We start from the raw sequence: 144179 nt of genomic DNA on the forward strand, positions 1-144179 counted from the left end.
ATCAATTATCCCAGTCAATATGCAAATCAATGAGAGGTTAAGTTAAAGCTATATAAATCAAATAACACGTTGAGTTAAAGCCGTGCCGTTCGTCTGACACTTCCGATAATCACAATCAATATGCAAATCAATAAGAGGTTAAATTAAAGCTATATAAATCGAATAACACGTTAAGTTAAAGCCGTGCCTTTCGTCTGGCACTTCCGATAATCAATTATCCCAATCAATATGCAAATCAATAAGAGATTAAGTTATCAATAAGAGATTAAGTTAAAACTATACTCCCTCTGTCCCTCTCATTTCTTTACAGTTACTATTTTGGGATGTCCCTCTCATTTCTTTACATTACCATAAATAGTAAGTTTTTTTCATCATTACACTCGCTATCTTCCCCCACTATCTCATATTTAACAATAAAAACTACTATTACACCCACTACTTTCCTCCACTATCTCAAATCTATTATTAAATATTGATGGGTCCCACCACTTTACCCACTTTTCATCTAACTTTACTCATTTTTCATACATTGTCTTGGTCTCCGTGTCCCCCTCCAATGTAAACAATTGAGGGGGACGGAGGGAGTATAAATCAAATAACATGTTAAGTTAAAGCCGTGCCTTTGTCTTTCGTCTGCCTCACGAGGGTTATAAAGCTAGTTCTGTTAAAGATTCAACTCCAACCATGACATTTTAATTTTTTAAAAAAAGGTAAACACAGATTAAACATCTCTGTTTCGAAACCACCATTTTATATAACTGAAAGTTGGGCTACTCATTCATTCTGTCATTCAGTTGTAAAACAACGAGAAAGATTCAATAAAGGGAGGGCAAGATAAAAGAACATTTCTTCATATTATAAATTTTAAATGTCAAATCTCTTCATCAAAATTATAAGTAGACAGTAACAATATCTTCAACAACTTAAACTCAAATCTTAAACTTCTGCAACTGGGTACTCAAACACGACATCTTTTCCAGATAGCTTCCTGTAAACTCCAGCAAATGTCTCCAGTTTGTACTCTGTATCATTGCGTGCCTTTGGGTCCAAGTAAATCTGGCAAACAATGAAATAAAAGAGTTAGAAAAAGAAAATAGACATGAGGCGCTGAAGTAGTAGCTGTAATCACCTTGATTATTTTTGAGCCATCAACTCTATATCTGATACGCTTTCCAACAATCTCAGCAGGATGGACAACATCCTCAAGCATAGCATCATGAACAGCAGTTAGTGTCCTGGAACGAGGCCTCTGAGCAGCAGAACCTTTCTTTGGTGGCCTTAACATCCTTCGGGTAGCAATCACTACAACATCCTGCCAGTCAAAATATCATGTCAACCTCTACAAAAATGACATCAGTTGATAAAAGATCAATTTCAATGACATTCAAACAATCAAATACAACAAGAGACAATGTGGATTGACAATTGAAGGGACCAAATAAACACATATGATATAAATTAGTAAATACCATTTGATGCAGGACAGCTTTTCAGAACAAATATATTATTAAAAAACAAATAGAAGGTAGAGCTTGCATGGGTTTACCATTGCCAAAGGGTTTCCTAATGGTGCACGGGAGAAAAAACTATGGATTGCGACCAATAAACTAGGAGACTCAATTCAATAATACAAATACTATAACATAATCAAGCCCAACAAGCACCGAGGGATTTCATTACTTATTTGGGGTATAGGAACCCTAATGATCCAACCATACGAACCAAGGCCCATAAACCATTGGGGTTACTATAATAAACTACTCATTTATTAATCTAAAAACCCTCAAATACAAGATACATATATAAGACACAGATAAATACACTTTCATCTCTACACAATAGACAATCACAAAGTAAATGATGATAATTTAGTAAAATTCCCAAATTTGAATGTTAGATTAGACATATTCACCTTTCCACTGAATTTCTTCTCAAGTTCTCTTACAAGCCTTAAATGGATCTTGCGGAAAGCTTTCCTCAATCTGTAAGGAACATGTATCACCACAGCTTTGCGGTTCCCGGACACATCAATTTGACTGCAATCAAGAGATCAAATAAAACATTATTAATCATGCACCTACAGATATCTTTGATAAGCCAGTAAAAGAATACTTACGCAGCAGCATTGATGTAAAGGTCCTTCAAGTCACTTTTAAGCTCTTGATTCGTATTTTCCAAATCAAAGAACGCCTGCACGATTTCACCATCACATTGCTATTGTTCTCTTATATTACACAATGCAGTTAGCTTTAAAATCTATACAAGTTAGTCACCTGGGCAACAGTTTCTTCAAATTCAGTTGGTTCAAGACCAGCATCTTTGGCGATCTTCTTTCTTGAGGTAAACATTTTGACAACCTAAAATAGACCACGGTGGCGTCAAAACCTAGTAGTAGAAACATCACAAAGATTTAATAGCTCAACCCTCAAGTGCTGCCAGGATATACAGAATAAAATAATCCTTCCAGAGAATACACATCTCCATAGTAGTCTAACAGCAAGGGATCAAGACAATGCAACACAGACACAACATATTCTCAATTATCTTGCAAAATATTGTTCACTGCTAACTATCTGAAAGGGAAGGAACAGAGTTTTCAAATCAAAACCGACACAAAATTAAATTGGTCCATCAAAAATTGAATGTTTTGCAATTACCTAAAAGCTAGAAGAAAAAGGTTTTTTTTTCCTCTCTCATTGAGCAGCATCATAATCTCTCCCCCCTCTCCCTCTCCTCTCTCTCTTAATGTTGTCAAACTTGGTACTCTCTCTCCCTCCCTCCCTCTCTCTCCACACACAAACACACACTCAATTGTTCAACATACTCTAATCACCGCCCTCTCTCTGAAAGCGAGACTAAAACATTTGGTATAAAGGATAAAAATTGCATTTTTCACCCATTGCAGCTAACAGCCCGTGCATACCCAAATCAACACGCATAGCATTCAAAAAGGGTCGCGCAAATACAAAAACATCCCTATGCACAGACAATCACATACATATACATAAGCTAAGAAGAAAAAATAAAATGAATGGAGTAAGCAATGTGACTACACACAATTAAAGATATTTTAATCACCTCGCTGTTTCTCTCTAAGCTGCTCGGGAGGGACGATAACTTCGGCGGGGGCACAAAGGGACTAACAGAGGCGTGAGTAGGATTTTATATTATCTACACATCCAACCCTAATTTTAGTGGACGGTTGGGATTAATTCCGACTTTTCTTTTTTTTACTAAATAATTCCAGGGACTTTGAATGAATATAGATTATAGAGGGATTTCTTTCAATTAATTTTTTTGGGAAAATAGATTTTTTTGCCACCCAACTTATTATTTGTTTAGAAACTTAACACTGAACTATAATTTTTTTCTTTTTTGTCACTAATATTAGGTTCAGACTTTTTTTTGTCACTAACGTTAGGTTCGGATTTGATTATTAACACTATGTTATTTTTTTAGCATTATTAAAATATAGTGTTAGTCTGCAATATAACGGCGATCTGATATGTGTCTATATCTTTATATGTAGTGTCCTAGGTAGTTTACCTTGGAGGACGAGAGTTAGACACGCATTTTAAGACTCCAAAAAATTTCAAAAATTATTTTATTTTATTTTTTCTTAATAAAATTTAATGTTGGTTTTTTTTCCCTTAAAAAAACGTTGGATTTTTTTTTTGTCACTAACGTTATGTTTTGATTTGATTATTAACAATATGTTATTTTTTTAGCATTATAAAAACATAGTGGTGGTCTGCAATATTATGGTAATATGATATGTGTCTATAACATTATATACAGTCTTCTATATGCCCCCTAGAAGTACGAGAGTTTAACAGGCATTTTAAGAACCTAAAAAATTTAGTTTTATAAATTATTTTAAGACTCCACAAAAATATAGTATCACTTGACTTAATTTTACTTAAGAATTGATTGTAGATGATAATTTGTTTGAAGTCATTGATTTTATATTGATAATTTAATGAATTTTTAGAATTCTAATTATAATTCTTCCTAATTTTACCACTTATTTATGTCATTATTACTCCCTCCGTCCATCTCATCTTTTATAGTTCTTTACCACTACTTATCATGTATTTTAAGGTTCACACTTTTTATAAAATATAGTTCCATAAGTTAATTTTGAGATTTCCTTTCTAAGTAAAAAAATGCGTACTCTCGTCCTCCAAGATAAACTACCTAGGACATATGGAGTACTACATATAAATATATAGACACAGATCACCATTACATTGCAGACTACCCTTATATTTTAATAATGTTAAAAAAAATAACATAGTGTTAATAATCAAATCCGAACCTAACGTTAGTGACAAAAAAATCCGAACTTAACATTAGTGACAAAAAAGAAAAAAATTATAGTTCAGTGGTAGGTTTCTAAATAAATAATAAGTTGGGTGGCAAAAAAATCTATTTTCCCAAATTTTTTTTACTATTTTTCCATTCAGCGAACGATTAAAAATTGACAAAACCGTGATTAAGTAACAAAATTGTTAAAAAAAAAATAGTTCTAGTAAGGAATCTGTTCTATTTTTATCATCAATATATCAATATAATAATAAATTTGATAAATATGAACGAAAACAAAGAGGTTCAATTATTGATCGGAAAATTGTTTCAGCTTTTGAATATTTGTTAGTAGCTAAGTTGTTTGGAGAATAAACATTATCAAGATAAATGTTGAGTTATAAGAAAACGGAAGATAAATTTTAGATTTCTTGGTTGCTAGTTATCTTAAAATTTTAGATGTTTTTACTAATGAAGTTTGTAAAATAAAGTAACGTTAAATGCAAGTGTCAATTAACTTTTTAACTTATAAAATCGAATCTTTTTTCGTGTGAATCTTAGGTTGTGTTCACTTAGTCTTGGTGGAATGGAATGAGGGGAGAATAAAATGGAAAATTATATACAAATTTTAGGGAGAAAAAAAAAGTATGAGGCAATAGTGAAAAAATATGAATGTGTTTAAATTTTTTGTGATAAAGATGGTAAGGAAACATGATTTAGAAATAGAATGAGTATTCCTTTCAAAACATACGGGTTAAAATTATAATTAAAAAATGGGAATAGAATGATTGAAAGAATGAAAACTATATACATTTTCTTTGATCAACATCATATTATAGTTCAAAATTCATTTCATTCTCCTTCCATTCCATTTAATCCAAGTGAACACATTAGAGTTAAAGCAATTCCAATTATAAAACACATATCGTATATTGTGCTGGAGAGTATCATATTTAATAAAATTTTGCAACTTTCAAAAAAAAAGAAAAAAAATCTTAACTCTTGAAAAATCGCTTTCCAAACGTATTTTCTTTTTTAATCACTAACAAAAGGCACATCATCGATCATCATATTAAAATTATATATTTTATTTATAACAGTTTAAATATAATACACTATATTCAAAATATAATCAACCAATATATTCAATACTTATACAGCTCCAATTTAGCTAGATTAATGTAAAAATGGAATAAAAGAAAAACATTTACCGGGAAAACCAATTGAAGATAGTAAATAGCATGTTTAGTTTCAACTCGGCTGGAGATCATTATTAAATTAGAAAAATTGTTCATGTCTTTCTCTTTTAATATTTAAACACGTTAAATTTTAAATTACACTCTGTTACTCTGCATAATGAGAATCTTGATTCAAATTTAGGGGCCGTTTGGGTGAGTTTAAAATAAATGCTTATTACTTAAAGTAAATAAGTGAAGTATAAGTTAGAAGCAAGTTAAGACTTATAAATGATAAAAGTGTTTGGGAAATAAGTAAAAACCGTGAGACAAAAGCTAGTAATCGTAGCTTTTTTTAAGTACTTCTTGACTTCTTACACAAACGGTAGAAATAAGTGCTTATAACTTATAATTCAGAAGCCGGTCTTATAGGCCGATCCCAAACACCCACTTAGTAATCATAGACTCTAGGACACCTGAGGGATGTCTTTGTGTTATAAACACTAGTATTATTTATGACCAGTATACTTGAGTTGTGTATGATGAAAAGTGGTATTGGGATTTCGTCTTAGATTCTTGAGGTTTGTACTTGTTGCAAGCAGATACTGTGATTAGCTTTATTGATAAATCTTGATGCTTTGATTGTTACCGATTTAGCCAACTTATGTTTGTTTTACCATTTGTTAATTTGTTGCTCTGTTTTATCATTTCCAATTATCTGGATGATCTCATATACTAGCTATTTGTTTTATCAGTTTCATGCATACTAGAGGGGACCATATGATTACACTGATATCAGCCAAAATCAATACTAGATCAAATTGTCAGAACGGGATAATTAACCCCCTCAGATATACATGTTATTGGATGATTACATGATCAAACCAGCATTCTTTAGACTACATAAAAATTTGCCAGGCAAGCAAGAAATTTTATTGCTACCATTAACCCCGGAGGACATTATTGCAAGGATAGAATTTTTTTACAACAAAATGATGTAATAATATATTTAAAACTGATACTGATGGATGATACGACAAATGGGTGTGATTAAATATCTAGCAGACGGAATTCTTGGCTCCTTGATTGTATGACTAGAACGAATGCTCCTTATTCATAACTTATCTACTCATATCTTCTTTCATCACTTTGTCTCTACCATCTTCAGGTCATTTAACCATTGTAGGATATATTCGGCACCTTTTTCCCATGAAATATCCAACATCATGTCGTGTGCAACCTCTTCAATGCAGACCGGTTCCACACCATAGAATATCCCTGTCTCACCAACTCCTTTAGCATCCTATAAAATATAACTTTGTCAATTCTCATGCAAGTGAAATGTAACATCGTGAACAACAGAAGGAAAATTTTATTAATAGAGATGATCAAGGGATCATATAAAAGAGTGAAGAAGCATATTCCAGTGCAAGTGAAATGCTGAAATTAAATTTGGTGGAAGGTTATGTAATAGACAACTTGAACCTTGAGTAAAGTTGTAATTCTATAGTAGTGGAAAGTATTTTACCACTATAAAGTCATCATTTGCACCCAAGACAAGTATTTGAAGAGATGGATCTCGCGCTACAGGTACGGGTAGTGAAGCATTAAGCTTTCTGAGATCAAACAATGGCAATCTTGAACTTTCTGTCATCAGCTTCTGATACCTAGAACATATCACATGCAGAACAAGTAGTTCAAGGCTTTAGCAGCATTCAAAACGAAGAACTATGGGATAAAATGTCAAAGACCCTAGCAAGGATGCATAATGATGTACGGCACGAAGGACCTTGTTACAAATGTTTTTGCTTTAATAGTCAGAATCATAATACTAGTGCAGAACTTAGTTCTCAGATGAAGCCCAATCAGGAAATCCTAAATGTATTGAATGATATGTCATATACACCTTTCCTTGCAAAGCCTCTCTTAAATTGAGAAGCATTGGTGGTTTCAAAATATCAGTAAAAGTTTACTGCCAACCTAGTGCTGACTGCTGAGAGGTTTGTCCCGCTACCAATCTCCAGCTACAGGGGTAATAGCAATCCGTGGTTTCTTTTCCTTTTTTCAAGTCATTGAAATGGTGCCATACACGATTTCTTCATGTGCTACCCATCATGTTCCATTTTACACTCCATATTATAGTCCAAGTATTATATTTGAATCCGTTTATTTACAAGACAACTATATACTGCTTTACTTACAAATAGTAATGAGTTGTCCAGAGACTAGAACAAACCTTAAGACTAGATTATCCTCCATTGCTGCAGAGAAAAATGTTTCCTTACACAAGGGCAGAGAAGTTTGAAAAGCTTTGGCTGCCAGGCTTCGTGTGACCTGATCGAAATATTTACTTTAGTCTTATTACATTTATGATCTGTATCTAAAGATGTTAAGTAAAAGGACTACAGGTATATGCAGAAAGACATAGGAGGAGTAAGTGACCGCTTACTTTGTAGTTTGTTCTATTAGAGATATAGAGATGTTAAATATGTGGGGGCCCTTAAGCGGCTGCTTTCATTCTTTGTTATTGAGGCAGGCAGCAGCCATGAGTAGTAGTAGCCGTATTCTAAACAAAAGCGGTTTTATATTGAAACAAGGGAAAATGAATTTTTTTATCACTCAACTATCTATCTGTTTAGAAACCTACCATTGAACTATATATATATATATATATTTTTTTTCTTATCACTAACGTCACCTTGACATTAGAATTTAAGCATTCCGCTAACTATTCCGTCAATTTTTAAGAAAAATGGATTTTTTTTATCACAAAACTATTGATTCTTTTAGAAAATTACCTTCAAACAATAAACTTAATTAATATAACTGGTAACGTTACATACATTTCTCATTTACTGTATTTTTGTTAAGTTTTATAATTAACTAGTTAAAAAATATCATCACAGATTGTTTTGTGTACAGATACATGGTAGATATATATAACTTGGTTATTATATACTCGGTAACGGGAATATATATATTTGAATTATTATGACTTGGGGAAGAAAATAAGTTACGGTTTCAAATAACTTTAATATAATATATCGTGATATCTCTTCTTTTTCAATAAATTTCCAAATTAAGCATACTGAACTTATTCGGCGAAGTAGTGCGTACTTATTTTAGGACGTGATTCAAGATATTCATGTAAAATGACCAAAATGATTCAATAGTAAAAAATTGAGAAGGCTTCACTGAGTTGAGGCTAAGCTACTAAAATTAATATTTAAGATACATCATCTATGTATTCCACACTGGCAGTTGATTACTAAAACCTAATGAAATGCTTATAATCAAATACAAATATAGCATCTGAAAAAAAATACCATGTAATTTAGCGGTAAGTTGCTAAAAGTGTAAATAGTTGAGTGACAAAAACAATTAGTTTTCCACTATAAAACTTAACGGAATGACTAAAATTACAAACGTCCATAACGTGAGTGATAATATAGAATAAAATAAATGCTCGGTGAATAGTTTCTGAAAAAGGTAATAGTTTAGTGATAAAAAAATCTATTTTCCCCTGAAATAGATATGTGTCACGAATGTAACCAACCAATGCATCAAAAAGAGCAGTGCAACTTAGCATTATGCTGTGAACATGTAACTTTACTAATCAGGCTTCTTTGGTTTGCCAACCTTGTAATTAGTTCTGTACACATTTAATAATGTATGCTTTGTTGAGTTGATACTTGTAAAAGGCATAAAAAGAACAACTGATGTACTGTTCAACTTGTTGAGATAAAAAGAAACTCGGTTTTCCTATCATTCCTAAGGAATTCTCTTGCTTTCATATCAAAAAACTGTCATTTTTATCTAGGAAATCTTTTAGTCAACATTAGGGGAGTACAGACATTAGAGGACCAGTTGATTAAACAAATTCCAACTTTCTCAATAGTCTAGTGTCGAAACTTATTATGACTGAACTTACAAATTACAGAAAGTACAATTTCATATGCGCAGACTGCTTCTAATAGGAGTCGAATATACCACACATTTGTCAAAATGCAAATTCCACATAAGGGGTCGAAATCAGATACCTTAAAAGCAGCGACGGGATTGGAAAATAGATATCACCAAACTAGCCCACTGAAAGAATAAAAGCAAAACCTTTCTTAATTCAGTTATACTTCAATCAGCAAAAAGAAAAAGAAGGTTATACTTCTGGTAAAAGAAGAGACATAATGCATAAGAAAGCACCTGTTTCCCGAAGGTGGTACAGAACAAAGAAGCACAGCTCCATGAAGATTCGGGTGCAAGCTCATAATTTCTGTGCCTAAACACATTATTGATATTGTAATTAATTACTCTGATAAATTTGAACAAGATATGTATGTTAACTAGAATTAGGTAAAGATTGCATAAGGTTCAACAAATACTATCCCGCATGCGCCATAGTATGCAATCTAAATTTGGTTTTAACAATAATCCTGGTTTTAATTGAAGAAATACCAATATATAGTAAATCACTATTCTTAGTGAATTTTGATGCTTTGAATTATTATAAAGCATTATATGACTTTGTAAACACTTTCCTCAGCCTTGAGATCCCGTAGATGTAATGCTAACCTGTCAATTGTCTGGATTGTGTATTTGCAATGTAATACTGCACGATTAGTCCTCCAAATGAGTGACCAAGTAATACAGGGGGAAACTTGGTTTCTTTGCGGATGAAGTCAGCGACGTTACCTGCATGTGTCTACTGCAGAACTTAGATTACCAGGGTAAGTAAGTCAGTAAGATAAAGAAAGGGATTGCCTGGTCTGCAAACACAAAGGAAATAGTGCAGTTCAGCTTACTCAGATGAAATAAACTACCTCGAGGGAGCCTGCAACTGGACCAGACGGCTCATCACTTTCACCCTATCAATGCTAAGAAAACTAGCTAAAATATATGGCTTGGTTTGCTGATGTCAAATAAAGTGCAAGACCATAACTGGATATATTAAGTTGGCACGGACATATAAAAGACACTGCATACTATGGAATTAAATTAATATTGTGAATCTTGACACATGTGTTGTGGAGTAAAAGAAATATTTAAACTGAACTATAACATTTCCTGCTCTTTTATTTCATGGTCTACTCTAGTTTTCAGCTAGACACAGGTAAAAACATTTCAGATTTGTTTTACAATTTATCTTCTGATATTTAATGAGCAACACCATTCAATAAGTAGGTGACAAAACTACAGCTTAGTAGTTCCAAACAACGAATAAAGCGTGCGTATTAAAAAAAATCAATTATCTATGATGCTAAATATTAGCTAACACAACCATTAGCAGTGGATGCCTCTCACCCAGTCACCCTTACTACCAAAAGAATGTCTACGTCAAGAGTCTTGGCAACGACAAATGTGTGCGTGAGTATATAAATTTCTCGCAATTGACCTTAAAAAATCTAGCACTATACTTCAAGATTGGTCTTTAGGCCTCAGAATATTAGAAACAGCAAATAAAATAAAATAAAATAATCCAAGAGCTATGAACACATTTCACAGTGATTATCAAAACAAAACAATTCTAAGTGCCTTAATATTAAAATAGAGTACAAGGGGCAGACAGACCTGACCCAGCAAGCTGAGGGCATAACAATCATAACCATGAGTTGAAAAGAATGGCAACCAATGTTCAGCCCAACACCAAGCTGCATGAAAGCTTCCATGGATGAACACTAAAGGTGGGTTTAAGTTCAGACACTCTTTTTTCCCAACTGGGTCTGTAAGTTCCACACCTTTTTGGTAGATGACTTCCATTTTCAGACCAGAAGGCAGCTGGTGGAAAAGACGGTACTGCCCCTGCTTCAGCTCATAAGGTACCCTCATTTTGGACTCCCTCTGTAGAGTGGCACGGGGTATAATGGTCTTTCTGGGGTAGAGTGTAGTTGCCAGAGCTAAACAGTGGGGAGCCATTCTTGGTTCTTGGTTTGAAAATGCAAGTTTTTAGTATGAACCCACTGCCCTTTAATCAGTACCGTACTGCAGTAGCAGTTAACTATGAAATTTTATATTTATTATTTTTAGTATCACCTGTATATATGTTTGACCTTTTTTTATTTTTAAAGCAAATCCTTGAAAATTATATAATATGATTTGTTTCTGAGAAAATAAGAAAATTTTAATTTTTTTCTACAAAAAGAATAAAGACAAACCAGGAAGATTACTCACTTAAATTGACTTTTTCCCGTTTTTTTAATGTAGATTTATACTAAATTTTCAAATTGCACTTTTTATTTGTTAAACTAATTTTATTATTCCTTCCGCTTCATTTTTTTTTACAGCTTTTGTGTGTTACAATATAGTTTCATAAATTATATTTATTTTATATATCAAATTTGATTCATAATATTTTTTATAAAATTAAATTTTATATGAGGTTTAAAATACAAATTCGTTCCAGGATAAACAACCTAAGAGATAGATAAGGAGAAAGATTTATGTGTTTATTTTTGTTTTAATTAGCTTATATCTTTATAAAAAAGGACTCTGTACAGTGCTCTTTTAGATTTAGTATGAAGAAAACTAATGCGCAAATATGACTAAAGAAACTTTATGGTTCTGAAGAGTGTATGTGAAATCAGAAATGAGTTGCTTGGACTCAGAGGAAAGAAGTGTTGTATGTCAGTCCATATTTTGATCTCATTGATGCTGTAACAAAGAAGCATTGAACTTCAAATTTACTGCACATTATTCCTCGAAAACAAATCACTAATAGCAAGAAAAGCCTCTACTATCTTTGTCATAGGAAAATGGATACTCTGTCAGCTGATCATTTTTGCATTAATGGATCTCGCGTTTGGCAGTTCTTCCACCTGTGGTTAGAGCTTTGGTAATTTCATGCGATAAGATTCCTATCGGGCAAAAGAGTAGACAGAAGGAAACAGAATGCCTTGTTTCAACAGAATTCTGCAGTCCATCTTGAAATATTTGCCTGCATAATTAGAAAATGGTTTAACTGTGAGAATTTAATTTTAATGGACTGCAGGCACCCTGACGTATATGCACATTCAAACACTTACGAACCTTGCTGCAAAGAGATCCACAGCCAACAAATGAATCCATGCCGAAGCTAATGTCAACTCACTGGAAAACATCTTAGCTATACCAGATAACTGCACAATAAAAATATTGAGCCAAAGATGGACCAAAATCATCACTTTTACCTCAAAAAAAATTTCCCAAAATGTTTAATAATTTTAACGAGTAAAAAGCTTAAGCTTTTGTTTGTGCTAGTCTGAGACGTACCTCAGGCAGCCAGTATTGACTTGCAAACATCAACCGAAATGTATCAGGTGTCCAAGAGAGGTAGAGTAGGTATGCATATAAAAGTCCAAGACCAACATATGGAACTGCACTTTGAATACACTTCTTAGTCTGAATTTGGTAGATAAAACAAATAATTAGTCACATGGCTCAAGTTTCTATTATTTTCATGTCTGATTACATATGTGAAGTTGTGAACATAAAATCAGTCAAAGCAGTCACCATGTCTCAATAAATTATTACCAGAGTAGCTTTTGGAGCCAGAACCATGAGGGTGTAAAATGGAAGAACAGCGGCGGTTGCCAACGTAAAAACACTACTTGCAATTTGAGAATTTGTAAACCCTGCAAGGCCACAGTGAAAAGACTGCCATTAAGTCATACACATCAAGGTCAGGTATATGCAAGAACTATGGCATAATTAGCCTCTGCTGGGTTCCAGACAACCACCCTCAACCAGTTGCTTAGAATAAAAATGCATATATGTCAATCAATTTAATTACCCCTATCAAACAACTAGATCATTCCTTATGCCAAAAGTACATCAGATCAAAGCTTTGGTTTTATTATACACGATTATATTTTGTTGCATAGTTTTGCATCATTGACCATCAAGATTTCATTGCATTTCATTTGTTCAAAATCACAGGTGCTTTCATCAATAAAGGTAAAGTAACTGATACATATTTCTAAGAATTTGTGATAACTACACAAAATTAGACACAAGTAAAAATGTTTGGTAGATTTAAAGAAAGGGGGCTCACATGAAGCCTGCACTCCAGAGCTTTTTCTGTGAAGCACAAATCTTTCCATAGTCGGACCAGCAATAGATATTGATCCTCTCTTAAAACTCCATTCTTTTCTCATCTTTGTCCAAAGCACCACATGTTGGCCATAAAGGTCACTGTTTGTGCCTTCAATAGCAACTGGGTTTAGCTGAATCTTGCTGATATTATAGAAGCCCTTCCTAGTCAAGCTTGAATGTTCGGTCTACAAGGCGAGAATGGAAGTAACAGTTAATGAGAAGCAACCAAGTACCAGCACCATATAATACGAAAATTTACTAAGCATTCAGTTTCAAGATTTTCATCATAAGCATTTGGGAGACAGTATAAAGATAGATACTTTAATAATTCCCATGTCCAACTCGGCAAGTACTGCCCCAACTTTAGGATTGAAACCAGGAGGGCATTTTGATTCTCAAGAACAAACTTGTTCATTATTTTGCAAACTTAACTGTGATGGCTATAAAGAAAATCGATCAAGAATAAGAAGGATTCAACAATCACATTTTCAGTTCCTGAAATGATCAGTCCAACACACATTTAGGTGGCAGAATTTCAACCTGTTAATTATGAATTCCAGAAAATTTCACCCTTATAAAAACATAAATCTACAATACGAACTGATAAACTAATGCACCCATTCCAAAATTACTCCAGCTCAGTCAAAAAAAACAAGACATGTCAACAAATGCCCAATCCAGTAAAAATTCTTCGTTTCAATTTCGACACTCGTATGCATATACGTGTGCTTAATATAATCAAGAATCCTCAGTTATTGCCCAAAAAAAAAAAGCAGACAACTTGGCCATCTATATATATAATATGTATGTAGGACAGGGACAAAGATATGCATTTGAGCACCAAGAAGATACCTTGAGTGAAGAGATCTGATAGCAACAAAGGCAAGAAGATAATGGCATTCTTGTTGAGAAGCTAATTGACTCCCAATAAACAAATTTGCAATTTTTAAGAAGAAAGATAGGAGCTTTCTTGTTCACTCACTTATATACCAATATATATGAATACAAAGTGAAAGAGGGCATCAAGGGCAAGGGCCATTCAGCAATTATGCCACATCAACAATTACCAGAAAATTGGGTTCATGTTTCACTCAAACTGAGTTAATGGAGATAAAGCTTTCTGCTTTTATGTATAATAAAGAAGTGGTCACTTTCATTGTTTTTTTGTTTGGATAAATGATAAAGCTTTAGGCATGTACAATTCCAGCATGTGAGGTTGATTGAGATGGGCTGAAGTGTAATGTGATGTATTGAGATAATGTTCTTTAAGTTTGAGTGGATTATCACATTATCTCAATCAATTGGAATCAATCAGAAATATCAGAAAATGTATCAAAATATAGCTATATTATTCACAACAAACTCCAGAGTCATTATTTGTTTTTGAAATCAGTATATGTTTTCATTTAAGCCCGGGCTAATATCGAATGATCAATATTAGAATTATTATTTCTGATTTCCACTGCCAATAATGATAATAAGGTGACTTTATCAGTCAGAAATACAAATTGTACTTTTTCAGGTAAGAACTTCAAGCTCAGCTCCTAACTGTAGTTAATCTTTATAATCAGTAAGAATAAAAATCACAAGTCCAAAAAAAAGAAGTTACAAGTCAAACTCGAGCAAGAACTTAAAATGTACTGGTATAAACTAAGGACTAATCTGGTACCAGACTGTTTACTTTATTTTCTATTTCAGAATGAATGTATAAATTGATGTTGTGCTCCCTAGCTCAATTAAATGGAGCAACCACATCTTCCTTTTCCGAGTACAGTCTTCAGTAGGAATTCTTTTGAGCAGCAGTTATCTTTTGCTGTGCTCATCGAGCCAAGAAATAATATCTTCAAAAATGCGGAAAATGTCCTCATCTGGTTCACCTTCAAGAAGACAGTGATATGCGTCATCATAGAGGTTAAGTTTCTTGTCGGAACTGCTAGCCTTCTCATATAAAACCTGGCTCACCATCGGATCAGTCACTCTATCAGCCTTTCCATGCAGGATTAACAGTGGCAGTGAGACCTGCAAACACCAAAGGATTGTCATCCAAAAAAAGAAAGAAACTATAGCCATTATCAGGAACAGAATCCAAAACAAGAGAGTATACATGCCCAATTTGACCTGAACACATTTCTAAATTTTAAGGTTCAACGTTTAATATAACATCGTGCAGAAAAACTCACATTTTTGTGCATCACGGTCTTGGAAGCATGTATTTCAAGAGTTATATTTAAACCAAATACTCAAATAAATAAGTTTAATATCCTTGACAATTTATACTATAATTATTTAATAACACAATTATTATATTATAAGGTAGTTAAGTGATAGAGTATCCAACTAATCACAGAATTGATCACTAACAAAAATCCTCAGGAATCCCCGAGCACCCAAGAATCCCCAAGAAGATTGAGTGTGCGGTGTGTCGGGTGAGTGAAGAATCCCTGCTTTCTAGATCACAATTAACACGCACACACTAGTAATAACACTAAGTTCTTGGTTTTCATAGTTCTGATATAATTCAAACTTATATCTATCTAAAAAAAGCATCTTATGAATAATATCAGAACTATATTAAAATTTAATATACAGCAGAGAGAAATGAATAAGGAAAAACAACAAGCACTAAAAAGTTTTGAGGAATGAAGGATGCCCACTTCTTGAAGTTGATTTTCTAGCTGTTGTGTAGTCTGTAGCAACTCCAAAGCAGTTCCCACGCGTGGTTTGTCACTGTAACATATAACATTATACGCAGCCTGCAGAGCAAAAGATATATAAAAAACGTTACACCACATGTACAATCTATGTTTTGATTAGATGATCACATGTAAGGAGTGAATCAAGTATTGCTTGGATGCTTGAATACTATAAGTATAACATTGTAAACATCTACTTAAATGAATTCAGAAAGGATGGGAAAGTACCAGATCTTTCTTTCTCAAATCTCTGAAAGCCAATCCAGCTAGATCCTTTTGTGGAACTATCTTCTTTTTGGGGAGAACTTTCGCTAGACTAATTAGAACTCGTGTCACAAACTTTGAAGGAAGCATGTCATCGGCGATCTACAAAAGCTCTCAATGAATTAACAATTCACTGATAATTATTAATATAATCTAAAAAATTCAGAAGATTACCTTACACATAGGTGCAATAAGAACAGCACCACTCCATGCATTAGGTTGCTTTAGGTGCACCTTCAAAGCAATTGCCCCACCCATAGACTGCCCAAATAGGAAACTTGGGAGAGCACTAAACTCCGGGTTCTCTACATGAAAATAATTATCCACAAAAACTGGCATAATTAGTCAAATGCAGTATCTAAACATTTTATTTATTTCTCTTGGACAAGTATGGTGCCAACCATGGCTAAAAGAGTGACTGAAGATTTGGAAAAGATAATGCGGTTCAGCACTCACTATTTTATGACGTATAATTAGAACATCTTTACTCCATTAAGTTGAGAATATACTGTAAACAAAACTTAAAAACTTTGTGCAAAAAAATAAACAGAAATTTTTAACATCTGTTCTCTCACAGTGGTAATTATTCTGCATGGGAAAAAAATGTACATGAAAGTTGGGGTGATAACTAAATGGATACTGGTTCGGAGAAAATTATAGTTTCATGCGTAAGGCTAATTCGGTTATCAGCATTCATCGTATGCAAATCGCAAAACGAGAGAGGCTGCTAAATACCTTTAACTTTTCTGTAGTGCTCAATAACATCATCGACCACTTTCTCGAAACTTGGAACAAAACCATGGAGACCTTCTGAGAGACCAAATCCTACATAGTCCATTGCAAAAACTCCATACCCTGAGGAAGCTAGCTTCCTAGCAATCCCTACAGATAGACATCATATGATATAACCTTGTTCTGAACCAAATTGTAATGTACTGTTTTTAAACGTGTAAGCCACAACATGCCTTCAAAAAAAAAAGTGCAAGTATCTCCATAACCATGGCAAAAACAGACCACTGCTTTAAGGGGACTCTTCTTCGGAAGCCATCTCTTGGAGAAAATTTCAAATCCTCTGGAGTTCACCTTATATGACTGTACAACAGATGTCACGTGACTGTCAGGAATTAAACACACACATCTATGAACAATGCACATTGAAGTCATTATCAAGATCCTCAATGGTATACTATGGCATTAAATTTTCAGTAAACTGATGGTAGGAAATATGACATCTGTAGTATACGTATCTTGTTAGTTTTGTACTAAATGATCTGCCAAAGGAAAAAAAAAATAGGCTCTTAGTTAAATTAATTTATTGTGTACCTCTTACAATAAGAAAAACAAATATCAAAAGGTACTTTGCTTCTAATAAGGGACAGATCAAGTAAACCAAAGAATGGCAGGGGTTTATTATCAAGCAAAAGAGGGGCAGTAGCAACAGGGCTGCCATGATATTTCTGTTATTTCAAAACTGAATGCGTATCTGTCATTTGAAAGTAAAAATGTGAAAAGGAAGTCCTTTGGACATAGATCACGAATCACATAGAGGTTCATTCTTAACTTGAATTAGAAATAACAAGAAAAAGCCTCCAGTTTTTGACGCAGTTTTGGCTGACTGAGTTGCAGCCAGATAACCAATGGCACTGGAATTAGTAATCATAGAGAAGGAAAAGTCTAAAAAGATGTTCTCCTTACCTCCTCCGTCTCTAATTCTTCACAAGGCATCTGCATCACAATTGGAAGCAAATTAATTATAATTATTCACTATATTCATATTCTGGAGGAAGGACTAGTTTAAGTGGCAAACCAATGGCAATTAGCATAAAGGATCAAAGACACGACAAGCACACGTACTATGGCATTAATTGAAGGTAAACCCCTTTCAGAAACAAATCGTGACTTTCAGTAAATACATTACTCGTATCCCTGATTAATTAGTACATTACTGATTGTAAGGCCAATTAGTACTCATAGTCATTCAACACTACCTAAATTCGCACAAAACAAACCAAAACAAGCTAGTATACTTGAATAGCACATTATACACCCCGTGAAAAAGAAAAAAAAAATCATGGAACTGGCCTTGTTCATATTAAGTCTGATTCAAAAATTTCATCATTTTTCATTAGGTCCAAGAATGTAACAATTGCGTAAGAATTCTCAACAATCACCATTAATACATCCCACGCGTGTGTAAAAATTCAAATATTCGGTTAATAACTTATAAGTACCTAATCTCATAACCAATAGCACTTCTCCCCTGTCCCTTAGGCAAAAAACATTTAACCTGATATCAACAAAAACAAAGGCAAATTATGTTGAAGAATGTAAAGAAAGAAGACAGAACCTTGAACAAGCAATGATCAATAGAGAGCTGAACATCCTTAAACGCTTCGCGAGCACGACGTCTATTAGCCACATGGTCCATGTTAGCATCCAGAAATCTCTGAACCTTGTCACTGATGTCAGGAAACTTGGCACCTCTAGGCATTGCTCTTGTTACTGTAGCCGCAGCTTCCTTATGATAATTGCGATGATAACTCCTCCCCCACCGAACAACCGGAGCCAAATCTTCTAGAAAATCAAAATTGTTTAAGAAAGGTGATATTAAATCATAAGAACATGATTATGATTAATGACAGGGGTGTAACAACGTTAACAGACCGTGAGATGGGGGTGGTGTGATTAGATTTGCAAGTTTGAAAGACATGTGATGTTAGAACATAAATATAGAATGGAATGCGTGCAATAAATTGCGAATGCGAATCTGGATAGATGACTTGGCAAGCTAGTTTGTGAAAGAGATGCGATGTACTTGGGTGAACCAGGTTCATGCTCATTTTTATTTTTTCTTTTTCCTTTCTTTTGATACTACTCCCTCCATTTTGAAATATAGGTCATTTTTCACCGATTTTTAAGTTTTTTGACCGTAAGCTTAAAATCATTATTTTTATAATTTTCTTTTTCTGAAAAATAATATCAATCATATATTTTTATTCAGGAAAAAAATATTTCGAAAATAATCATTTTTAGCATGCGGTCAAAAGACTTAGAAATGCGTGCAAAAAAGTTAAGCGACTTATATTTTAAAATAGAGGGAGTAGTTTTTTTCCCAAAGATTAAATACTGCGTGTTAAAGTCGGTGATTAATCCTGATTCATATAATCGCTAAGAGCATCTCCAATGGCGTTGGCTATAATCGTTGGCTAAATTCGACCAGTAAGATATTATGTAAAATTTGCTGGACCTGTAAGACACTGTGCTTCAACGGTATTGACTGTATTGGTTGGTTATAATTTAAAAATAGTATGTTATTAATATTTAGATTATTATAAATAGAATATATTAGTTTAATATGATAATAAATAATATGTAATCAGCGGGAAGGAGGAAAATAAATTCCGAGAGATGACGTGGAATTCACTACAAATCTGTAGTGGTTCGACAAATATAGTCATCTACAGGGGGATGACTATAATTATACACAAGGGCTTGCTATGGTTGGAGTGATGTTTTTTGTAGACATTGGCTATAAATTTTAATTTTGGTAAGCCACTTAGATTTTTAGCTAAGGGTTTCTCATGGTTGTAGATGCTCTAAGGGCATCTCCAACGGCGTTGGCTATAATTGTTGGCTAAATTGGACCTGTAAGACATTATGTAAAATTTGCTGAACCTGTAAGACATTTTGCTTCAATGGTATAATTTAAAAATGGTATGCTATTAATATTTTAAATTGCTAAAATAGAATATATCAATTCAATATGGTAATAAATGATGTACAATCTTCCTACAGATTTTCTTACAGACTTGTAGAGGTTCGACAAATTTAGTCATCCATAGGAGGTTGGCTAAATTTATAGACAACAGCTAAGCATGGTTGAAGTTGAGTTTTTGGAGCTGTTGGCTAAATTTTTTTATTTTAAGTACGCCAATTCACTTTTTAGCTAAGGTTTTTAGATGGTTGGAGATGCTCTAAACTGATTAAATTTCTTATTAACCACCGATCAATTCAATTAATCTCCAATTAATTTGATTAATATTCGATTAATTTTTATTCCGTAACTTCAACGATTATAAGTTTGTCCCCGTCTTTTACCATATTTGTGCCCACTAATGTTTCCTACTTTCGCTCTAGCCGTGTGGCGTGCATGGAGCAAACATTTGTCGAAAAAGGTGCATGTTGGTAATAAATAAACTTCAACTCGAATTTTTTCTGAACAAATATATAAACCAAAGTCTTTTATTTACAAAAGTAATTAAAAAATAAATATATATAGGTATTTTTTTAGTTATTTTAAATTATGTGTAAAAAATTTAAATTAGCCATATATAATGGGACGAAAAATAGTATCATATAAAATAAAGTTAATATTTTATTTTTCGTGAATATTCAAATTCATAATTCTTAGTGAAATAACTAAATCAATTGTACACAGACGGACAAGTGTTACTTACACATTTACAGAATATTAACAGTGCAAAGATCTCCGGCAACTAAATTCTTTTGAGTTAAAATGGATAAAAAGTATTATAAACTTAAACTATACAGATTTTAAGAACATCTTCAATATAGCTTTATTTTATTATATTTGTCGAACTCTTTAATATTATATCATACTATTAAAATAATATAATTTATTAATATATGAAATAGAGATAGTAAAGTAAAAGTAGAGTGAAAAGGGAGGAAAAATGGTGGGACCCATTGATTTTTAATATATAAAATAGAGATAGTAAAGTAAAAGTAGGGTGAAAAGGGAGGAAAAGTGGGAAAATGGTGGACCTATTAACTATTTTAGGAAAATTTTGTAACGTAAAAAAATTGATGAGACATCCAAAAAAGGAAACTATAAAGAATCTGAAACGGAGAAAATAACATATAATGGTTTCTAAATATAGGTGGTGTTTGACAATAGATTATAAACCCGACTGATATGGGTCTGAAATTAGCCCTAAAAATCATTGTGTTATTTTGAGCCCGGGTCTGATGAAAGGCCTGGGTATAAGGCCCAGATTCTGGGTTTATCATTAAGAAATCGTAGCTAGCAGATTGAGGTTATAAAAACCCATTGGGCATCCACGTTTGAGAAACGAGGGCTGTCTAATCTCAATAAAACGTTCTACCCCTCCAAACTAGAACTACGTTTTTTGACTTGATTATTCATCCAGCTGAAGATATTTAGGCACCTCGTAAGGACCCGTGTGAGTTCCGACTCACGAGATCAATCAAAAAGCATGAAGCTCACCCCTCGATTTTTGATCCATAACACTGACTTTTGGATTAAGTTAGATTTTAGAATCACTTATTTGCACTGTTCGGGAATAATTTATATCATCTTAAACCATTGCTCCAAGTAACCTTAACCCATCAATCATCAAAAAGTGCAATAAATCATTGCTATGATTAGTGAGTCCGTGACCATCAGTCGTTAAGAATTGCAATATTTTCTCAGTCTGCAAACTTATAAAGATGCAAGCACACAAGGGACTGTATATTAAAGAAAAAAAGTTCACTATCATTTTTCTTAAAAGGTACCTGGAAACTAGGGGTGTACGCGGTTCGGATCGGATCGGTTTTAGGTTCGGCGATTTAGAAAATCTACAACCACAACCGCATTTGCGGTTGCGATTAACCACATAATTTCAACCGTGGTTTAGCGATTTATGCGGATCGGTTTGCGGTTCAACCACATATTATAAATATATAATAATTTTAGAAAAATAAATGTGAACTATTACAAAATATTACACACCTTCAATTCAAATCAATATTTTTACACAAAAATAAAATAAATGAGTCATAATAGATAATACATGATTTGGAATTTTGTAAATAGCAGAAGATGAGAATCCATGCACATCTACGGAGCAGTCGCAGAAGCACTTGAATCATGAATCTCAATAATCCAAATCTTCATCTACGTCCAGATGAATAAATTCTGTAAATACATATACAGATCTTATAATATCATAAAATTAATATTATATAAATATATTTGTGTATAATTTATTAATTTATATAGTATAATAATATATTTTTAAAAATATAAATTATTATAAATATATATTTACGGTTTGCGGTTGCGGTTGCGGTTTTGCGATTTTTAAATATTTAAAACCGCATCCAGACCACAAATAAGCGATTATTTAAAATATCATTCGCAACCAACTCACATGTTACGGTTATCCGCACAATGCCGTTCGGATGTGAACAGTGCGAGCGGTTAATGCAGTTGAGCGGATTGTCTGTACACCCCTATTGGAAACCGTTAAACAAACCATACACACCTTAGAGTGCTAGCTAGATGTACACAATTGTGTATAAAAAATTTGTTTATCATGATATAATAATTGATATGGAATGTTTTAAAGAGATTGTTATGTGAATATAGAGCTCATTACAACTAAAACCTAACACATATCCTAATGTACACAATTTTGTACATAATTCTGTACACCAATCATTTTTCCACACTTTAATATGATAAGAAATGTTTGTAAAAGAGGCAACTTAAACATAGATGATAAATTGATAATTGCTCGAAAATGTTTTTAACTGTTGAATCCAGGAAACTCTTTCTTGCTTGCATCCATTTTTCTTCCAAGTGAATAATTTATTTTCTAAAATTAGTCGACACCCATCAACATCTTCTAAAAATTAGACTAATAACCAAAATTAGACTAATAACCACCCTGTGATTTAAAAGGGATGAAGTGTTACGTTAATCTACAGTTTACGCAACCGCGAATTGCCTTTGTCATGGTGTTCTGTCAATGTATACGTTGCTAACCATAGCCACAGCTGTAGCTATCACAAGATAAGGTTGCATTACTCTATTACTTGGCATTTTTTTTCTCTCTTTTCAACCAATTTTTATGTGCAATTGTATTAGGTTAGTATTTGTTTTTATACTCCCTCTATTTTTTTTTATTTGACGCTTTAAGTTTGGACACACACATTTATATGTTTTGACCAGATGGTTAAAAATATTAATTTTATATTTTATTTTTTGAAAAAAGATATATAACCAAAAAATTTATTCACAAAAAATCAATCAAAAACAATAATTTTTAATATCCAGTCAATCCACTTAAAAATGTGCGTCGAAAGTCAAAACATCAAATAAAAAATAGAAAAAAAATACTAAAATACTTTTAATATCAACTGTTTAATGTTGAATAATATTTGTTGTGGTATATGATCTTGGTGGGAATTTTAAATAAGCTGGTTATTTCAGATGATACTCCCTACGTCCTATAATAAGATTCGCTTTGACTTTTGACACATAATTTAAGATGTATAAAAAATATACTTCTACAAATTATTTTTTTTAGAAAAAGAAAATTTCAAAAATAATATTTGGAAATATGTTTTTCTTACACCTCAAATTACGTGTTAAAAGTCAAAGCGACTCTTATTATGGGACATAGGGAGTATAAAAGCTCGGTTTTCCACGAGGAGTAGTGTTACATACACAAAATTGGATACAAAAGTTTATACAAAATGACATGACAATTAAGATGTAATATTTAATTGGTGTTATTAATACATATACCTATTCAAATCAAACCTTAGACATGCTCATTTGTGAATGTTCTTTATCTAATTCTGATAAGGTAGTTAAGAGCATCTCAAAGAGACTCTTCATTTAGGCTCTTAACTTGAGATTTGAGCAGAATGAGGAAAAAAGTTGCTCCAGACTCTTAGTGGTTCCTTAAATCACTAAAAGCCTCTTGTTTCTCTCTCCTCAAAGTTCAGAGCACCACATAGCTCTTAACTTAATTTTGCACGATAAAAAATTCCTTCACTCCAATTCACGTTCACCTTTCCCTCTCGTTTTGTTTTATAATGGAGCCCAATATGAATAAAATATGAAATAGAGAATAGATATAGAGAGAGTATTGTTGAAGTTTACACTCTTAAATTTGTACTAAATTGCTTAGAATCATATTGTTTATATTATATTTAGCAGCCAACTAAGAGGCTCTTTGGGATGCTCCGACAATACTTCGAGGATTATTGGGAGGGAAAACCCCAAATTATACTAGCATTTCATTTTGCTAGATACGTGAACTTGAAACGGTGAAGGGCAACATAGTATTATTCATGATACTCATGATCTCATATTGCCATTATAAAATCTGCGTACTATTTTACAAAGGTGAGTGAGTACTCTAGAGTGCAATCTGCGGAAATTGGTAGCTAGAGTAGAAACTCGTAGTCTAATTTAAAGAGGGGGCTTGTAGGCAATGAAACTGATGCACTGCACTTGACGTACATTGTCGAATCCGATAATTCGGATGAATGACTGCGGGTATGTCTGCTTAGCCTCCTCCAACTCCTTCAAAACCTGAGAAGAGTCGGTGCATCCAAACATGGGTAGCTTCCACATTGTCCAGTATCGTCCATCATAGTACCCTGGTGACCGGTGGTTCTCACGGTACACAAAACCATGCTACACAAACAAATGTATAATATTCAGCAATGTTTCAGATTATTTATTTCATCATCAAGTTTAGTAAGCGAGCTGCGGTGTCTTTAAATTTAGCTGATATATATTAAAAAATTTACTTTGTGTAGATTTTATTCAGCTTGGGGTTTTGGTTAAAGCCTCAGTACATGGAGGAAGGGTAATTAAGGTGGGCACACCTCGTCTCACCCTTCTTCCGAATGTGAAATTTGGATTTTAGAAAGAAACCGTGATTATTTAAGAGGTTAAGAAAAAGACCTCCAACTCGAATTCCAAGCAAGGAACCCATCCCATGCGAAGAAGGTAGTCGATTTCCTTAGCAAGAGATTCGGGTGAAAGTGGTGGAAGGTATGAGAGGGTCTCAAACTTCTTCCTGTTAATTGGAGGCCATACCTGCAATCACAAATCAAGATTTTCAATTTTCCACTACTTCATTAAATCCGTACCTCTGTAATGAAAATATACTACTTAAAAATGCTACGGAGAAAATATATATTTATTTACACAGCTTACTCTTAATTGTGTAGAAAGAAATATGTAGCCAAATTGATATCTGTAATTATGTATTAATTAGTCTGTATACCTTCATGCATTGTACTCTGCCACCATTGCTAGGAAGAGAGGTGATGGTGTTAGCTTGTTTGGTCACAGGGAACGCGGCGTTTGACTTGAGACCAGTGAAGGGTGCAACCATGTTGGCTTGAGTTGGGGTGGCCAGGCTTACGGCACAAGAAATCATGGAAGAAGCCATCGTCTGTCTATCTTATGTTACGCTAAGATATGAGTTCACTATGCATGAGACCTTGCACAACAGTTTGGTGTCTATATATAAGGATACAAGGCCTCCTAGATGTACCAAATGTACAAACAGAAAAACCGAAACAAATCTGAGCTATTGGATTCTGTGGTTGATGAAAGCGTGCACACCACAGCCACATCTTCGGGCATAATTATTGTTGGAGAGTCGGCTTATCATCTAACAAGAACGAAAAGGTAGACGATACGTGGAAGGCGATCAGTGATCTTATCTTATGAGAAAGAGGAGGGACAAGAATGTATGATTCTGGTTTTTGTTGTAGTCTTTTCACCTGTACGACGATCGTTTATGTTAATTGATTGATTGTAGTACAGATGTGGATTGATCCTTTAGTGTGCTATATCTAATTTCAATTATGTTCACAAGTACAAGATGATAATATATGTAAATGATGCATCTTTAATACAAAAAATGGACTAGTGTTCGTAGTAGACTGAGTAGTGTCTTACCACCAATTAAGTTTATGGTTGTGTTAAGTTCAATGAAGATAATGCACTTTGAGAACTCCTTAACTTGTAACATAACTTTATCTTCATTTTATTTTTCAAAATATGTGCACTTAGCTTCTTGGTTCAATATATATTTCAGAAATACCAGATCTCCCACAAGGTTTTAGCTATCTAAATATGAACATTCAATGGACTCTGAACTGAGCTTGTTTATCAGAAAACATGGAGCATCTTCTACCACACTCATACCGTACTAAAGACCAAACTGATGCCAGCATTGCTTCGCAAAATTGTTATAAGAACATGAATGAAGTAGTGTTCATTCTCGTATGACACATTGGGCATCCCAGAGGACTGCGACCACTTTGCCTACTAACATTCTTCTAACAGGATTGAATTTCGACAAAATCAATATACTTATATAAAGGAGAAGCGAGGGGCGTGTAGATGGCGCCTCTCACATCGCTCCCCTCTATTTTTCTAATTTTCTGAAATTTTTGGATGAAAAATATCAAAATTTAGAACTACTTTTTTTAGTTTCGGATATATTAGAAGCAAGTTTCAGAATCCTGATTTTGTTTCAGATTATTTATTGAATATAGCAGCTTGAAACTTTTAATCTGATTTTGTTTCAGATTATTTAATTATGGGAAAAAGTAGCACACAAGTCATTTTGCACCTATAAATACCCCTATAGGTTGTAGGGTTTTTGATCATCTAAACACAGCATTCTCTCTCAATATCACAATCCTATCTCTCTATGGTGATAGTTCTCTTGCTCGATTTCTAACTTGATGGTGCCGTTCTTCTGCAACGATAAGTGAAGACTGTTTATACGGTATTAAAAAAATATTAAGGTTGTTGCAAGCAAAGGTACTTATAGACCGCTATGTGGGAGTCGACAGATCCAAACAAGGGAGAAAATTATAGTGTTGACAATACTTGACATGATATTGATGGATGATATCAATAAATTAACTATTAGCACTGTATGTTTGTTGGTTATTCTTTTATAATATTTGTTTTGTTAATCAGACATGTTTGTTGTTGTTAATTTTTATATGATTTACTTTGTATACAGGAAAATATTATTCATGCATTATCTGTTTGCTTCGTTCAAGCAATTTTTAAGTGAAGACTGTTCATACAGTAATATTGTTACAAGCAAGGGTAGTTATAGACCGCTATCTCATAGATTTAAGTTAGATGTTTTTGTGCACAATCAATCCAAAATAATTGGAAGAAGGTGACAATGTAAGAACATAATTACTTTTAAAAAAACACAAATAAAATTAAGATTCGTCGTGCTTTAAATTGTTAATTACGTGTAGAAATATATTTTCATTTTTTTCACCATGAATTATAGTCCAATTTTTCAATTTTATATATTAGTATTGGTATTACATCAAGATTTTTATAATATAAAATTTATTTTATCCTACAAATATTAATTTTTAATCATTAATATACTTTTTATAGACAGCCACAAAATTATTGCATTCTACAAATATTAATATTGAATAATTAATATAATTTTTATAGACAGCCGCAACGCGCGGCTTCTCAACTAGTCTTCATATAAAATTATATCTATGGCTTAATGACCTTTTAGCCCTCGAAGTATGGGTGGAAGTTCCGATGCGGCCTCGAAGTTTAAAAACGTACCTCGACCCTCAAAGTATCTTTGTCGTACCTTTTAACCCTTTTTAAAAATACTGGTATAAATTGGGGGATAAACTTGACAATTCATATTCGGGGTAAAGTTTGGGCGTACCTTTTAACCTTTAGAGTATACATCTCGTTCCTTCTAACCCCTAAAGAATACATTAAAATACATTAGATGTTTCTTTTAACCCTTAATGTTTAATGCTCTTTTTAATCCTCACGTGTGAAATGTCAACTTTGTTCACCCCGTTATATACCGGTATACGCCATAAGGGCAAAAAAGTACGACAAAGATACCTTGAGGTCGAAAGGTACGTTTTTAAACTTCGAGGCCGCATCGGAACATCCACTCAAACTTCAAAAGCTAAAAGGTCATTAAGCCTATATCTATTCTAGTCGTTTATGGAATAAAATTACTAGAAATGTTGATACAAATTCTTTTGTAGTATGTCTAGGTTCCTTTATTCTTTTCCATTCTGTTGTCAAGCACCAGAGGTCCTAAACACAGGGGTGTAATCAGACCAAATTGTTCGTAGCAACTCGAGCTCCGCTCGAAAATATTCGAATTTGATTCGGTAATAATCGAGCCGAGCTCAAACTCGAGCTATTTGGATGTTTTACCGAGCCGAGCTCGAGCTTTAAATTACTCGGCTCGTAAGGTTCGCGAGCTTTATCGAGCCTCTACTATTTTTAAATTTTTTTATTATAAATATATTTTTACAAATATATTTAATATTTTATTTATAATTTATATATTTAATCGAATCGAACTCGAGCCCAACATATTATATTTTGAGTTTTTGTCAATATTTAGTGACTCGATTCGAGCTTTTTCGAGCCGAACTCAAGCCTATCGAACTGTTTACGAGCCGAGCTTCGAACTTGAAATTAAAGGCTCCGTCGAACTTGAACTCGAGCCCCGAACTTTTCAGTCGAGCTCGAGCCTGACAGTATTCGACTCGGCTCGATTACACCCCTACCGATACATATATTTTGTTACAGCAAGTCCAAGCGATGTCTTGGAGCAAGTCCAACAATGCCTTAAATTGATGTCCTAAGCTCAAATTTAAGGCATTTGGATGAAATGTGTGCTCCAACAATGTCCTAGTAGTGCCGTCACAAGGACATCCAACAAGTGTCTTATTTTTAGGGCACTACCAGGCATGTCCTAAACCAATTTTCTCAATAAAATATTAGCTTCCCTCCATTCCACTACATCTCTCTCCTCTTACATTTTCACTTCCCTCCAATATTAATTCAAATAAATTATTGATTTAATTATAAGGCACAATTATAAGGCATGTTGTTGGAGTTCATACATCACAATGGCGTCCTAAATCATTAGGACATTATTTTTTATTATATTTTTAAGACACTTGATAGAGCATTGTTGGACTTGCTCTTAAAACATGTCCTAAGTCATAATGCACGGCATTTGATAGAAAATGTTGATCCAACAATGTTCAAGTGATGCCTCATATCACTATGATAACCTTTTTAAGTCTTATTATTACAGCACCTCTCTCCTTGCTATATTCTATATCTTAATTATAATAAATTCTTAACCATGCTATTTTTCTCTCTCTACTTTATATTGTGCTTTAATATTGAAAGATAATTTTTAATAATAAAATATCAAACATATATTATATACTTATATATAATAAGCGTAAGGGAGATAATTTGGTCGCATGGTCACATGGTCCAAAAGCTTATCATCCGTTGGATCGTATGTTGAACAAATAAGTACCGTTAGATTAGAACAAAATTAACTTCTAATTCTATAAGGCAACTGATATCTACTTGCATGTTTATAATTCTTTTTTTGAATCCAAAACAAATTATGTCTTTCACATGTTTATGATTTTTTTAATCCAAAATAAATATTTTCTACTAGCTTTAATTGCAAAATCATATAAATCGAACCGTCACAAAATTATTTTTATCTAATATATTTTAAAATTAATAAGCCGGATATTTTAATCCAAAATAAATATTTCCTACCAGTTTTAATTGTAGAATCATATAAATTGTACTGTGATAAAATTATTTTTATCTAATGTATTTTAAAATTAGTAAGCCAAATTTAAATCATATCATAATAATTCTAATATAAAATACATTTATAAATATAATCTAATGGAAGTTGACGTCACATATTTTTCTCAATATATATTAAAATTTGATAGAAAAAATTTAATACTTTGGCATGATACATAAGAGAAAAGGAATGACTTAATTACAATACTTTATTTGAAGCCATTAATGACCGTGACGGTGTAATTTATATTGCATCGTCACTCGGATGATCCAACATGTGTAACCAATTTATTATTTTTTTATTTTTTACAGGAACAAGTCTGAAAAGTAGAACCTATATATTTTTACAATAGTTCTGACTCACAAACAAATCATAATTTCAAATTTTATTTAACTGAAAATTTTAATTTATTATTTATAAATTAAATCCTTTCACACCACTTACAATATATTTAAAAAAGTTTATAAATAATTAAAAAGCTCTCGTGCCTTGCACGAGCATTGTTGAAGTTGAACTTAATTGAATATGTCATAAATCACTAGAACAACATTTTTTATATTATGTTTAAGGCTTGAACACTGAACCAGAACACTCCTGAACTTGCTGTTAGAATATTAGTGAATCACATATCTCAGCCATAGTGTCGGCCCAGCAATTGCGGAATAGCGCTCATATATTGCGGTTCGTCCATTAACCGAAGATTTAAAACTCTAACTATATATAATATACTAGCTTATAACCCGTGCAATGCACGGGCGGTTATAATATTTGTTATTTTATCGTATATATTTTAATTTAAACTAATATTATTGTGAGAATAAAATTATGATAGAATAATATAATTAAATAAATTTTTTATTTAACATATGATAAATTCTTATATATAATTTCGTCAAATGTCTAATTAAAAATTAGATCGAACATATATATTTTACCGAGAATGTTAAAATATATTTTTTTCATGTTATAATTTAAGGAGATCTATAAAATCAGATATAAATCAACCAATCAATCTTTTAATATTTCGTTATTGATAAATTAATAATATAATATGTAACATATTAAGTTAAAAAAGACGCGTAAAACCAAATACCGACCCATCATACTAATCTAAATGTTTTGGTTTGATAGATATTAAAATATATTATAACATGTTATAAATTAAGAAGGTTCGTGGGTCGAATACCAACCGGCTCACCAAACTCGACTGACCTACCGACTAACTGAACTTTTCATGTTTGGAATTTAACAGTATAATAGTATATTATATATTTATAATATTACTTTTAAAGTGATTCCATTAGTGTATTTAAAAATAATGTTAATGTATTTTGGTTGAAAAATATCACAGGTTATTTATTAATGATGATATATAATAATATTATATTTTTATATATGTAGAAAATCCATTTTTTAGTTGAAAAATATGAAAAAGATAATGTGTTTTAGTTAAAAAAGTAATTACTATGTTTCTCGATGTTATTTTAAATGATGGAGTTTTTTTAGTTAGAAAATATAAAAAAAAGATAACATATTTTAATTTAAAAGAATAATTGGTATATAGATAGGCTCGTATTTTGGCTCAAGTACCGACTGACCAAATTTTTAATGTTTCGGCTCTAATAGTATAATAATAATATAGATATATTTTATATGAATGTTGCATGTGTTATTTTAGGAAAATCGAATTTCTAGTTAGGATTTTGAAAAAGAATGTGTTTTAGTTATATAAAAAAAAAGTAGTTGCTATGTTGTCCAATATTATTTTTAGAAAATTGAGTTTTTTTAGTTTGAACATATAAAAAAAAAAGATAATAGATTTAGTTAGAAAGATAATTGATTATATAAGTAGACCCATAATTTGGCCCAAGTACCGACCGACCAAAAGTTTAATGTTTCGGCTTTAATAGTATGGTAAACTAATATTTTTGTGAGAATAAAATTATGATATATGTAGCCTGTGTTAATTGTAGAGTATCCGTTTTTTAGTTAGAATATATAAAAAAGATAATGTGTTTTAGTTAAAAAGGTAATTGTTATGTTTTTCGATGTTATTTTAAATAATAGAGTTTTTTATTTAGAAAATATAAAAAAAAGATAACATATTTCAGTTAAAAAAAATAATTGATATATAGATAGGCCCGTATTTTGGCCCAAGTACCGACTGACCAAATTTTCAATGTTTCGACTTTAATAGTATAGTATAGATAGATGCGTATATATTTTTAAAGGTTTGACTTTAGTTTTTGGTATAGTCAAATTGGTCTTATATTTGTTCTATGTTTTGATTTTATATTTGTTTTATGTTTTGGTTTGTTTATATTTTGTTTGAAGCCCGCTAATCATAAAAGTCTTTATAAAAGCCCGCGTACCGAGATCAAATTTTTAATGTTTCGGCTTTAATAGTATAATATTTTTTAAGGTTTGACTTTAGTTTTGGTATAGTCAAATAGATTTTATATTTGTTTTATGTTTTGATCTTATATGTGTTTTATGTTTTGATTTGTTTATATATTGTTTGAAGCCCGCTAATTATATTTTATGGTTTGATTTGTCTATATTTTGTTTGAAGCCCGCTAATTATAAAAGTCCACATAAAAGCCCGCGTACCGACCGACCAAACTTTTAATGTTTCGGCTTTAATAGTACTAGCTTATAGCCCGTGCAAGGCACGGGAGCTTTTTAATTATTTATAAACTTTTTAAATATATTTTAAATGGTGTGAAAAAATTTAATTTATAATAATAAATTAAAATTATATGTATCATGTCAAAGTATTAAATTCTTTCTATCAAATTTTAAATTATTTTAAGTAGAATATGTGACGCCAACTCCTATTAGATTATATTTATAAATGTATTTTATATTAGAATTATTATAATGTGATTTAAATATTTTTCTAAAAATTTTTATGATTCGAGATTAAAATTGATAAACACAATTTGTTTTGAATTAAGAAAATGAATCATGAACATGCAATAAGATGGTAGAATTTGTTTTGAATTAAGAAGATGAATCATAAACATGCAATAAGATGGTAGAATTTGTTTTGGATTAAGAAAAAGTTTTTGTATTCGTTCCTCACATAAATCGGGCTTATTAATTTTAAAATATATTAGATAAAAATAATTTTGTGACGGTGCGATTTATATGATTCTACAAATAAAATTGGTAGAAAATATTTATTTTGGATTAAAAAAATTATAAACACGTGAAATACAGAAGAATAGGAATTATAAACATGCGAGTAGATATCTGTTGTCTTATGGAACAGAAGTTAAATTTGTTCTAATCTAACGGTACTTATTTGTTCAATATACGATCCGATGGATAAAAATAATTTTTTGACGGTGTGATTTATACGATTCTATAATTAAAATTTGTAGGAATTATTTATTTTGGATTAAAAAAATCAAAAACACATGAAACATAGAATTTGTTTTGTTTGATTCAGAAAAGGAATTATAAACATTCAAGTAGATGTCAGTTTCCTTATAGAACAGAATTTAATTTTGTTCCAATCTAACGGTGCTTATTTGTTCAATATACAATCCAACGAATGATAAGTTTTTAGACCATAAGACCATGCGACCAAATTATCTCCATTACACTTATTATATATGAGTATATAATTTGACGTTTAGACTTTCCGCACACATCTTTACGTATAAATATGTCACCCATGTTCGTATTAATTGTAAAAGATTAATTTTTTAGTTAGAAAATTTATAAAAAGATAATATATTTTAGTTAAAAAAGTAATTACCATATTTCTCAATGTTTTTTTAGAAGATTGAGTTTTTTAGTCAAAAATATAAAAAAGGTAATATATTTTAATTAAAAGGATTAATCGGTTATATAGATAGGCACGTAATTTGGCCCAAATTAAAAAGAATAATTGGTTATATTGATAGGCCCAAAATAATTGGTTATATAGATAGACCTGTATTTTGGCCCAAGTACTGACCTACCAAACTTTTAATGTTTCAGTTTTAAAAGGATTATTAATTGATTATGTAGATAGACCCGTATTTTGGCCCAAATTAAAAAAAATAATTGATTATATAGATAGGTTCAGAATAATTGGTTATATATATAGGCCCGTATTTTGGCCCAAGTATCGACCGACCAAACTTTTAATGTTTCGGCTTTAATAGTATAGCTTATAGCCCGTGCAAGGCACGGGAGCTTTTTAATTATTTATAAACTTTTTAAATATATTTTAAATGGTGTGAAAAAATTTAATTTATAAATAATAAATTAAAATTGTATGTATCATGCCAACGTATTAAATTCTTTCTATCAAATTTTAAATTATTTTAAGTAGAATATGTGACGGCAACTCCATTTAGATTATATTTATAAATGTATTTTATATTAAAATTATTATAATGTGATTTAAATATTTTTCTAAAAATTTTTGTAGTTCGAGATTAAAATTGATAAACACGATTTGTTTTGAATTAAGAAGATGAATCATAATCATGAAATAAGATGGTAGAATTTGCTTTGGATTAAGAAAAAGTTTTTGTATTCGTTCCTCACATAAATCGGGCTTATTAATTTTGAAATATATTAGATAAAAATAATTTTGTGACGGTGCGATTTATATGATTCTACAGATAAAATTGGAAGAAAATATTTATTTTGGATTAAAAAAATCATGAACACGTGAAATACAGAATTTGTTTTGGATTCAGAAAAGAAATTATAAACATGCAAGTAGATATCAGTTGTCTTATGAAACAGAATTTAATTTTGTTCTAATCTAACGGTGCTTATTTGTTCAATATAGGATCCGATGGATAAAAATAATTTTTTGACGGTGTGATTTATACGATTCTATAATTAAAATTTGTAGGAAATATTTATTTTGGATTAAAAAAACCAAAAACACATGAAAGACAGAATTTATTTTGGATTCGAAAAAGGAATTATAAACATGCTAAGTAGATATCAGTTTCCTTATAGAACATAATTTAATTTTGTTCTAATCTAACGGTGCTTATTTGTTCAACATACGATCCAACGGATGATAAGTTTTTGGACCATAGGACCATGCGACCAAATTATCTCCCTTACGCTTATTATATATAAGTATATAATAGTATAGATATATAAGAGTAGTGCTAAGTGCATATAATTGGGTACAAAAAATTTGTACATAATGATGTGGCAAGTGATGTGGTGGGTTTTAATTGGGGTGGTTGGTGTAAATGCAGGGGGGTCATCCAATTAAAATCCACCACATGTCATTATGTACATGTTTTTGTACACAATTATGTGCATCAAGCATTTTCCATAATATAATTGTATAATAATCAACAAGTAGCACAATGAAAATAAGATTATATTCTCCAGACTATAGCTAGGTTCGGATGTGGGAAAATATTTTAAGTGTAAGGTGTTAAATAGCATGCACATATAGGTTGATTCCATCATATTCTACACAGGTCTATGTCTATATTCAGTGTATTCATATAAATCATAGTTGGAGTGCTTTGTTAATAATTCCACACATTTGTCTTTGCATTACCTAACTAAATTAAATATACCATTATATTGCAAGTTGTTTGATGCAATTCGCATAAAACAAGCAAGGTTTGTATGCTTGGATTTCCTAACAAGTCTATGGTCGGTGTACCCAGGATGCTTAATCAACACTGATTAATATTTTAAACATCTATTTGCGCATAATATGGTTTTATAGTTAAGTTGTAATATTTAATATGTATAAGATAATTTTCTTTTAAATATTTTCAATTCTATGTATAACGATCAATCAGCTAACTATTTCAGTATACAATTTGTTTTCCAGCTTACTTGTATTGGCGGTCGGGGATTTGTACCGGCTCTATTATGTTTTGGTTGATGAAAATGCTTCTCTTTTTTTTTTTTTTACAAAAAAAAAAGGATATTTTTTGTTTTAACTTGCAATATTTAATATGCACAAGTTGATTTTCTTTTTGAGTCAACTAACTATATGACAGAAAATAGTTAAATTGTAATAATTGATATACATAAGATGGTTTTTTTAAAAAAAAACTTGTAATATTTAATATGCATAAGATGGGTTTCTTTTGAGTCGATTAGTACATGACAAAAAAATAGTGAACTTGTAATAAATTACAAGACCATAACTAATAACTATAAGGTGATTTTAATACTCCCGCCGTCCAACCAGATTTTTTACGTTACTTTTTGGTAACTATTTTAAGAATCTTATAAAATATACTTACATTATATATTTTTTTTAAAAAAAATTTGAAAAAAGAAAATTTGACGTTTAAACTTTTATTCAGAAAAAATAATTAATAATACGTTATAAAATTATACTTTACGAGAGTCACAAAATGCGTGCAACAGTGTACGTAAACAATTAGGCGGGATGGAGGGAATATGGTTGATAATGCATGCAAAGTCAAATACTGTGTGGGATTATTTTTGTTACAAATTTAGAGTAAACGTTAAGATTATAAAAAAAAAATGTGAAAACATGCATGGGCGGTTGTATTAGATTTCCGCATAGCCGCCCAGATCTCGAAGTTGCAGTGTCTTCATAGATCCTAACTAACATGGATGATTAGAAATAGAATCATGAGCAGAATACCTCATTCTCTCAAGTTTCCTTCCATTACCATTAATATACTCCCTCCATCTCATTCTCATATTATGTGTCTTGTTTTGACTATTCAACAGTTAAATTGATTAGATTTTGACTGCAAATTATATATATTATCCGACTTAAAAAGATTAGAATACCTACTTTATTATAAAATATATCTAATCCCATGCAAAATTCATTTTTCAGATTTTTAAAATAATTAATAAATTTTCTTTAATTAATAATCAAAATTTGGCTATATTGACTACCTAATAGTCAAAAGAATACACATAATATGAGACGGAAGGAGTAGTATTAACAACCTGATAAGTATAATTTATCAGGACTCAAGGAGTTTCATTAACTGCAAACGTGATAAAAAAAACATGAAAAGAGAAGTTTTATTCTTTAATAATAACTAGCTTATAGCCCGTGCAAGGCACGGGAACTTTTTAATTATTTATAAACTTTTTAAATATATTGTAAGTGGTGTGAAAGAATTTAATTCATAAATAATAAATTAGAATTTTCATTTAAATAAAATTTGAAATTATGATTTGTTTGTAAGTCAGAACTATTGTAAAAATATATAGGTTCTACTTATTTCTGTAAAAAAAATGGTTACACATGTTGGATCATCTGACGATGCAGTATAAAATACACCGCCACACTCATTAATGGCTTCAAGTAAACTATTGTAATCAAGTCATTATTTTTCTCTTACGTATCATGCCAAAGTATTATATTTTTTCTATCAAATTTTAATATATATTGAGAAGAATATGTGACATCAACTTCCATTAGATTATATTTATAAACATATTTTACATAAGAATTATTATAATAATATGATTTGAATTTAGCTTACTAATTTTAAAATATATTTGATAAAAATAATTTTGTGACAATGCGATTTATATGATTCTACAATTAAAACTGGTAGGAAATATTTATTTTGAATTTAAATATCCGGCTTATTAATTTTAAAATATATTAGATAAAAATAATTTTGTGACGGTGCAATTTATATGATTCTACGATTAAAGCTGATAGGAAATATTTATCTTGGATTTAAAAAAATCATAAACATGTGAAAGACAGAATTTGTTTTGGATTCAGAAAAGGAATTATAAACATGCATATCAGTTGCCTTACAGAAATAGAAGTTAATTTTGTTCTAATCTAACGGTACTTATTTGTTGAATATACGATCCAACGGATGATAAGCTTTTGGACCATGTGACCATGCGACCAAATTATCTCCCTTACGCTTATTATATATAAGTATATAATTAGGCTTATCATCTTTTATAAATTGGGTTAATTATCAAGTTGGTCATTAAAGTGGGCTTAATGTATCAAGTTGGTCACTGAACTCAAAACGGTATCAAGATGATCACTAAAGTCACCATAAATATCAAAAAAGTACCTTCAAATATGAGTTCAAGTAATAAAAATATTATTTATAAAATTTTACACATTATTTTTAAATGTTACCACAACCAGCTAAAAGGTTATGACTTCTGGTATTTAAAATAATATATTTATATTTTATCAAGTTTATTTATTATTTAGTTATTTTCTTTGTTTTAATTATCATAAATATTAGAAATCATAACCTTTTACTTGGTTTTGGTAACATTCAAAAATAATGTGTAAAATTTTATACATAATATTTTTACAACTTGAACTTATATTTCAAGGTATTTATTTGATATTTATGACCACTTCAGTGATCATCTTGATACCGTTTTGAGTTCAGTGACCAATTTGATACATTAAGCCTACTTCAGTGACCAACTAGATAATTAACCCTTTATAAATTTAATGTGTTCAGAAAAATTTAGGGCGATTGAGAATTGAATCTATTGGAACAGAGCCACTATCACTAAATTGTTTATCTTGCCGTTACTGAGAGAAGTATCAAGTTGTATTAAGGGTCTGTTTGGGTAAATTTAAAAAAAATAATTCTTATCTGAAATAAAGAAACGAACTGATAAGTATTAATATATATAAGAAAGAAGTAAATTTAGTGAAATAAAAATTAGCATCTTAGCTTATTACATGTGCTTCTATTTTTTACACAAACGGATCAAGAAAAATAGAAGTCGACTTCTTAACACATTTTATGCATTTTGCCCACGTTTTTTATTTAGTGGAAATTATTAGATTTATGTTTAATTTATCCAAAAAAATTCTAGCAAATGTATGATTTTAAATATGTCGGATTTTTAAGATAATAATTTTAATTATATAATCATCACATCTGTATCAAAAGATAACAATCTAAAAAAAACATAAAATAGTTACAGAGATCATAGATATAATTATACAACTAAATTTTATATTCGTATCTCATATACTGGTATTGTTGTTAAATTTGAATGTCATATTTATAATAAATTTTATGCCCATGTGTTTATATTTGTTTAAATGAGTATGTATCGCAATGTGTGTGTGTCACCAATTTTGAAGAACAAATAAACTATGAAGCAGGTTATTATCACATATTAACTATATTTATATATGTTTACATTTAATGAGATTATTTGATTAATTTTAATCTATAGAAATAAAGATTTTTTCTAGGATGAAATAAATAAACATAACCCAATTCCACTCACAATCGGTTGTTCTGATCCTTTGGATGAAGTCTGAAAAAATAATTACTTATTTTCATTAAATATTTTATTGATATTTAAAATATATGCAAATAAACTTTAAAAAATATTTAAATATTATTAATACAGACACATGAATTCTTTTAGAAGTTCAAATATCAATTTTTTGAAAGTTAGTAATTGATTTCTATATTTAAAATAATTTTTATTACTTTTTATAATTAATTTAATATAAAAAATATATCTTTAAATATTATTTTACATATTTTTTTGTAAATAATCATATAAATATTTATTTTTTTTACTGAAAAAGAAATATTTGTAAATTAAGATGTATTAACATGCATGTAGGGTTTGGAAAGCCGCCTCAGATCCCTTGTCTTTTTCCAAAATGGTTGAGGGTTTTGACTGGTTTCTTCTCCGGTGGAAAGTCCCAGCCTCTTTGTCTTCTTTCATATTCGCTAAATATGTTTCAACAGAACCCATTTTTCGGGGTGTTTGTGTGTCTATTCTTTTCGGGTGTATTTGGTTTGTCTCTCCTTTGAAAGTATTTTGTTATGTTTTTGTTTAGTTATGTTTTGTATTCATTCGATGTTGGATCAATTGCAAATGATTTTATTGATGTTTTTGGGATCTAGAATTAATCATGCGTCAAATATCAACAAGTGGTAATTATGGCAAGAGCTCACATTTCACAACAAAAAATTGCTCATCTATTCGGCGTTTACACTTTTGATATGTCTATGACTGATATCCGGCATGTAGATAGCTGTGGTATCACTCCTCCCATCCTAGCTTATGAGATTAGGGCTTCTGAACACTGTTCTAATAATGACTTTAATGTGATAATAAGGTCAATTGTGATGTTGCTGCAATATAGATTAGGGATGGACATTAATCCCGATCCCGACCCGATCTCCGCACCGAATGGTGCGGGGATTCGAGGATTTTTCGGGTACGGGTCGGGGAACGGGGATGATTTTGAAAAAATATCGGGGATCGGGCCGGGTAGGTTTTTCACATTCCCCCTGCCCGATCCCCGATCCGATTTTCCTCGATTGTCAGCCCGATCTCTGACCCGATTATTTTATATATATATATATATATATATATATATATATATATTATAATTATTTATTAATATGTTTATATACCTCTTTAGGTGCAACTTTAGTCATCACTTGTTTATTTATTACATATATATTATAATTATATATTTAATATAATTAAACTTATTGAAATAAATTTTAATATTTAATTCTATTAATATAAGTTTTAAAATTAAAAAGGTCATAATTAAATCATTGAAGATAAATTAAAATAATGAGGTATTGATAACTAATCATAACTATGAATTTAAGTATTTAATTAGAAATTTTGATTTAAATAAAAAATCTTCGAATCACTGCGGGTATCCCCGAATCCCGATCGGGCCGGAGATGGGGATCGAAAAATAATCCCCGATGGGGATCGGGCCGGGGATGGGGATTGGGCTAGGATTCGGGGATCGGGGCCGGTTATAGCGATCCCCGACCCGAAGTGACCCGATGCCCATCCCTAATATGGATCGCTCGGAAGATCTTTGATTTAATCAGAATTTTTAAATTCTATGTGACAAATGATCAAGAAACATATCAGCTAATTATTTTTAGTATGTTATTTGTTTTTCAACCTAGTTTTATCATCAGTTGGAGTTTATCCCAACAATATTATGTTTTGATAAATGAAATTATTTTAATCTCATGTCAAAAAAATGTATAAACATGTATATGAGATCTATGTTGCACGGGGACGCCAGAGTGGTAGAGTACCGTCGTCTGGGGACATCTCGGGGACGGGGACGCCTCTGGGACGGCTGGGGCCTGGGGGACGTCCCTAGAAGGCAAGGGACAGTCAAGTGATGTCGTGGACGTTTCCAGTGATATATTTATCAAAATACCCGTATCCCAACATAAAATCACAAATCCTAAACTCTTATGTACAACCGCCTCGCTATTATATACATAGAGACATATACATGAATACACTCACCCTTTCATCTCTATCTCCCTCTCACATTATCAATGGAATTTGATTATGGAAGCAGCGGTACGGGGTCTAGTAGTGGAAGTGGAATTGCGACGACTACTGCGGATGACCGGAAGTTCGAAAATCAACCCGCTCTGTGGGATTATGTTAAAAAGCTGGAGAAAATAGGGGAATTTGCGGGACATGGAGTTACCGGTGCCATTTTTGTGGTCAAATTCACACACACACACACACACACATATAGGGTAGCACTCCGTAGCATACCCTCTTATATGGAGTTACGTAGCACACCATTATACATATATATATAATATATATTCTATTATATTTTTTATGAAATATAATTGCAAATTTTGATTATTAAACCGAAAACGAAGTTATACAATTTTTTTATTCCAAAGATCATCTAAAATTATGGAATATCTCAACATGATTCTATAACAGAATAATAATCATCCAGAATTATTCTGTTGTAAAATCAGTTTCGAAAATATACTTTTTTAAATCAAATTTTAAGTGTTAAATTACTTAAAATAGGTTTATTTTATAGTATTTTATATTAAAATCACGTTTTATATGTATTCTATAACAGAATTTATAATAAAATTGATGATTTATAGTGGCGCACTATGTAACTCCATATAAGGATTCCCTCTCTAGAATGTTGGCCTATATATATATATATATATATATATATATATATATATATATATATATATATATATATATATAGGGGGCTTCTCCTTGGGGATCCTTTTATTTGGTAACCTAGTAACTCATTCTAGAGCCGTTGATTTACATAAGTATGTACGGTTGAGATTAAACAGGGAGCAAGTAAAAAACAAGCGGCAGAAAATTAGGAAGGGCAGAGAGGGAATAAATTAATACAAAAAGAAACGCGCCCAAAACCTCCTTGCCCACGTCTTTTACAGAACAGCTCTGAAGTTTTGATAACCCAACAATTCTATTCAAGCTTAGCGATTATGATCAGCATCTATATAATAGTAGTAACTGACGAACATCGTCGAATTTAAATCTAGTTTGGGGCTGGGTTACAGTACAAAGCTTCGTACTCATTATGAATCAAGGTTAGAACATATTATATTTCCAACTTGAATTCCACATTTTCAATTACATAACTCTGTTCTGTATTTTCTGTAAGTGTGTATGTGGTTATGCTATCAGTGTGTTCTGTATGTGTAAGTGGTTATGCTATCAGTGTGTTCTGTAATTTTTATAAGTGTGTTTTTATGTTATCTCTGTGTTCTGTAATCTGTGTTCTGTATTGATATATGAATTTTGATATTATTTATTATTATGTGGTTATGGTATCATTGTGTTCTGTAATTTCTATAAGTGTGTTTTCGGTTATGTTACATGTGTGTTCCGTATTCATATATATTTTGATATTATTCCTTATGACTAGTATATACAGCTAGTGTTATGTGCTTATCATGTTTGTTCCTCTTTCTGTGGTATATGATTTTGAGAGCTGGTGTAACTTTATTTGGTGTTAAATCAGGTAGTCGGATCAGTAGTCGTTTAAAATTACCCAAATGTAAGAATTCAGTGCAAGATGTTGTAGAGTTAAGTTCTAACTCGGTAGCCGGTGAGAAAGATAAGGAAAGGAATGAGTATTGGAATGATGCCGGTGCAGAATTTCAGAATCCAATTATGATCAGTGGAACAACGTCCTCAAATCTTCGACGCAAAAAGTGCAGAGGTTGGGATAAAAAAATTTATTCATCAGTTCTTTTTATAGAAAGTTACAATAATGCTACAGTTTTAATAAAATTTGGCAGGCAAGGATAAATTCCGAAGTAGTTCCAATTTGAAGAATAAGAAAGTCACTATCTTTGGAAAGAAGAGCACACCATTCTTGAAGCGGCGTTTATTCCATCTTAAAACCAAAAGGAAGGTCATTGTAGGTGATTCCATCGAGAAAGGTGACATTCTGGATGAAGTAAAGTGTGGACAAGGGAACTACATGAAACGAAAAGTATCAGAAGAGCATTTAATATCATGTTTCAAAAAAAGAAGATCAGTTTCGCCACAGGTATCTATGTGTCTGTTATTATGTCTTTAGTCTTATTTTTAATCGGTTCTTAATTAACATATATTATATCTAGTATCGATGAAAGCTTGTTTACAAATATTAAATGAGTGTCATTCACAAAGTAATGTTATGTATATGGTTATTGACTTTTTGGTAATGTTTTCTTGCATGTATCCGTAAATGTAAAGAAAAATAGTAGAAAGGAACAAGTTTCTACTAAAAGACGTAACTTGGCAGCAGAAATTGGAACAAAAAGGCTTGAAACTAAGCAGACCTATAATCGATATATTCAGAAAAAGTTCTCGCCCAAGATATTTTGGAAGATGATAACGCAACTATCTGAAGAACAGATTTCATGGGTTAATGAAACAGGTTTTGGTCATGTATTGGGGATGAAAATGAAAAGTTATGCTCATAAATTGGGCTATATTGTAGTTGAATCATTTAACCGTTCTGAGTGCGCAATAGTGTTGGACCAAGGTTCTATTGTACTTACCGATGATGTGGTGAACAGAGTACTTGGTTTACCCAAAGGAGATGATCCTGTTGAAATAAAAGAATGTAAGAACTTATTACTGGCTTGGGTTAGTCAGTTCCCCAAACGGTCGCACTTCAATGTAACAGCAAGTCTCATTGTGAAAAAAATTAGAAGTAGTGAAAAGGCAACATACTTGTTCAAGTTGAATTTTCTTGTGTTGCTGTCAAACTTTCTAGTGGAGTCAAACCACAATGGGTATGTTAAAACTGAGATACTTGGATTTTGTGGGGAAATAGACAAGTGTTACAAGTACAACTGGTGCGGATTTGTTATTAACAAGTTATTATCAACACATGAGTTTTGGGATGACAACCGTAGTGGACGCCACTTCACAGGATCCTTGCCTTTGTTAACGGTGAGCTAGTTTAATTTATTTTATTCATAATATTCATCAATGAAGTCGCCTAACTTATCATGCAGTACTTGTATGTGGATTGTGTGCGTAATACAAGAACTGCACATGTGAAGAGGACAAGACCAGCATACATTGCATGGACCAATGAGATGGTAAAGGCTGAAGAGAAATATATTATTGAAAATGATTCTTATGGCGAAGGACAAATCCTTGTATGGGGTGAAGACGACGATGACGAGGTATAATGTTTTTAGAAATGTATAAAATACCTTTTTCTGCATTCCTGTTATGTAAGGAGGTTATAGGTGACCAGGTAAGAATGTTATATACCATGTGTTCCGTACTTACAACACAGAATCTTGTATAACAGTTTACAGAACACACTTGGTAAATGTGTTCTGTACTCACAAATACAGAGCATTGGCCCCATGTTTGTCACACAGCACAATAAGTCAGTACTTGTTCTGTTAACTTATTATTGAAAAATGGCATTTGTTCAACTATGCTAGGTCTCAGCTCTACTAAGAGATTCTTTTAAAGAAATAGATAAAGAAAAATCAGAATATGATGCGGGGGAAAAAAAAGAGAATTACGAAAAACAAATCCAGAACTTGGATGGACATGAAAGAGTTTTTGTGGATCGTGGACACGTTGAAGATTATATGTATGATGGACAGATTAGTTATGATGCCAGAGCAGAGAAATTTCACAAAGGCAATGAAAATTCATTTTCAGAACATGTGAGTGCAGTATTCTAATTTAATAGTTTGAATACATAGATGTTATTTGTGTTTTGAATTTTATATACTAATATTGTAAATCAGTTTACACAAATAATAATAATAATATATATAAAAATTGTAACAAACTATGTCCAAATTAATCTATACGAAAGGTAGGTGTGAATGATCTGTTCCATGTTACAGAACACACTGAACTTATAGCACAGAACAGTACACTTGTGATGTTATGATTTTCTTTTGAATTTCAGAACTCAGAAAAGGATACAATGTCCATTGTGGAAAGTGTTGGACATGTTGTAGATGACATAGGTGAACATATTGTTGTTGCTGCTAGGGAAGAAAACACTCAGGTACAAGGCAATGAAATTGTAAGACCATTATATATAATACTATAAGATAATTATATTTTGATGTTGTGCTAAAAATATGTTAATTCTTTATAATTTGTTTTAGACACATGTTTATGATAAGGACAAACATGAATCAGAGCATTCTTTACTAGATGAGAACTTGGATGAATTGTTGGATGACAAGGTTAGAAACTCATATTTAGTTATTTTTATTAAGTGTGTTTCGTATCCTATGAAGAATGTGCAACCTAGTGAATGTTTAACATGATTATTGTTTTTGATGTAACAGAAATTCATGAATAGATTCAATACTAAGCTTAATGAATTGGAAGCACTCTGTAAGGATGCTATTGCTGAATATGTATCAGCTGTGGCCATGTATTCAGATCACCCGGGCACACTTAAAATGAAGGAAAAGCTTTCAGATATATTTAAGACACAGTTCAATATGTTTGAGCATACTACAAATATATTGCTAACACCTGCTAGGAATAAGCAGCCAAGATCATCTAAAGATGTGTTGGAGCTGACACCTTGGACAACACAAATTGTCGAAGAGCTCGATGAGATGGGAAGAAGTGTGTCACATGAGTATGTCAAACTATCTGATGTGTTGGATGTGAATAATACAAAATCTGAGGAGTTTCCCAGTTTCAGCTTGAATTTAACACCTACTCAAGATGTACTACAAGAAGATAAAAAAATTGAGGCCAAAGCATCTGCTGTCGACAAAAACCCTGAAAATATGATGTTGAGTAGGCCGTGCCGCATAAGGAGACTAGCACCCGCTATTAAATCACCATATGTTATTCGTGTTAAACCTATAAAAGCTGGTGGTATTAATAGTGAGGAGAACGTATTGTGGGAATGGTTATTTAGCAGCAGAAGAAGCTTGAAGTAAGAAATTTGATAACTTTATCCTTAATTTTGGTTTATAATAATGTGACTATCACTTTCTGGACAAGTACTAATTTGTAATAATTGTCTTCCATATTATGAAACAGCGAGAAACTCTTCCAATGGAAAAGAACTGGATGCAGTAAAGAGCAATTGCAGACTTTAATGGTTGGTCAGTGGGTAGAAGGGAATGTGATTGATACATGGACACATATCTTGAATGAAAGAGAGAAGTACAGAGCCGCGACTTCACCACTTAGATTGTTCTGTACAATAGATACTACGGTATGCATAAAAATTCTTGCAAAATATTATACTCTCATAATGGTACTTCATTAATTATTGCCAAAAAATTGCAGCTTGGAGCTTTAACAGATAACATGACACTTTTAGATAGATGTGTGATACTTGCTGACAACATGGAAGTAGCGTTAGAGAGAGCAAATATGCTGCATAATAGGACGTACCAAGAAACTGATTTCGACATGGTTTGTCATTTTATGCATATTTTTGTGGCATGTTTTTTTGATTAATTAAACTTCTAACTTTATTTTTTGATATTATTAAATTCTTCATCAATCAAAAGACCAATCAGCAGTACCTTATAATCGCTGTAATTTGCAGTTTCTGTTTCCAATCCATAAGAATGGACATCATTATGTTATTTCCTTCAATCTTAAGTATCCAGCAATGGAGATAATTGACAATATACAGAGTTCTGAAGACATTGAAACAAGATATGGATCACTACCATATACTTTGGTAAGGTTTTTAATAATGTCTTACTTGTTGTCTCTTCGGTAAACGTGGGTACTTATTTCTGATTTTGTGTTTGGAAAACAGCATGAGCTGTTTGTGCTTTGGTTAAAGGCATATAAAGGATCCAAATGGGAACTTATAGAAAAGTTAGATCCAGTGATGGTTGAAATGGCTTGGCAAACGAATGCCAATTCTGTAGATTGTGGAATATTTGTAATGCGACACATGGAGTCCTTCATGGGACAACCTTGGAATGGATGGCGCACTGGCCTGGATATTGAATCAGTAAGAAATAAAAAGATACAAATAATGTATATGAGTACATGGATGAGGTTATTTTGACTTTTGAGTAATGGTTTCACAAAGTCTGAATTATTTTTTGTTTGAAGGTGAAACAAAGAGGTCAACTTGAAGATCTACGGAAAATGTACTGTCATGACATCTTAACGAATGCTCTCAATGAAAAGCGAGATAAGGTAATTAAGAAGGCACAAGAGTATTTAACATCACAGAAGAAGAAAGGAATGTTCAATGCAACAAGACGATGGAAAAACGGAGGCATGAAGTCTAGTGCGGGAAGAAAAAAGAAGTAGATCAGAATTTGTTTGAATTTTGTACTGTAGTAAACAAGATCACAGATAATGTGTTAGGAAACATTTGGATGTTGTGGATTTGTGAACCTTTTCAAATTTGGTTTTTATGTAAGACTTTGGCTTATGATTTCTGAGCTTCATTTTTTAGCTTTTTGTTCCCGGCATCCATTTGCATTATGTTCTATGAAATGTGGTCATTATTTCATCAGTTATTAACGAACTAATATTTCTAAGTCTAACATCAAAGTACAGGGAGTATTATCCTGATGTACTATCTTAATATAAAAATTTATAGTATTGTTTAACTCCAGAATTTTAAAAAAATAAATTCAGAATCAAATATGAGCTATTTTTTTAAATATCCTAAAAATATAAGTGTTAAAATTAACTATCATTACGTAATTTCATATTTTATAAAAAAATATTAGGATCGGTTACAAAAAAAGCGTTATATATAATATGTCCTGTAAATTATGGTACAGGGAAAAATTTAATTTTTTAAGAAAAAAAATAGATTATGATTTATGTTCAGAAAAAATTGTATTTAAAGGCATTATTAAAACTTTTAATTTTTTTAATTATTTTAATATATTTAGGAGCAAATAGAATTATCCAGTATTGATGTAATATCTTGATATAATAAATTACCAGTCTTTTTTCATTTGAAAATTTAAATTAATATATTCAGGAGTAAATAAAAGCTATTTTTTAAAACATTTAAAATTATAAGTGTCAAAATTAACTATCATGACGTAATATCATATTTTACAAATTTAATATTAGGACCGGTTATGAACATCGTGATGCATATATTATGTCCTGTAAAATTATGGTATAGGGAATAATATAATTTCTGAAAAAGATAGATTCTGCCTTATGTTCTAAAAAATTGTGCCCTAGTTATTAAATTTTTTAATAATAGTAAATATATTAATAAATATTATATGATAGTAAGTTGTATACAATGTATTAGTGAATATAAATTTACAGTATATAATTAAAATCTAAGAATAGATAGCTTCATATTAAAAAAATTCCAATTTAAATAATATAGTATCAAATTCTATCTTCATATATAACATAACATGTTCAAAAGAGTGAAAATATTTTGTAAGTACAAGTAACAGAAAGGTCACATAACGGTTCATTTGACGAAATCTGCATTTGATATTTAAAACCAGCTTTTTAAGTGGCTGACATAGCAATTATTAATGATATAGTCTCGAAAATTGTATCTCGGTAACATATGTGATGAACATTTCACACAAAGTTAAAAAACGACGTATGAGTTCTAAAAGAGTGTTATGAAGTAAAAGACCAAGTTGCAACATACATTACATTTTCTGTCTGTGCTTCCGAGATTGAAGAAGAATCTGTAACCATGAAGAAAATTGGGAGAAAAGGTAATACACTGTAATTAGCTAATTTTTTTAAGTATATTTGCTTCTTGTTATATGGATGGGCTCAGTTGATTTCTGAATTGCAGATTGTTGTGAAGAAGGAAGAGAGTCTGGTGGAAATGGGAGCCACATGCAACAAGGACGAAAATCCACAAAAGTTTTACAGAACCCGGTAAGACATCACTAGCGTACATACATTACGATTCCTGTTGTGTAGATTTTGAAATCCTTTTTTTAAAGTATTTGTGTTTGCACATAGATGGAGAATAGCCCTTTTTTGGTCTGTTTTGATTTTTTTATCTTGTGGGCAAAGGAGTATAACAAATTCAGATCAATTGTCTACTATGGAAAGACCCCCTTTTGTCTAGTAGGGGAAAAACCCTAAATATTAAGTATAAGGATTGATAGACTTTGGGTCGACCTTGGTTCTCCCTCCAGACTACAATTACAAAAAGTGAAAATGGAGTCCGAAATCAGGTATAGACATGTAACTAAAACAAGCTTAGTTGCATGTATGTCTTTATGTATTCTTAAGCACGTGAATTGTGGTTCAAGAATTCCAGTGGTACACTGGTACTTAGACCAACCGGAATAAGTTAGCGTTTTGATGATAAATTAAAGAAACAGGTTGCTCGGAATAAGCGTAGTATATTGACATTATATATGACTATGCAAATTGTTCAGTTTTGTGTTCTGTAATTGTCCTGTACCATCTGTGTTCTGTACCATCTGCGTTCTGTATTTGTGTTGTGCCATCTGTGTTCTGTATTTGTTTTTAAAGTAACAGGTTTGCTTACATTTTGTAAACTAGTTTTTCTGTAGCACAACGTCAAAGCATGATTGATGATGAGACAAGATTGGTACAATTTATATGTGTTTATATAAATCATTGTTTTACTAATATAGGTGTACTTTGTAACTGACTTTAAAGCACTTATTCTGCACCTTCTACGTTCTGTATTGATTTCACATTTGGTTTTTAATATTGTTCAGTACTTTGTCAATGTGTTCTGTAGGTGTCACATTATGTAAAACATTCTATAATGCTCGGTAAAATATTATTTGTCAACTCTTTAGAAGTAATATGTAATGCTTGCACCAGAAACATAGATTTGAAACCTATAACTCCCTGCACAGGGTTGATAACGATATATTAGAATTGCTCAGATTTGATTGAATTTAATTGAATTTTTTGGGCCATCAATATATCCTATTTGAAGTTTGTATATTAATTACTTACACCCAATCACATCAGACGAGATGTTTATAATAATATTATGTACTTGCTTTTCTAACCAAATGACAGGTACATGGTATTCATTATGAGTTGCTTAGCTATTCCTTAATTTATAGAAACATATATTTGTGTTAAATGTAGTAATCCAATGTCTATGTTACAGGATAACATTGGAAGAGGAAATGAAGAACACAACGTGATTGGGATGCCAAAAGGACATGAAAAAAATGAGAGAAAGAGAAAAGCTCCTGATGTGCCGCGGTCGAGTGATGATACAAGTGACGAGAATATGGATGACAATGATATTAGTAATGAGGGGAGAGATTCCAAACGTAAGAAACAGAACTACCATCACTACATTCAAAAGAAAATGACTCCCGAGCTATTTACAGACCTCATAGAATCATTATCTGATGCTCAGAAAGGTTGGATAAAGGAAACAGGTTTTGGAAAGCTGCTTGATTTCCGCATGACAAAGTATGCTCATTGGCTTGGATATGACATAGTTGACTCTTTCGATGGAGAAACTTGTTCACTGAAACTTAAGAAAGGATCCATATTAATTTCAGATACAGTGGTTAATAAGGTTCTGGGATTACCAAGGGGACCAAATAAAATTATCTTTGAACCATCAAGTAAAGTGAACGGTACATGGGCTAAACAGTTCAGACCAGCAAGTGCAGGACATATTTATCCTTGGATGATAGTTGACAAGATTAAAGATTGTGCACGAGTTACAAAACTCTTTAAATTGAATTTTCTTGTTCTAATGTCAAATTTTCTGATTGAATCCAATCAGAATTCATTTGTGAAACGCGAGATTCTTGGTTTTAAAGGTGATCTGGATGCATGTTCACAGTATAATTGGTGTGCTCTTGTAGTTGAGAAATTAGTTTCGACACACAAATTCTGGGCAGAGAGAAAGAGTACTAGATTTTTTGCTGGATCATTAGCCTTTCTCACAGTAAGTTATTTTAATTCATTAAAATGCTTTAAAGCTTAGTCCTTAACTTGTATGGCCTTATAATTGTCTTTTTTGGTAGTATTTATATGTTGACAGGGTTAAAAGCAGAGTGAATACTACTGTTGTGCGGACCATACCCGCTTATATACCTTGGTCAGACACACTTATTGGCTATGAGGAGAAACAAACTAGGCGTGACAATATGTTTGGAGAAGGAGAAATATTGCCTTGGACAGATGATGATGCTGAGAATGAGGTACATATTTGATTAACAACTTGTGGCTATGAGAACATATGGTCTATTAATTGTTTTATTAATTGTTTTAATATAATAATGAGCCTAGTTTAAAGTTCTGAATGCTGGAATTAAGCAATAATAAACTCCTATGCACATATTATAAATTTACATGACACATATTATATTCTATTTACAGAACATAAGTTTATAAATAAATAGTTTAGTTTAAAAATGATGTTTACTAAAATTTCTTATCACAGAATGATGAAGCAATTCATGCAAACAGTGGTAAGACAATCATTGAAAATCGGGATGTGGACGGGAAAGAAGTTACTATAAGGAGTAGTGCAGATGAGAGACTTTGTATAAATAAGGCTAGAGAGGAACAAACATCAAAGCACATGGAAAGTAATGTAAGTTATATAGATATATGTGCAGAGTATTGTGAGGTTTTTTATTAATTACTAAACAAATTTCCCATAATTTTTATGTACAGTTATGACATGTAATCCATTAAAATCTGTAATTTGTTTCAGAAAACATATATTGTTCAAATCTATATTAGAAACTCCAGTGATCTACTAAAAATTAACCACAAATATATAAAGCTTTGTTGACAAGATAATATAACGTGCTGCATATAATATAATGTTGAGTTAAACAATCCTTTTCCAGTAACTTATGTAATACAAACGATGTTCTGTAAGTTATGTTCTGTAAAAAAAAGGGATATATCTATATATACCTGATATTAATACACATGTGTATTTTATGATTGTTATACACTACTAATGTGAATAGTGTAAAAAACATCCTACATAATTTTTGCAGGGAGATGAACCAAGTGATGAGAACAACATGATGGCTGAGCCAGAGGATAAGGAATTAGATGAGATGGTAATTGTTGGTGTTTATTGATATTGTGTCTTGTATCGCAGTGTACCTATAGTAAAGTTTAGCTGATGTATTTTATTTTTAAGGTATGCATGGCGACGCTAGATAGGAAGATAGACCAGTTGGGGAGAAGGTACAGGGGTATTGTAGCTGGTATCACAGCTGCAATGGAGAAGTACCCCGACAATCCGAACATTGCAGAATTAAAGGTGAAGCTTTGGAAGGCAATGACAACCATATAAAGCTGTCTATCAAAAAATTAATTAAAAAGGCAGAAATGTAATAGTTGTTATTTAGTGGTGCTTATGACAATTCTGTTAATTCGTGCTTGTGATAACAGGAGTGAAAGAACACTTCTTGATGTTTCGATATTCGGATATCAACTAGTTTTTGCATGATTGAGAAATTTTTAACGTTTACATATGCTAGTTACTAGTTATGTTAAGTAGATAAACTCTTGAAGAATTTGTTTAGAAATACAGGGTACAAATCCTAAAAAAATTACTTAGAAATACTGAATTGATACTACAATAAAGAAAATCAAATTACTTAGAAAGTGGACAACTGCGAGCATTATGTCCATCTTTTTTATTACAAATGCTGCATGTTCGACGCTTGTCTGGTTTTTCATTGATAGCAATCTCCTTACCACTCCGCAATCTCTTACGAGTACCTTTGTTCCGACTAATGTTTGGATTTTGGACAACAACAGATTCGCGCAGATTAATATCATAAAGTCGATCAACATCATTGGTCAGGGGTTGTTCTCGTAACTCATACTCTGAACCTTGTACATCAGCCTTCAATTTTCTCACACGTCCATGCATGTCATCAACTTTTACCTCATCAAAACCAACATAGTTCATGCAACTTTGGAAGTCAAACCACATTTCACTGAATTTTGCTTTAATACGGTGAACCTTTGAACATTGATTCTTTAATTCAGGAGGAACCAAACCATTGTCGATATTGTCAGCATTTCTCATCCAACGTTGTAGAACAAATTGACGAGGAATTAATGTAGCTTCACAGTTGTGTAGTGCTGCAAAAGCATGTCTACACAAAAATCCTGTTCTCGCAAAAAACTTACAAGAACAATCGACGTTGTTATCTAACAACCGAACTGATACCTGAGAGACAATCCATGAAAAAAGCAACATTTAGTAACAAATGTAACCATAACATGACAAGCTCGTATTATGGTTTGTAATTGAAGCAACTACAGAATCTTCTATACCACTTTACAGAACACATTGGCAATTGTGTTCTGTACTCACTATACAGCACATTGGCCCATGTTTGTGACACAGCAAAGTAAGTCAATATTTGTTATTTTAATTTTTTATCAAAAACAAGGGCATTCCTTCAACTATGCTAGGTTTCAGCTGTACTAAGAGATTCTTTTAAAGAAATAAATGAAGAAAAATCAGAATATGATGCGGGAAAAAAAAGAGAACTACGTAAAACAAATTCATAACTCGATGAGCTATTATAGATCGTGAACACGTTGTAGATGATATGTATGAGGGACAGATTAGTAATGATGCCAGAGAAGAGAACATTCATAAGTTTGTAATTAAAACTACCTTACCTCAAAAAAGCAATCTTTCATAAGTTTGTCCTTGACCTTTAGATGCTTTATTCCTTGAACTGTGGACATTTCCTCGATCTTTGTGAAATGAATTGCATTCAAAATTTCTTCACGAACAAAGTTGTACAAGCTACGAGTGTAAAGTTGTGCAGCATCTTTTTCAATTTTTAGAGGGGTGTGAGTTATAGGTATTAACTCTGAAGCTGTATTGTTCTTTGAGTTGATATACCTTTGCTTCTCAATGGCACTCTCATAACGGGAGTAAAATTGAGTTAATGTATCCCCACTGTTTTGAAAATGCTGAAAGAAAGAATTTGTACTTTCTGAACGTGAGGTAGTACGTAACAAACCAGACATTGGTGTGTCGTTGAAATATGCAGGAATCCATTCAGTACGGATGCTATACATATCATTTAGCCATGTATTATCTTGTAATTCAAATTTTTCCATCACATATTGCCATCCCTCTTCGAAGTCTGTAGTTGACAAGTGATCACCGTAGACCACAGATTTCAACAATGTGATAAACTCTTTGTTAGATGCAAGTGTTGGACCAACCTACAGAATTATAGTCTTGTTAGCCGACCAAACAAACACATATTAAGTCATACATGAAATATATAGTGAATTTATTTAAAACAATTAGAAATTTGTACAAAATGCAAAATGTAGAAAGATTACAGAACATAAGTGTGCATAAAGAAATATAGATTCCGACTAAAGTTTCGGAGAGCACTATAATTAGTTTAGTATTATTAATTATATAACTCCAGAAATACATTTGCTTTGAGTTGAGAAATTGAGCATATCCGTTTAAATATTGGGCACAGTACATTGTGCAATCATATAGTTTATACAAGATAAGTCTTTACTATTTTCATTACTTCTGAAATTGTTAAACAAATTATTTAAATTAATGTGTGCTGCTTAATACAGAACACATTAATTTGTTTAACAATTTCAAAGTTTTCAGAATTATAATGTGAATTAATAATGAAAGTAATATATACTGAATACTTTCATCATTTATTAATAGAACTAATATTTTTAAAGTCGTAAACAAAGAATAGGGAGTGAAACAAGAAAAAAAGTGAACATATCATATTATCATGATGTAATATCTTGATATGATAATTTACAGTATTGTTTCATTACAAAGTTTTTAAAAAAAAATTATAATCAAATATGAGCTGTTTTTTTTTTAATATTCTAATAATAAAAGTGTAAAAATTAACTACCATGATGTAATATCATATTTTTTTTTAAAAATGTTAGGATCAATTACAAAACTCGGTGTTGTATATAATATGTCCTGTAAATTATGGTATAGGGTGAAATTTAGTTTTCTACCAAAAATAGAATATGATGTATGTTGAGAAAAAATTGTGTCCTTAGTAACAGGCATTATTAAAAATTTTAATATTTATAATTATTTTAATAAGCACTATATGATAACAAGTTTGTATATAATGAATTAGTATATATGAATTTAAAATATACAATTAAATTCTAAAAATATAAAGCTTCATATTGAGAATTTAATAGCAGTTTTGTATACAATGAATAAGTGAATATAAATTTAAAGTATATAATTAAATTCTAAGAGGGATTAATTTTGTTTAACAATAAATAGTAAAGAGCTATCGTGTGTTTACATTATACTGAATAGATTTTAATGTGAATTAATAAATAATAATGAAAGTAATGGATACTATTTTCATCACATTAATTTAAATAAATTGTTTAACAGTTTCAGAATTGATGAAAATAGTAAAGAACACATTACATTCTCATTAATGTGAATATAAAATTATATACTTATGTTTTATTAATATTTTTAAAGTCTGTAACTTAATACATCTATTTAAATACTTTTATCATTTATTTGAATTTTGTGAGCTAATATTTTTAAATTTTGTAACCGTACGCGTTCTGTAACTGAGTACAGAACTTTCTTACCTAATTCTTGACAGTGCTTTGTAATGCTTGTAAATGATTTCACAAATTGATATTGTGTACTACTTTCACATATTATGTATTTCACTCAGTTTTGAGCACATATGATCAGTTGAAAATATAACAAGTAGGTACCAAAAAAAAATTTAACATTATAAATTCATTAGAAAATATATTTATGCTGCACACATTAAAACTGCATAGACAAATATTAAAGTTTAAAATGATAAAATCAGTGTCAAACCTTTGAAATTAAAACTGCATAGACAAATATTAAAGTTTAAAATGATAAAATCAGTGTCAAACCTTCGAAGACATCTTATTCATTATGTGCCACATGCAGAGACGATGAGGCACCTCATTCCAAACAATTTCAAGCGCTTTTTTCATCCCAAGACATTGATCGGTAATAATACACTTTGGGTCATGGTCCATTGACTTTTTGAATGCATTGAGTGCCCATTCAAAATTATCAGAATCCTCTTTCTCAAGTAAAGCGGCAGCAAAAGTTACATTGCACCAATGATTGTCCACACCAGTAAATGGTACAAAAACCATGGAGTACCTAATGATGCAACATACATTATGCAAATGAGTATTTACAGTATAATGGAAAAAAATATAAATTTGTGACAATACCTATTTGTTCGGTATGTAGCATCAAATGCTAAAACATCACCGAATATGCTGTAATTCTTCCTACCGATCGGATCAGCCCAAAATAGTCCAGTAAGATGACCTTCAACATCTTGTTTATACTCAAAGTAAAAAGAATTTTTGGTTATCCCCTGTTTCATCTTAAACTTGTCAATAACAATGTCAGCATCATGTTCACCAATACGAGCTTTGACATCTCTTCCAAAATTCTTAAACTCAGTGGCTGACGCCCCAACATTTTCAAAAGATCCACAAAACTCTTTCAATACAGAATATGCCCGGGTTGGACCGATGTTCACTTTCCCAGCATCAAATAGAAAACTCTTGTGCGCGAAAGACAATTTTCGATTGCATTTCATAAATTTCCTCCCTTCCTCGGAAACAAGTGGATGATTGTGATCCTCAACAAATGATAACACAACAAAACCTTGTGGCCCCATGTACTTTAATATAATCTTCGCCTCACACAGACATCTACGTGAAGCTGTCCTCCTCCTTTGAGAAGAAGTACCAGCATCGTCTACCGAAGAGATAGTAGCACTCGTCAAATCACTGCAACCTGCATTACTACATCTAATATATTTATGACTGAGATTTCCAAACTTATCCTTCTTCTGTTCATTCTTACGAACATCAAAACCAGACATGCGCCCATAATCTTGATAAAAAAGGTATGCTTGTTCTATTGAGTTGAAGAACTGATTGACCCGAGGCTTAAATTGAGCATCAGTTATTGGTGTCCAGAATTCTTGCCCATTCGGAGACTTGAAGTAGGAAAAGTTTTGATTTTCCTCTTCGAAATAATTCAGATTAACTTCTGACTGACGAGGCTCCTCTTCTTGGTCAGTACCATCACTTTTTGATTGATGGGAAAATTGAGGAACGGAGGACGAACTACCTGCAAAAAATAAAAGTTTTTTTTTTACTTTTAGTCGTCTATTGTACAGAATTATATAGAGAGCAATATAGAATGTTTTACAGAATTTGTCAACTATAGAACACATTGAATATTTACTGCCTAACATTAAAAATCAAATGTGAAATCAATACAGAACGTAGAAAGTACAGAATAAGTTGGTTTACAATCAGTTACAAAGTACACCTGCATTATTAAAACAATGATTTATATAAACACATATAAATTGTACCAAACTTGTCTCATTATCAATCATGCTTTGGCGTTGTGCTACAGCAAAACTAGCTAGTTTATAAAATAGAATATACTAATTTTCACAAAGGCAATGAAAATTCATTTTCAGAACATGTGAGTGCAGTATTCTAATTTAATAGTTTGAATAAGTAGATGTTATTTGTGTTTTGAATTTTATATACTAATATTGTAAATCAGTTTACACAAATAATAATATATATCAAAATTGTAACAAGCTGTGTCCAAATTAATCTATACAAAAGGTAGGTGTGAATGATCTGTTCCATGTTACAGAACACACTGAACTTATAGCACAGAACAGTACACTTGTGATGTTATGATTTTCTTTTTAATTTCAGACCTCAGAAAAGGATACAATGTCCATTGTGGAAAGTTTTGGACATGTTGTAGATGACTTACATTTTTGAACAATCAAAGGGCACGCAATTCCATCTCTGTCGATGTCATCTTCTGAGATGACTGGTGTTCTTTCAGAACTGATATTCTGCAAGTCCGGTTCTCCCTCCACGTCTAGAGTTTTATGTGCATCACCCGTGCTTGAAGTTCTTTCACCCGTGCTTGAAGTTCTTTTAGACTCATTTTCCTTAATATCTTCAAATACTGTTTCCTCCACTTCTCTCCCTCCAATGATTACTGATTTAAACTCCTGACCTGTAAACAAAACTCCACATCATATTTCGGCAACCTTCGTAGCACATGTTTATCTGATTTTATTAAACAGTATAACCAGGTCAAACTCTAGCACACCAATTGCATCATTTAATGAGAGTTTACGTGCTCATATAAGCAATTAAAACTACTTGCACAAAGTACAAAACTAAAAGATACATTCCAAAACTCAATCAACTGTAACAAAAGCACCATAGGAATAACTAAAAACTTGCTTAGGGAGAGGTGGGGGAGAGAGCTCTGTTGTACCTTCACTTGTCATTAAAGTGATGCTGGATGAACTAAGATTATTTTCTTTACACTTCCCTCCATTGTTGTGATCAGAAGTTTGGGATGAAATATATTCTGGCATATTACTCAATTCCCTGGTAGTAGAATCGAGCATGTTCACCATTTCACTAATTTCAGACTCGTCCCTAGCACACACTAATACATTTTCCTGACTTCCTAATTCTGAACTTCTGTTGTGCGGTTCATCAGCTTGCTCGGATATTTCAAGGTGCCTCGTATCATCTTTCTCCTCTGTGAAGATCATAGAGACAGTTTGATTATTAAGATAAGCGTAACTAGCTTCACCAAGTTCCTCATAAGAACTTCTGGAATCTTTATCAAGTTCACCGCTTTCTGCAAATTCAGCAGGGTGGTTGCAAATACCCAGTTCTTGCCCGGTTGGGCCACAATCACTAACTTCTGCAGTTAACTTTTCCTCATTAACGGTAGATCCATCAGCAACAACAGAATTCACATAATTGCTTACTTCTAGCTTTTCTTTAATGGCTAATGACATAAAAAAACATTATCAGCATATCTTTTCAACAAATAAATAAGGCAACTTCTTAAGCGGAGTCTCAACACATACCTGACGAATTTATTTGCTCCATATTGAAAAGGTTATCAAATACATCAAAGAAAGAAAACATCAAATACATATACGCTTACCTTGATCTGTATACATACAGATTAGACTTTAAGAATGAAAAAGTTGGAATCACCCGCGACGTAAAGAAACGATCGCTATACTCTGGAAATGAACAAATATTTCTTTGGTAAGTTGACACAAGTACAGGTAACTGCCGTGACTTGGAAGAGCGTGTCCACTGGGCTTTTTTATTTCAAAGGACACCACTGCCCTTGGTGGCAGTTATATGTAAAATGTCAGATTTAATCATAGCCCTTGATCTTAAAACAATCCAACGGATATTATAAAAGTTCCCAAGTTCCTATTTTAAAAAGTTCCTCAATGAACTATTATATATATATATATAATTAAATTAATATATTAAATGTTGTACCCTATCATTTTAAAATTCCGTTCCCTGCACCTGGTTCCGTGCAACATAGATGGAATTTAGCCCGTAGTACTGCTGTACTCCTTCCGTCCCATCTTGGTGAGTAGTATATGTTCACTGTTTGTACGTATTTCGAGATCCTTGTAAATTATAGTTCTATAGAATTTTCTTTTTTCAATAAAAATTTGACATCAAACTTTTATTCATAAAAAAATATTTAAAACTAAAAAACAATGTATGCCAATAAATGGGACATCTATACTATACTATACTATTAAAGCCGAAACATTAAAAGTTTGGTCGGTCGGTACGCGGGCTTTTATACAAACTTTTATAATTAGCGGGCTTCAAACAAAATTAGTGGGCTTTAAACAAAATATAAACAAATCGAAATATAAAACAAATATACGATCAAAACATAAAACAAATATAAAACCTATTTGACTATACCAAAACTAAAGTTAAACCTTAAAAAATACTATACTATTAAAGCCGAAGTATTAAAATTTTGATCAGTCGATACGCGGGCTTTTATACGGACTTTTATAATTAGTGGGAAACAAAATTCCAGGCCTTCAAACAAAATATAAACAAATCAAAATATAAAACATATATAAGATCAAAATATAAAACAAATATAAGACCTATTTGACTATACCAAACACTAAAGTCAAACCTTAAAAAATATATACGCATCTATACTATACTATCAAAGTTGAAATATTGAAAGTTTGGTAAGTTGGTACCTGGGCCAAAATACGGTCCTATCTATATACCAATTATTCCTTTTTAACTAAAATATGTTATCTTTTAACACGAGCTACATATATAAAAATATAATATCATTATATATAATTATTAATAAATAACCTGTGATATTTTTCAACCAAAATACATTAACATTATTTTAAAATACACTAATGGACTCACTTTAAAAGTAATATTATAAATCTATAATATACTATTATACTGTTAAATCCGAAACATGAAAAGTTCAGTTCGGGCAGTCAAGTTCAGTGAGCCGGTTGGTATTCGACCCACGAACCTTCTTGATTTATAATATGTTATAATTTATTTTTTATTATCTATTAAACCAAAACATTTACGTTAATATGATGGGTCAGTATTTGATTTTACGCGTTTTTTTTAACTTAATATGTTCCATACTATATTATTAATTATCAATAACGAAATATTAAAAGATTAATTGGTTGATTTATATCTGATTTTATAGATCTTTATAGATCTTCTTAAATTATAACATGAAAAAAGACGTATTTTAACATTCTCAGTAAAATATATATGTCCGACCTAATTTTTAATTAGCCATTTGACGAAATTAACTATTAAGAATTTATCACCTGTTAAATAAAATTTTTATTTAATCATATTATTCTATCATAATTCTATTCATACAATAAAATTAGTTTAAATTAAAATATATACGATAAGATAACAAATATTATAACCGTCCGTGCATTGCACGGGTTATAAGCCAGCAGAAATATAATTTAGGCGGTACGGTATACACTCATGGGACGGCGTGATTTCTGTAAAAGGAATACTAGAGACTTGTGCCTAACATGTCCAAATATATTGGATAAGAAAGTGGGTCCAACAAGGGCATTCTAGTAAAACGAAAGACTCCGGTTTCTGAAAGCGCCCACAGTCCACTAAAACTAAAACCTGAAACCGTTTGATGGTTTTTAAACTTACTTTAACCTCGGCCCCCACCCACTAATTCCCGCTTACAAGGAGCTCACGTAGCTGCTGGTCCCACCTCTTTCCCCTTCTTATGTGGCGATTCGACCGCACTCTGACGCCTCACGTGCTTCTCACGCGCATCTCTGGCTTCCTTTGCATGGCATCCCCTCTCGAGGTGCCCTATTTTCTTGCCATCTGTCCTCCTTAATGGGACACGTCTACTCCAAATTACAATTCCACCCCTCGAAATACATACAAAGAGTTGTATCGAATGTCAGCCGTGGTTTAGTGGGGATATCAGGTGGCGATGTTTGTATAACGTGGGCTGACTGTGGAACGTCGATTGATTAGTATTATCATTGTCCTCTAACTTTTTTATTTATTTTTTATTTTTTGATATATATTTTAACATATATCTCAGTCTTAATTATTTGTTTACGTTTTTAATTTTGAAATGTATTATCTAATTATTGACATTTCAAAATTTAATAAAATAATATTTATATTTAATTTATATATTGAATATCAATTGGTTTCAGTACTATCCTTATTTCCATACATTTTCAATCTTATTTATGTATTTTCTTTAATTCCGTACTCAATTCAAATATAAATATTTGGATGAATTGAAGGTACTAGTTTAACTGATTTTAAAATTAACTTTTTATAAATATCTGAATATTAAAATTTTATTAATAGTTGAGATGCATACAATAAATCCAATGATTGGCTCGTGCATCTCTACGCGCTCATTTGAACGTGGTTAATTTTCCTGTGTAATCCAAATACCACGTACTCCCTCCGTCCCAGTGAATAATATACATTGGGATTGGACCAAGAAAAAGTGTAAGAAATGAGTAAAGTTAAACGAAAAGTGGGTGAAGTGATGGGTCCCACTTATTTTTAATAATAGATTTGAGATAGTGGAGGAAAGTAGTGGGTGTAATAGTGTTTTTATTATTATAGAATGAAGGTAGTGGGTGTAATAATGTTTTATATTATAAAAAGTTGCTATTTTGGGAATGTATACAAATGATGGGACATCCAAAAAAGGAAACTGTATACAATTGACTGGGACGGAGGTAGTAGTATCATTGTCCAGCTCCCGATATAAATCCCATGAATGTGGAAACTCCGGTTTTACAATAACTCTACCGCTCTTTCGGAAACAGCTGCGGCCACTAGTACAGCTTTGTTAAACCCAGGGGCCCTACTATATATATAAACAACACCACACTCTATTATTTACACACATCAACCATTTTCATCACACAAAAAAATCTCAAGCAAAAATGCGGATGAGCTGTAATGGATGCCGAGTTCTTCGTAAGGGATGTACTGATGATTGTAGCATCAGGCCTTGCTTACAGTGGATCGCTTCCCCCGAGTCCCAGGCTCACGCCACTGTTTTCCTAGCCAAGTTCTACGGCCGCGCTGGCCTTATGAACCTCATCAACGCTGGTCCTGATCACCTCCGTCCTGGTACACTTTTATTTTTATTATATATTATATGCCAACTCATCTTATGATTCTACGGTCACAGTTGTATAGGCCGCCTCGCTTAATTTCAGTTGTGTAAGATGAGTTGGCACATAATTACGCCTATACAACCGTGACCGTAGAAATAGATTTATTTATGTTAATTTTGTATTGATGATTTGTTGTTTTATAATTGCAGCGGTGTTCAGGTCGCTTTTATACGAAGCCTGTGGAAGAATAGTGAACCCGGTTTACGGATCGGTGGGTTTATTATGGTCCGGGAAGTGGCAGCTTTGTCAAAACGCTGTGGAAGCTGTTTTAAGAGGAGATCCAATCACACAAGTTGTTGCCATCGATGCTGCGGAGGCTAACAATGGGCCTCCGCTCAAAGCTTACGACATTCGACACGTTCACAAAGAAGAGAACAACAACGCCAACGATCTTCACCGCGTGAGGAATCGTTGCAAGTTCAAGAGGCCTGGAAAAGAGGCGAATGCGTCGAGGAGTCACGAGTCGTCACTGAGTCATCAGTCCGAGGCAGTGATGAATGGGGAAGGGGAGAGTAGAGAGACTGAGAGCTTCGTCACTGCGGAGACGGCTGATGGGTCGCCGGGTTTGTTTGGAGCCGAGCCGCAGGGGCTTGGTGCAGGAGAGGATCATAAGGAAGCTGAGAGTGACGAGATTGAGCTTGAGTTGACACTTGGGTTCAAGTGCGGAAGGAGTGTCTAGAGACTTAAGGAGTAGTAATTATTTTGATCGGCTTTTATTTTTAATCAATAGTGTACTTTTTTTGCCCGAAATGAAATGATGTACAAAATCGTGACCATACATGCATATAAAAATGCAGGAGTATTTAGGAGTATATGATCACAAAGGGACAAAGAAAAAAGAAATTTAAGTTTACATTTAATTCTAGATATATCCAATATTCAAGTAATTTTTATTCAATTCGATTAGTCCTCATTTCGTGTATTTGTCAATTTAATCTGATTTACACTTTTATCATATAAGATATGTACATGATGTTTATGTTCTGTAATATCTATGCTATATGTAATTTGTGATGAAGCGTCTTGATATTTCTATTTTCAAATCTTTTCATAAATTTTGGATGGATATTTTGATTGTGGAAGTTTTTTTTTTTTTTTTTTGAAGGTAATGATTGTGGAAGTTGATAATGTCATTTAAAATTTATAATGAAACATTGCTCGGATTTTTTATTTTATAATCTGGATGTTGATAATCATGAATGGTCATGTAAGATATCAACGATCATGTAAGAGATAGTGACTTATTTTAAAATCAAACTCCATAGTCCCCTCTCAATTCCATAAAAATATTTGACATGCGTTTTAATGCCTCTATAAAACACAGTTTTACAACCTTTTTTTTAATTTTTTTCTGAATAAAAATTTAAACATCAAATTTTTATTCGGGAAACTTTTTTTTCAAAAAAAGGTTGTAGAACTTTAATTTATAAGAGTATTAAAGTGCGTACTACTCCCCCATCCCCTAATGTTAAGAATCGAGAGGGACAGAGGGAGTATATATTGTGACTGTTTGACTAATCTTATCTTTCAAAAATAAGAGCTTGTTTCTTGGGAAAAAAATAATATAAACTATACATTCTTTTCTGAAATAACTCCTTATTTTTGTCAAATAACGAATATGAAATACCTTTTTAACATTTATATAAAAAAAAGATACAAAAAGATACATTTTCAAAAAAATATGTGCTTACTTTTTTAAAAACAAAGATCCCCAAACATGCTCAATACATGAGGAGTTTAAAATTACCTTATTTTATGACCAGATTACATTGTTGTTGTGTTGTAAGAAATGTTTATCATTTGCTGCAATTTTTGTTTTAACAACTTTTTCCTTATTTGATTGAAAATATAAACTTAAGAGCAAGTATAAAGAATATTGTTAGAGTTGAGGTTCTTAAATTTGTAATAACTTACTAGAAGTCTAATATTTTACATTATATTTAGGAGTTAACTAAATGGCGGTTGGAGGTGCTCCACTAAGCCAACTAAGGGCAAAATATGCCAAGAAAATACCAATGAAAAGACGAGCATATCCCTGAATAATTGGGAATTACAATTTTGTCACAACCAATTAAGGGGTTGGTATTGTATCATAACTTTTAATGACAAATTTTGGGAGGATGACTTTAATGGTTTTTATAGACTTTTAATGATACTTGTTGACTTCTTAAGATTCCAAAAAAATTTCATGACTCCTAAGACAATGAGTTTTAAAAATTTTAACAGACTTTTTTTTACAAATTCATGACATTCAAATACTTTAATAGACTTTTATTAAAATAATAAATACCCTCTCTGAAATGTAGGAACAATCGGACCTTGGCTCTGCGTTTTATGATACTAATTAAAAGTTCGAACAGAATATTAACCTTAATCGCTACGGGGCAAGCGATTCAAATCCACGTCTTAAACTGTATTCCCTGATTCTCCTTGGACGAAGTGTGACCTTCGATCTCCCAAGGTGTGCCTCTCCTTAAAGTTCCGAAAATCCAAAACCCTAACTGTCTTCTTGAGAAAAACGTCTGCCTCTCTCAGACTCTAGGATGAATTCGTTTTTGGTGTGTATTTCAGCTTTAGGAGAACGAGAATATATATAGGCTACAGTAGGGATCATGGACCATTAGGTCAGGCCTTCAAATGACATTCCGGACCAAGCCCAATGTCATTAAATATTAATTCAATCCACTAAAGAATTAATATTTGCACTACCTTTCCTAATTCCGTAAATTAATTATTTAATTCGGCTCCCATATTAATTGCTTATAAATTCCCCATGTTTAAGATATCGCATGTCCATTAATTAAATTAATTTCTGACAATTAATTTAATCAATATCTTTTATCCTTGATCATCCACTCAACCTTATAATTATGCAAGAACCAATCTGCCTGCATGACTAAAGCATAATTATCTTTATGAGCTTTCAAGAGTACACCATCACCCGAATATTTTTTTTTTGGACACGGTTTCCTTTCTATAGTCAATATCCCACTCTGTATATAATGTCATTTCCCAATACATAAATTCGTAATTTAAAATAAATTACTTAACTTATGAGTCAAGGCATGTGCATTAAATACAAGTGTCAATCACTATATCCGGATTAAGAATTTAAGCATTAATTACATCGTAGAATCTTAGTTCTTTATTGTCAGAATTAAGGAAACAATTATTCTACTATTTTGATCCCGTTCAATATACACAAAGTATATAAGTATTATTCAATAGTCAAGATAAACTATTTCCAAATAATACTTCAGCCGTTCCAGTGGTTTGTCTAACACCACTTCGACTGTGAACCTTTATTATATTATATAAGGAGTCTGACAATCTAATCTTCTGCTATCCCATTTGATACTAGATTGTCTACAATATATAATATACAGACAATGTGAAAACATGCATTCAAGATTCTCAAATAATTGTTATATACTTCAAACGAATATTTCAGTATAACCCTAACAATCTCCCACTTATACTCAAGATATTCTTTGAGTATATCAGTGTCTATTACAAGCAATCCACTACCAACTATAATAACTATGTGACCAAGTATCTGACTCTTATCGCTTCCACGTGCTCCTGAAAAGCCTTAGCTGGTAAGCTCTTCGTGAAAGGATCTGCCCAGTTATCCTTCGATGCTATATCAGCCACAATGATATCTCCTCGCTTAACGAACTATCGTATGAGGTGATGCTTACGCTCTATGTGTTTCGCTGCTTTATGGTCCCGTGGTTCCTTGGTATTCGCCACAGCACCAGTGTTATCACAATAAATCGTGATTTTCTGTGGCAGATTAGGAACCACATCCAAATCCAGCAGGAAGTTTCGGAACCATATAGCCTCTTTGGCTGCCTTAGAGGTTGCCACATATTCGGCTTCCATGGTTGAGTCTGCGATGCATTTCTGCTTCACACTCCTCCATATTACGGCTCCACCTCCCAAAGTAAAAACACATCCCGAGGTGGACTTTCTCTTATCCTTATCTGTCTGGAAATTCGAATAGGTATATCCCAGAGGCAATAAATTAGAGGACTTGTAAACCAACATATACTCCTTAGTCCTTCGCAGGTACTTGAGTATTGCTTTTACAGCACTCCAATGTTCCTGTCCTGGGTTTGACTGGTATCTGCTACCCATGCCCACAGCAAAGCAGATATCAGGCCTCGTACATAACATTGCATACATTAGGCTTCCACATGCCGAAGCATAAGGAACTGCCTTCATGTTCTCTATCTCGTTAGGTGTCGAAGGACACTGACTCTTTGATAGAGTAACTCCATGTCTGAAGGGTAAATTACCCTTCTTGGAATCCTGCATGTTGAAACGAGCTAATATGTCATCTATGTAGGGCTCTTGAGATAAAGCCAACATCCTTTTCTTGTGATCCCTTATAAGTTTGATCCCAAGGATGTATGCTGCTTCGCCCAAGTCCTTCATTTCAAATTGTTTGAACAACCATGCCTTTATTGAAGACAACATCTTAACATTGTTTCCAATGAGTAAAATGTCATCAACATAAAGCACCAGAAAAACCACTGCATTTCCCTCACATCTCTTATACACGCATGCTTCGCTTGGACATTGATCAAATCCATACGACTGGATTGCCTGATCAAAGCGAATGTTCCAATACCTAGAAGCTTGTTTAAGTCCATAAATAGACCTCTTCAGCTTACATACAAGATGCTCTTGGCCTTCTTTAATGAATCCCTCTGGTTGCTGCATATAGATGGTTTCCTAAAGATTTCCATTAAGGAAAGCTGTCTTGACATCCATTTGCCAAATCTCATAATCGAGATGAGCCGCTATAGATAAAAGAATACGGATTGACTTAAGCATGACTACTGGCGAAAAGGTTTCCTCATAATCGATAACTTCTTTCTGAGTATACCCTTTCGTAACAAGTCTTGCTTTCTAGGCTTTCACCCTTTTGTCTGATCCCCTCTTTTTCTTGTAGACCCACTTACATCCAATAAGTTTTATACCTTTGGGTGGTTCCACGAGCTCCCAGACCTGATTAGAATACATTGATTCCATCTCAGTATCCATTGCCTTTTGCCAAAGACTTGCATCTTTGTCTTGTATTGCCTCTTCATATGTCCGGGGATCATCATCATGTTCACCAGAGACCAAGTCCGAATACTCCTCCCACTACGACGAGGAACTGGTGCGGTATTTGTAAGTCTAAATGTAAAGACAACTCTATCTGTTACATAGGGATGATAACTCAACAATAGAACAAGACAAGTAAATAACACTACGCCTGCACCGGAATCAGAAGATACGAAGACAAAGGTTGAAGAAGCCATCTACAGTCTTGAAGGAATAAGTTCACTGGAAGAAGTTCATTAATATGTTCATGCCTCAGTGAAGAATAAAGATTGAAGTATTCAAGATTGTGGAAGCAATGAAGATGTTGTCCAAGTACTCGAAAGATTTCAGTGCAACCCCTGAAGCAAGATATTTCTATATATCTTGGTTGGTTATTTATAATCAACAAACTAAAGCATAAACTAACCCGGAACCGACTGATCAATGTTTGCTGACAAAGACGGTACAATGTTTAACTTCAGTGTTAGTCGCTTGTGAACCAGACCAGTGCACTAAGCGTCAGCACGTACGGAGCCTTGCAAAGTATTTATCGATCGAAGAATTGATCCAGTCATAACAAGTCATTTGTTCCAAACTCAAGCCAAGCCAAATGCCTAGCCTCTGCAAGCTGTATCAAGTCTCTGCTCAAATGCCATATGTCAAGCTTCCACACAAAGCCATATCAGGTGACCTATCTTTTATATGTGTGCACTTATATATTTGTATATGTACAAATATATTTATATATATGTATATATGTATATTTAATTAAATATAATATATATAATATATATGTATATATGTTTTTTAAACATATGTATATGTATATTTATATGTATGTATATTTAAATAAATATATATGTATATAGTATATGTATTTATATTTTACATAAGCAATTATATAATTAAGTGTATATATATATTATATTATGTGCATAAATATATGTATATTTAGAGAGAGTTATATATATCTTTATATATATATTTATGTTTATATTTACACATAGTTATATGTATATTATATATATTTAAATATATGAGAATATATTTAAATATATGTGTATATATATGTTACTATATGTTTATATAAATATTATATATATGTATATATATTTAAATATACTTTTCTTTATATATATTTATGTTTATATTTATATTTATAAATAACTATATATATCTCTATATATATTTATATATATATTTACATTTGTATTTACATATAATTATATATTATATATATTTAAATATATGAGAATATATTTAAATATATGTACATATATTATTATATGTTCATATAAATAAAATATATATGTGTGTATATATTTATATATATTTTTATTTATTAATATAATAACATAATATATTATATTATATATATTATGCATGCATGTGATGATGTCAGGTGTCTAGGGCAAGCTAGGGTTTGCATGTGCAGGAGGAGAGATAACAATGGAGTTCTCCACTGTATCAAGCGCAACTTCACACTTAGTTTGTTTTAAACTAAGTCATGCACCCTCTATACACTGTATGGCGCAAGTTCACCATTACTTAGATTTTTTCTAAGTCATGGTGATACACTGGTAGCACAGTTGGCGCAAGTTTGATGAGAGAGAAGGGTGAAGCACATGGAACAACTCATTAGGCGCAACTTTCATGTTAATTAGGAGAGAGAACAGGGGTTTGTGTATATATGAGGCGAAAGTTCAAGTGTCTTAGAATTATTCTAAGTAACAAGACTTACACAGGATAAACTACTGGCGCAAACTCCTTCCCTCATGTGGCGCAAGTTCAGGAGAGATAACAGACACACACATATGCTATATACAAGAGCAAGTTTGTGGATAAACTAAGTCAAGGAGTTTGAAGAGAGAGAACAGTGGACACTCTCCACTGTAGGAGCGCAAGTTCATGAACTCAAGAATTCTCTAAGTATTCTACACCTCCAGTACACATACAGAGAGGCTTTGGAAGGGCAAGTATTGACCGAGAAAAGTCAAGCGCAAGTATTGACTTGCACCGACTCTTCTCTCTATCTTTGGCAAAGTGGCGCAAGTTTGAGTTATATATATGTATATATATATATACTCGGCGCAAGTTTGGCTTTATGTTGTTAACTAGGGTTAGTTTATGAAAAGCCTATAAATACCCCATGTGTGTTCTCACAATTGTAAAACACTCTCCACCACCTTTATGGTGGAATGGCTTTGTGCCTTGCACACTACTACACACAAATAAATCATAGCTTAGTTTTGTAATATATATATATTTAGAAGCTAGGGTTTGTGAGTGTACGTAGTAGTAGCCATTGTAGCCAACCTTCGGGTTTGGATTTATAGCACCCTTCGAGGTATTTATCAATATACAGATATACCTTGGAAAATATTGTGTGTTGGTTTAATATTTTCATATCCTCAGAAACCGACCCAATAAATATCCGGAACACGAAACCCATTATAGGACTGCAATTTATTTATCCGCAAGATTCGAAAGAATTTTAAATTTGTAGTGAGTATCGTATTCAACCCCCCCTTCTACGATACTTTGGACCTAACAATTGGCATCAGAGCCAGGCTGATTGATATACAAATCAGGATCCTTATCGTACGGAAAATCAAGAACCTAGCTTTTGATATTTGATTAGGGGAAATGTTCTTCCGGTTTGTGTTGCTGAATTTGTCCGTAGGCCTAAGAAAGGATTATCTGTCGGATACTGAACTTTGGACCGGGACTTATAAATTTATACTTTAAATTTTAATAAGTTTATTTTATAAATTTAACTTAATTTATTTTAAACTTATTAATTGAGTTTATTATGAATATTTTAAATTTATTTTAGCCTTATAAAGTTTACTCTTAGACTTTATCAAGTTTATCATAAATTTTTATAAATTTATTATTTAAATTTGTATAGTTTATGATTTAAATTTAAGTTAAAATATAAAATATAAATTTAAGAGGATTTAACTGATTATGGATATAAGTTCAAGTTCAAGGGTTCAATTTCATTTGTTCTGGAAGCTATGATTTAATTGGAGACGAGACACTTGAATATTTTCAAAAATTAAATTTATACAATAAATTTTAATATATTTACTAAATGAATTTGAAATAAATTTATTCTAAACTTATTCAGTTTATTATGAATTTATTTGAATTTATTTTTTAAATATAATTAAATTTACTTTATAGATTTAACTAAGTTTATTTTATACTTTATTTTCTTTCATCTTTTAAAACTTATTTTTAAATTTATTTTCTTTATAATTTAAACTTAGTTTAAATAATCAAGTGTCCCGTAACCTTTTTGATTATTCCACTCCAAGACAAATCAAATTGACATTTAGTTGAGACAGATCAGGATGACAGATTACAAGACAAACACCGGGCTTTCAAATACCAGATTCTCAGAACCGGTAATGGAAGTACATTGATGACCCAATCCAATTGATTTCTCAAAGGATTATTGGAAGCAGTTTTCTATGTTCGACAAAGCTGATTGTGATTCGAAGAAGATTCTATTGAAGACTGATTGGACACTACTGACAGTGAATTTTGAAAAAGATATTTCAGGCCTTGATCTGAGTAATTACTCCGACTTGATTATGAGATCACCAGACCAGGATGGGAATTTGCTACATATGCAGTGAAGCATCTTTCCAGGGCTCGGAATGTCAAATTTGAATGGCACCACTGGTAGTAGGAAAAGTGAAGTTTTTATGGACGAATCTTCAAGGGATTTCAATCTAACGCAGTGATTCAGGGATATACAATTACTCAGTGAATTGTACCAATGCTAAATCTATTTGGAATCAGCTGAACCAAAGACAGAGAACTGTGGAGGTTTAAGGATATAATTATCGGGTTACTACCGCACCAAATCAGTTTCGTGCATTTATGTCAGAACCTTAGGATTGAACAGAAGAGTTTGTAACTACTGAATTTAAGGAAGCTCAAGTCGACGAAAGTTAACACTTTTGAAGAATGTGAGGACAGAACTTCAAGGATTAGCATAACATTGTCTGAGAGGTTTAGTCATGTCAGATTCAGATGGAATCCATTGGTTTCAAGTGGAGACTCTTCGGGGTTCAGTTCGACAGGCTGTTTGAAAACTGAGTTGGTCAGTACACACAATATTGATTGGTATCTTTAGCAAAGGTGGGTTGCTATATATATTGAAGCCTCGACAAACAAGGATGATAGGGATTGTCTAAAATTCAAGTGGATGTTTTGAAAGAAGCATCACAACAAGTTCTTATGCTATTTTAGGAAAGGTGTGAGATGGATCAATTGCTGATGAGAAGGATGAAGGTTATCTGGCTATCCAAGCATTCTCTGAAGATGATTCACTTTGCACATCTCAGGTATGAATTCTTTCTAACTCTGCAATACTTATTTCATTATATTCAAAGCATGTTATAACTCTCTGAGTAGAATTGTTTAACACACAAGCACAAGCATGATAGCATCACAGTAGATAATGTTGAACTAGTATGCTAGAGCACATCTTCTGGTAACTAGGATTGATGATAATCTTGTGCATATGTCTTCAGCAGATTCTTAACATGTGTATGAATATTTAGGATTTGATTATTGGCAATGGTGAGATTAGAAGCTTTCCTTTGGAACACAACTCTTAGTTTTAGGGGTTATGATCCTAGCATGTATAACTTTGTTAAAACACTTACTTTCAGATTCCCTAGTACAATTAGATTTGCTTATCTAATCTGAATTGTTTGTTAAGGATTTTATTTTGTTCTATGATGGAATGTCTACCTTGTGTCAGTAGAACTTTTGGTACTTCATGTTAGATATAAAACTGACTTAGGTAATAGAGATAATATAATGCCATATAACAACAGAGTGAGATTAGTATGAATTGATAGTGTGATTATTAACTTGTCTATGGTCATTATGCTTTTAGGAGATTATTTGAATATCTGTAATTCTACTTTCTACCTATTACACTTGTGTTAATTGGTTTAAGTAGAGAGTACTGAATCTTCTGAATTGCATAACTGCTTGTCTTGCTCTTGTCTTATCTTTGATTGTTTGCCATGTGTATTCAACATCATGTCTTATTTTCATGTCATGAATGCATGTATTTGTACTTACATTGATTTTAAAAAAGCATGTTTGAGAATCACATTAGGGCAATGTCTAGATAAGAATTAGCATGTTAAGGTTGCTTCTGTTGTTACCACTGTTAAATCTAATCCATCCGGACCCAGTTATGATTGGGGACCATAGAACTCTTTCCATTTGTTATTGCAGGTTACATATGTTTCATATGATTTTTGGTGCACTCTGTTTGCTGAGTAGCTGAAAGCATATGATTCACAAAAAGTACCCTGTTAGCAAATGTGATCATGTGAGCAGTTCCGTCAATAATCTTTGAAAGATGACAACAAAGATTCTCTTACGGGACATGCTTGTTTTCCTGGAATGTCATCATGGAAGCATATCTTTCTTGGAAGAGTCAAAGCACACAAATTCCTAGTATCAGACTGTTCTCTAACAAATGACAGTATGTCGGCTCATGGAATAGTGTTTTATCTCAAATCAGGATGGATGTGAATTTTGCTCGTAGCTAATATGGAACTTCAACTGAAGATGGAGTGAGCTGTTTTGATAGTGAAACTTCATCAGATAAGTGTTAGCTATGGCATCTGAAGCTCTCGCACTTGTATGACAAAACAAGGAGCTCTTTCTATTCGTAAGAAGAGAATTGCTGAGAGGACTACCTCGTCTGGAATTCAAATTGGATGAAGGATATGAGTTATGTCAAAATAGGGAAGTCGAAGGAGCATCGCACAGAAGCAAAGATATGATCAACGTTACTGAGCCGCTTCAGATGATACGTATGGATTTCTACGGATCAGCTAATGTCATGTCTGCAAACAAAGCCAGATATCCTTCTGTGATGATCATTGACTACTCTAGATTCTTTCGTGTTGTTCGTATGTGTTCGAAGGACAAGACGTCACAAATGAAGGTTGATCAAGATGAACCCTGATCATTGATAAATCTAGAAAGACACCATTCTTGTTAGTGGCCAATTAGTAGCAAACACTATCTTTTGGTATGTGTTTGGAGGAAAATGCATCTTTGCAAGTCTTGCATCTAAAGCTCAAAGAATATTTTCCTCGGCTACTCAATGGAGTCTACAGTCTACAAGGTGATTGTGATTAATCAACAGAAGGTGATTGTAAGTCTGGACAAGAGATTGAACGACACTTTGCTCCAAGCTGTTAAAGGTGATATTATTGGTTTAATAATGATTCAGATCCAAGCAGAATCTCTTTGCAAGGATAAGGATTATTAAAGAAATCCCAGCAACAGCTTAGGGGGAGCATTTGGTGGATCCACTAGTCGAACTCAACACCACATTGAAGATGAACATGACATATCAAGAACGTATCTGCTTAAAGAAAGGGTTTGAGTCTATATCATCCCCGGATTCTAGTTCTTAAATGTTCCTAATGGTGAAGTGAAGACTAGGAGAGCTATTGTGAAAGGATGTTGTTTCTTTGGGTTTCAATCTGAAGTGAAACTTGAGGAAGATTCAGAAGCTCTTAAAGGGATCCAGATTGAGTGATTGCACAACAATATGATCTCAATCAAGTTGTAAAGCAGATTGTGCGGATTCTGATACCCTGACCTAAAGACAATTCAGTACTTAGTACTTGTCGGGTATTCAGATTCCAACTGGATAATTTTGGCTCTGTTATGAGGGACAAGCCAATTTGGTTGCTTAGAGTTACTACAAAGGAGAAGGTTATGAAGATGATGGAAACAGAATCTTCAAGTTCAGGACTCTACATCTTAGAAGACTCAACGACCTTCATGATTAAACTAAAGCACCATTGACGAGACGTTGGTTCAGGATATTACAGTGAGCTAGAAGATAAAGCTTCATACAACATTTCAAGGACTTTGCAGTTGAAGATCCAACGGAATTTGTATATCTCTTTCCTCGTCAGCTCTCTATGAGTTACTCTCCAAGACCTGATGATCGTCATGAACATGATATGACTTCTGACTAGCATATTATTTTAAATATCTGTTTGCTAGAGTCATATTTGGTATCCAAATTATTACCTCTCATGATACAAGGCACACACAATACAACTATTTGTGTTGTGATACCATGATTATATTATATGTGGACTAACGTCACTTGTGCAAGATAATTGCTAAGTGAATGCAGATTAGTGATATGATGAGTTTGTTGGAAAGTTGCAATTCTTTATGGTCTACTAGTTAGCCTAAAGAATGATGGCAATAAAAGGAAGTCAAGGATCTTTGGAATATGCGCATTTTGGAAGATTCTAGACCTGTCAAGACTTATGCCGACAACCACTGGACTTGATCAGTACAAGAAAGGTACAACAACTGAAATATCAAGTCTCAGAGGTATTCAACTTATCACTTTACTTAACTGCAAGTAGATCACATACTATATTCTCTATAAGGTATTACTTCTTTCATGAGCATGTCTATCGTATTTCTTGAATGAATTCATGAGTATTAAATTGTCTATACATAGGACTTGTGAATTTATTTAAAATCCAGTACCTCGTGCTTTTTGCTATTATATGTGATTGCCATGTTTATTGCTTTGCATGCTTAGATGGTGATTATATGTTTTAGCATGAGTGTTTGTTATTTCAAATTATTTAAATTATGGTGCATGACAATTAAGTGACTTATTTGTTTATGATTTAAATGATTAGAGATGACATGAAGCATGACTTAATTATGTTATTTTTCTTGATCTATACCTCTTTAACAATTGGTATCTAGTAGAGAAATTTATCATAATCTAGTTGCGATATATCTGTATTTGTGAACATACTTAGGAGTATCTTCTAGGTTGAATTCATTTATATTGATATATAATCTGTAGCATGACTTATTTGTTTCTAGACTTGTGACTTGTATCAGTAATTGGTATGTGGTTAGAATCTAGTTAGAATTTAGTCATGATATACTAGTATTTGTGGAGTTACTTAAATTCTCTCTAGGCTGAATCCATTTATATTAGTGCATATACTTGAAGCATAACTATTTGTATTGGATATTTGATGATTTATTAATTGATATTTTATTTCATGTCTAACTGTATATAGTTGTGATACTTTTAGTGTTAGTGATATTTTGGATGCTTATATGTAGATCACTAATATTAATTGTTAATATTTTCTGCGAGGAGTTGTGTGAGTTTACTTGTACTTAATGCTTACATGTATAAGACTTGTGAACTTTTCTTCAACTTTCCCTCGGGCTTGCGAATATCTTTGTATGATTGTCATGATTTTAGGTCTTATATGCTGATCTGATAATTATATGATATTGCGTAGGTAATTATTATTTTATCTTAGTTAAATTGTGATCCACAATTATATGCTTATTTGTTTCATGATTGACTTTGATAGAATAATAGAAGCATGATTAATTCATTTTTTGAAATATTTAATTGGTATCTCTTTTTGATGCTTTATTGATGTTTTCTTTGTGAATTGATTGTAATGTATTGGCACTGGTGTAATATTGTTGCATATTTCTTAAAACCAATAGTGCCAATATATTTTAGGTGTTTAATATTCTGAGTACAAGGGAGACAACATAATCTTTATTCTGTCTCATATTTATGTTCTGGAGTGGTGAGTTTCTTCAAAGAAATTTTCTTATCAATTGATTTCAACAATTGGTATCCACTACTCTATTTCATAAATACTTCTTAGAATATTTTGCATCTATACATATAGCGTCATAAGACGAGATATTGATTATCTAGTATTTGTGTACTTGGTGATCTTTGTCACTTGCAACGTCTGTTTTGACGATGTGCTAGTATGAGGCCTTTTCACTAATTAGTGTGGCGAGTGCTTTATACACTGTAGCGCATAAATTTTCTTGTTTCCTTTTTAAAATTGTAGTGAGAAACAGGAGTCTGTGTCTTTTTCAAAGACAAGTTCATTTAAACCTTTTATGCATAGATTCAGACTCTTGTACTCAAACCAGTTTTTAATGGAAAACTTCGATTCTTTCATAGATTGTGATTGTCATTCTTTATGAAAATCATTTTACGGTCACAACTGATTCATTTTTCTCAAAAGATTAAATGCAATTGCTTTCATTTAAAATCATAGATTTTCTAAAGTGCATTTATATCTCATTCTGTTCTTCGGAACTTTATCAGCCTCTTGGCTTTCCTATATAGTCATAAGGTTGAAAACCAACAATCTTTATCCCAGACTATAAAACCAAATTCAGAACACATCCCAACTTTCCCCCTGGAGTAATAAGGAACTTTTCAAACAAAAAGTCAATGAGGGAGAAACTGTACTCGTTGCAGCAAATAAGGATGTGAGGGATAGTGTACCCACAGCTCTACCTCTCAAGGAGAAAAGGTGTTTTTGAACTTGAGGTAACTGTTGCTCATCTGTATTCTCTCAAAAGAATATAGAGCTGAAAAGGCAATAAAACAGTCTCTGGAATCATTCTCTCAACAGGATGAGTCCATTGAAATTCGCTCGTCAGCCAGAGCATCTTGTATTGAGTCAAGCACATCATCAGTAATCACTCTGATGAAGAGCCTAAACAAAAATCTTATGGACACAATACAAGAGAGTGCACAGTAAGGTTAAAGGTTTTATTCCAGAAGCAACTTCTTCATTTATCATTTTACGATAAATAAGATGGTTGATGCCTTTACAGGTATAAGGAGGAAATGAGGATCTCAATTGCCAAATTTTCAGGATTCTCGTCTCCCTCCCCAGATAAGAACAGATCTGGATCCAATCGGAATGGATTTCCTATTTATAGGAGATCGGCAACTCTCTGACTATGAGTCAATTTATTGATGAGTCAGTTGAGGATCGGGGATTTACGAAACCCCATTGCACTGCCAGTGACCTCTCTTGAAGGGGCTATGGTGATTTTCTCATGCAGGTACAGAAGACCATACTTTGAGTGCTGAGAGAAACACTGTGAGCCAAACATTGAGAGTTAAACACTTGGTGAGATTCTGATAAGAACCAGTGAGATATCAGAATGAAAAATATGTGAGCATGAGTGAGTGCAAACACATAGGATATTGAGAAGAGTGAAACACTTGTGAGGTACATATAATAATAATTGGTATTGAAAGCTCACAAGTTGTTGAAAGAATTGACGGAAGCAACTACGGTTCATTCCATTTCACGTTGTGAACTTATGGTTGATGATTCTCTTGAATCAAGTGTCTTCACAGACATTGAGGAGGACTTGGGCCTTTGCCATAATTAAGCCTTTGTCTAACCTCCCAGAGCAAACAACTCTGGATCCTTAATTGGATAAGCCACTTAGTGGTTGGCAACTTGTGGACCATGATTCCGATTTATCTGATGAGTCTGCAGGGACTGGGAATTACGAACTCCCATTGCACCACCGGTGACCCCCTACAAGGGCGGCTAAGGTGATTTTCTTGCAGGTACTCAGCATTTTGGAAGCTCAGTATTTGTGTGGAGGGATACACTTACAGAACTCGTGAGTGACACCCTTACCCAAAAACCGAGAGAAATTTGAGTGTTGAGTGATACACCTGCAGAACATTTTAGTGAGACACCCACTAATTACCAAATTTATACCTAAAGACAAAGTGGATGTTGTTACTGGAATGTCAGTTCTTATTCATTACTTTTCCGTTTGGAACCTATTCTTTCAGCATAGGGACCAACCCAATCAAAGTAAACCCTTCTTCTGAACTCTTTCTTCGATCCCAGCTTTAGCGTTGTTTAGTTCTCTACGGGGATATTATCTTTTGGTACAGGATGTATTGGACACGTTCCTTGACCATATTTGATACCACATATCCTCGGAGGATTCCACAACTAAGGGGGAGAATATATTTAGGGGGAGAATATATGAAAGGCGGAAGAAAAAGTAAGTTAGCTTTCTTTTGCTGTCTACAACTAAGGGGGATTAGCTTTCTTCTGCTGTCTACAACTAAGGGGGATTAAACTACTCTTTAGCTGTGTACTACTGAGGGGGAGATTCTTCTTTCAACTAAGGAGGAGGATTGATCTTTCATCTAAGGGGAGACAACTACTTATCACTAAGGGGAACCTGATCAAGGTAACGGGAGGAGAAGTATAAGGTGATACATTTATTCTTCAGTAAGTGGTAGACATGAACTTATTCATTACCACTGAAGAATTCAATGAAGCTGCTGATTGTTCTTTGCATAATGGAATGTTTTGAATTCTCTTCAAGACAGACTATGAGGATTATCTGGCAGGTAAGCAAGAACCAGAGAAATAAAAGTGATATGCACATTTGTTATTTCTATTCATGAAATCTGGAAATGTATTATATGATCCAGAAACTTTGTAGCATTATTTACTAGTCCAGGACTTTACTTTTTCTAGTGTTAGTTGAGTTATCCTCCAGAGGATTTGCTTGTTATGATTAACAAACAAATAGGGGGAGATTGTAAGTCTAAATGTAAAGACAACTCTATCTGTTACATAGGGATGATAACTCAACAATAGAACAAGACAAGTAAATAACACTACGCCTGCACCGGAATCAGAAGATACGAAGACAAAGGTTGAAGAAGCCATCTACAGTCTTGAAGGAATAAGTTCACTGGAAGAAGTTCATTAATATGTTCATGCCTCAGTGAAGAATAAAGATTGAAGTATTCAAGATTGTGGAAGCAATGAAGATGTTGTCCAAGTACTCGAAAGATTTCAGTGCAACCCCTGAAGCAAGATATTTCTATATATCTTGGTTGGTTATTTATAATCAACAAACTGAAGCATAAACTAACCCGGAACCGACTGATCAATGTTTGCTGACAAAGACGGTACAATGTTTAACTTCAGTGTTAGTCGCTTGTGAACCAGACCAGTGCACTAAGCGTCAGCACGTACGGAGCCTTGCAAAGTATCTATCGATCGAAGAATTGATCCAGTCATAACAAGTCATTTGTTCCAAACTCAAGCCAAGCCAAATGCCTAGCCTCTGCAAGCTGTATCAAGTCTCTGCTCAAATGCCATATGTCAAGCTTCCACACAAAGCCATATCAGGTGACCTATCTTTTATATGTGTGCACTTATATATTTGTATATGTACAAATATATTTATATATATGTATATATGTATATTTAATTAAATATAATATATATAATATATATGTATATATGTTTTTTAAACATATGTATATGTATATTTATATGTATGTATATTTAAATAAATATATATGTATATAGTATATGTATTTATATTTTACATAAGCAATTATATAATTAAGTGTATATATATATTATATTATGTGCATAAATATATGTATATTTAGAGAGAGTTATATATATCTTTATATATATATATATCTTTATATATATATTTATGTTTAAATATATGTGTATATATATGTTACTATATGTTTATATAAATATTATATATATGTATATATATTTAAATATACTTTTCTTTATATATATTTATGTTTATATTTATATTTATAAATAACTATATATATCTCTATATATATTTATATATATATTTACATTTGTATTTACATATAATTATATATTATATATATTTAAATATATGAGAATATATTTAAATATATGTACATATATTATTATATGTTCATATAAATAAAATATATATGTGTGTATATATTTATATATATTTTTATTTATTAATATAATAACATAATATATTATATTATATATATTATGCATGCATGTGATGATGTCAGGTGTCTAGGGCAAGCTAGGGTTTGCATGTGCAGGAGGAGAGATAACAATGGAGTTCTCCACTGTATCAAGCGCAACTTCACACTTAGTTTGTTTTAAACTAAGTCATGCACCCTCTATACACTGTATGGCGCAAGTTCACCATTACTTAGATTTTTTCTAAGTCATGGTGATACACTGGTAGCACAGTTGGCGCAAGTTTGATGAGAGAGAAGGGTGAAGCACATGGAACAACTCATTAGGCGCAACTTTCATGTTAATTAGGAGAGAGAACAGGGGTTTGTGTATATATGAGGCGCAAGTTCAAGTGTCTTAGAATTATTCTAAGTAACAAGACTTACACAGGATAAACTACTGGCGCAAACTCCTTCCCTCATGTGGCGCAAGTTCAGGAGAGATAACAGACACACACATATGCTATATACAAGCGCAAGTTTGTGGATAAACTAAGTCAAGGAGTTTGAAGAGAGAGAACAGTGGACACTCTCCACTGTAGGAGCGCAAGTTCATGAACTCAAGAATTCTCTAAGTATTCTACACCTCCAGTACACATACAGAGAGGCTTTGGAAGGGCAAGTATTGACCGAGAAAAGTCAAGCGCAAGTATTGACTTGCACCGACTCTTCTCTCTATCTTTGGCAAAGTGGCGCAAGTTTGAGTTATATATATGTATATATATATACTCGGCGCAAGTTTGGCTTTATGTTGTTAACTAGGGTTAGTTTATGAAAAGCCTATAAATACCCCATGTGTGTTCTCACAATTGTAAAACACTCTCCACCACCTTTATGGTGGAATGGCTTTGTGCCTTGCACACTACTACACACAAATAAATCATAGCTTAGTTTTGTAATATATATATATTTAGAAGCTAGGGTTTGTGAGTGTATGTAGTAGTAGCCATTGTAGCCAACCTTCGGGTTTGGATTTATAGCACCCTTCGAGGTATTTATCAATATACAGATATACCTTGGAAAATATTGTGTGTTGGTTTAATATTTTCATATCCTCAGAAACCGACCCAATAAATATCCGGAACACGAAACCCATTACAGGACTGCAATTTATTTATCCGCAAGATTCGAAAGAATTTTAAATTTGTAGTGAGTATCGTATTCAACCCCCCCTTCTACGATACTTTGGACCTAACAGTATTAGTGACCGGTTGCACAGTCTGCTGTGGTTGTTCTACTTGTACTACAGGTTCATTATTCGTCCCTCCCACTAGTTCCTCTAAAACGATACTACTCATGGGTTTGTGATTCATTATATAGTCTTCCTCTAAGAATCTTGCATTGGTGCTAACAGTGACATCCCGATCCTTAGGACTATAAAATAAATAACCTTTTGTTCTCATGGGGTAGCCTACAAACAGCTTTACTTCAGTACGAGATTCTAGCTTAATCGCGTTCTTGTTCAGCACATGTGCTGGACAACCCCATATCCGAATATGTCTTAGACTCGGTTTGTCCCCGGTCCACAATTCCAAAGGGGTTTTAGGAACCGACTTAGAAGGTACTAAGTTCGGAAGATAAGCTGCTGTCTCTAAGGCATGTCCCCAAAACGACTTGGGTAAATCCGAATAACTCATCATCGATCTAACACTCTCTAAAAGAGTCCGGTTCCTTCTCTCTGCTACACCGTTCTGCTGGGGTGTGCCTGGTGCAGTCAACTGGGATTCTATCCCATTCTGATAAGTATTCCCTGAATTCCCCAAGCAAGTATTCGCCACCACGATCTGATCGTAGTGACTTGATACTTTTATTATGTCGCTTCTCCGTTTTAGCTTTGTACTCTTTGAACTTATCAAAGCACTCAGACTTACGGCGCAACAAATAAACATACCCATATCTAGAATAATCGTCAATGAAAGTGACGAAATACTTATAACCACCTCTTGCTGGGATATTCATGGGTCCACAAAAATCAGAGTGAACCAATACTAACACTTCTTTGGATCTATTCCCCTTTGCCTTGAAAGGCCTATTGGTCATTTTACCTTCCAAGCAGGATTCACAAACTGGAAATGGCTCCACTGCCAATGAGCCTAAAGGCCCATCTACTACCAGTCTTTGAATCCTCCTCAAGTTAATATGACCTAATCTCAAGTGCCAAAGATATGTTTGGTTCAAACTAGAAGGTTCCTTTCTTTTATTAGAGGTAGAAGATGTGTTGTTCAATACCCTATGTTGTAGTTGCAGTGCAGGTTGACTAGGATTAATTATATACAAATTGTCTTGCAATGTACCAGAACATATATTCCGTTTATTCATCATAATAGAAACATTACGATTCAAACAAACATTATAACCATCCATAGCAAGTTTAGAAACCGAAATCAAATTCCTTCTAAAAGAAGGTACATAAAGACAATTGTTCAGAACCAAAATCCTATCAGAACCAAAAGATAAATGAATAACTCCTACTGCTACTTTCGTAGCAACTCCCATGAACACGTAGATCTCACCATCTCTAAGCATTCTGGATTGCTGGAACCCCTGCATAAAGTTACAAACATGATCAGTGGCTCCGGTATCTACACACCAAGTGCTCATAGATATAGCCGCTATAAATGTTTCTGTAACTAGAGAAAGAGACATACTAGTATTGTTTGTCTTCTTAGGAAGAGGACAATCATGTTTCCAGTGACCCGATTGCTTGCACCGGTAGCACTTTCCCATAGGCTTTTTCACACCACCTTGAACTCCCACTGCCTTCACAGCTTTTGGTGTCTGAGCCTTTTTCTTCTTCTTATTGCCTTTCGGCTTAGAGGAAGAACTTTTCTCAGCCACATTCACTTGAACACTCTGGCGAAAGAATCCTTCAGCCGCCTGAAGTTCTGTCAGCAGTTCCGCAAGACTATACTACCTCTTGTTCATGTTGTAATTCAAGCGGAACTGCTCAAAACTCTTGGGCAAGCTCATAAGGATAATGTCAATCTGGGTTTCCCCGTCAAGCTCAGCACCAAGGATCTCTATCTCATTCAGATGTGACATCATCTTGATAACATGATCCCTTACAGGTGTACCTTCAGCCATCTGAGTGTTCATTAAAGCCTTCATGGCTACTTGCCTAGCATCCCTATTCTGATCTCCAAAAAGTTCTTTGAGATTAACGAGCATATCCGAAGCAGTGGCCATAGCCTGATGCTGATGCTGCAAAACACCCGACATTGCTGCCAGAATGTAACATCGCGACATCTCATCTACCTTTATCCACCGCTTATAATACTCTTTCTCCTCATCAGGAGCATCAGCAGCAGGCTGCTCAGGCTTGGGTTCATAAGTGCAAAACTTGTACTCCTTAGCAGTCAACACAATGTCCAAATTACGTTTCCATTCAATATAGTTAGGTCCGGTAAGTTTGTTATCCTTAAGTATGGTGAATAGTGGATTAAAACCCATTTTATCCTGAGAATCATGCATGAAAAAATCACATTACACATAAAGAAGGGTGCATTAAAAATTAAGACCTATTGGTTCCTCTAACAATTACTAAAATTAAATGCACTAACGTTTAAACACCATAAGTTTCTGGTACATCACGATGGGTGACATGTATACCACCTAAATTTGTTTAAACGTTACTTCGGTCCTATTACTAAACAATAAGCCACATTGGGGTGGTCTATATTGTTTTTCATAGCTAAGTGTATACCATCATCAAATCTTAAATTATCCGAAACCTATGTAACTTGGTACGCCACGATGGGCGACATGTATACCTTCCAATATTCTTTGAATAGAATACTTCAATTCAATTTTCGTGTCTGGTTTGATTTTTAGGCAGTGGAGGAGTCACATCGGTCTCACTTAATACCCATAAGCCTTAGAAGTCGCCCCAAATCAGAGATAATGAAAATTCGTATTTATTCGTATTAATTTAAGAAGTTTGTTCTGGTAATATCTATAACATTCTAGACACCATAAATTACATGCCACGATGGGTGACGTATATATAATTTATATTCGTCTTTATGTTAAATTACATACAAACAATGATAGAGACCATGAGATTTAATATCATATTAACTCCCTCTCCCACTTAGAATTTACTTTAATGATTTTAATCTAGATGCATCACCCTATGTTAGTTCTTCGAAGTCCACATGCATACTATCATGGTCATAGCAACACAAAGAACACATAACATGGCAGCACACTATCATGATTAAAACATTAATGAAAAAACATCCCTATGTCCATGTCATTCTAGCATGCGAAGGGTTAGTATCACATGGCATAACAACAAAGACAAGAAACACATAGTAGCAATAATCAAGAAAAGGAAGAAATTATGTAAAACATAATGAAACACATCCACTATTATGGCCCCGGAAAAACAACTTCGAAATCATCCTTCAAAAAATTCCGAAAATCTTCGAGAGCCTGTTTGGAGGCCTAAACAGCCTCAGAACGCCCTGAAAAATTGCGCCAAATGGACTGTGTCAATTTTTTTATTGTCCGTCTCGTTCTGCCGTCCCCGAAAAGGTATTATGCGCCCAAATCGGACATCGTATGCAAACGTTATCCTAAATAGCAGCGGCAACAGATCGCAGCAGCAGAAAGCCTATGTTTCTTGCTCCGTTGATCAAACAATTACACACAAAATTGTATAGACGAACCAACCTATTCTATTACATCAGATCATAATCTAAAACAATTACAAATTGATTTACAAGATCAAAACTATCACGATCAACCCTCGTGATTTACAACAAAGCCACGATAAACCACGTGGAATCCAAACATAACGGAATAACCACGATAAACCACGTGGGATCCAAAACACATAATTAAAACATGACCATAATAGTGGATAACAACCTGCATCACAGAACCACTACATACATGCATATATATAATCATGACATGGACTACATATCATAAAACCCGGAACCGCAACCTGGCTCTGATGCCATTGTAGGAACAATCGGACCTTGGCTCTATGTTTTATGATACTAATTAAAAGTTCGAACAAGATATTAACCTTAACCGCTACGGCGCAAGCGATTTAAATCCACGTCTTCTACTGTATTCTCTGATTCTCCTTGGACGAAGTGTGGCCTTTAATCTCCCAAGGTGTGCCTCTCCTTAAAGCTCTGAAAATCCAAAACCCTAGCTGTCTCCTTGAGAAAAACGTCTGCCTCTCTCAGATTCTAGGATGAATTCATTTTTGATGTGTATTTCAGCTTTAGGAGAACGAGAATATATATAGGCTACAGTAGGGATCATGGACCATTAGGTCAGGCCTTCCAATGACATTCCGGGCCAGGCCCAATGTCATTAAATATTAATTCAATCCACTGAAGAATTAATATTTGCACTACCTTTCCTAATTCCGTAAATTAATTATTTAATTCGGCTCCCATATTAATTGCTTATAAATTCCCCATGTTTAAGATATCGCATGTCCATTAATTAAATTAATTTCTGACAATTAATTTAATCAATATCTTTTATCCTTGATCATCCACTCAACCTTATAATTATGCAAGAACAAATCTGCCTGCAGGACTAAAGCATAATTATCTTTATGAGCTTTCAAGAGGACATCATCACCCGAATTTTTTTTTCGGACACAGTTTCCTTCTATAGTCAATATCCCACTCTGTATATAATGTCATTGCCCAATACATAAATTCGTAATTTAAAATAAATTACTTAACTTATGAGTCAAGGCATGTGCATTAAATACAAGTGTCAATCACTATATCCAGATTAAGAACTTAAGCATTAATAACATCGTAGAATCATAGTTCTTTATTGTCAGAATTAAAGAAACAATTATTCTACTATTTTGATCCCGTTCAATATACACAAAGTATATAAGTATTATTCAATAGTCAAGATAAACTATTTCCAAATAATACTTCAGCCGTTCCAGTGGTTTGTCTAACACCACTTCGACTGTGAACCTTTATTATATTATATAAGGAGTCTGACAATCTAATCTTCTTCTATCTCATTTGATACTAGATTGTCTACAATATATAATATACAGACAATGTGAAAACATGCATTCAAGATTCTCAAATAATTGTTATATACTTCAAAAGAATATTTCAGTATAACCCTAACATGAAACCCTTTGCACCTTTTGCTATACCCTCTCGATCTTCTGTTATAACCCAAGTTGGGTGTATGTTCTCAAATCTGGCGACTACAAAATCGAGTACAAGGTATTATTGCTGTAATATATATACTATAATACATTTTACTGAATCTTATTTATGAACATAATGTTAATTCTGATCTTGTAACAGGTGTTATACGCAAAAATCACCATGAAGACCCAGCCCATAAAAGAAGACTATGATGGGCTCAAGAGTGGACCAAGCCCAAGCTAGCCATGTCAGTCAGAAGGGACCACTTCAAGAATATTGGGCGCGCCTTATCTTCAGGGCGCGCCAAGTTGAAGCTTACCTAGAAAGATCGTCATTTGAAGGGCAGAAAGGGACATATTTTACCTAGGGGGACGCCCTTGTGTGTGTATAGATCCTACTGTTAATTTGTCGAAGACTCTACCTTGTAGTCTGAGGAGTTGCCCTCCTTGGGAGATAGAGAGTGAAGATTAGAGGAGGCCTTGCTCTGTAGTCTGGCGAGTTGTCCTTGTCGGGGAGCTTGTGGAACCTTCTCGAAGATACACCCTGGAAGGCTCTATCTCTGTAGTCTAGCGGGTTGTCCCTGTTGGGGAGTAGAGAAGCATCCTTGCATTTGGGGTAAGTCTTAGGGGCTCGAGAGTCTACAAAGCCCAAGTCTAGGCCTCATTATATTGGGGCCCTTTCATGAGGAAGACAGCAAAAGGGGAAACCTAATCCTATTAGGTTTCTTAGGAGAAAAAAACTACGTACTGGCTTGATCCTCTATAAATATAAGGGTACGGAGGCAAATTAGGGGGACACGATGTTAGGAATCAATAATTTTGATGATAACATAAACACTCTGTAGCATGTTCTAGTTAGAATCTTTATCAAAATTCAGTTGTAATTGTTACATTTCTTGTTTGTGAGAATTATCAACGGATGGATAAAATAGGATGGCTAATTGTAAATATCCAATGCCATGTAATTTTGTTTAAGTGAAGGATATTCAACTGATGAGTTGTAACTATTCAACTGATGAAGACTAGATCATGTTTCAACTGATGAAGACCAAGCATTCAACTGATGAAGATAAAGTTTTCAACTGATGAAGCTAAAGTCTTCAATTGATGAGACTGGAACAAGACTCAACTTATGATGTCTGTAATTCGTTCGACTGATGAAGCCACTTTCAACTGATGAAGCAAATAGCAGTTGAAAGTGACTAGAGCTTCATTCTGACAAGTCACATGGATCGAATTACACCAAAATAGACATGGAAGCCTGATTAGGACAATAAAGAAGAACCAGAAACATTCTTATCTCATGCAATGCAATCTGGATCAAATCAAGATGATGGTCAAAGATGAAGATATCACAGAGAGCTTGCATAAGACAAAGATGTGCAGCATAGTTTAGATTAGAGTGCACAATTTGTATTCTAGTTAAAAGCTTTGTAAAACTTGGAGTATATAACCAAGTTAGTAGCATCAGTTGAATTTATTCGAATACTTGAGAGAAAATCTGAGAGTTAGAAACTGTTCAAGTGATGAACCTGCAGCTGTGCGAATTGTAATCAATCCACAGATTCTTCTATATAAAATCTCACGGGTGGATCAATCAATCCACCCGTAATTTTCATACTTTGTGTTTTTCTAATTTATTATTTTTAAGTGTTCTTGTTCTTGAATCTTTTAATTTGTAAAAGATTGTATTCAACCCCCCCCTTCTACAATCTTTCTTATAGTTAGTGTAAAATAACAATTGGTATCAGAGTCAGGTTCCCAACAAACAGGGAAAAAGATCAACACTACTAAAGAAAGATGGGAAAGAAGGATGCTGGAGTGAAGATTCCTGTTCTAAACAAAGACAACTATTTTCACTGGAAAGTGAGAATGCATTTGCATCTGTTGTCAATTGATGAAAGTTATGTAAACTGCATTGAGAAAGGACCTCAAACTAAAAGTCATCAACAACATTGGCAGGCAAAGCTGCAAGTGCCTCCTTTGCTCTAAGCATAGATGAACTAGTGGATCGAAACTTTAATAGTAAAAGATTACGTATTATATCACTTAATTAGACTTTATCTTATCATGGAAGATGAATTGTTTAAAGTTATTGATTCCATATTGATGATTTAATGAATTTCCAGAATTCTAATTATGATATTTGCTGCTTTTAATTTTTTATAGACTCATTTGTTAATACTGCTATCATATAAAGATATAAACATATGTCACATCATCAAAATATTACATACCATCAGTGTTATAGAAATCGGGAATCGGACTTAATCGGTTGAATTACCGATTCACGGATTAATCGGGAAATTGGGGATTAATCGGAGTGAAAATCGGATTTATTTTGATATTAAAATATTATTTAATATTTTGCTATTATTATATTAGCAAATTAGTAACTAATATATTTACTATATTCATAAACTCTATAGTTATTCATATTTAAAGTAATATAGTATTTTAATTTTAATAATTTATCATATATACATTGATTAAGAAATATATATAAGGATTAATCAGATTTCAAAAATCAAATCGGTGGCCGACCTTGCAGAGGATTATTCGGGGATTAATCGGTTAAATCGGGGATATTTAGAACACTGCATACCATCACTATATATTAATGATGTTACAAAAAATTATCATATTATTACTAATTAAACCCGAACCTAAGTTAGGGACCGAAAAAAAATCCAAACCGAACATTAGTGAGTAAAATGAAAAAGATTTAAGTTGAGGGTAAGTTCTTAAAGACACAATAAGTTTAGTGGAAAAAAAAAATCTATTTTCCCTATTTATTTATAAAGATTAAAGGGAGAAGAAAGGTGAAAACAAAATTAGGGAATTGAATTGGGGAATTGTAGCGTGATACAGATACATCGTAAAAAGCCGCGTATCATTTGAAGAGAGAGAAAGAGGGTTCACATAGTCGCAAAACAAAAATTCCCAAAGAATTAAATTTCCGACTTCAAGAAGTTTTAAGAATTGACGTCAAGAACTCACTCCAAGACTTCAATTCAAGAAACATAAACGCACGTTTCCCACATTCTTCAATGACATCTGTCGATATGCGCTAAGACTTCACAGATCACGGACTATCATAGTAAGTGTGATTCTTATGCACAAACTCGTTTAACATGTTCGTTAGTTCAAACACGTTGTGTTCTTTTGTGTACCACTGAGTCACGGTGCCGAGTTCTTTACTGAGTCATGCTTGTGTATTTGTGCGGTATTCTTTATGTTTATTTTTGAGTTGGGGTTTGTTCGCTGGGTTCGTTTTGTTTGATTGATTGCTGAGTAATGTACTTGAATTGTCTGAGATACACTGAGTCCAATTTTCTTTTTGATTGCAGGTATGGTCAATTCCTATATGTTGGAATTGACCCTAAAATCTAGTTTCGATGACTTAAATCTAGATTTCCCACTGCTGCCCATTTTTTCAATACATAGTTTAAATCCATGCAACTATAGCGGGCATGGGCACAAAATCTTTGAAATTTGTAACCAATCAACGTTTGTTCCACCAAGGATTACTCCAAAGGTAGATTCATATTTTTTTCTAATGTTGCTACCCGTGAATATCATTGTCTAAATAAATTCGTTTTTGTGTTATCTCAGTTCAAAATCTTGAAGATTTCATCACTTATTGGCCCCACTTGAAGAAGGCTACTTTAAACTTTTGAATATTTACAATTAAAACCTTTTCAATTGATTTTTCAAAACTATTTTTAAATAATTATTTTAATTTCAAAAACAGTTTATAATTATTTTTTATTCAAAAAAATGTAAATTAGTTTGTTAATTAATTTTAATTAAAAATTAATTATTTTTAATACCATCAGTGTTATAGAAATCGGGAATCGGACTTAATCGGTTGAGTTACCGATTCACGGATTAATCGAGAAATTGGGGATTAATCGGAGTGAAAATCGGATTTATTTTGATATTAAAATATTATTTAATATTTTGCTATTATTATATTAGCAAATTAGTAACTAATATATTTACTATATTCATAAACTCTATAGTTATTCATATTTAAAGTAATATAGTATTTTAATTTTAATAATTTATCATATATACATTGATTAAGAAATATATATAAGGATTAATCAGATTTCAAAAATCAAATCGGTGGCCAACCTTGCAGAGGATTAATCGGGGATTAATCGGTTAAATCGGGGATATTTAGAACACTGCATACCATCACTATATATTAACGATGTTACAAAAAATTATCATATTATTACTAATGAAACCCGAACCTAAGTTAGGGACCGAAAAAAAATCCAAACCGAACATTAGTGAGTAAAAGGAAAAAGATTTAAGTTGAGGGTAAGTTTTTAAAGACACAATAGGTTTAGTGGGAAAAAAAATAATCTATTTTCCCTATTTATTTATAAAGATTAAAGGGAGAAGAAAGGTGAAAACAAAATTAGGGAATTGAATTGGGGAATTGTAGCGTGATACAGATACATCGTAAAAAGCCGCGTATCATTTGAAGAGAGAGAAAGAGGGTTCACATAGTCGCAAAACAAAAATTCCCAAAGAATTCAATTTCCGACTTCAAGAAGTTCCAAGAATTGACGTCAAGAACTCACTCCAAGACTTCAATTCAAGAAACATAGACGCACGTTTCCCACATTCTTCAATGACATCTGTCGATATGCGCTAAGACTTCACAGATCACGGACTATCATAGTAAGTGTGATTCTTATGCACAAACTCGTTTAACATGTTCGTTAGTTCAAACACGTTGTGTTCTTTTGTGTACCACTGAGTCACGGTGCCGAGTTCTTTACTGAGTCATGCTTATGTATTTGTGCGGTCTTCTTTATGTTTATTTTTGTATTGATTGCTGAGTAATTACTTGAGTCGTCTGAGATACACTGAGTCCAATTTTCTTTTTGATTGCAGGTATGGTCAATTCCTATATGTTGGAATTGACCCTAAAATCTAGTTTCGATGACTTAAATCCAGAATTCCCACTGCTGCCCATTTTTTCAATACATAGTTTAAATCCATGCAACTATAGCGGGCATGGGCACAAAATCTTTGAAATTTGTAACCAATCAATGTTTGTTCCACCAAGGATTACTCCAAAGGTAGATTCATTTTTTTTCTAATGTTGCTACCCGTGAATATCATTGTCTAAATAAATTCGTTTTTGTGTTATCTCAGTTGAAAAACCTTGAAGATTTCATCACTTATTGGCCCCACTTGAAGAAGGCTACTTTAAACTTTTGAATATTTACAATTAAAACTTTTTCAATTGATTTTTCAAAACTATTTTTAATTAATTATTTTAATTTCAAAAACAGTTTATAATTATTTTTTATTCAAAAAAATGTAAATTAGTTTGTTAATTAATTTTAATTAAAAATTAATTATTTTAATTGGTCAATTAATTTAAACATTAATTGATTAATTACTTTAATTAATTATTAATTGATTAATTAATTGGATTTAATTATTCTTTTTGATTTAAAAAATCAGGAAAATAGTTTTGATCTTTGAAATATATTTCTAAATTATGTTCAAGACTCTTAATTATTTATGAATTATTTCAAGTCCAATTTCGAGAATTCAGACTTGATTGTTTATTTACAAAATGATTCTTTTACCCGTTTTTATTCCGAAAATTAGTTTAGAGTTTTGAATTATTTTTCTAAAATATATTTGAGGCTCGTTAATTGATTTCAAATAATTTTGGACCCGATTTCGAGAAATCGGACTTGGTTATTTATTCAAAAAAATTGATTCTTTTAGCCAATTTAATTCCGAAAAATGTTTAAAAATTCTGAAAAATTCCCGAAAATCATTTTAACCTGAGACTTGATTTGTCAATAGATGGGATGAGAAACTTGATAGGTAATGTGTTTTCTGCTATCTGGGTAATGTGTTATATGTCGATAGGGTAGTCAGAAAACGATTTTGATCATAACTTTTGATCCGTAATTCGGATTGAGTGAAACAAAAGAGAGATTAAAGCTTCTAAAGTTTATTTCTATATGACATGATAATATGATTGATTCTAAAAAGTGATATATTTGCTATGAATTGATGATTACATGAAGTATCTGTTTATATATGTGATAAATGATTTGAGTGACATAGTGTCATGATTTAGTTGATAATGGATAAGAGCATGTGGATTGGAGGAATTGGATCTGAATAATTGATGGTTGGTTGGAATTAGATCGACAGGTGGATAGGCTTATGAATAGACGAAACGCTGTCAAATTTTTGATATATGTGATTATTGATTGTAATATGTTATGTGGAATACGACATGACTATATGGTAGAGACAAAGCATGATTATGTGTAAAGTGATATTTGATAGGTTTAAAGGGATATATAAGTGGGTATCGATATACGTGATATGTATATGCAATAGATTGTTTAGTGATTATAATATTATTTTATTCTCGTAAAGGATTCGGACGAGACATGTACGTTCGAAGATGTTCATAAAGTCAAATGGTATTGCAAAGCGAATAAGGAACGAATCGAGGAAGCGATGTTGTATTGTGAATAGATTATAGTCAAAGATGGTCTAGAGGTTATGATATGCCAGAATTGTGAGAATTGAAAGATGAGACTGATATGTGAGTTGGGAATCAGATTTAAGGCAAGTATCCTACACTCTGCTTTTGAATATATTGCAAATATTCTCATCCATTCATTCGATATATGTTGCAAGTATTCGTACATACCTTTCTTTTCAATAGTTGAAAGTGCAAGTATTCTGAACCAGTGATAAAATTTCCAGTTTTATAAAATAATTCGAAGTTCAGATTGTCATTGAAGCATGTGTTGCTCAGTGATAGTTAGAACCTAAAATGAGTTGGGATCTTCTTGATTATTCAACCCACCATTGTCATGCTGGTTTAGCAGGCTAAATACAGTAAACTTAGCCGATAATGGAGGATACTGAATAGTTAGGGATTTCCAGAACTATGATTTATGAAAGAATGGACTATGGTTTATGAAAATGTGATTATCAAAGGTTGATTTGGAATTATTCTTTCATCGATATTGATTATGATTTTGTTATGTTGTTATACTTTGAATTGTTATTGAATTATAGAATTGGATTATTATTTTTATAAAAATATGTGGACCAGATTCGTGGTCGGACCAAATGCGTGGTCATGTTAGGTCAATGAGTGCCTTGGATCCAGTGATAGAGCATGGCGGGGCCTGCTCAGGGTTAGGTATGACTGATCAACAACCTAACTTTGTGTTTTTAATTAAAAATGTGATAGTCCAATTAAATAATTCTTGTGAATGGTTGAATTATTTAGTTTTCCATTGCTACAAGGTATTGTGAATCATCCTATACAATACCCTGATCTTATGAATTTATATCGAATATTTTATTAAAGTATCTTGAGCTTGTGAACTTCTGCTATCTCATCCGGAATTGTTATTGTTTATTATTACTTGCTGAGCATTGTTGCTCACTCTTGCGAGTGGCTAGATTATGATTGTGAATAAGGCTAATGGTAGGCGAGGAGTCAGAGTTGAGGATCCAGTAGTCGAAGAGGATTCAGGGAAATTAATAAGGTTGGTTCCAAATAGAAATGTGTAATTGAGTTATAGTTGTAATAGAAAAGTGATTCTTCCTATTGAAGATGATCTAATGTTGTAAGAGATGTTGTTTAATAATAAGGGTTGATTCTAATTTAAATATTGTAACTTGGATGCGATCCTGTTGTTTTTGGGGGTTAAAATGTTCTCTTTCAAATCGTTTATTAACATTTTCGGGTTTTAAATTCTTTTGATTTTTATTATCTTTACAAAAAATTTAAAAAAAATACAGGTTTATAAAAGTGTTTTAAAAAGGTTTTTATGTGGTGGCGTCAGAATCTAGGCCCCCAAATTCCTGGACCGTCACATTAGTGTTATGTTCAAATTTGGCTAGACCCTATTGGACGAGGTACGTACCTGGCTAGAATAAATAGGTATGAATTGGGTTGAATGTCCTCTCTATCGTGAGTAAGGGCACGACCTTTGGAAGAAGTATGTGCTACATGACATGATGAGATTAGGTACAAGAGGTGACTCCATGCCTGGGATGTGGGGGCGCGCCCTTAGGGGCTTTTGTCCTGAAAGAATGATGTTATGTCAAGATACAAGTATGAAGATTACCCCGCCGGGGAATATGAAGATTTCCCTTATTACGGTGGATACGAAGACCACCCTTCTGGGGGATATGAAGATATAGGCATCCCGGAGCCCATCCGGTGTGATCCACAATCCTCACTTCTGTATTCTGACCGGTTATCCTCGTGGGGGCATGAGGTGATCACGATTCTTATTGAAGGCCTTCCGGTGTGGTATGAAAAATGATCGTATGTCTGGATCCTGTATTCTTGTGAGTTATCCTCATCAGGGGATTGAGATGATCGTATGTCCCGATTGTTTAGGGCAGACCTTACCCTATATTCAGGTAAGTGTCCTCACCAGGGGGTAAGGGCTTGTCCTTACACCTCAAGGATGGTCACAGCTCTATCAGACGACTCCTTACATGATATGAAAAGTAGCGGTTAGTGTTATCTCCGATAGTCAGGGATAATGCCGTATCGATGATTTACTTGAATTAGGAATCAGGTACTTGGCCTCAAGGCCAGTCCTTAGAGAAGTACGACTCTCCTTCCGAGCATATTAACACTGCTTTTAAAGACTCCTGAAGACCTTAGAAGAGTAATGGATAAGTCACCGCCTTTAGGATGGTCTTATCTTCAAGAAGCCTACTTCTAATCAAATTAGGTGTCCTCATCTCTTAGAACTATGTCTGGATTTATCACTATAAAAAGGGTACGGAGGCACATTGCAGGGATTTATCAAGAGCGACTGACTATCCCTTTGATCTCAGCCACCCCTAAACACACAACCACCACATTCCAATAGCAAAACCACCATCACAGATCTTGATTCCGGCCACGAACCTCATATTTGTTGATTACCAGATTCCTCCATCAACAAAAAATAGAGTGATTGACAGTTTACACCCCTTATGTTTAGGCGCTTTTTCAATTTGGTCTCAAACAATATTTTTTGGCAATATGCACCCTAAAGTTTAAAAAGCGCTTCGATTTGCACCCTTGTGACCACTCTCCGTTAATTGACCGTTAAAGTTAACAGATTTCAGATTTTCACTTTGCACCCCACAATTTTAATTTTTTTCATAAGTATTTTGAATTTTTTTTGCATAAATGTAAGCCCTCACCCTTTGAAGCTGATGGCACAGCTGTAACTGCTGAAGTAATGACGGAAGATAAGGTTACAAAGTCTGCTGTGGATCCAGTGGTGGGAAGTATTACTCTGGATGACTGATAGCACTCATCAGCGCAGGATTGTAATGCTTATCAATGTGATCAACTATTAAAACTAATAATTACTACTGTATGAAGTGTTACTTATGTAATAATTTTAGATTAGAGTTTATATTCTAATAAACTGTAAGTTTTATCCCAAGTCCGGCACTTGTTTGCAGATTTTCTAGGAACGGTAAATTATCTGAAGGACATGATTACCACATGAAAGGATAAAATTTAACTTCATAGTACTAATCCCATCATTGTCTACCAGGAATCTTAATTCTTAACATCGTGTATGTAGAGCACATATAGGTTTTACACTGAAGCTTTATGAACCAACATGCTAGTTCCTCCAATATGTGTATAACCATTATTACTGACCAAGGAAATGATGCAGTAGCTACACAGCCTTCATTACAATCATATATTTCTAGGCCATGCCCTGATATGACCAACATGGATATTCACCACTACATATCATTCAGTTAAGGAATTATAGTACTGTTGTAAAAACAACTCAGTTCCAGGCTGTCTGCTGCAAGAAAGGTAATAAGACTTAGTAATACAAGGTTATACTGCAGCAATGTGAAAGAACTGATGCACAGGGGAGAAGTCACTCTTAAGTTCCCCAAGATTACATTTATGAAAAAAAATATTTCAAAATACTCATGAAAAAAATTTAAAATTGTGAGGTGCAAAGTGAAAACATGAAATCTGTTAACTTTAACGGTCAATTAACGGAGAGTGGTCAAAAGGGTGCAAAACGAAACGCTTTTCAAACTTTAGGGTGCATACTGCCAAAAAAAATTGTTTGAGACCAAATCGAAAAAGCGCCTAAACGTAAGGGGTGCAAACTGTCAATCACTCCAAAAAATATTAATACAGAGTAATTTATGTAAAAATTGGCATGTAGTACTAAGGAGATTTAAGAATATACTGATTGATATTAATACAAGTTGATGGTTTTTATTTGATACAAATAATTTTAACTTATATGATCAGGAACAATTAAAAACTTATATATATATATATATAGGAGGAAGATCCTAAGAAAACCCAACTTATCAAGAAAACCGAGAAACCACCTAATCACCGTTGATCTTATCATAATATTCTAGATTGTGATTTATCAGAAAATCAATAAAATCTAGTTTACCAGGTATAGTATAGTAATATTCTACGCATATTTAATGCATTCATTCAGTGCATATATTTAATGCATTCAATTAGTATATTTCCTTCTCCAAAAAGATTTATGAAAGATCTTTCTTCAATATTCCCAGACCAAATATAACAAGCCTTACATCCAGTTTAAATAGCCTCTCAAAGCAGGAGCTGCAGTATTCCACTCTTCTCTCTTCAATTCCCTCCTGTTCAAGAGATGAATCCACTGTGGAAATTACCGGAAAAAGGCACAATCAAAATCAACGTTCATGGTACTGCTCCTGTCTTACCTCTGGAGAATGGAAATACTGACGCCATCGGTATCATTGCTCGTAACTTTGTAGGCAAATATCTGCATGGAATCATGGGGCCTATTCGTGGAGCTAATCAAATGCAGGCCCATCTCTGGGCTATATATATTGGTATGAAGTGGGCATATGATCAGCAGATTCCAAAAGTGGTGGTTGAAACTGATAATATTGTGGCGTTTCAAATCTTTAGGCATCTTAACGAGGAAGAAGATGTCATAGAAGCTGAGGAACTGATCGAGGTCTTACACCAAATCAATATGCTGTTTCATCAGTACAATGTTGTCAAAGACGACGGAAAAGAAAAATGGGAGTGCGAGTTAGGCTCCAGCTTCAGTATTAGAAATGAAGTAGCTTTCTTACTGTCCAGATATGCCCTAGACAACTGTGACTCTTTGATGGATGCGCCTGTTCCGATCCCGGACATTCGTGAACAATTTGATATTGATGTGGGGTTAGGCCCTCACAGAGATAAGCTCAATATCTTTCCAAACTTCGGACTGGGAGAGGTGATCACTGTGGATGGCAGCAAGCCAGAGGATAGGAAGAGAGAGGTGATCTTTATTGAGGAGGATTTGGAGGAACCCCATAGGAGACAAGCATGCAGAAGGCATCAAGGGATAGTTATTAGGGAGGGAGCTTATGGGAGGCAGCAACAAAGTCACGCAGTTTCAGGTAATGGAAAGGAGAAAATGCATGGTAAAAGCAGTTCCAGCTTCCAGGTTTTAGGTCATCTTTCATGTCAATGGTCACTTAGGATAGTTGTTTTTCAATTTGTCTTGTAGTAGCGGTTGCATGTAGTAGACCTAGTTTCCCAGTTTGTGGTTTTCGGTTTTTAATCAGGATTGTCATGAGAAGTGTGCCCCTTCTCCGTTGTACTCTTTTCTCTTTTCTAATTTAAAAGCTATGGCTTATCAAAAAAAAAAGATGTATACTACATAGGTTAGATCCCGACGCTTAAATCTTTTGTAATATAATGGTTGATATTAAAGTTCTAAATATAACCGGTTCTATGTGGAACCTGACCCGACCCAGTGCTGGGTCAGGTTCCACGTATAATCGGTTATATTTAGAAATTTAATATTAACCATTAGATTACAAAAGATTTAAGCGGTGTGATCTAACCTATGTATTATACATCTATACAATAAGTTTACTATACGGTACATTATTTATAAGGAATATATAAAATAAAAGTGGATATATTAGAAATATATATTCAATAATAATAATAATATCATGATTTAAAATAATATAAAATAATAATTTTATAAATTTTGCTCAATTTATTAGTGGATATATTTTAAAAATATGTATTATTATTTAAAATTATTATAATAATAGTATCTCAATATAATAAAGGACGTGAAACCAATATTTCAACAGAAAGTTGGCCATATAGAAAATGTCATATCGGAGTCGATAAAATTTTTCATTTTTAATAAATTTTTTAAGAACAACTACTAATATTGCTTGTGCTTCGCACACGGGTAACGTTTGTATTTTTAAAATTTTAATAATTAATTATAATATATTTTTATTGTAACACGCTTAGTAATAATTCATTGACTAATACAATAAAATAGGATGTTCAGAGTGGTACGAACCACAATTGTGATACTTTGACCTAGAACCTGTATACATGTTGTAAAGAAAATTATAATTTGTTTAAAGAAATTATATCATTTACTAAGTATAACATTAAGTACATGTTACTATAGATTGAAAAATTATTCAAATTGTAATGCACTCAAGGTTAATTTATTAGACCAATGTAAATATCAGATGCTTCAGACAGCTTATAAGAATTGATCGAGGATAAGAAGATGTGATCTTAGTGTAAAACTGCATGATACAGCTGCCTACACAATTAAAAATAAGCACCAACTGACCAAGATAAATGAAAGAAATAATATCTCTCCTCGTGAGAGAAGAAGTTCCTTGGATATTGTTCGCATAAATTCACGCAAGCGTACGTGGTCACAAGTAATATCGAATGTAAATTAAGTTCGTTCCCACAGAGACTGGTGTATTCAGAATATGCACTTATGCAAAAATGTATGACTATTATTCACTGCTAAGACAAGTATTAAATTGGAGGTTGTTATCTATCTTAACTAATTAAAATCGAATTATTGAAACTACGAATTATTAATAAGTTATTAAACTCGAATTACTAATGAGAAATAAAACATGGGATCCTAACTTCATTAACTACTTCATTCAAAGTTATGCCTTATTTGCTATGTGATGGTTCAAAGTTATGCCTTATTTGCTATGTGATGGTTGAAACCAATATTTCAATAGAAAGTTGGCCATACAGAAACTATCATATCGGAGTCGATAAAATTCTGCATTCCTTGTTAAATAGATTTGTTAAGAATACAAAGGTGTACTCTCCCCGATTCTTAACTTACATGTTTATGTGACTAATTTTCTTAGTATTTTCAATATTGTGTTGTTTTTTTTTTTGCTAAATGTGTGTTTTTTAAAAGCGTTGATGTAAATATACGGATATTCTCATTAATTTTATTTTTATGCTCGAGAATCAATTATTGTAGGTGTTGTTTTATGTCTTAATTTTGTCTTTTTAGATTTATCAAGAAGATGAGAAAGTTGGTGAGGTGTAGTCAAACTTATTTGTATATTATGTTCATAATATGTTGTGTCACAAGTTTTACTTGCAATTGTGTGTTCCTGAAGTTGGAGGAATTAGAGTTTGTACATCGTTATTACGAAGTGACAGTGACGAGATTAGTTTGGTACAATATCGGTGATGATGGGATGTTGCTATCAATTAGTGTCATTTTGAATAGGAATATTCTTGAATGATTTTCTTGCATTATTTAAGATATTTTTGTTTAATTGGTAAGTTTCTTGTCAACTTTATGAAATTGCCTTTAATAGTAGTAAATAATGATTTAAATTTTATTTATTTTTATTGAAGTTGAATCACTTGATTGTTGCACATTTTGAATGATATTTTGTTTCACGAGTATTTGCTTATAAATATGGTCTAAATACTTTAATCATGTTTAATGCTGATTAATGAATTTTATTTGTACCATTTATGGGTGACCATAATTGATGGCGTATATATTTGGCCTTGTATAAGGCAATTTGGTGTCATTTTGTTGGCTTGTCTATTATATGTAATTTGTTTCTTAAAATTTTAGATATGACCTTGAAGATGTTTGATATTATATTACTTATATTATTAATTATATATATATTTAGTAATTATTGAGCTTGTTTTATATCTAGCCAAAGGGTCTCCCTTTGGTTAGATATACTTTTTTCTATTTTCTTTTATTTATCTTCTTTTTATAAATTATTTTTGGTTTATCTTCTTTTGAAAATTATACGGATTTAATAATTAAACTTATTATTATTATTTTCTTGTTATTAATTGGATTGTATTTGTTTCAGGTGGCATGATCTTATAAGTTTGGACTTTTTTTCTTTCGGACATTAAGTGTTATTGTCTAAACTTCCGGAGACATTTTCATGTCTTTCGGTTAGATAATAAGCTTTTTGAACGAAGAAAACTCCTCAGAATATTGGTGTATCTCATTACGGGCAAGTCTGTAAAAAAAAAAAATTGTTAAGAATACCCGGCAAACTTGACAGTAAATCGGATAGATGGTGGAAAGGAACACAACAACAACAGTTAGGCCCATTCATCCAAAAATTTGAAGCCCATCTTCACAAAACCGAACAGAACCCGGTGAAAACAGCCCTAATTCCCCCTTTCTTCACGTCCGACGATCGATGATGCGTTGCTTCTAAGTTCTAACTCCTCGCCTCAATCACATTTACGGTACGATTATTTATTTTATTATTCTCTTTAATTTCATTGTAATAATTAAAATTTAGTCCTGCAATTAATTATAATTTTAGGTTTATTCCCTATTCACAGTCTTCGATAATTGCCTCCGGATCTAAATGCTGATTGTAAACACTGTATAAGCAGCTGAATTTGTTGACGAGCTGTAATTGTTTTTAGAACAAGTTTGTTGTAGATGTACATGATTGTGTTGGATGATCTACGGTTGAATTGCGGTAGTTTGAATGGAATATTTGTCGCATTTTGAAAGTGTTTTCAACTTTCATAAGGATGCTTAGGAAACAGCTGGAGCCGTTGGACACGACTGATGCTTAGGAATGAACTAAAGTTGCTTTACAGTACTTGATTAATAATTGCCGGTTCGAATTGGAAAAATCACAAATTAAGGAACGGAAAAACTTACTCATAGACTAGAACAGCACGCTTTATTATTACTTAGAAAGTTTGTTACCAATATACCGAACTTCCTATATTGTCACGTCTTACGTAAAATGGTGAAGATTTTATTTTGACTGCTAAGTATATGATATGATGTTTTGTTTATTCCAATTTAGAAGTACATGAATAAAATTACTTTCACTTTATGTTTTTATTTGAATTTGGGGAGAAAATGAGTGATTTGTATGTTCCACTTTATTTATTTCTACGTGCATTTCAATGTTTTCCACCCTTAAAGAACTCGCGAGCGGAGCAGTAGGAAGTATGTATGTAATGATATTATTAAAACCATAAGATATAAGTTGATCCACATTTTTGGTTTGAAGCTAGGGGTATCTTAACTCCTGCTTGCAGTACATCCTAAGTGTTAAAGTTATTGTACTTGTGACAAAATTAGGTATGAGATTATAGTTGTAAGGGAATGAAACTTGAATTGTTATGCAAAGGTTGTCGGCTTTGAACTAAATGTAGTCTAATTCATGATGTGATGGCATTTCTTTTTCAGCAAGTCTCGTCCTTTCTCAAATACAGTGCTTTTCTACTGGTGGTATGGAAGGGAACAAACGAGCATTTTTTAAAAAACAGTCTAGTACTCAGTTTAAAAGAAAGGGAGGTCATCGGAAAGAAGTATGGAAAAATACAAGCCACGAACCTTTAAAAGGTTCTACTTCTTCAGAAACAGTGTATCGAATACTCTGTCATTCTAAAAAGATCGGTAGTGTCATTGGGAAAGGAGGGAGCATAGTTAAAACCCTGAGAGAAGAAACCCAGGCAAAGATTACAGTTGCTGACTCGGTTTCTGGTTCAGACGAGAGGGTTATAATAATATCTAGTTCCTCTAACAAAATCCAAAGCAATCATAATGAAGAAAGCAATGGCGAAGAGATGCCTACTGAAGTGATGGATGAACTTATGGAGCCTCATTGTGCTGCCCAAGATGCTCTTATGAAAGTTCATAATAGGATTATCGAAGAAGACATTGTCGGTGGATCAGACACTGAGGCTGGTAATGGTATTGTGGTTACTGCACGGCTCCTTGTGCCAAATAATATAGTTGGATGTCTACTGGGCAAGAAAGGAGATGTCATTCAAAGATTAAGAAGCGAAACAAGTGCAAACATTAGAGTACTTCCTGCCGATCATCTTCCTATCTGTGCTGTGGACACCGATGAACTGGTGCAGGTAATCCTTGTGATCTAAATAGATAATGTACTTTGTTTAAGAATGACTTTTCTGTTTGTGGGCGTGAATAAATCTTGCTTGTGATTTTTCTCTCCATTGTATGCAGATTTTTCTATTTTCTCATCGGTCAGGGACTTTAACTTTGAATTATTCGAATTCTATGATCCCTTCCATTCTGTTGTTAATATTGTTGGTTCTTATGATCTTTTTATTTAGCTGATGAAACTTCTTCACTTTTTAAATAAAAAAGTAGAATCTATAGATGAAATCAGATACCGAGATCCAAAGTTTGTTTGATGTGCAATGTGCTTAAGCACTCTATCTCTGCGATTAATGCAATAAGTATTCCCAGATTTCCTTTTGCAGACAGTAGGGGTGGGTTTCCAAATTTATTGCCATCTCTTTTTCACTAAAAGATAACTTTATGTGGATTAAATACCTCTTACTCTAATTCTTTCGATAGAGAGAGAGAGAGAGAGAGAGAGAGAGAGAGAGAGAGAGAGAGAGAGAGAGAGAGAGTCTGTATATGTTATGTTCAGGATACAGATTTTCTTATTGCTATGGCCTACGTTATGGTTTTTTAAGTGCATGGAGGAGGTTCATACATGACAATTTTGTTCTTTCATAAATTGCGATGTTCGAATCTCAATTAGCTTAATGTGGAACTATTAATGAGCTCCCACGACATGGTATATAATTTTTATGTTAGCTACTTTATATATTTTGCAAAGCACAGACTTTTTTAATATTTTATTATTTGCATTTTATGTTCTTATTCAAAGTTTACTTTTGTTTTTTCTATTATTTGTATTCTATGTCTTATTTTCAATTTTTATTTAACTTAGTTTTTTTTTTAAATTCTATCTAATATCACGTGTTAATATATTATTATATCAATAATGTTAATTTATTATCCATATTTCTACTTGAATATATGCCTATTATAAAGAATTTAGAATATTATTATTGAATATTTTCTATTTATTCATATTTTTCCATTTAATTATAGAAGTAGTTTATATATTTTTATCTTTTTAGGCCAATTGTTTAGCATCGTGAGACCTAATGACGACCGACCAGCCACCTAAACTGACTATGAGGAGCATTAACAACGTGGTATATAGTTTGAGTACAGCTACCAATGCCGTTTTCGTTCCTCCTGAAAGATTGCACCTAGGAATTTTACTTGAACAGTTTATTTTTGGGTACACATTTCTAAGGAATAAAATTTTGAAAACTAAACTGTGAAAAGGGGCTAATAATCTTGTAAGGTTACTTTTTTCTTGCATCAGTTTAAGGGATATATATTTAGCCTATGTTACTCGGACCCTGCATTTTGCCTTGAAATACCCATGTTGGACACTTATTTAAGCCAAAAACATGTACATTTTTAAAAATAGTACCGACTCGACACATGGACATGTATCCATGTCGGACACTTTTAGCCGAGTCCGAGTAACATTGTATTTAGGTAAGGAACTTAATATATGCTTTCTCTTGGGCATTGGTCATATCTTTGTTCTTTTTGTGTATAGCATTCACTGTAATCTATTTCTTAGCACATGTGAATGTATTTTTTTAAGAGGGTTTGTTCATCTAACTTTAGCAAATTAAGGAAATAGCTCATGATTTCCATTTTAAGAACATTATTTGTTTGATTGTTGCATATGTAAGTTACAAAATTACATATAAATTATAATATTATGCAAAACCAATTCCTTATGTTGGTGAGCGTGAGACACCTTTCAGATATCAGGCAATCCAGTCGTGGCAAGGAAAGCTCTCTATGTAGTGTCCACTTTGTTGCATCAGAATCCACGTAAGGATCAACCTCCTTCAGGTCTCCCTATGTCACACTCACATGGAAATTCTGGTTTTCATACCTCTCGTCATCCAACTGGAAAGATCTCTTCTCATGGTAATCCTATATGGTCTCAGCGGAATGCTAGTTTTCAGGGAGACCCGCCAATACATTGGACGCGAGCATATGAAGGCCAGCATGCGAGGTTTGGTCCGGGTGGTCTTGATGATATTCCGGGAGGATATGCTGAAGAAGTCCCTACTGATTTCTCCATGAAAATTTTGTGCTCAGCTGCCAAAATTGGAGGAGTGATTGGCAAAGGAGGCTCCAATGTTAAACAGGTCCAACAAGAGACAGGAGCTAGCATTCATGTTGAGGATGTATCAGCAGAGTCGGATGAACGTGTTATTCGTGTCTCTTCAACTGAGGTCAGCTGTTTCCAGTTTTGTCCTTACTCAAGATTATTGAATCACTGCCTTTTTATTTAGTCAGAACTTAGAAGCACTTGTCTTTCATGCTTCTTTTATTAGTTAGCTGGTTGTAGATGCTCCTGTTTAAGTATTAACATCAGTGTGTATAACTTTATTGATGCTTATTTCAGGCCCCATGGAATCCAAGATCACAAACTATAGATGCAATTCTTCTACTCCAAAGTAGAACAAGTGAATTATCTGACAAGGGTACTACTATAACGAGACTCCTTGTTCCTAGTAATAAGGTGGGTTGCATCCTTGGACAAGGTGGCCATGTGATCAATGAGATGCGAAGAAGAACACAAGCTGACATCCGTGTTTATTCAAAGGAGGATAAGCCAAAGTGTGCAGCTGAAGACGAAGAGCTTGTTCAGGTAATGTCATGTAGCAGTAATCTGGAACTAGATTGTTTTGTTTCTTGAGGTACTGGTTTCATATTTAGTAAAACTGATACATATTTTCTGGCTCAGATATCTGGAAACTTTGGTGTTGCAAAAGATGCATTAACAGAGATTTTGTCAAGGCTTAGAGCGAGATGTCTGCGAGATGCAAAAGTTATAGGTGAACCAGCTCCAATTAGACCACATACAGGATATGGTCATCCAGGCATAGTACACGGTGGCCCCCCACCAGGTTCTGATTCTAGAGGATTTGGTAGTCCTGGAACGTACAGTCATTTTAAGGTACCTCTTTTATTTTTCTTCCGGTCCATGTCTTCAGTTGGTTTTAAGAACCACTGAATTATTACTTTCGTTGATGGTTTTCCTGTAGTAGCTATTCATGGCCATAAAAATGTCAATCCCAATAACTCTTAGATCAAAGCTGGAACCCTCAAATGTTTCTGTTTCTATCTGATATTCTGATGGTATGATTCGTATGAAGAAAGTATATTTTGTGCTTTTCAATTTTTGTTAACTGATACTAATATAAATAAGCTACAAGAAGGATGAGCAGCAATACTTGTGTACTCTAACAGTTACAGTTTAAACAGTCATGCTAACCCAAACCCTCCCCACTTCCCTCTAGTTTTGATGCTCACCCGGTTGAGATCTTAGTACATAGTAACATATATCATTTTCTTCGTAGAAACTAATCATATCTTTGATAGGAAATAGATTAACTATGACTTGGCTTAAAATCAAATTCATTGGTCGCTTCCAAGCATGTGAATCCAGCCTTAACAGGTTTTGAACATATCGCCTTCCAGTGGAATCTGTGGAATGTCTGCACGTTATTGTAGTAAAAATCATCAACAATAAGCTAATTATGTATATTATAGTCCATAGTACTGCACAGTGTTATCAAAAACGTTATGCACACCAAGGTGCCAAACCCCCTGAAGCCAAAATCGCAAAAGCGAGGCATCCGCTTCTTTGAAGCTAGCGCACATTTTACAGTTATTTTTAATAATATATTACTTAAGTTATATATAATGATATAAATTTAGTTGGGTTTATAACATAATTCATACTTCACAATGTATTAAATACACTATTAGGGTTAAAAAAACATAAATTATCCTTTATAATATATTAAATTATCCTTCTAGAGGGCAAAAATAATCCTAAATCTAAACAACAAAATTCGAAGTTTAAGTTTCATAGGCAAGTGGTATAAATTTCATTCATGATCGTCCATTGAAATGATATTCATCTTTAAAATTCTCATCTCAATCATGTCCTAGTCCGGAAGTGTAGATTTCAAGTACTCTTGTTCCTCCCTTTTTTCATCCTCTACTAAACATCGTCACCTGTACTCTTTTTGTTAACTTGAAGCACGCATGTTTTTTTTGAAACTGGTAAGATTTTGAGGCTGATTTTGGCACTGATTTTGATGCTAAATTTGATTGTGATGGCTCTCCAGCTCCAGAAGCTTTTCCAACTGTTGCCTATTTCAATCTATGATCATCTGAGAAGACCTTATCATTATCCTCATATGATTTCCCATCTACTATTCCAACCGATCACTCGTTGCTTTCACCAACATCAAGCGATAACATGGGGTTAATCAGGGTCCTCCCTATTTGATGTCTTTGTAAGCTGATATACTCCTTTTATTTGGGCTTATAAATCGTATTTTTGTTTTGGGGTGTACTTTTTGGACCTTAAAATTGGCCCAATAACATTAATAATGTCAACATTTGCTTAGATTCAATAAAGCGTGCTTTCTATTTCTTCGCGCTTAAGGGACTTAGCGCACCTGATTGAAGTTGCTTCGCCTCGGCATAGGTGAGGTCCTATGGTTCTGCGCCTTGTTTCACAACACTGGTACTGCAAATGATAATTCTGATCATTCGTTACTCTTCATTCAGAACTGTACCGGTCTTTCAATCATAGTCAACCACTTGATTTTGGCATATTTAGTAAGAACGATATGCATTTATCGAAGCTTTCTTGTACATGTAGCATATCTTTTTTGAAACATGGATTTACATGCAGCAAAACGTTGGATAAATATGAATTCGAGTTTGTGTGGTTAAAGCGAGAAGCTACTGTTTTTGAAAAAAAAATTCTTAATGGTTATAGACAAGCAAGATCAGCTCTTATTTGGTTCTATAGTGACACTTGCTCTGAGTATTGTTTATCTTTGGCTTTCACTTTCAGTAGATGACAATGTAATTCATTCTAAAATAAACCATTGGGTGTTACAGATTAAAGTGGGTTCTGGTAAAGTGGGTTAAATGCCTGGCTGTTATGCTAGTACTTTGCTATAGGGAGTGTTGATCTTGGGCCTAGTGGGGTGCTCACCTATCCAGTTTTACCATTTTCACTTTGTTGTCTTTGCGAATCAATCGTTGATGTATCTGCAAGAGTTTTGGGCTTTCTGCTTTCTCTGTTTGCAAGACTGCCACTGACAATTTAGAACATCATTTCTCAGTTTAATACTCTTAGAAAAGACAGTTTATTAAAATTTCATGCTTTGAAATACAAATGAACATCACTAACTTGGGACATTCAAAACGGAATATATGGTCACTGACACCAGGACAAATGAGAATCACCATCACTGTTCATGTACCTGCCTGTTATATGCTATGACGGTAAGACTAATTACCAAACACTATATTGGAGTACTAGTCTAATAAGTATCCTGTATCAAGCGGAAAATTTGTTTCTTATGCATTTTTTTTTTTTTTTTTTTGAGTTGAATATGATCAGATTTCTTTTTTACCTTCTCTCCTATGATTTTGTTGATATAATTTCTCTGCATGGCGTGTTCTGTATTTACTGAATCATCTGTTGATACTATTCTGAAGGGTCGTGGGCGGGAATATGAGCCGCCAAGTTATCCAATTCAACCAAGTGCTACTAGGTACATTCAAATTTCAAATTGCATATTATTTTTATGTTTTCGTTTTCTGTGGATTGATTACATTTATAAAAGAAACTTATCTCGTTGTGTTGCAGTTACCTAGATGTTGGCAGAGATATGGAGGTTAACATCCCAAATGATGGCTTGGGTTCTATTATGCACACTGGAAGAAGCAACACAAGTAGTGTGAGTACCTATTTCATTACTGTACCAGGTTGATTAGAATTTAGAAGTGATTATGTAGGATTGCTACAGATAGCCATATAATCACAGCAAGTGCCAGTACCGTTTGGAAGTCTAAATACAGTACTTTGCAGCATTAATACATGTGGCCTAAAAAGTGGGATCAAAAACTCAAAAAAAATGATCTCTCATGTACCAAAATTGACATGCTTTTTTTGTTGCGGACTAAGGGTATAATAACCTAAAATTGTTTTTTTTTTTGTTTATCTGTTTAACATCTAGATTGCTGGAGCAAGGTTGAAGTACCAAGACCCCATGTCTACTAGTTCGGAAAGTTTTATCGATAGCCGTTCTCATCATTTCAACAACGTTGATACTATGCATCACAGTTTCATCGGCTCTGGTGGTCCGAGTAACAATCCTCAACAGGGCTCCTACCGGGACTTCAATGTCCGTGGTCAAAACTACAATCATCAACACAGCTCGTACCCGGATTTTAATGATCGTGATCAATATAACACACGTGCTCAGCATGGAACCTATCCAGATTTTGCAGCTCAAGATCAATACAAAAAACCTGTGCATGTTTCCCATCACGATTTGAATTCTCAGCCACCTGCCTACCCAAATAACAGTGCCCCACACAATCCATACAATAATGTGACACAACAGCAGGCCTCTTACCAAAACTATCAAAGTGGCAGCACCCTTCAACCCCCTTACCATAACATCAGTGCACCAAACTCTTACCAATATTAACATAATTATTGTACCATAATTTATTTTTTGTTCTAGATAACGAGTTTTATTCAACATGTTCGTCTAATTATCAGATGCATCAGTGTTCTAAGTTTTCTTCTTGTGTTGGGTAAACTTGGAGCTGCAAAACTCTGCAATCACCCTGCTCTTTGTTATATTTTATCTCCTCCATATCTTGAGTTCTTGACCAAAGGAGCTGTTAAGAAATTCAAGAACTGTTGTATGTGATTCTCAGAAGCTGTTACGATGATTTTTCCTAAAGCTGGGAAGGTTACTATTTGCTTGTTACCTATCTTTAGCTGTTACAAAATTTCTGTTTAAACTTTTCTAGAAAAATGATTCTGACAGTTCCATCGCTGCTTTTGTTTTAGTTTTTCCAGGGAACGGAACAGTATGTTTGAGTTCTATTAGAGTATATACAAGGAAATTAATTAAACTATGCAAAAAAATGGAGTAAAAAAGAGCTGTAAAGTATTTAAACCTCTGATGGTCGGATTGTTGTGATATTTGAGTTTAATGCATGGTCTTTTAAATAATAAGCTCACTCCTACTTTGTCAATCTTCATCTTCGTATAACGCATGGATAAAATTTCGATACAAGCAGTGTTTTCTCTGCTTTCACCAACCACGTTTTTGTCTCAAGTGAAATCAAGTATTTACTTATCCACACAAAAGTTAGACACGTTCATAAGCGTGAACAATAATATGAAACTGCATATCTACGTTGTCCGCTAGAAATGCTTTGTTTTCTTGTAGCGATTTTCAGAACATTGGTTATTTGATACAACCGATTCGGCAATTTCAAAACTTTTTCGCCGCCCTTTAATGTAGATCATTGGTTATTTGATGGAACCAATTCGACAGTTTCAAAATTTTTTTGCCGCACATTAATAGTTTAATATAGTGTTCAAAATTTTGATTATGTGGAGCTAGGCCCGGCAATTTGAAACAAACACGCTAACAAGAAACGAAACGATACGAAAAAAATGGATATAGGTATTGATTTTTGATACACGAAACATGAAAGTACACGAACACGAAATTACACGATAGATTTCGTGTCGGATATGGATTTTCATTTTTGGTACACGAAATACACAAAATATTTGGCCATAATTTTTATTATATATCTATACTATAATAAGCCAACATTGGTATAATTTGTAGTCCCACTTTTTGTTTCCGTTTTTTAGTTTCGTCTCACGTTTTTTGGTTTCGTCCCTCCGCTGTACTAATGTTTAAAAACTATCTCCGACCAGGACTCTCTCTCCCAAACACCTGTTAGGACTCTCTATCCCAAACACCTATTAGGACTCTCTCTCCCAACAGAGATTGACGCAGCACTCGAGTGTGGGTACCGTGAGGAAGAGAGTGGAGGCGCAAGCTGCTGCCCTCAAACGCTCCAGAGACGGCAGTGCTTTTGTCCAATGGTAAATCTCTCTCTCTCTCTCTCTCTCTCTCTCTCTCTCTCTCTCTCTCTCTCTCTCTCTCTCTCTCTCTCTCTCTCTCTCTCTCTCTCTCTCTCTCTCTCTCTCTCTCTCTCTCTCTCTCTCTCTCTCTCTCTCTCTCTCTCTCTCTCTCTCTCTCTCTCTCTCTCTCTCTCTCTCCCTCTCCCTCTCCCTCCCTTAAATGTGTTTGTTTGTGTATATGAGATATTGATATTCGTAGTTTTGTATTTTGTTTAGATTCAATTTCTCAATTTGAATTGAAAATGATCTCAGATATGTGTGTAATTGCAGTGAGATGTTTATATTTACGATATTGTATTTTGTTAATTGTTGATTTGCTGATGTTAATTCGAAAATGATATTTGATGAAAGACTGACATTTGTTGTTTCTTATATTGTTTCATTTAGATTTGAAAGTGATACATGTTTGTGCACCTAATTTGATATTTATACTGTTGCAATATGTTTAAATCTGATTTGTAAATTTTGAATCACAATATGCTACTTGTGTTTCAGAGATATAGGCAGTTATATTACATATTGTTGAAGTATAGGTCATTGACTTTAAATTTATGTATATATATAAAGTGTGAGTATACAGGAGATTTGATTATCTTTGTTTCATATTTCATTAAAACCTAATTTGATGTTGATTTGAAAATGATATAAAGAGTGTGAATGTATACAAGAGATGTTACATATTTGATGATGTCACAGGTATCTAACTTGTTTAGTGTGCAGAAGCAAATATCAGAGTTTAGCTGGATCAGAGTTTAAGCGATGATCAGAGTTTGCAGGCGGCTGATTTTCAGGAGCATATCTGACTAAGTAAGGAAGATAAAGATCAAGAGAGATTGTGCAGATCAGGACAACAGAAGGATAGCTACTGATTAGATTATTTTAGGAAGAAGATATTTATAAATCAATCAGTAGATATCATGTAACTGTGTATATAAACACAGCTTAGGGTTTACTCTAGATGAGTTATCAATTGAGTATCATTCGTGTAACCTAGCAGCTCTTAGTGATAAATTATAAATCACTAAGAGATTATTTGTAAGCTACTGTGAATTGTGAATAAGAGTTTAGTTGAATTATTCTCTTATACTGGTGTTTTATTCTTGATTGTGTTCACTATATTATCTTATATAGTGAGTTTATTCGGCCTAACAAGTGGTATCAGAGCGAGCTCTGTTGATATACCTACAGTGAGATCTTAATCACACAATCATGTCTGAGAAATCACAAAACAGTAGATATGAGTCTCTTAGGGTTCCGGTCCTCAGGGCATCTGAATATTCTGTCTGGAAAGTAAGAATGATCATGTTTCTGGAATCTACAGATCCAGAATATCTGGATAGAATTTATGATGGTCCACACATGCCAACAAAGCTCTCTGTTGCAGTGGGAGATGAACCCCAGAAGATGATCCCTAAAGAGAAGAAGGACTATACTCCAGAGGACATCTCATCTATAAGTAAAGATGCAAAGGTGAAGCATCTGTTGCATAGTGCTCTGGACAATGCTATGTCAAATAGAGTAATTGGATGCAAAACTGCAAAGGAGATATGGGATGCTTTGGAAGTCAGATGTCAAGGAACCAAAGCCATCAAAAAGAACAGAAGGACCATACTTACTCAAGAGTATGAACACTTTGATTCAAAATCAGGTGAATCACTGACTGATCTTTATGATAGATTTGTCAAGCTGCTGAATGACTTGTCTCTTGTGGATAAAGAATATGATCTGGAAGACTCAAATCTCAAATTTCTGCTTGCTCTTCCTGAAAAGTGGGATTTGAAAGTAACCACTATAAGAGACAATCTTGATCTTGAAGAGATGTCTCTGGATGAAATCTTTGGAAGGTTGAAAACTCATGAACTTGAGATGGAGCAAAGGAGCAAACGACATGGTGGGAAACCCAAACCAGTTGCCCTAAAAGTTCAAGAAGATTCAACTGTGAAAAGCAAAGGAAAAGCAATTGTCAAAAAGTCTGATACTGAGTCATCAAACTCTGATGTTGACTCAGACTCTGATATTCCTTCAGACTCTGATGACAGTGATACTGAGATGATGCAGCTGGCAGCATTAATGGTAAAAAGCTTCAAGAAGATGGCTTACAAGAACTTCAACAAAGGGAAGAAGTTCTCAAGGAAAGACAGAAACTCTGATAAGAAGGTCTTCAAAAGGAATGAAGGCAAAGAAGAAAAATCTGGAAAATCTGATAAGTCTAAATACACCTGCTTCAATTGTGGAGAGAAAGGACATTTTGCAACTGAGTGCAAGAAGGCTAAGAAAGAAAAGGAACAGGCCTTTATCACAAAGAAGGGGAGTTGGGCAGACTCATCAGAATCAGAGGAAGAAGTCAACTATGCCTTGATGGCAAACATGGACAACAGCACTGAGACTGTTGAAACTAAGGTACCTCATTCCACTCTTGCTTTTGATACTGAGGATATAACTGAATTAAGATTGTTTCTTAAAACTCTGCATGTTAGTTATAGAGATCAGACATTAGAAAATGACAGATTAAAATCTGAGATCTTGGATGTTAAGAAAAGAAATGATTATCTTGAAAAGGAACTAGTTCAGATGCTTGAAGTTCAGAAGGAAAGAGATGATTCTATCTTTGTTAAAAATGAACTCTTAAAGAAAAATGCTTCTCTTGAATCAGAACTTGCTAAGGAAAGAGAGATAATCAGAACTTGGACTAACTCAGGGAAGACTACTCAGAATATCTTAGAGAGTGGGAACTGGAAGAAAGGGTTAGGTTACTCTGATAAAAATGAAGCTGAGTCATATAAACAAGAAACCATTAAAATTGAAAAACCTAAGGTAGTTCCAGTAAGATTTGTTTCAGAATCAAAGACTAAGGACAAATCAAAAACTGATACTCCTAAACAGGTTAATATTGGTTTAATGACTCAGAAACAGCTTAAGCATAAACTCAAGGAGGTTAAGAAAGAAAACAGGATTAAGGAACCTAGGAAAAATAGGAATGGAAAGGTTGGAATAAACAAAAGCAACAATTACATGCCTATTCCAAATGCTCCTAGGAAAACTTGTCATAATTGTGGTAATCCTAATCATCTTGCTTCTTTTTGCAGGAAAAATAAGGACATAAATGCTATGTCTCCAAAATCAGAAGTTAAGACTAGGAATACTAGATTTAGACCAGAGAATCCTTGTTTTCATTGTGGTAGTTTATGGCATTCCATTTACACTTGTAAGGAATATCATAGTTTGTACTACAATTATTATGAATTAAAACCTTCTTTGAAGAAAAAGATTGATTCTCCTAGTTCAGCATCTGTTAAAAAGTCTGTTAGCACAAACTCTGATATAAACTCTGATAAATCTTCCGCTGCTAGTGTTAACAAACTTAACAAGAACAAAGGATCCAAGCAAGTCTGGGTCCTTAAAACTAATCATTAGTTATGTATGTGATTGCAGGGCAACAGGAAAAACATCCTAGTTCTGGACAGTGGATGCTCAGGACATATGACAGGAAATAAAGCCCTGCTATCAGACTTTGTGGAGAAGGCTGGCCCAAATGTTTCTTATGGAGATGGCAACATAGGGATAACTTTGGGATATGGCAATATCAATCTTGGAAATGTCATCATTCAATCTGTAGCTCTGGTCTCAGGACTTAAGCACAATCTGCTGAGCATAAGTCAAATCTGTGACAGAGGATATCATGTCAATTTCTTGGAAGAACACTGTGAGGTCATTAGTAAAAGAACTGGAAAAGTTGTTCTGAAAGGATACAGACATGGCAACATCTATGAAACTAAGCTATCTTTAAACTCTGAAAGCTCTGCAATCTGTCTACTTGGCAGAGCCAGTAATTAAGAAAGCTGGAACTGGCACAAGAAATTATCTCACCTGAACTTCAATAATATAAATGAACTTGTGAAGAAAGATCTTGTGAAAGGACTTCCAAAATCAGTTTTTACTCCAGATGGACTCTGTGATTCCTGTCAGAAAGCAAAACAGAGGAAGTCTTCTTTCAAAAGTAAAACTGAGTCCTCAATTCTTGAGCCATATCATCTGCTGCATGTTGATCTTTTTGGACCAGTAAATATAATGTCCATTGCAAAGAAGAGATATACTCTGGTCATTGTTGATGAATTTACCAGATATACATGGGTATATTTTCTTCACAGCAAGGATGAAACACCATCTTTATTGATTGAGCATGTCAGACAGCTGAATAAAATCTCTAAAGATGCAGTAAAGATCATCAGAAGTGATAATGGCACTGAGTTCAAGAATTTCAAGATGGAGGAGTTCTGTAAAGAAAATGGCATTAAACAGGAATTTTCAGCACCTGGAACACCTCAACAAAATGGTGTTGTAGAAAGGAAAAACAGAACTCTGATTGAAGCTGCTAGAACCATGTTGGAGGAAGCAAAGCTACCAACCTACTTCTGGGCTGAAGCTGTGCAGTCTGCCTGTTTCACACAGAATGCAACTCTGATTAACAAACATGGGAAAACTCCATTTGAAATGGTTAAAGGCAGAAAACCAAATCTCAAATACTTCCATATTTTTGGATGTAAATGTTTTGTTCTGAAAAATCATCCTGAACAGCTGACTAAATTTGATTTAAAAGCTGATGAAGGAATTTTTGTTGGTTATCCCTTATCAACAAAAGCCTTCAGAGTTTACAATCTGAGAACAAGGGTAATCATGGAATCCATTCATGTGTCCTTTGATGATAAGAAAATTACTGGAATGGAAGATTTTGAAGATCATGAGCAACTGAGATTTGAAGATGAAGATGCATTCTCTGATTCCATAAACTCTGACTCTGAGACAATATCAGAACATGTCACTACTAATCATCAACCTCAAGCACATGTTGAGGGGGAGCACTTTCAAAATAAAAATCTGAATGAAAATGTTGCAGACTCGGCAGAAAACACAAACTCTGATTCTGACTCCTCAAACTCTGATCACTCTACATCAGAGAATCAGGAGAACACATCTTCAGGGGGAGCATCAGAAACTCAGAATGCTCATGGAGATAGCATGGATAATGGGGGAGAGGCATCAGAAACTCAGAATGATACTGGCATGGATCATGGGGGAGGATCTAGTTCCAGAAATCAACTGCCACATGAAAGAAAATGGACAAAGTCTCATACACCAGATCTGATTATTGGGGATCCAGATGCTGGAGTACAAACCAGAACTGCAACAGCAAATGAGTGTTTATTTCATTCATTTTTATCTCAAACAGAACCAAAGAAAGTGGAAGAAGCCTTGAAGGATGCAGACTGGGTAACAGCAATGCAGGAGGAATTAAATGAATTTGAGAGAAATAAAGTCTGGACACTTGTACCAAGACCGAAGAACAGTAGAGAAGCAGCAAGCTCTGAGAGACCAGGGGAAATAAACAAACAGCAGAAGCTGAAGCTGCTGCAAAGTAAAGAAACAAAGAAGAACAGTAGAGAAGCAGCAAGCTCTGAGAGACCACCCAGAGAATCTCAAAAACACAGATCAATGGAACTGACTGTTGTAACTCAAGCTCAGAACATAACCAAAGCAGTCAGAGATTCAGATGCATTATCCAAAGAAATTGATCTTGTGAACTCTGAAGTGGAAAAGAAGAAAGAAAACTTGGTTGCTGAAGCTGAAAAGCTGATTGAAGCTGGAGACCCTGAGTCTCAGAGATTTTGTCAAACTCTGAAGTTCAGAGGCAAAGAAACTACTCTCTTTTATAAATCTCCTTCCTTGCAAGCAATTGATGAAGCTATGGCAAGAAAAATCTTTGAAAAAGAAAATCCAGGAGTGGATATTGAGGCCATCAGACTGGAAGAAGAAAGATTGGCTGCTGAGAAGAAGAAGATCAGCAAGACAAAATCTGATGAGCAAAGACAGATTACTGATTCCTCTCAAAAGCAGGAAATTCCAAAGAAAAAGGGAATAGTAATCAGTGAAGTAAACTACACTGATATCAACAGACCAAGAACTAGATCTCAGACTCAATCTGAATCTGATATAGCAGACAAAGGAAAGAAACCTGTTGATGGAGTTCCTTCAGCTACTCCTGTAATAAAGAAGTCAATGATCAAGATAGCATCAGAGATTCCTTCTAAGAGGATGTTAGAGCTGAGCAGAAATGCAAATATAATTACTGATGTATCTGATCAAGTTATAGAAAGAGAAGCTGGATTAATGAGAAGAAGAAGAGGTGAAAGCAAGCCAATATCTGATATAGCTTTAACCTCTGACAATGCTCAAGTTAAAGTTCCAGTTGAAGAAGAGAAAGTCAAAGAAACTAAAGCTTCTTGGTTAAAGTTAAATTCTGAAAAGACTCAAGATCAGAAGAAGAAAAAGAGTTTATATGGGAGTCTTGGTACAAATTTATACAAGGAAAGCTCAATGCTTACCAGAGTAAGAACACATGGTACCAGAGGGAAAGAAGCTTATGACACAACTGGCCTTGGTCATAGAAAAGAAAAGATTCAAACAGGCTCAGCAACTACTTTCAGAGATCCTTATCCTCTGACTGAAAAAGTAGGAGAAGCTGTTACACAGAAGGATCTTGACAAAGTTGAGTCAGTACAGATTCTGATGGACACTCATGATGGGCCAGAAGATAAAGAAAAGATTGCTATATTTCTAGAATCTGGCAGAGTGTATAGAATATCAGAAGCTGATTTATTGCTGAAATCTCTGAGAGAGCTGGAACATTTTCACTATATGTTAGAGATCAAGAATGAAGCAACTCAGAGATGGTCAGATCTGATGAAGAAAACAATTAGTGAAAAGAGAAGATTCTATGGAATAAAGTCTGATGAAGAATACATTCCACAAATAGCTCAAGATGATGGTTCTGAGATCAGCATGGAGAAGAATAGCTCTGTGATGGAGACTATTGCAAACACCAGAATCTTGGGTTATAATAATGAAGCAGACAGGCCTAGAGTCATTCAGCTTGGAGAAGCAATGAAGAGAAGCAAAGCTAATGCTTTGAGATCAGCCATATACCAGACAGGAGATGAAGATGAAGAATTGAAGACTGTCAAAGCTCAAATGATACAAACTCTGAAACAAATTGAAGAAGATCTGATTACCAAGTTTGTTAAGGAGAGCTATGGGTATAGACTGATTGGCTGACTAAGTTCTGATATGTACTGTAAGTTGTAATTAGTTCTGCTCAATCTGTAAGTTATGATTCATTTATGCAGATTAATTATTTCTTGCATTTGTCCTTGATTGTTTTTGACATCATCAGTAAATATATAGAACTTGTTCATTATGTCTAATGTACAAGTTGGGGGAGATTGTTACATATTTGATGATGTCACAGGTATCTAACTTGTTTAGTGTGCAGAAGCAAATATCAGAGTTTAGCTGGATCAGAGTTTAAGCGATGATCAGAGTTTGCAGGCGGCTGATTTTCAGGAGCATATCTGACTAAGTAAGGAAGATAAAGATCAAGAGAGATTGTGCAGATCAGGACAACAGAAGGATAGCTACTGATTAGATTATTTTAGGAAGAAGATATTTATAAATCAATCAGTAGATATCATGTAACTGTGTATATAAACACAGCTTAGGGTTTACTCTAGATGAGTTATCAATTGAGTATCATTCGTGTAACCTAGCAGCTCTTAGTGATAAATTATAAATCACTAAGAGATTATTTGTAAGCTACTGTGAATTGTGAATAAGAGTTTAGTTGAATTATTCTCTTATACTGGTGTTTTATTCTTGATTGTGTTCACTATATTATCTTATATAGTGAGTTTATTCGGCCTAACAAGAGATTTGATTGCTTTGTTGTTGAAACCTAATTTGCTAATTTGTGATTTGGCTCTTTCTAGTGAGGAATGCAATAAGGATGTTGCCGCTGCGTTAATTGGTATGCATAGCTGCAGCACCGAGGCCAAGTTGAAGACTAATCTTGGTAAAATGAGATTATGATTTTACTGCTTGATTGAGTGTTCAGAAATCAATAATTATTTTGAATTGTTGTAACAGAGTCGCTGGTTGTTGAGAGTCAGACCGAGGCTATATGATTGTTTTTATTTTTTATTTGTCTTTTCTTTAGACTATGCGATTTTTCTTTTGAAATGTACCTCCACAAATATTGGTATTGTTTACGCTTACACAAGTATGAAGTATTAGCATCCAAGTCTTGACCATGTCCAACGGTTTACTCTCGCTTTGTCTGGACTTCAATGTGAATTCAGGGTTTCTAATTTGGTCATGTGGCAACTATTATTGAGCAGCTTACAGGTGCAGAAAACATATTAAATTGTTACTCAATATTTTAGCTGTAAATTGTGAGGTTTTTAAATGTAGACAGAGTAAAAAATCCTTGTTGTGCATGGAAACTGAATCAACAAACAACAGCAGAAATAAGAAAACAAGAAGCTGAATAACTCCAAAATGAATAGAAAAGAAATCACTTGTTTTACGCCGCTAGCTTCTGTTAAAGCTTAATTGGGATTTGTTTCTCTTAGTAGACAATGTCCCAGGAACAACAGTTGAACTTGATTTGGAGTTTCTGAGGAATATATTTCCTAGGATCTGTTACAGGTAAGATCCAACACTTTCACATTGTTTATTATGTCCTTGCAATATCATGAGTATTCTAAGTGAAACTTTTCCTTTCAGCTGCCTCTTTAAATAGAACATATTCATGCACTGTACACGAACTAACCTTTTTCTTCTCATAACGTCTTTCAGTTTTCTTCTACATTTTGGTTTTCCATATTATTACTGAACCACCCATTGACATTTTTAAGTTTTTTACCCTGATCAGTTTAATATATCTGTTCCACTTTTTGGAAGTCATCTTTTTTCTTTTTCTTTTTTGCAGGTACTCACCACTACACAATGTCAAGAGTCCAGGGGAAAAATCACCTGCTCAAGCTTCTCAGGACCCAGCTGCATTGCTACTAACAGCTGATCATGATGACCGAGTCATGCCACTGCACTAATTGAAATTCTTGGCGGTAAATTTGCCAATTAAGAATAAGTTTGCATTACTAGCTGAATTATGGCTATTCTTTCCTTTTCTTTTCCTTTAGTACTAAATGCTGCTACATAGTTCAGATTGTATACCATCGTATGATGTCTACTTCTAAGCCATAGGTTCAAAAAATTATCAATTTTAAGCTAATAGACAAAAAAAAAATCAATTTTAGTTTCAAAAAAATAAAGATCAGAACTAAAGGATGAATCCTTCATTAAAATTTATCTCAGCCTGGGAGTAACTATCTAGTGAAATTATATTGCACACATCATCTAGAATAATATTAATTCAGATATGCTAATTCTAGATAATTGCAAACTATGGTACCATATAATTAAAGCTGCAGACTCTGTTCTAAAAGTAGGTGATTAATCACGATTAATCACCGATTAATCTCTGTTCCGTAACTCACCGAATTGATTAAATATCCGATTAATCACCAATCAATTCAATTAATTCCTGAACAATTCAATTAATCTCCGATTAATCCTTGTTCCGTGACTTCACCGATTAAGTCCGATTCCCGTTTTTTATAACACTGGCTGCAGATAATGCCTCAACACAGGATAGTTGACGGGGTCTGCCATAATTTATTGGATTTGATGCTACCAACCATGGTACTACAAAAGAACACAGCTCATTTAGGAAAAGTCGAAAAGAAACAAGACTGCATAAAACAACTAAAGATATTGAATACATGCTGAAAGGCAAGCTGCTAACGAAGCTGTTACTTTACATTCTTATTGTTACTAAAAGCAAGTAAACCTCACGATGGTTGTGGAGAGTCATTGACCGCAGACTTGTGTGTTGATGGCGCCTTGGCGTTCCCATCGAATACTTTCTCTTATCATGAAATCTCTCAGCCTTGTAATGATAGTAACTGACAATACATTTGCAGGAGTTTGAAGCCCCTCTTCCTTAATTAACCAGTTTCGTTTTTTTTAGATTATTAAACACAAAAATTCATCCTCTGGCTTTTCTTTTGAACAAATTCTGTAATCCCCAACACTCATGTTGTTGTTGTTTAGTTTTTGAGTATAAAACCCCAGAAGTCATCTGCTCTGTTTTTCCGACGTCAAGTGTCTACAAAAGTTGAAACAATAGTCAGTTATTTTATTATGTAACCTAGGAGTTTAAAGAAGTCTTAATCAAACAACTCCAAGCACCATATTTGCCTTCTTATTCTGTATTGCACAATCCATTGACTTCTATCTAGATCTATTTTAAAATTATTTTAAATTCATTTCTATGTAAGACTTATAATGCATGTGATTTTGACACTTAATATTATTGTTATTGGTAAGAATCGTTTTAGTAGAGTTATCCAGTTTAATATTATTGTTATTGGTAATAAGTTTATCTTATTTTTGTGAGATCTGCCTTTTAGCTTGGTCCATAATTCGACTTTAGATCTTTGATCATACATTAGTAAACACAACTGTTGATAGTTTCTTTGTATTCGTTTCATGCATCTAAAGACTTGGCAAAGGTTTTGATTTAACCTCAAACTTTCGACTCAAATACTGCAAAGGTAAAGCCAGTTTAGTCTGTTTGAATCAAGACCAGACCAGGCAGTTGTCAGTACCAGGTTTCGGATAGTTCGATGATGTCTCAACTGACAGCAAATGTGGCAAAGGAGATCGAACTCGATATCAGTCACGTATTCTTGATTTTAATCAGGTAAATGCTTCTCTTTTTATTAGGCCATTTGACTTTTGTAAGCGTGGTAGAGGCTTATGATTCTGTTGTGCAAATTTGTTTATTCTAGCTGTCGGAGTTTATGAACCAGAAATGCTCTGTTCCTTGAAGATTCCTTCAGGTTGGTTTAACTCCATGTTTGGTTTCGAGAGTGAATCATGGGAGAGTGATGCTGCAAGAACAAAGTATTTAGGATTAGATGGTTACATTATATTGTTATTTGACCTTCATATAAATAGACATCATCTGCAACTTCTGGATGAGGTGAAAAATGCAGTTCCTTCAACTTGGGATCCGTCTTCTCTTGCCAGGTATTTGTTTTTGGTGTTATTTTTATGCCTTGATTTTCTTATTGTTTTTTTTGTTCCGGACAAACTTGATGTCAAAAAAACCTATCCTCTTAATCTCCTCTTATACTTGAAAGGGTTGCAGATATAGTTCCTACTTCCTCCTACACACCATTTTGGGCTGGGGTCAAAGTGTATATAGTTAGCCAGCCACTCAATAGACTATCATTGTAAAAATACTACTATTACAAACTGACCATAGTGTCATACAAATTTTGTTCATCTGTGTACTGTAGAAGATAACTTTGTTGATGGCCATATTTAAAAGCCTCAGATGTACAAATCCTATAATAACCTAATTTTCCGAAATATTTTCTCGATAACAAGAGGTCAGAAGTTGAAGTTTTAAAATTTTTGTAATTAACTTCAACAAACTAAAATGAAAGAGGATCAATACCACTAAAAGGTAGACCTATTTCTGTGATTTTGATCTCGAAAAAATTTACCTTTTCTTTTAATAATTAAAGACGCTAGCATGGTTGTTCGTATCACTTCACGTCTTCATCTCTCCTCTCTGCTTCCTCCGCTCCAATTTGCCTTCTTATTCTGTATTGCACTATGCCTTTACGACAATTCACGATTTTATAGCTGTCTTGGAGCACTTCTCCACAACACATATTGTTAAGTAGTTAATAGTTTTCTCAATTAACTTTTACATTTTAAGCATATCATGGAACCATAAACTAGGTTGCATTAGTAAATCTAATATGATTAAATACATTGTTATATACACTCAACAAACAAAGAGTTGTGGCCATCGGCGGGGGTTAGACTGTTGTGAATTCTTAAAAATAGTCTCAGCAGTATGTTCACTGCAAATGAATTGAAATTTTACGTGAGGTTGTCATAGACTGTAATTTTGTGAGTTTGTGCTTTCTCTTCTTGGTCAATGCCCCCGTTTCTGATGTCCAAAAAAACTATACTGAATAACCAATTATACATTCATAAGCTATATTTTTACAATGTCAATATGATTTATATCTTAGTTTTGGAATTTTATTTCAACAGTGAAGAACTAACTTCAACCGGGGAAGGAAGCGGATAAGTGGAAAAACTTTTAAGCCTCAAAGAGACGAAAGTATTCGTTGCACCATTTATGTATCTGAAATTGACCAAAGAATTAGTATATATGTTTATATTTGGATGGTTTGTAAATGATTGTGATCAATCATTAAGCTATTTATGTTATCGCTCAATCGTATTGGCTTTGTACTTCTTTATTATGCTTAAAAATATTTTATAATATAGAAAAATAATGTACAAGACAAACTTTCGAAAGTGAATATAACCAAACGGTTAATATAATCTAATACCATTATATTAAATTACTAATAAAACAGCTATTCATGTTATCGCTCAATCGTATTGGCTTTGTGCTTCTTTATTGTGATTAAAAATATTTTATAATATAAAAAAATAATGTACAAGACAAACTTTCAAAAGTGAATATAACCAAACAGTTAATATAATTTAATACTATTATATCAAATTAATAATAAAACATGAAAAATGTTAATAAGCTTACAAATAATAAAATAGAAATAATATGGTCGCCCGTGCTTCGCACGGGTTATAGGCTAGTATGTAATAATATACTAAATATATTATTTGTAATATATATATAAATTTATATGTATATGTAAATATATATTATAGATACATTAACAAATTTGTAGAGAATTGTATGCAAGCATGAATATATCATTCATATTTAGTAAAATTATACAGGAAAATGTATATTTAAACTATTTTTTGATTAAAATTATATTAATATTTTTATATATAATATACACAAAAAGTACACGGAAAATACACGAAACGTTTTGGAATGGATATGGGTTTCAAGTTAGGTACACGAAATTTATAACGGGCCGACTCAGGTTTCACCTTCGAGTACACGAAACACGAAAATATACGAAACGAAAGTATACGAAACGAAACAATTGCCACCTCTATGTGGAGCTGGTTGCTAGATGTTAGGTTCAATCCGCTCAACCGTATTAACCGCAACAACCACCCGCAATCAATCCGCGTAGTACAGATAACCGCAAAATGTAGGCAGTCGTGGATGAAATTTTTAAGAACCATTGATTTGCGGTTTGGTTGCGGATTCATTTTCACTAAAACCCCAAAAATCCAACCGCAACCGCCAACCACACATTATATAAATTAAATAATTTTTATTATATATATATATATATATATATATATATATATATATATATATATATATATATATATATATAGACACACACACATATAAATAAATTAAAGTCATAAAGATAATGAAACTTGGACCTGGATGGTTAATGAAATCATGAAGTTAGGAAAGCTCTCAAGTTTTATATTCCAGAATTAGTTTTCTTTTATAATATGCAACTGGCCTACTGAATATCTTTGTCATTTTTCATAATCAGACTTATTGTATTAGCTTTATGCAAGATTTCAAGTGATAATTTATGTATTTTTAGTTAAAGCCTGGAAGTTTATTTCATGTTCCAGATGAAAAAAAATATTAAAGTTAACTTCTCTCTTTTGTAACTATTTTAACGGTTGAACCACAAAACTCAAACCGCAACCAATTAAAATTAACTGGGTGGATTTGGTTGGTTTTTTCATACCAACGGTTTGGTCGCAGATTGAGATTTTAGAAAATTAGAAGTTGTAGTTTTGTTCGGTTATTATCCTCGAACCGAACCAATCTGAACCACGTACAGGCCTACTGGATGTACTTTGGATGTAAGGACAATATTTAATTAGGATTTTATTTACTTTTTTCATTTTTATCTAGGAAATCAAGATGTAATTATATTATGGAATTCGGTGGCATTCTATAAGGATTTTAAATTATACTTAAAAATTCGATAATATTCAATTGAATTACTAAAATCTAATAATATTCAAAAGTTAATGGATTTTTTGGACTATATAAAAAGAGATTTTGTGAGATTTTTCTGTGTACTTTATGCCTTTTGAAATCCCAGTATAATCCATGAAATTTTGTAGTATTGTGTTCAAATCCAAAAACTCTCCCAAAAAAAATTGATCAAACTTGATTCTCGATGATTAAATCCTACTTATATAATATAGGTAGCCCATTAAAAAATTTTCATTTTACAAATAAAATATTAAAAATTAATAAAAAAAAGTAATCACTTCTAACACTACAAGAAAATTCAATGTTGACAACAAATATTCCGTTGGAATATTAAGGAAATCCATTGGTATGACATCTTTCCAACGGAATGACCACATGAATTGTCAGTTGGAGTATTGTTCATCAGGAAGTTTCTAACAACGGATTTGTTTTTGTTGGTAAACTTAATAACAAAATATCAACCGACTAACAACATCTGATTTTTGAAAATAACAAAGATACAACCAACTTAATAACGGATCAGTCTGTTTGTATGGTTAACAACCATATATCAACGATATTCTGTTGTTAAATTTTGTAACAAATTACCAACGGATGATTTCTAGTAACACTTTACCAACATATTTGCTGTTACTAGTTCATTAGGAACACTCAAAAACTGTTGTAATAACAACCGAATATCTGTTGGTAATTATCACTTTTGGTAGTAAGGTTATAAGCATTTCATTTTCTAATCTTGTAGGTCTTCACATATTCAACAAAAGATAGCAAAAAAGTATCAAATGGAACAAGTATGTTCAAATAAGTGGCAAAATATAACCTGTCACCAACTAAACCATACCAAAATACTAAATCCAATATCATATACAAAAGCATAAGAAGATTTGCCACATTAGTCCAAGTCATATGCAACCTACATAGTCTAGGTGCATAGCTAACATACTAGATTAAATACTAATTGTCATCATTTAAACCATCCAAATCATTAGGCGATTGAGGACGTCGAACATAATTAGCCTCAATAATCATTGCCAAGTGATTCTCCACTGTTTTCATCCGATCGTTCATCTCAGCCAACTTGCTCTTCAAAATCTGATTTTCTTCTTTAGTAGCAGAGGTTATAGAAAAAGGTATACTTTTAGACTGATAAAAGATGTTCTGTGATGAAGCAACTCCATACACCCTGTTCTTCTTGTTAGGCCCTCCAACAGCTTTGAGAAACAGTGCATTTTTATCCACATGCTGCCCAGCTTCCTTTTGTTGCTCACAAAGTTCTAAAAATGTTTCCTATATATAACAAAATAAACGATCAGCCAAAATCTAATTAAACACACAATGGACAAATACAAGGACACAACATGAACAACTCGAGCAGCAACAAGAAAACTATTAAACAACCACCCAACAATTATCAAATAACCAACAAACCTAGAACAGATCATAATCAAGACTAAACAACAACAAAGGACTGAAAACAAAGTAACACATAATTAAACCATTAAATAAAATTCAACAGCTAAACTACAAGCTGAACATGTCAAAAAAATTAAATCAACCATCCACTAATATGTTCATGTACACTCCATATTTTCCCATCACAATTCCAAAATCTAGAAGGATGAGTTGACGTAAAATTTAATCTTCTACCATTCTATTTTCTTCCTTCTACATAAAATAAAACATGAATCAAGAAAAAAATGAAACTCACATATATTTGTTGGTTTTTCTTGTCAATCCATATAACTTCAACATCCTCATCATCCTCGTCATCCATGTCATTCTCTTCAGCATCAACAATTAGATTCTTCTTTTTCTTTAGACGTCTAGTGTGTGCGTAGTAGAACACTTCATCGGCAGTGGGGTCTCGCTTAAACTGGAGTTTCTGTAAAAAAATATATGCAAAATTCACAGCACAAAAAGAGATAATGCCCAAAATACTTCATGTTTAAAGTGCAAGGTCAATATACATATTATCGTATAAAATGCCCTTTTTACCTATCATTTACATATTTTAGTCATGCGTATATACTAAACCACATACTAAACTAGTGACCGGTGACTTAAGAACATGTGTATTCAGATGAATATAAAGCGTATGACAGCGGCTTATGATTAGTAGACATGTTTTTAACATGCAGATAATTCTATAAAAAAATATGTTGGTAAATCTTACTAGACAAGCTGCAAGTGTCCTATGAGAAGCGGAACCACTTGTATGTGTGGAAGGGAGGCCATCACCCCGTCACTATGCTGATTACTTTTCTGAATCAAAGACTTTGTGTGAAATTTTGGGGTTTCCCAAAACTTAACCCACAAAAAAACATTCTAAGTCAATTCTATTATCTCATTTTTTATGTTTTTTCCAATTATCTCGAGCTACACAAACAAGTTCAGAATATTTCTTCCTCGCGTTTGCTAGCCAACCATTGTAAATAATAGCATCTGATTGCTTCCAAACAAATTATTTCTACAATTATAAAGGATATATTAGCTAGCATTGTTTGATTATTTTCTGCAAGCAACTTAAAGTTTTTTTATAATTAAAAGAGAAATTACCTAGTATTGTTTGACTATTTTTTCAAGCAACTTATTTTTGGTCCTACAATATTATCAATCATTGGTTTTGCTAACCTCGTAAAACCAACTTAATGAACAAAATTATAGCTAATACAGAACATTTGAAAAATACAAAATCACCAGAATATGCCTTCCCAATTTGCATATATTTTTCAAACATTTTTCAAGCATTTATCTTAAATTTTACATTTCATTCTACTAAAGAAAGCAAAGTCACCAGGATATGCCCTCCCAATTTGCATAGTATATAACTAGAATGTATTCAACATTCACAACTAGAATATATATATATAATAAAACTATAAAACAGTTAAAAGCAAATTGCATTACCCGAATGTTAAAACAGATTAAGATCATATTGGGCTTAACATAAAACAATTTACTAAAGCCCAGCAAGTCAATGAATGTCCTGCTGATTGATTTTAATTTTGGGCTTATTGTCATGTTTCTTTTCTTTTGGATTATGATTCGGTAGTGTTAGTTTTTGTGCTGTGGTAGTGGATGGACTATGCATACTTTTTTTGGTCCAATATGTAAACATGTAATCAACGTTTTGAATCAATGCATGCAGTTGGCTTGGCTTTTTCTTCTTAAAAAAAACATTTATAATGATCAGCAAGTCTTTCGAGGCAAAAGAAATCACACTAACATAGGGGTGGCAATATTGGACCCGACCCGACAACCCGACACGAATTCGACCCGCAAAATACGAATTCGGGTTGGGGGTTTTCGGGTTCGGGTCGAATTCGGGTTGACCCAAAATCAACCCAGAAAAATCGGGTCATTTTCGGGTTGAATTCGGGTTACCCGAAATTGACCCGAAATTACCCGAAAATTAATATATAATATAAATATTATATATATTTATATTATTTTTATAAAATTTATTAGTTAAATTTAATATAAAATTATTTAATTTAATAAAAATTAATTTATTTGGATTAAAATAATATTTATTTATTATTTAAAAAATATTTTTATTAATAAATATTAATTTTCGGGTCGGGTTCGGGTTACCCGCGGGTAGTGCGGGTCGGGTTCGGGTTGGGTATTCTGACCCATTAAATTTTCGGGTCGGGTTCGGGTTGGGTAAATTTTTTGACCCGCGACTGTCAACCCGACCCGAACCCGACCCGAAACCCGAAATTGCCAGCCCTACACTAACACCTCGCCCCCCCCCCCAAAAAAAAAAAACAAATAAACTAATAAAAGGATCTAAGAATTCTTTTTTTTTTTTGTCATAAGACTTTCACGAAAGGATCTAACAATCTGAATATACATAAAAATGTAAAAGAGCACCAACTAATATATAAAGTTCATAAACAAACTTAATATTAGGCACATTGACAAACTTTTTTCCTGAAATATATATATATATGCATTAAAAAAATTAATTAATGAAATAGATTTTGCCAAATAAAGTAACTAATTAATCAATCATGTTAATATTAGACATTCAAGATGAGGAATAACTTAACAAACCTTGAATAAATAGCAGATTATATATGTTGAATGACACTTCTAATTCGCAAGCTCGCAGAGGAAGAAGGTTTTTACGAAGGAGATGATGTCCAGCAGCAAACACAAAGTTTTGATTTATTTTTCTTCTGTTTTCGGTGTTCGGATAGGTAGATAGACGTTGAGAAGTAAAGGAGGTAGGTAGTATCAAATTCACTTTACCAACAAATTAATAACGGAAGTTAATTTAACCGATCTAAAATTGCTAACAGTTTAGAGCATCTCCAATAGTCTCTTAACTCACTCTTAAATATAATATAAAATATTAGCTCTTAGTGATTTAATATGAGTTCAACTCCAACAACACTTCTTATATTCACTCCTCATTTTGTTTTATATTATTAAAAGCAAGTCATGTGCATGAAAGTGCAAAAGAAAGTGGATGGAAAGAGAATGTTTCCTTACACATTTATTATAAAATATTAGATAAGAGGGACTAGTAGCTCTTACATGAGAGAGAAGAGAAATTTAGGAAATTTAAGAGTGACTAGGAGTCTATTGGAGCAAGAAAAACTACCATCTTCTTCAAATTTCAATTTAAGAGACACTATTAAGAGCCTATTGGAGATGCTCTTAGTAACAGAATGTGACTAAACTTTTTACATTAAAAGGCTAACGACCTAAAAACAGAACTACTAACAGAAAAATGTGCCGTTGGTAGAGAGTTAGTATTTCTTTTGTAATGGTTGTTATTTTGTTGCAACCCCGTTGCTACTAATCCGTTACAAGTTCCTTGCCATTTCATAGCTAAAGTTGGGCGGGCAAATCTCACGCCCAATAGTCTTCTCTTTTAGCAAAATTCTCGTAAGTATACTGTTGTGAGTTTGTTATTATGTTGTTAACTTCTCTTCATTTTCATTTATGTTAGCAGTTCGTTGGTAATTTCTAATGAATAAAGTTTGGTTGGTAAAATAGAGAACTCTTGTAGTGTTAGCTTCTTCCATGGAAATAATATAAACAATTTCTATTTATTTTCTTTAATATTATGCGGAAGAGTTATGTTGAGATACATTTGTTCGCCCCCTCAGTATTTTTATAATATAAAATAAATGTTATTTAATAAAAGTTATGTTGGTCTTCGAATGTATTGTAGAAGCGGGATTAAATGCAATACTGATAAATTCAAATCCTATTTCAACAACTAATTAAAGATTTAAATATATCAGTAGAGAAAGATACAAACTAAGTTATGAACACAGTAGTTTAACTTTACAAAATAAACGGTTTATTTTATTTTGTTGCTTTGCTACAACCTCAAGAAAATGTTTCTTAGAGCTTCAATTATCTCAAGGAATACACTTGTGTTTCACTCCCTTGGTGTTCTCTCTGTTTGATCTTCTCTCAATCACTCTTTTCTTGAGTTATGTTTCCTATACATATATAAAAGTTTAAATATAGGCCACCACGGGTTCTGCACATCTATAAAGTAGACATTTGCTTTTGCGGCTACTTTAAGATTGCAGTCCATGTGACATTCCTAAAATGCTAATCAACAATTGTTACGTACATTGTATGGAAAGTAACCTAGGAACATTCTATTTTGAGCTTAACAGAAGTGAATGAACGACTTTTGTGTATCTTTGAGCTTCAAGCTGTAGGCTTGGTAGGTCTGCTACAAAACATCTTTTCTGCAGCAATCCTAAAGTTGAACATCTTTATCTATCACAGGATTGACTTGATGTGTAATCAAATCTAATCAAAGATCTCTGATGACAGCGACATGGGGACATCAGAATTCGCTGTCAAACAATGATTGGGATAACAGTGGCTTCCTGAGTACGCTTTAGGTAGGGACACCAATGTTCTGCTGTCATGCTAGCTGAAACTTGCTGTCTGCGGAGTTTAACCAATGTAGCTGTCAAATACAAACTTGTTGTCATGACCTTGCAACCGTCTGCCTTATGTAGTACTGCTGTGAACCATCTTGACAGTAGCAATCTTTCATTCTTGCTGTCATTCATCTTCGCGTCTTGGGGCATGAACAATGTGAACTGAACTTATTCTAAGTGTTACATGTATTACAACTTACAGTAATAAAAAGGACACTAAAAAGACATACTATGACTGTGACAGTATGTTCTACTTAGATAAATCTAAGTAAAAGTGTTAAGTTTACTGCTGTCCATCACCCATAAATCCTAACAAGTTAGTTTCATTAAAATCCGCAATTAAGCTGGAATTTTAAAATATCAGACATAAACTTTTAATTTAATCATAAATAATATTTTTGATCATCAAAATTTATATATAACTTATTATTTATAGATAATCTTAAATTTCATTATCAAATAATTATTACAAACCATCAAATTTAATGATTATTATGATTATCTGCTTATTAAATATATCATAGAACATAGTGCATTCCGATTTATAAAAATAATTATTGTGCATGCTGATCATGTTGTAGAACATAATCTAAATGTTATAATATGTTTAAAAATATTATAAAACAAAATTATTAGAATTGGAAGTGCTAAATTATATTTGACCTAATTTGAAGAATGTGGACTCCCTCGTGGACTATGTTATATTGTTTATTAGTTAATACTATATTAAAGTGAAAAATGGACTTGGACTAATAAATTATACATAATTGTAATCAATATACTTATATAAAGGAGAAGCGAGGGGCGTGTAGGTGGCGCCTCTCACATCGCTCCGTTCTAATTTTCTAATTTTCTGGAATTTTCGGATGAAAAATATCAAAAATAAAAACTACCTTTTTTAGTTTCACATATATTAGAAGCAAGTTTCAGAATCTGATTTTGTTTTAGATTATTTATGGAATATAGCAGAAAACTACCTTTTTTAGTTTCGAATATATTGGAAGCAAGTTTCAGAATCTGATTTTGTTTTAGATTATTTATGGAATATAGCAGTTTGAAAGTTTTAATCTGATTTTGTTTCAGATTATTTAATTATGGGAATGAGTAGCACACAAGTCTCTCTGCACCTATAAATACCTCTATAAGTTGTAGAGTTTTGGATCATCTAAACACAACATACTCTCTCTGAATACTACAAACCAACCTCTCTCTGGTGATAGTTCACTTGCTCGATTTCTAACTTGATGGTGCATTTGTTCTGCTGCAACAATAAGTGAAGGCTGTTTATACGGTATTAAATAAAATTAAAGGTTGTTTCAAGCAAGGGTAGTTATAGACCGCTATGCAAGAGTCGACAAATCCAAACACCGGAGAAGAATATAGTCTTGACATGATTTTGATGGATGATATCAATAAATTAACTATTAGTGATATATGTTTGTTGGCTATTCTTTTATAATATTTGTTTTGTTCATCGGACATGTTTGTTGTTGTTAATTTTTATATGATTTACTTTGTATATAGGAAAATATTATTCATGCATTATCTATTTGCTCCGTTCAAGCAACTTTTAAGTGAAGGCTGTTTATACAGTATTAAAAACTAAAGATGTTACAAGCAAGATAGTTATAGACCGCTATCTTACGGATTTAAGTTAGATGTTTTTGTGCACAATCGATCCAAAAAAATTGAAATAAAGTGACAATGTAAGAACATGATTACTTTTAAAAAAAACATAAATAAAATTAAGATTCGTCATGCTTTAAATTGTTAATTACGTGTAGAAACTTATTTTCATATTTTCACCATGAATTATAGTCCAATTTTGCAATTTTATATATTAGTATTGGTATTACATCAAGATTTTTATAATATAAAATTTATTTCATCTTACAAATATTAATTTTTAATCATTAATATACTTTTTATAGACAGCCATAAAATTATTGCATTCTACAAATATTAATATTGAATCATTAATATAATTTTTATAGGCCGCCGCAACGCGCGGCTTCTCAACTAGTTATATGACTAATGCTTCAAATAATTTAACGTGTCAGTCCCACAGTTCAGTTTTTGCATAATCTGTTAGTCATGTAATTAAATAATTATATACTACTATTACATACTCCCCGTCTCTTTTTTCCTTTCCTCGTTTGATATGTTGACACTATTCATAACATGAAACAAATTACTAATTTATGTTTAATATACAAGATCAAATATAGTTGTAAGTGATCTTGTTGGATTTATATTCATGAGTATTTTAATACGGTGAAATTTTTAAATATAATATTAATAGACAATTAAAAAAAATTAACAATAAAAAATATGTGTAATAAAAGCAAAGAGTCAAAGTATTAAGAAAGGGAGTACTAGAAGATCACAAGATGGAAGAAAAATATTAAGAGACGGGAAGAAATACTAGTTCTCGTAAGATCTTCATGTCAAGTTTGTTAGCATCGTGATTGAGATGACTTGTTAGGCAAGATGGTTGAGATGACTAGTGAGGTAAGATGGATGTTATCCCTCAGAGGCCAGAGCAAGTCTGACGCAAGCCCCACCGGTGTGTTCCTTACTTCCCGGGCCAAGCCCAACTCTGCAATTTGTATGTGATATGGTATTTCTTATTTCTTTTTCATGGTGGTGTTTGTTTGCAAGAAGCATAAACTGCTTCTAACTTATGTTTTTCTTGATCTGTTTGTGTAAAGAAATAGAAACACTTTTAATAAGCTGAGATCTCTCACAGCTTCTGCTTCTTTTTCAAACACTTTATTAATTTACTTCTCACTTCTACGCATTACGATAAGCAAAGAGTCAAATTTTAAGCTAACCCAAACGGCCGCATGTATTTTACTTTCATCGACTTTCATGTAACTTATTTACATGTGATACTCCCAAATGTAAACCGTAATGGTACACTTAAACCCCGCGTCCTCTAAACTCAATTTGCTAAACCCTGTCACCTTTCTTCATCTTGCCTCGATTTATATATGTGAACCTAAAAAGTCTTTCATATAATGACATATATGCATACACATGAATCGTTTTTAAATTAAATCAAAGAGAGAAAGTACCAAGAACTATCAGAGAAAGTACCTGCAATTCATAAAACAAAATATCACACCATTATGTTATATAGTAATTATTGATTCTGCAAAAAAGAAGAAGAGAAATTTGTGTCAGGAATTTTATCAAACACTTAGAAAGCATGCTACAAAATATACTCCATAACCGAAAATTTACCCAAGAATAATATCCATAACAAATGTATATCTGAAGGTGACATCTTCACTTTCTTAAAATCATACCAATATACACCAATGGTAGGGACACCAATGTTCTGCTGTCATGCTAGCTGAAACTTGCTGTCTGCGGAGTTTAACCAATGTAGCTGTCAAATACAAACTTGCTGTCATGACCTTGCAACCGTCTGCCTTATGTAGTACTGCTGTGAACCATCTTGACAGTAGCAGTCTTTCATTCTTGCTGTCATTCATCTTCGCGTCTTGGGGCATGAACAATGTGAATTGAACTTATTCTAAGTGTTACATGTATTACAACTTACAGTAATAAAAAGGACACTAAAAAGACATACTATGACTGTGACAGTATGTTCTACTTAGATAAATCTAAGTAAAAGTGTTAAGTTTACTGCTGTCCATCACCCATAAATCCTAACAAGTTAGTTTCATTAAAATCCGCAATTAAGCTGGAATTTTAAAATATCAGACATAAACTTTTAATTTAATCATAAATAATATTTTTGATCATCAAAATTTATATATAACTTATTATTTATAGATAATCTTAAATTTCATTATCAAATAATTATTACAAACCATCAAATTTAATAATTATTATGATTATCTGCTTATTAAATATATCATAGAACATAGTGCATTCCGATTTATAAAAATAATTATTGTGCATGCTGATCATGTTGTAGAACATAATCTAAATGTTATAATATGTTTAAAAATATTATAAAACAAAATTATTAGAATTGGAAGTGCTAAATTATATTTGACCTAATTTGAAGAATGTGGACTCCCTCGTGGACTATGTTATATTGTTTATTAGTTAATACTATATTAAAGTGAAAAATGGACTTGACTAATAAATTATACATAATTGTAATTATATGACTAATGCTTCAAATAATTTAACGTGTCAGTCCCACAGTTCAGTTTTTGCATAATCTGTTAGTCATGTAATTAAATAATTATATACTACTATTACATACTCCCCGTCTCTTTTTTCCTTTCCTCGTTTGATATGTTGACACTATTCATAACATGAAACAAATTACTAATTTATGTTTAATATACAAGATCAAATATAGTTGTAAGTGATCTTGTTGGATTTATATTCATGAGTATTTTAATACGGTGAAATTTTTAAATATAATATTAATAGACAATTAAAAAAAATTAACAATAAAAAATATGTGTAATAAAAGCAAAGAGTCAAAGTATTAAGAAAGGGAGTACTAGAAGATCACAAGATGGAAGAAAAATATTAAGAGACGGGAAGAAATACTAGTTCTCGTAAGATCTTCATGTCAAGTTTGTTAGCATCGTGATTGAGATGACTTGTTAGGCAAGATGGTTGAGATGACTAGTGAGGTAAGATGGATGTTATCCCTCAGAGGCCAGAGCAAGTCTGACGCAAGCCCCACCGGTGTGTTCCTTACTTCCCGGGCCAAGCCCAACTCTGCAATTTGTATGTGATATGGTATTTTTTATTTCTTTTTCATGGTGGTGTTTGTTTGCAAGAAGCATAAACTGCTTCTAACTTATGTTTTTCTTGATCTGTTTGTGTAAAGAAATAGAAACACTTTTAATAAGCTGAGATCTCTCACAGCTTCTGCTTCTTTTTCAAACACTTTATTAATTTACTTCTCACTTCTACGCATTACGATAAGCAAAGAGTCAAATTTTAAGCTAACCCAAACGGCCGCATGTATTTTACTTTCATCGACTTTCATGTAACTTATTTACATGTGATACTCCCAAATGTAAACCGTAATGGTACACTTAAACCCCGCGTCCTCTAAACTCAATTTGCTAAACCCTGTCACCTTTCTTCATCTTGCCTCGATTTATATATGTGAACCTAAAAAGTCTTTCATATAATGACATATATGCATACACATGAATCGTTTTTAAATTAAATCAAAGAGAGAAAGTACCAAGAACTATCAGAGAAAGTACCTGCAATTCATAAAACAAAATATCACACCATTATGTTATATAGTAATTATTGATTCTGCAAAAAAGAAGAAGAGAAATTTGTGTCAGGAATTTTATCAAACACTTAGAAAGCATGCTACAAAATATACTCCATAACCGAAAATTTACCCAAGAATAATATCCATAACAAATGTATATCTGAAGGTGACATCTTCACTTTCTTAAAATCATACCAATATACACCTGAAATAAGGGCCAACAAATCATCAATCAGCAAATTTCAATCAAATTCATACGAACAGAGAGAAGAGAGGGGGAGAGGGGGAGGGGGAGAGGGGGAGATGTATTCAACCAGAGAATTGATTTCCCAGCGGTGATGTGCTTGAAACCCTAAGAAAGGGGCATAAAGGCTTAAAGCAGAGAAAGAATTCGTTACGGGAAGAGAGTATATGCTAGGGTTTGAAACTGGATTTTGAAATTAGAAGAAGATAACAGTGATTTGAGGTGGAGTGTAATACACGTGAGCGACGCAACAGACTTTATGTTTGAATGGAAAGGAAATTGAAAGGAAATGAGAGTGAAGGAACATATTTGAATTTAAATTTTGGAGTATGCAGCAGCCTCTATGCTGTAGCAACCTCTGCTGTTGTTTTGAAGTTTTGAATACTGTGAGCCAGCTGGGGAGAAGCACGGGAGAGGAAAGCTTCAGTACCGTGCAGTGAGTTTTTTTTTGTTGTATTGCCTGATAAGGCCATTGGCCATAGCAGAAGAGAGGGATAAGTGATTATTAGAAATGGGTTGGACAGTGTCACGTGCTGTAGACATGTGTCCAAACTCAATATAAAGGGGAAGTGAGCATGTGCTGGAAGAGAGTGAGGTGGAAAGTTTGTACAAATGGAGAAATTTGGATGGCATTTTTTGTAAATAAGTATGAACTCTTGGGGTAGGGGTTGTAAAAAGGCATTGAATTTGGATTCAAGATTTATGATTTAAGGGATAAAATATTGGAACATAGCTGGGACAAACCCCCAAACTGACAATCATAACCTGATTGTGAAACAAAGAACGAGCTAAGCAAATAGTCGTTTTGTTTTCAGATTGCTTAATAGATAGAATATAAATATGCTTGATAATAAAAATGATTACAATGGTTTCTCGAACAATCCGGTCGACACCATCATCCCTGAAAATAGTAGAATCACAATTGACTTGCGCACATAAAAAACCGGTGATCGTCTAGTGTTCATGCCCATCACACCAACTGAGGTTGGGGATACAGATGTCCCATATATTGAACAATCTTTTAATATTCGTATCATTTATTTAATGAAGTTATAAGACAATTTCTGACTTATAAAGCAGAATATGAGAATTGAAAATCCTAACATATTTTAGTAAGTTATTTTAATTTAAATTTGATTTTAGAAAAATGTCTATGAACACTTTAAAACATAATTTATGATACACATTATTAAAATTATAATTTTTTATATAATAAATTATAAATATCAAAAAAATTATCTGCACACATAAATTTAAAAAGCTAACAAACGAGGTGTGAGACTCAATTGACTGAACCTACGAAGGAGTGTGTGAATTTTTGACGAAATATGAACTTTTCTGACCATTTTTCGAAGACGTGTCTGCATATAGGACAAAACTATTTTGTCGCAAATGATGAAAACGATGCTATTTGCGACAAACTATTTTGTGGCAGCGTAAATGATGCTATTTGCAACGGAAATAGTGTTAAAAATCCGTGGTAAAAAGCAAGATTTGTTATAGTGTTGGAGGAGGAGGAAGGAGTGGTCCAAAAGCTTGGAGAGGGAGGCGGTATTTGTTGCAGTGTTATTGAGAGGAGGGAGTGTTCCAGTTATATTCCTCCGCCACATATATCGTGCATATTCGGTTGGGTTTAAAAAGCCCAGGCTTTATTTATAAGTTGGAATCAGTTAATTCGTATTATTTATGTAAGAAAGTTATCGGGTCAATTTCTGACTTATAAAATAAAACATGAGAATTGAAAATCCTAACTTATTTTTATTTTTAAAAATTGATTTAGAAAAATGTAAATGAACACTGTAAAAAAATAATTTATGATACGTATTAATATATTAATAATTTTACATATAATAAATTGTAAATATCAAAAAAATTATATACACACATAAATTAAAAAAAATATTTTCCCCTTATAACCAATTTCACACCTACAAGCAATACATACTTGTGTTTTAAGGTAAGTCCTAGGTCTTTTGAGAAGCTGATTCCTGCTTTGCCTTGTCACCCTTCATCTTTACATTGATAAAGCTTTGGATACAACTTACAGGTCCTGTTCTCTGTTCCTGGCTGCTCTTTTTTTTGTAACTGTTATCAGTTTCTAAATAAAAAAGCAGATAAGAATCATATATTTTCCCGCATTCCACTAAACCAAATGAAGGCACCAGCTTATTATTTATTAGTAACACAAATATAACTATAGATGAACCACCATGGAGGTTCCAGCTGGAATTTTGCTTCGAATCATATCGGTTGGTAACACAAATATTACAATAAACCAGATGCTTTATTTTCTTGCAAGTGATAGGTTTTGACAGAATTGGTTGCTCTACACAGTTCAAACTGATCATACTGATCATTTACAGCTTCACGATTTCTGGAATGTGAACCGGATACCTTTCAATACAATCATTCCACGCTCCATTCGCCTTCGGTTTTACAGCAGCATTACATATCCAAACTGCACTGTTACACTTAAACCCGCTCCCAAATGCAATCTGCCAAACCCTGTCCCCTTTCTTCATCCTCCCTTTCGCTTCTATGTAACTCAATTCATACCAAATTGACGATGAAGATGTGTTTCCAAATCGATGCAATGTCATTCTAGAAGCTTCCACATGCTCCGCAGATAGCTGAAGATTCTTCTCTAGTTCATCAATCACAGCGCGCCCACCAGCATGTATACAGAAGTGTTTGAAGGCTTGTTTGAAATCAGGAATGTATGGTTTCCATTTCAAATTAAATATTTTTCTTCCAAGAAGCGAGAAGAGAAAATGTAGTTGCTCTGATGCAGGAAGGACTAGGGGACCCAGAGTAGTTATGTTTGATTTCAGTGCCCCTGCTGCAATTGCCATGAGGTCTTTCGACAGGCTGATTCCTGTTTTGCCTTGTGGATCTTGTTCTTCATAAACGCACCTGTATGCCTTGTCATCGCCTCCTAGATGTGTTCGGACTACATGTCCTAATCGGTACTTGGCTCGTGCACGATCACGCCTTTTGTTGGATAAAAGTATAGCTGCACCTCCCATTCGGAACAGGCAGTTTGGAAGAAGCATGGCTCGCTCTTTCCCTTGGTAATAATTAGGAGTAATAATTTCAGTACTAATTACGACAGCGTTTGAATTTGGATGACTTTGTAATAAATCTCTGGCTAAATCAATGGATATTAATCCAGCACTACACCCCATACCAGACAGATTGAAGCTCCTAATATCACTTCGTACTTTGTATTTATTTTCAATCATTGCTGAAAGTGATGGAATTGGAGAAAATAGACTACAGTTAACGATGAGAATGTCAATGTCTCGAGGCTCTAGGCCTGTGTTTCGAAACAATGAATCCAAAGCAGAGAAGATTACGAGCTCTGCTTCGAGTCTAGAAGCTTCCAATGTGGGATTAGGAGGGATGAGACGAAGTGCTGGAGGTAATGAAGTCTCTTCACCAAGGCCCGAACGTTCTAAAATACGCATTTGAAATTCTACCGCTTTGGGATCGTCTTTGAGGATGATTTTGGAATGTTTCATAAACCCGGAGAAAGGGACTTTTAAGTCGACCGGAGGTTTGTAACAAGCATAGTCTACGAGGTAGACAGAGCAAGGTTTCGACATGAAGTAGAGAGCAAAGAAGAAGATGATGAGGAAACTGAAGGTAAGAAGTGGGAGGAGATTCAAGTGACCTAGGAAGTGGGATATTTCATTGATGATATCGTTATGGCCAGTTCGAAAAATTTGTAGAGTAACTGGAGCCATGATCGGAATGAGAAGGATATAGAGAATGTTGTTGACAATGTTTTGGTACCCAAGCTTCAAATACTTGAGTTTCACCGAGTTGGAGGAATGTGACATTTTCGATAATCTAGAGACAGTGGATTTTTTTTATTTTTTTCTTGTTTAAATTAGAGCTGGGACTCAGGAGCGGGCCAGAGATTTAAAGACTTCAACCTTAAGAGATCGTTAGGGGAAAAAACGGACAGCGATTCTAAAATTTAATTCAAATTAAAAAAAATTCGCTGCACCTGCCCCTGATTAATGAGCAAAATGGTCCCAGAACGCTACATAAACTAAACTAGCATTATGTTTTTTTTTTTAACTCTCATAGAACGCTAGAAGGTGTAGCGTTTTGTATGAATATAATGTTGCACGATGCTGTGTTAATAAATGGGGTTTGAGACCATCTTTTCAGATTGAGATATTCATCGACATTAATAATAATGGATACAGTGATAATGGGGACATTAATAATAATAAATACAGTGATAATAGGACCAACACCCCTGGTTAATGACTCTCCGACCTATAAGTTTTGTAACTTTATATGGAATTTTTTCTCTCTTCAAATTTTAGTATCAACTTTAGAGCACATGTATTTTTATTGACTAAACTTAAAAGAAATTGATCTTTATTTAAAATAAAAATACGGATTATAAATGATCGAATATGATGATTATAGTTTATTATTTATTTGTTTAAATAATTTTACCTAAAATGTTTGATGATGTAAAAAGTTAGAATGTCAGTAAGAAAGAAGATAAAACAGTAACAAAAACCGTAAAAGAAAAAACTGGCAGACTTAGTTTTCAATTTCTTTCTCTAGAAATTCTATAAAATGTTTCTACTATTTAGCATAAAATTAAAAAGAAGTAAAAGGCCCTTTTTTCATTAATTATTTCCTATTATTTGGCAATAACAACAAATTAATAATCATAGAAGATTTTGTACATGAACCAGCAGTTATTGGAGTGAATAAAAACTCAAGTCGGTTTATTAAAAGAAGGCAGACTTCTTCTTGCCAAACAGGCATCATGTTTCACTTTTTCGTAAGATCTTCATTTCAAGTTATCAGCATTGTGATTGAGATGACTGGTTAGGCTGCATCAAATGCGAATCTTTAACATTTTTTACTTGTGCACAGAGAACTCTGCGGTGCTTGATATCCACCCTCAATCAATATATCAATCAAACAATATACTTATATAAAGGAGAAGCGAGGGGCGTGTAGGTGACGCCTCTCACATCGTTTCGTTCCATTTTTCTAATTTTCTGGAATTTTTGGATGAAAATATCAAAAATTAGAACTACCTTTTTTAGTTTCGGGTTTATTAGAAGCAAGTTTCAAAATCTGATTTTGTTTCACATTATTTATAGAATATAGTACTTTGAAAGTTCTAATATGATTTTGTCTCAGATTGTTTAATTATGGGAAAAAATAGCACACAAGTCTCTCTGCACCTATAAATACTCCTATGGATGGTAGGTTTTGGATCATCTAAACATAACCTCCTCTCTTTCAATAGCACAACCCTATCTCTGGTGATAGTTCTCTTGCTCGATTTCTAACTCGGTGGTGCCGTTCTTCTGCAACGATAAGTGAATGATATTTATATAGTATTAAAAAAATAAAGATTGTTACACGTAAATGTAGTTATAGACCGTTACGTGGGAGTCGGCAAATCCAAACACGAGTAAAGAATATAGTCTTGAATGATATTGATGGATGATATCAATAAATTAACAATTAGTGATGTATGTTTGTTGGTTATTCTTTTATAATATTTGTTTTGTTCATTTGATCACATGTTTGTTGTTGTTAATTTTTATATGATTTACTTTGTATTCAGGAAAAAATTATTCATGCATAATCTGTTTGTTCCATTCAAGCAACTTTTAAGTGAAGGAAGGTTGTTACAAGCAGGGTAGTTATAGACCGCTATATCACGGATTTAAGTTAGATGTTTTTGTGCACAATCAATGCAAAAAGATTGGAGGAAGGTGACAATGTAAGAACATGATTACTTTTTAAAAAAAACACAAATAAAAAATAAGATTCGTAGTGCTTTAAATTGTTAATTACGTGTATAAATATATTTTTAATTTTTCACCATGAATTATAGTCCAATTTTGCAATTTTATATATTAGTATTGGTATTACATCAAGATTTTTATAATATAAATTATTTTATTCTATAAATATTAATTTTGAAACATTAATATACATTTTTTAGACAGGCACAAAATTATTCTATTATACAAATACTAATATTGTATCATTAATATAATTTTTATAGGCCACCGCAAAGCGCGGCTTCACAACTAGTATAAATATAAAGGAGAAGCGAGGGGCGTGTATGTGGCACCTCTCAGATAACTCTGTTCTATTTTTCTAATGTTTTGGAATTTTTGGATGAAAAATATCAAAAATAAAAATTACTTTTTCTTTTGTTTCAGATTAATTGATATGATATATATCTTGGCATAAATTAATCTGATTCAGTTTCAGATTATTTTTGGAATATGGTAGCTTGCAAGTTTTTTAATCTCATTATATTTCAAATTATTTAATTATGGAAAAAAGTAGCACACAATTCTCTCTGCACCTATAAATACCCCTATAGATTGTAGGATTTTGGATAATCTAAACACAACCTCCTCTCTCAATACCACAACCCTACTCACTGATGGTGCCGTTCTTATGCAATGGCATCGTAACTCGTTTTATCCTGAGAAGCTATCGTTCTACACATACGGTGAGGGGCGAATACGTTTCATAAACAATCTTTCGTTGCCTATTTATCTTCTCCATCTAATACGATAATGAGTTACACTATGATAAATGTTTTGAATGACGATAGAGATGATTGATTACTATGATAAATGTTTTGAATGACGATAGAGATGATTGATTGACAAGAGTAAAAATTTGTCGGATGTGGGAGTAGACTGCTATCTCATGAATTTAAACTAATGTTTTTGCGGACAACCAATCCAAAGAAATTGTAGGAAGGAATCACTAATATACACCTGCATGGATTGAAATTCATACGTCCCGACATGATTAATGTTCGTATAACTAAAATATAATCTTTATCTCTATCAAAACTGGGGATGATTTTCAGATTTGCATCTCAATATCTTTTTGATTTTTACGCACTTATGTTCTTGCAAACTTACTGTCTGTTTTATTGGTCAATCAATGTATATGACTAGATGTCTTCAATCAATTTTGTTAAAGAGCCGTACTTTTTACATGTTGGGCATGGTGTATATGTCTAATAAGTAGTGTTTGGAAATTAGTGACAATATTAGTGAAAAACAAGATTAATTTTAAGAAAACACAACTAAAATTAAGATTCATCATGCTTTAAATCATTAATTATATGTAGAAATTTATTTTCAATTTTTTTCACTCATGAATTATAATCCAATTTTTAATTTTATAAATTAATATTGGTATTGTATCGAGATGTTTGTAATATAAAATTTAATTTATTCTATAAATATTAATTTTGAATGATTAATATAATTTGTATAGACTGCCACAAATTTATTTTATCTTACAAATACTAATTTTGAATCATTAATATAATTTTTATAGGCGGCTTCTCAACTAGTATCTTATAAGTTATAATATTGTATAATTTTCTTATCAATATTCACTAACTCCTAAGGTCTAACTTCAATGGAGACCACATATTTTTGGAGTATTGGAGTCCTCCATCTGGACCATTCATTTTGTTATAATCTAACGACTATTTTTTTTAACACAATTGTTCTGATTAAATAATCGATCAGTATACTTGTTTTCTATAGTATAAATCGACGGCGGTTATTATGTTCTTGACAATTCATCTTTTGTTGGTTATTCAAAAAATTATATTTCTTGTAGTCTCGTAGTACTATAACTTTCCTTTCTTTTTTTGTTTTGATTTGATTTAGGAGGAGAAATTGTGGGACATTAATGTTGATTTGTAACCGTTTTCAGAGGGGTGGAAGAAGCGGCCGGTAATTGTAATTGAGTTGCAATACAATACATTCTCTTGAAAACTGTATATGATGATAAATTATATATAATTTCTAAATTTAAAATAGTACCCGCTTGTGCCTCAT

At 33.0% G+C, this 144179-nt stretch overlaps 12 protein-coding genes and 2 long non-coding RNA genes across 19 annotated transcripts; 4 read left to right on the top strand and 10 right to left on the bottom strand.

Moving 5' to 3' along the window:
- Nucleotides 1-835: 835 nt before the first annotated feature.
- On the bottom strand, nucleotides 836-3209 carry LOC108220373 (small ribosomal subunit protein eS7). 2 transcript variants are annotated; one of them, XM_017394121.2, is made up of 6 exons: nucleotides 3079-3209; nucleotides 2274-2385; nucleotides 2117-2190; nucleotides 1913-2036; nucleotides 1130-1312; nucleotides 836-1056 (listed from the first exon to the last, which is right to left on the bottom strand). In XM_017394121.2, the coding sequence occupies exons 2-6, from the start codon at nucleotides 2346-2348 to the stop codon at nucleotides 937-939; spliced, it is 576 nt and encodes a 191-aa protein (XP_017249610.1). In that variant the 5' UTR covers nucleotides 2349-2385; nucleotides 3079-3209; the 3' UTR covers nucleotides 836-936. The 2 variants fall into 2 exon arrangements, with proteins under 2 accessions (XP_017249610.1, XP_017249609.1); XM_017394120.2 differs by having other exon boundaries at nucleotides 2274-2357; nucleotides 3079-3193.
- A 3066-nt stretch (nucleotides 3210-6275) lies between these two features.
- LOC108220027 (uncharacterized) lies at nucleotides 6276-11455 on the bottom strand. Its single transcript, XM_017393662.2, has 8 exons — nucleotides 11046-11455; nucleotides 10298-10342; nucleotides 10050-10179; nucleotides 9681-9756; nucleotides 9521-9569; nucleotides 7717-7814; nucleotides 7009-7147; nucleotides 6276-6783 (listed from the first exon to the last, which is right to left on the bottom strand). The coding sequence occupies exons 1-5, from the start codon at nucleotides 11388-11390 to the stop codon at nucleotides 9554-9556; spliced, it is 612 nt and encodes a 203-aa protein (XP_017249151.2). The 5' UTR covers nucleotides 11391-11455; the 3' UTR covers nucleotides 6276-6783; nucleotides 7009-7147; nucleotides 7717-7814; nucleotides 9521-9553.
- A 594-nt stretch (nucleotides 11456-12049) lies between these two features.
- LOC108220502 (protein ABA DEFICIENT 4, chloroplastic) lies at nucleotides 12050-14714 on the bottom strand. Of its 2 annotated transcripts, none has more exons than XM_064093353.1 (6): nucleotides 14397-14714; nucleotides 13504-13729; nucleotides 12984-13084; nucleotides 12723-12851; nucleotides 12497-12589; nucleotides 12050-12408 (listed from the first exon to the last, which is right to left on the bottom strand). In XM_064093353.1, the coding sequence occupies exons 1-6, from the start codon at nucleotides 14442-14444 to the stop codon at nucleotides 12373-12375; spliced, it is 633 nt and encodes a 210-aa protein (XP_063949423.1). In that variant the 5' UTR covers nucleotides 14445-14714; the 3' UTR covers nucleotides 12050-12372. The 2 variants fall into 2 exon arrangements, with proteins under 2 accessions (XP_063949423.1, XP_017249776.1); XM_017394287.2 differs by having other exon boundaries at nucleotides 12501-12589; nucleotides 14397-14704.
- Nucleotides 14715-15081: 367 nt separating this feature from the next.
- Nucleotides 15082-19326, bottom strand: LOC108220261 (caffeoylshikimate esterase). Of its 2 annotated transcripts, XM_017393978.2 has the most exons (9): nucleotides 19166-19326; nucleotides 18849-19075; nucleotides 18197-18226; nucleotides 17467-17593; nucleotides 17237-17383; nucleotides 16676-16806; nucleotides 16466-16603; nucleotides 16199-16297; nucleotides 15082-15563 (listed from the first exon to the last, which is right to left on the bottom strand). In XM_017393978.2, exons 1-9 carry the CDS (start codon nucleotides 19209-19211, stop codon nucleotides 15348-15350), a joined length of 1161 nt encoding a protein of 386 aa, XP_017249467.1. In that variant the 5' UTR covers nucleotides 19212-19326; the 3' UTR covers nucleotides 15082-15347. The 2 variants fall into 2 exon arrangements, with proteins under 2 accessions (XP_017249467.1, XP_017249468.1); XM_017393979.2 differs by lacking the exons at nucleotides 18849-19075; nucleotides 19166-19326 and having other exon boundaries at nucleotides 18063-18197.
- A 5252-nt stretch (nucleotides 19327-24578) lies between these two features.
- LOC108220137 (ribulose bisphosphate carboxylase small subunit, chloroplastic-like) lies at nucleotides 24579-25915 on the bottom strand. The gene is made up of 3 exons (XM_017393818.2): nucleotides 25558-25915; nucleotides 25233-25367; nucleotides 24579-24959 (listed from the first exon to the last, which is right to left on the bottom strand). The coding sequence occupies exons 1-3, from the start codon at nucleotides 25723-25725 to the stop codon at nucleotides 24732-24734; spliced, it is 531 nt and encodes a 176-aa protein (XP_017249307.1). The 5' UTR covers nucleotides 25726-25915; the 3' UTR covers nucleotides 24579-24731.
- Nucleotides 25916-42031: 16116 nt separating this feature from the next.
- On the top strand, nucleotides 42032-47617 carry LOC108221347 (uncharacterized). Its single transcript, XM_017395228.2, has 12 exons — nucleotides 42032-42287; nucleotides 42722-43255; nucleotides 43444-44387; nucleotides 44658-44888; nucleotides 45140-45241; nucleotides 45345-45425; nucleotides 45531-46138; nucleotides 46246-46423; nucleotides 46498-46626; nucleotides 46763-46900; nucleotides 46982-47182; nucleotides 47287-47617. The coding sequence occupies exons 3-12, from the start codon at nucleotides 44208-44210 to the stop codon at nucleotides 47488-47490; spliced, it is 2052 nt and encodes a 683-aa protein (XP_017250717.2). The 5' UTR covers nucleotides 42032-42287; nucleotides 42722-43255; nucleotides 43444-44207; the 3' UTR covers nucleotides 47491-47617.
- Nucleotides 47618-52160: 4543 nt separating this feature from the next.
- LOC135152705 (uncharacterized) lies at nucleotides 52161-52642 on the top strand. The gene is made up of 2 exons (XR_010292156.1): nucleotides 52161-52226; nucleotides 52310-52642. It is a non-coding gene; the product is annotated as an uncharacterized LOC135152705 (long non-coding RNA).
- Nucleotides 52643-52768: 126 nt separating this feature from the next.
- On the bottom strand, nucleotides 52769-54264 carry LOC135152733 (protein FAR1-RELATED SEQUENCE 5-like). Its single transcript, XM_064093821.1, has 2 exons — nucleotides 53815-54264; nucleotides 52769-53353 (listed from the first exon to the last, which is right to left on the bottom strand). The coding sequence occupies exons 1-2, from the start codon at nucleotides 54262-54264 to the stop codon at nucleotides 52769-52771; spliced, it is 1035 nt and encodes a 344-aa protein (XP_063949891.1).
- A 1763-nt stretch (nucleotides 54265-56027) lies between these two features.
- LOC135152734 (protein FAR1-RELATED SEQUENCE 5-like) lies at nucleotides 56028-57599 on the bottom strand. Its single transcript, XM_064093822.1, has 4 exons — nucleotides 57576-57599; nucleotides 57478-57529; nucleotides 56410-57325; nucleotides 56028-56335 (listed from the first exon to the last, which is right to left on the bottom strand). The coding sequence occupies exons 1-4, from the start codon at nucleotides 57597-57599 to the stop codon at nucleotides 56071-56073; spliced, it is 1257 nt and encodes a 418-aa protein (XP_063949892.1). The 3' UTR covers nucleotides 56028-56070.
- Nucleotides 57600-57920: 321 nt separating this feature from the next.
- On the bottom strand, nucleotides 57921-59185 carry LOC108221348 (uncharacterized). Its single transcript, XM_017395229.2, has 3 exons — nucleotides 59127-59185; nucleotides 58517-59044; nucleotides 57921-58249 (listed from the first exon to the last, which is right to left on the bottom strand). Exons 1-3 carry the CDS (start codon nucleotides 59146-59148, stop codon nucleotides 57933-57935), a joined length of 867 nt encoding a protein of 288 aa, XP_017250718.2. The 5' UTR covers nucleotides 59149-59185; the 3' UTR covers nucleotides 57921-57932.
- Nucleotides 59186-62402: 3217 nt separating this feature from the next.
- Nucleotides 62403-63687, top strand: LOC108192552 (LOB domain-containing protein 41). Its single transcript, XM_017372905.2, has 2 exons — nucleotides 62403-62742; nucleotides 62939-63687. Exons 1-2 carry the CDS (start codon nucleotides 62553-62555, stop codon nucleotides 63466-63468), a joined length of 720 nt encoding a protein of 239 aa, XP_017228394.1. The 5' UTR covers nucleotides 62403-62552; the 3' UTR covers nucleotides 63469-63687.
- A 37478-nt stretch (nucleotides 63688-101165) lies between these two features.
- On the top strand, nucleotides 101166-109817 carry LOC108223512 (RNA-binding KH domain-containing protein RCF3). 2 transcript variants are annotated; one of them, XM_064093472.1, is made up of 9 exons: nucleotides 101195-101354; nucleotides 101454-102216; nucleotides 102325-103001; nucleotides 104751-105230; nucleotides 105404-105649; nucleotides 105746-105958; nucleotides 108532-108587; nucleotides 108683-108773; nucleotides 109053-109817. In XM_064093472.1, exons 3-9 carry the CDS (start codon nucleotides 102369-102371, stop codon nucleotides 109527-109529), a joined length of 2196 nt encoding a protein of 731 aa, XP_063949542.1. In that variant the 5' UTR covers nucleotides 101195-101354; nucleotides 101454-102216; nucleotides 102325-102368; the 3' UTR covers nucleotides 109530-109817. The 2 variants fall into 2 exon arrangements, with proteins under 2 accessions (XP_017253301.1, XP_063949542.1); XM_017397812.2 differs by lacking the exon at nucleotides 101454-102216 and having other exon boundaries at nucleotides 101166-101354.
- Nucleotides 109818-132890: 23073 nt separating this feature from the next.
- On the bottom strand, nucleotides 132891-136815 carry LOC108222228 (uncharacterized). Of its 2 annotated transcripts, XR_010292022.1 has the most exons (4): nucleotides 136370-136815; nucleotides 136039-136260; nucleotides 134069-134330; nucleotides 132891-133976 (listed from the first exon to the last, which is right to left on the bottom strand). It is a non-coding gene; the product is annotated as an uncharacterized LOC108222228 (long non-coding RNA). The 2 variants fall into 2 exon arrangements; XR_010292021.1 differs by having other exon boundaries at nucleotides 132891-134330.
- Nucleotides 136816-138161: 1346 nt separating this feature from the next.
- LOC108221105 (3-ketoacyl-CoA synthase 5) lies at nucleotides 138162-140213 on the bottom strand. The gene has a single exon (XM_064093083.1). The coding sequence runs from the start codon at nucleotides 140139-140141 to the stop codon at nucleotides 138657-138659; it is 1485 nt and encodes a 494-aa protein (XP_063949153.1). The 5' UTR covers nucleotides 140142-140213; the 3' UTR covers nucleotides 138162-138656.
- Nucleotides 140214-144179: the final 3966 nt, after the last annotated feature.

The sequence above is a fragment of the Daucus carota genome, chromosome 5, assembly GCF_001625215.2.
Source record: "Daucus carota subsp. sativus chromosome 5, DH1 v3.0, whole genome shotgun sequence".
Classification (NCBI taxonomy): Eukaryota; Viridiplantae; Streptophyta; class Magnoliopsida; order Apiales; family Apiaceae; genus Daucus; species Daucus carota.

Bases quoted from the DNA above. Each gene is read 5' to 3' on its own strand.
- LOC135152734 (XM_064093822.1), bottom strand. From the start codon at position 57,599: ATGATTGATAATGAGACAAGTTTG. The intron at 57,530-57,575 runs GTACAATTTATA...TTAATAATGCAG, and splicing joins TTGATAATGAGACAAGTTTG to GTGTACTTTGTAACTGATTG. The intron at 56,336-56,409 runs GTATTGTCACAA...TTGCATCATTAG, and splicing joins GCTACATACCGAACAAATAG to GTACTCCATGGTTTTTGTAC.
- LOC108220027 (XM_017393662.2), bottom strand. From the start codon at position 11,390: ATGGCTCCCCACTGTTTAGCTCTGGCAACTACACTCTACCCCAGAAAG. The intron at 10,343-11,045 runs GTCTGTCTGCCC...TAGCATTGATAG, and splicing joins CCCTCAGCTTGCTGGGTCAG to GGTGAAAGTGATGAGCCGTC. The intron at 9,757-10,049 runs GTTAGCATTACA...TAATGTGTTTAG, and splicing joins ACAATCCAGACAATTGACAG to GCACAGAAATTATGAGCTTG.
- LOC108192552 (XM_017372905.2), top strand. From the start codon at position 62,553: ATGCGGATGAGCTGTAATGGATGCCGAGTTCTTCGTAAGGGATGTACT. The intron at 62,743-62,938 runs GTACACTTTTAT...TTATAATTGCAG, and splicing joins TCCTGATCACCTCCGTCCTG to CGGTGTTCAGGTCGCTTTTA.
- LOC108220137 (XM_017393818.2), bottom strand. From the start codon at position 25,725: ATGGCTTCTTCCATGATTTCTTGTGCCGTAAGCCTGGCCACCCCAACT. The intron at 25,368-25,557 runs GTATACAGACTA...TTGTGATTGCAG, and splicing joins GCAGAGTACAATGCATGAAG to GTATGGCCTCCAATTAACAG. The intron at 24,960-25,232 runs GTCTTTTTCTTA...TTGTTTGTGTAG, and splicing joins GCTTGGAATTCGAGTTGGAG to CATGGTTTTGTGTACCGTGA.
- LOC108220373 (XM_017394121.2), bottom strand. From the start codon at position 2,348: ATGTTTACCTCAAGAAAGAAGATCGCCAAAGATGCTGGTCTTGAACCA. The intron at 2,191-2,273 runs GTGACTAACTTG...GAAATCGTGCAG, and splicing joins TTGAAGAAACTGTTGCCCAG to GCGTTCTTTGATTTGGAAAA. The intron at 1,313-1,912 runs GTGAATATGTCT...TTTGACTGGCAG, and splicing joins AGAAGAAATTCAGTGGAAAG to GATGTTGTAGTGATTGCTAC.
- LOC108221348 (XM_017395229.2), bottom strand. From the start codon at position 59,148: ATGGAGCAAATAAATTCGTCAG. The intron at 59,045-59,126 runs GTATGTGTTGAG...TTATGTCATTAG, and splicing joins GGAGCAAATAAATTCGTCAG to CCATTAAAGAAAAGCTAGAA. The intron at 58,250-58,516 runs GTACAACAGAGC...TTTTGTTTACAG, and splicing joins CACTTTAATGACAAGTGAAG to GTCAGGAGTTTAAATCAGTA.
- LOC108221347 (XM_017395228.2), top strand. From the start codon at position 44,208: ATGCAGTACTTGTATGTGGATTGTGTGCGTAATACAAGAACTGCACAT. The intron at 44,388-44,657 runs GTATAATGTTTT...CAACTATGCTAG, and splicing joins GTGAAGACGACGATGACGAG to GTCTCAGCTCTACTAAGAGA. The intron at 46,901-46,981 runs GTAAGGTTTTTA...TTTGGAAAACAG, and splicing joins GATCACTACCATATACTTTG to CATGAGCTGTTTGTGCTTTG.
- LOC108220261 (XM_017393978.2), bottom strand. From the start codon at position 19,211: ATGTCTTTCAAACTTGCAAATCTAATCACACCACCCCCATCTCACG. The intron at 19,076-19,165 runs GTCTGTTAACGT...TTGATTTTCTAG, and splicing joins CACACCACCCCCATCTCACG to AAGATTTGGCTCCGGTTGTT. The intron at 16,807-17,236 runs GTATTTAGCAGC...ATTTTCATGTAG, and splicing joins GCACTACAGAAAAGTTAAAG to AGAACCCGGAGTTTAGTGCT.
- LOC108221105 (XM_064093083.1), bottom strand. From the start codon at position 140,141: ATGTCACATTCCTCCAACTCGGTGAAACTCAAGTATTTGAAGCTTGGG.
- LOC108220502 (XM_017394287.2), bottom strand. From the start codon at position 14,444: ATGCCATTATCTTCTTGCCTTTGTTGCTATCAGATCTCTTCACTCAAG. The intron at 12,590-12,722 runs GTACGTCTCAGA...TTTATTGTGCAG, and splicing joins GTCAATACTGGCTGCCTGAG to TTATCTGGTATAGCTAAGAT. The intron at 12,409-12,500 runs GTTCGTAAGTGT...CTAATTATGCAG, and splicing joins GTGGATCTCTTTGCAGCAAG to GCAAATATTTCAAGATGGAC.
- LOC108223512 (XM_017397812.2), top strand. From the start codon at position 102,369: ATGGAAGGGAACAAACGAGCATTTTTTAAAAAACAGTCTAGTACTCAG. The intron at 103,002-104,750 runs GTAATCCTTGTG...GACACCTTTCAG, and splicing joins ACACCGATGAACTGGTGCAG to ATATCAGGCAATCCAGTCGT. The intron at 108,588-108,682 runs GTACATTCAAAT...GTTGTGTTGCAG, and splicing joins ATTCAACCAAGTGCTACTAG to TTACCTAGATGTTGGCAGAG.
- LOC135152733 (XM_064093821.1), bottom strand. From the start codon at position 54,264: ATGGAAAAATTTGAATTACAAGATAATACATGGCTAAATGATATGTAT. The intron at 53,354-53,814 runs GTAAGGTAGTTT...ATTGTCTCTCAG, and splicing joins TGAAAGATTGCTTTTTTGAG to GTATCAGTTCGGTTGTTAGA.